Source organism: Mirounga angustirostris, unplaced genomic scaffold, assembly GCF_029215605.1.
Source record: "Mirounga angustirostris isolate CCGP_5_RB_7025 unplaced genomic scaffold, mMirAng1.0.hap1 SCAF_1, whole genome shotgun sequence".
Classification (NCBI taxonomy): Eukaryota; Metazoa; Chordata; class Mammalia; order Carnivora; family Phocidae; genus Mirounga; species Mirounga angustirostris.
Genome location: NW_026991709.1, coordinates 143,196,677 through 143,335,180, shown reverse-complemented (window position 1 = coordinate 143,335,180; position 138,504 = coordinate 143,196,677). Strand labels below are relative to the sequence as shown.

General features: G+C 42.2%; 1 protein-coding gene across 1 annotated transcript; it reads right to left on the bottom strand.

Moving 5' to 3' along the window:
- Positions 1-17,443: 17,443 nt before the first annotated feature.
- TGFBR2 (transforming growth factor beta receptor 2) lies at positions 17,444-107,348 on the bottom strand. Its single transcript, XM_045903925.3, has 7 exons — positions 106,976-107,348; positions 71,048-71,216; positions 66,103-66,293; positions 38,217-39,016; positions 36,418-36,559; positions 23,003-23,130; positions 17,444-20,204 (listed from the first exon to the last, which is right to left on the bottom strand). Exons 1-7 carry the CDS (start codon positions 107,067-107,069, stop codon positions 20,025-20,027), a joined length of 1,704 nt encoding a protein of 567 aa, XP_045759881.1. The 5' UTR covers positions 107,070-107,348; the 3' UTR covers positions 17,444-20,024.
- Between the last annotated feature and the right edge of the window lie 31,156 nt (positions 107,349-138,504).

Here is a 138,504-nt window from a genome sequence, read left to right as displayed (position 1 = left end):
ATTCCACCAACAGGGGCTAGAGGTAGAGAAGACACAGAATCAGAGCAAAGAAATTATTTGATTTGCTATAGCTTAAGTGATTGCATTATTTGGGAAAAACTAGTTTGCTGTTGGTAATTGGTTGTTCTTCTTAACCTTGAGGCATTCATAGAAATTAACTCTGGGTTAAGTTTTGGTTTGCTTATAAGGCTGCCAAGGCATTTGAGCCACCTCAATCTAATGGCATCCTTGTTTGATTACTTTACCATGTGATCAACATTACTTGGCAGTTAAAATGAATAAGATATGTATCAACATAGATGGATTTAAAAACCATATAATCTTAAGTAAAGAAAAAAAGGTAGTACAACAATGCATATAGAGTTACACTTAGAGAAATTTTAAAAAATCATACACAGAAGATAACAGTCCAGATTGTAGGTACACACATTGGTGGAAAGGATCCACATTTAATCCATAATAGGGGTGGGGTCCAGGAAGCTCAGTAGGAACAGGGATTAAGAACTAAAGATAGTTACCCAGATGGTGGTGATATAGTTATAATATGTTGTTTCTTTTTAAATGAAAAGTTAAATTTTGTACTGGAAGAATGAAGGGGGGGGCGGAAATCGGAGGGGTAGATGAACCATGAGAGACGATGGACTCTGAAAAACAAACTGAGGGTTCTAGAGGGGAGGGGGGTGGGGGGATGGGTTAGCCTGGTGATGGGTATTAAAGAGGGCACACTCTCCAATAATGAATCATGGAACACTACATCAAAAACTAATGATGTAATGTATGGTGATGAACATAACATAATAAAAAAAAAAAGAGGGAGACATGTATCAAAAAAAAAAAGGTTAAATTTTGAATCAAATATGACAAAGCACATTTATGAAGTCTGGATATATGGTATAGGCCTGGGTATATGCTGAATTTTAAATTTTTTCCTAATAAAAAATGAATGAAAACAAAAAAAGCATGAACAACAACAACAAATAACAACAACGAATAACAAGCCGTAGTGTTAAAGAAAATTCTGGGAATTGGGAAGTATAAACATTAATTAGAAGTGACATTATCTATAGCAGTCTTGCACTGAAATTTGGATAATGGAGCAAAATAGTCCAGAAGTAGTTTCTATTATAAAGACAAACCTACTGTGTCCTGAAGGAAATAACACAAATCAATCATAAATGAGTTTCTCACCCTCATTCCCACAATACATGATGTTGAGGTATCTGTTTGGCAATTAGAAAAATATAAATGATCTTCCCTCAAGCCTACACCATACACCTAAATACATTCTAGGGAAAATAAATAATTATTAAAAGAGAATGTCACAGAAAATCTTTAAGAAAATAGCATTGGTTATTTGTTGGATTTTTGGAAAGATAGTTATTTTCTAAATCTGAATGCAGGAGAATTCATAAAGAAATAGAGTGAGTGACTTAGCTCCATATGTATTTTAAAATCTGGATACATTAGTGAAATGACAAGAGAGATAAAAGCCAGGAAAGTGTGGCAACTATTGGAATTTAGAAAATCATTTAGGTGTAATAGATAAATATGTAAAGGACATGACAGATAATTCTCAGCAATGAAACTACAATCTCTAAACAAACATGAAAAGAGTTCAACCTTCTATGGAAGAAATACCAAAAATGATGTATAATGCCAGAATATTAAATTAACGAAAAAGGGGTAATATGTAAAGCTGTGCTGGTGTTCTCAGATATTGTTGGTGGGAATAAAAACAGACACAATTATTCTGGGAAATAATTTGGACAGAGATGACAAGAACCATGAAAACATTCATAACTTCTTGTAATTTATCTTAAGGAAATGAAAAATATATAAATGTTAACATATGTGAAGTTGTTCATCATGCCAATATTCCTAATGCTGGAAAATGGAAAATGGGAAACAATGTAACAGATATCAATGTGAGAATGATAAATTAATGAGTATAGATACATATGAAAGACAAAAATAAAATTAAAACAGGATAAAAGTTGTTTTCCATGGTTCTTCTCAACTTCATATTAGGTTAAGCATAGCAGTCTACACTTGTCTACATGATTATCCTCTGACTGTAATTTACTCAATCACTTCTATAACATTGACTGTTAAATTTTTGAATGTTCAATGTTTGAATTTAAACTGAGTGTTAGCATTTTAAGAAATCACATTTAGTATCAATTACTGAAGATTTGTAACTTGTGAATGATTTCATGTCTTTACACAGTGCTAGTGTATGAATGATTTAATTTCCTAACACAGTATCTTTATTGTTAACAAAATACTTGTCTCATAAAACAAAACCACAAGGTATTGCCTATATTAACAGCTTTTTCCTGTCCTGTTTGTGCCAACAGCAGAGACATTCCTTCCAGTAATCATGACTCAGCATAGTCCACAGGGGAGCTAGAATGAGGAGGCATTCCAGCAAAACCAGTTCTGTTCCAGAAGTAGGGTCTACTACTCCCAACCAGGAAAAGCTGAAGAAAATATACTGCTTCCTGGTTTTGGAAGATTTTCAGCCTGTTCCCATTCAGTCTGAAACAAGTTCAAGTGTGGAGGTTGAGAAGCTGGGAGGATTTCAGCGAAGTACCACCACCGTTATCTTTCTAGGTATCCAGTGTTCCATGCTCTAACCTGAAGGGCTCCTGAGTGCCCTGGGAAATTGAAAGGGGATTACCCACAAAGAACCTCAGATAGTGAATTGTAGTCTGCACTTCACTTTCAAATACTTTAGCACTTACATTTGAGATACATATATTATATAAAATAACTTGAATATACATTCCTCGGATAGATAGCTGCTTCAGTCTCAATAAATATTCCAAGGATGCTTAATTCGTATATGATTAAATGTCATACTTCATAGACTGTGACTACAAGTATTGCTCCTGGGTAGGGACTTGAGGATATGGTGGGTTTTAAGGAAGTAGCCCAGGTGCAGCAGGAAGTAAATCTGGACCCTTGGCACTCAAATTATCCCAAGAAAAATACCAAGTCCCCAGCAAAGCAAAGGACCAGAGGAGAGGCAGACCCAAACAAATCCAGCAAATGGGATAATGGGCAGCCCAGGGGAAAATCAGGGAACGAGAACTATCCAACACCTTGCTCCTTATTCTTACTGCAGGAAACCCAAAACAATGGTAAAACCTCAAGAGTTAGTGGGGAAAAATCTCGCCAAAATAAGGGCTGAATTTCCCACCAGTCCAGCAGGATAGGGGCTCAGAATCAAAATTAAGTAGATTTATAGAAAAATAAGACATATGACATTTCTTGCATGCCTGAGTTTGTAATCTGAGGTTAATAACTACTACAATTGAATTAGGATATTAAATTTTACTGCTACATAGCATGTTTAGTTATAATGGTAACGAGTGCCCCTTAAAAATAAAATTCCAGAATGTCCTTCTTAATTCCGAGAAAAATTTTCCAAAATGGTGAACTGGTAAGTTTATCACACTCACACAAAGACACAAAAACACACACATAGAAAACAACTCTAAAAATATATACAAGTCTAGGGAGTCTATTGAAATGGAAACTTTTCTCTCTTTTCCCCCCCTAATTTTCTGTAATATGGTTATTTTGTAATTGAAAATAAAGGAAATGAAATATAAATATTAGGGGCACCTGGGTGGCTCAGTCGGTTAAGCGTCTGCCTTCCACTCAGGTCATGATCCCAGGGTCCTGGGATCGAGCCCCACGTCGGGCTCCTTGCTCAGCGGGGAGCCTGCTTCTCTCTCTCCCTCTGCCTGCAGCTCTCCCTGCTTGTGCTCTCTCTCTTGCTAGATCTCTCTCTCTGTCACATAAATAAATAAATAAAATCTTTAATAAAAAAAGAAATATAAATACTAATGTGAGTACATTAAGATAATGAAAGGAAAGTACTTCATAGGCTCTAAGTATTAGAGGAGGTTTAGTGAGAATATAGTTCCAATCTACAGATGAGAGACTGACACCCACATACTGCAAATTACCCGTGGTGGTTTTAGGCATTGCCTTGAATTCTTCGTCAGTTCTCCCATTGAGAGGTCTGAGGCCCTGTGTCCTTGCTTTGAATTTGAGTGACTTGCAACTGCTTGGTTTAAGAGTGTGGGAGAAGTGATGTTCTAAGACTTCCAAGAAAACGTCATAAATGTCCATGCAGGTTCTGCTTGGTTCTCTTGGCACATCTGCCCTAGAGGAAGCCAGCTGCCATTCAGAACTCTATTGCTCTGACACTGCCAGCTGGAAAGGCCACGTGTAGGTGTTCTCGGTGTTCTAGATGATTGTCCCAACTGACCTCCAAGCTAACAACCAGCATTAACTGCTAAGTGAGGCATCTTGGTCACCCAGCTCGGCTGAGCCATTAGATGATTCTAACCCCAGTCAATGTGGGAGTTCAATGGCAGAAAAGACCCCAAATGAGATCTGTCCAGCCCACGCCTTTCCCAAATTTCTGACCCACAAAATTTGAGGAAAGTAAAATGGTTGCTTTAAGCTACTAGGTTTTACAGTCATTTGCTATGTTAGAATGATAATTAGAATCCCCAAGGTCGTGGAGCTAAGGGATTGAGAAATAGGACTTAGGCTAGAACCTAACTTCTCATTCCCATCCTTCCTGGGTTCCAAAGGAATGAGATGGGACATTTGAATAAAACACATGTATATTTTCACACAGTCGTGGTTTATTTCTAAGTTTGGCACTGGTGTGAAATTCCGTAATGTTGCTGGAGTACCATGAATTGCTCCCTACATGGTATCAGGGGCTGTTAAACACAGGGCTGCATCCAAGGAAGGTATGGTGGGTGGGAAAAGACATGCCAGCTTCATCGTATTCCTATATTTTTGGAGGACATATGTTGCTGGAAAAATGATAGGTGTACGGAAAGAATGTGAAGTCATTGAATAAACGTTAATCTTTAAGTGATATTTTAATTATTGTACAGTATAAACATACCATTTGTGTGTGTGTGTGTTAAGATAGAAAATGAAACCAAATAAAATTGTGAATCTGTCATAGTCCTCTTTGCGAATGTCTCAAGTGACCAAAGGAGAGAGTCTTGGGCTTGAGATCTTTTCATCTTGAAAGAATTTATACCAGAGGAATTGGCTAATACTCTGTATTGGGTTAAATGATGGTTCCCAAAAAGATATATCTATGTCCTGATCCCCAGACCTGTGAATGTGACCTTATTTGGAGAAAGGGTCTTTGCAGAAGGAATTTAGTTAAGAATCTCACGATGCAGAGGGAGCAAGATGGCGGAGGAGTAGGAGACCTGGATTTCGTCTCCTCTCAGGAATTCAGCTGGATAGGGATCAAACCATTCTGAACACCTACAAACCCAACAGGAGATCAAAGAAAAGAAGAGCAACAACTTTCTGAACAGAAAAGCGACCACTTTCTGGAAGGTAGGACGTGCGGAGAAGTGAATCCGAGGCGATATTCGGGAGGATAGACGGCGGGGGAGGGGCCTCCATCGGCCGCTTCTGGCAAGTGATAGAACCGCGGAGCACAAAATCGGAACTTTTAAAAGTCTGCTCCGCCGAGGGACGTCACTCTGGTGGCTAAGCGGGGGGTGGAACCCTCCGGGACAGTGTGGTCTCAGGACCCTCGGGGTCACAGAAGGACCGGGGGTGCCTGAGGGCGGCAGAGCTCCCAGGTAATGGAGCAGGGAAGCCGGCTGCAGAGGCGGAGCCCAGGCGCGGGCCCTCAGCTCGGGGTGCCCATAAACCGTGATCCGCGGCCCAGTCGGGCCCCTGCTCCTCCAGCAGGGACCCAACAAGCGGCAGATCCGGGGAGACTCACCTTCCTCCCCCGGGAGGAGCCGCGCGGGAGTGCACCGCAGGGATCTGCTGGGTTTGGAGACTCCAGACCGGGTCGGGTGCCAGAGATAGAAACGCGCGGTCACAGGCCGGTTGAGCACGGAGTGCGGCCGGAGACCGGGGAGACGGGAGTGACTGACGGCTTTTCTCTGGGGGCTCACTGAGGAGCGGGGCCCCGAGTTCTCGGCTCCTCCGGGGCGGAGATTGGGAGGCCGCCATTTTCACGCTCCGCCTCCAAAGCTGTACGGAAAGCTCGCAGGGAACAAAAGCCCCGGAGAGCAAACCTGAGCAGATGACTTAGCCGGGAGGGGGCAAGGGCGGGGCAATTCCGCCTCCGGCAGAGACATTTGGAAACCACGGCAACAGGCCCCTCCCCAGAAGATCAGCGAGAACAGCCAGCCAAGACCAAGTTTACCGATCAATGAGAACGGCAGAACTCCAGCGCTAGGGGAATACTGCACATAGAATTCACGGCTTTTTTACCATGATTCTTTAGTCTTTTAAAGTTAATTTTTTTTTTTAACTGTCTTTTTGTCTTTTTATTTCTTTTTGAATTTTTCTTTTTCCCTTTTTCAAACAACATCTTATCAATCCCTTTTTTTTAAAAAAAAAACATTTTTATTTTTCATTTTTAGAGTCATATTCTATCCCTTCATAGTAGTTACCCATATTTTTGGCTTATATATATAAGTTGTTCTCTCTTTAAAATTTTGAGATGGTTTCTTCTAACAGATTAAAATATACCCTAAATCTCTAGTATATGGTGTTTTCTATTCCCCTGCCTGATCACATCCTCTCCCTTTTTTTTTCTTTTTCTTTTTTCTTTTTTAAATCTTCTTCTTTCTTTTTCAAACAACTTCTTATCAATTCCTTTTATAAAATTTTTTATAATTTCCATTTTTACAGTCATTTTCTATCCCTTCATCATATCAACCCTTATTTTTGTACATATATCTTTTTCTTTCTTTAAAATTTTGGGAGACACTTTCTTCTAAAAGACCAAAACACACCCCAAATCTAGTGTGTGGCACTGATCTATATACCATATAGATCATATTTGATCACATTCTGGTTTTTCTTTTGTTGTTGTTGTTTTGTTTTGTTTGTTTTTGTTTTTATCTTTATCTTTTTCTTTTTTTTTCTTTTTCTTTTTTCTCTCTTTCCCCTTCTTATCCCACTGCTTCAGGTCTTTTCTGATTTGTTTAGAGTATATTTTCTGGGGACGTGGTTACTCTGCTAGCATTTTGTTCTCTCATTAATCTATTCTCCTCTGCACAAAATGACGAGACGGAAAAAATCACCTCAACAAAAAGAACAAGAGGCAGTACCGACTGCCAGGGACCTACTCAATACGGACATTAGTACGATGTCAGATCTAGAGTTCAGAATCATCACTTTAAAGATACTAGCTGGGCTTGAAAAAAATATGGAAGTTATTAGAGAAACTCTTTCTGGAGAAGTAAAAGAGCTAAAATCCAACCAAGTAGAAATCAAAAAGGCTATTAATGAGGTGCAATCAAAATTGGGGGCGCTAACTGCTAGAATAAATGAGGCAGAAGAGAGAATCAGTAATATAGAAGATGAAATGCTGGAAAATAAAGAAGCTGAGAAAAAGAGAGATAAACAACTACTGGATCATGAGGGCAGAATTCGAGAGATAAGCGATACCATAAGACGAAACAACATTAGAATAATTGGGATCCCAGAAGAAGAAGAAAGAGAGAGAGGGGCAGAAGGTATAATGGAGCAAATTATAGCAGAGAACTTCCCTAATTTGGGGAAAGAAACAGGCATGAAAATCCAGGAAGCACAGAGAACCCCTCTCAAAATCAATAAAAATAGGTCAACTCCCCGACATCTAATAGTAAAACTTACGAGTCTCAGAGACAAAGAGAAAATCCTGAAAGCAGCTCGGGAGAAGAGATATGTAACCTACAATGGTAGAAACATTAGATTGGCAACAGACCTATCCACAGAGACCTGGCAGGCCAGAAAGGACTGGCAGGATATATTGAGAGCACTAAATGAGAAAAATATGCAGCCAAGAATACTCTATCCAGCTAGGCTGTCATTGAAAATTGAAGGAGAGATAAAAAGCTTCCAGGACAAACAAAAACTAAAGGAATTTGCAAACACAAAACCAGCCCTACAGGAAATCTTGAAAGGGGTCCTCTAAGCAAAGAGAGACCCTAAAAGCAACATAGACCAGAAAGGAACACAGACAATATACGGTAACAGTCACCTTACAGGCAATACAATGGCACTAAATTCCTATCTTTCAATAGTTACCTTGAATGTAAATGGGCTAAATGCCCCAATCAAAAGACACAGGCTAACAGACTGGATTAAAAAACAAGATCCATCGATATGCTGTCTGCAAGAGACTCATTTTAGACCCAAAGACACCCCCAGATTGAAAGTGAGGGGGTGGAAAACCATTTACCATGCTAATGGACACCAAAAGAAAGCTGGGGTGGCAATCCTTATATCAGACAAATTAGATTTTAAACCAAAGACTGTAATAAGAGATGAGGAAGGACACTATATCATACTTAAAGGATCTATCCAACAAGAAGATCTAACAATTGTAAATATCTATGCCCCTAACATGGGAGCAGCCAATTATATAAGGCAATTAATAACAAAAGCAAAGAAACACATCAACAACAATACAATAATAGTGGGGGACTTTAACATCCCCCTCACTGAAATGGACAGATCATCTAAGCAAAAGATCAACAAGGAAATAAAGACTTTAAATGACACACTGGACCAAATGGACTTCACAGACATATTCAGAACATTCCACCCCAAAGCAACGGAATACACATTCTTCTCTAGTGCCCATGGAACATTCTCCAGAATCGATCACATCCTAGGTCATAAATCAGGTCTCAACCGGTACCAAAAGATTGGGATCATTCCCTGCCTATTTTCAGACCACAATGCTTTGAAACTAGAACTCAATCCCAAGAGGAAAGTCGGAAAGAACTCAAATACATGGAGGCTAAAGAGCATCCTACTGAAGAATGAATGGGTCAACCAGGAAATTAAAGAAGAATTAAAAAAATACATGGAAACCAATGAAAATGAAAACACAACTGTTCAAAATCTTTGGGATGCAGCAAAGGCAGTCCTAAGAGGAAAGTATATAGCAATACAAGCCTTTCTCAAGAAACAAGAAAGGTCTCAAGTACACAACCTAACCCTACACCTAAAGGAGCTGGAGAAAGAACAGCAAATAAAGCCTAAACCCAGCAGGAGAAGAGAAATCATAAAGATCAGAGCAGAAATCAATGAAATAGAAACTAAAAGAACAGTAGAACAGATCAACGAAACTAGGAGCTGGTTCTTTGAAAGAATTAACAAGATTGATAAACCCCTGGCCAGACTTATCAAAAAGAGAAGAGAAATGACCCAAATCAACAAAATCATGAATGAAAGAGGAGAGATCACAACCAACACCAAAGAAATACAAACAATTATAAGAACATATTATGAGCAACTCTATGCCAGCAAATTAGATAACCTGGAAGAGATGGATGCATTCCTAGAGATGTATCAACTACCAAAACTGAACCAGGATGAAATAGAAAACCTGAACAGACCTATAACCACTAAGGAAATTGAAGCAGTCATCAAAAATCTCCCAAAAAACAAAAGCCCAGGGCCAGATGGCTTCCCAGGGGAATTCTACCAAACATTTCAAGAAGAATTAATACCTATTCTTCTGAAACTGTTCCAAAAAATCGAAACGGAAGGAAAACTTCCAAACTCATTTTATGAGGCCAGCATTACCTTGATCCCCAAACCAGACAAAGACCCCATCAAAAAGGAGAATTACAGACCAATATCCCTGATGAACATGGATGCAAAAATTCTCACCAAAATACTAGCCAATAGGATCCAACAGTACATTAAAAGGATTATTCACCATGACCAAGTGGGATTTATCCCTGGGCTGCAAGGTTGGTTCAACATCCGCAAATCAATCAATGTGATACAGTACATTAACAAAGGAAAGAACAAGAATCATATGATCCTCTCAATAGATGCAGAAAAAGCTTTTGACAAAGTACAGCATCCTTTCTTGATCAAAACTCTTCAGAGTATAGGGATAGAGGGTACATACCTCAATATCATAAAAGCCATCTATGAAAAACCTACAGCAAATATTATTCTCAATGGGGAAAAACTGAGAGCTTTCCCCCTAAGGTCAGGAACGCGGCAGGGATGTCCACTATCACCACTGCTATTCAACATAGTATTGGAAGTCCTAGCCACAGCAATCAGACAACAAAAAGAAATCAAAGGCATCCAAATTGGCAAAGAAGAAGTCAAACTCTCACTCTTTGCAGATGATATGATACTTTATGTGGAAAACCCAAAAGACTCCACCCCAAAACTGCTAGAACTCATACAGGAATTCAGTAAAGTGGCAGGATATAAAATCAATGCACAGAAGTCAGTGGCATTCCTATACACCAACAACAAGACAGAAGAAAGAGAAATTAAGGAGTCGATCCCATTTACAATTGCACCCAAAACCATAAGATACCTAGGAATAAATCTAACCAAAGAGACAAAGGATCTTTACTCAGAAAACTATAAAATACTCATGAAAGAAATTGAGGAAGACACAAAGAAATGGAAAAACGTTCCATGCTCATGGATTGGAAGAACAAATATTGTGAAGATGTCAATGCTACCTAGAGCAATCTACACATTCAATGCAATCCCCATCAAAATACCATCCACTTTTTTCAAAGAAATGGAACAAATAATCCTAAAATTTGTATGGAACCAGAAAAGACCCCGCATAGCCAGAGGAATATTGAAAAAGAAAAGCAAAGCCGGTGGCATCACAATTCCGGACTTCAAGCTCTATTACAAAGCTGTCATCATCAAGACAGCATGGTACTGGCACAAAAACAGACACATAGATCAATGGAACAGAATAGAGAGCCCAGAAATGGACCCTCAACTCTATGGTCAACTAATCTTCGACAAAGCAGGAAAGAATGTCCAATGGAACAAAGACAGTCTCTTCAACAAATGGTGTTGGGAAAATTGGATAGACACATGCAGAAGAATGAAACTGGACCACTTCCTTACACCACACACAAAAATAGACTCCAAATGGCTGAAAGACCTCAATGTGAGACAGGAGTCCATCAAAATCCTAAAGGAGAACACAGGCAACAACCTCTTTGACCTCAGCCGAAGCAACTTCTTCCTAGAAACATCACCAAAGGCAAGGGAAGCAAGGGCAAAAATGAACTATTGGGACTTCATCAAGATAAAAAGCTTTTGCAAAGCAAAGGAAACAGTTAAGAAAACCAAAAGACAACCGACAGAATGGGAGAAGATATTTGCAAATGACATATCAGATAAAGGGCTAGTATCCAAAATCTATAAAGAACTCATCAAACTCAACACCCAAAGAACAAAGAATCCAATTAAGAAATGGGCAGAAGACATGAACAGACATTTTTCCAAAGAAGACATCCAAATGGCCAACAGACACATGAAAAAGTGCTCAATATCGCTCGGCATCAGGGAAATCCAAATCAAAACCTCAATGAGGTATCACCTCACACCCGTCAGAATGGCTAAAATTAACAAGTCAGGAAACGACAGATGTTGGCGGGGATGCGGAGAAAGGGGAACCCTCCTACACTTTTGGTGGGAATGCAAACTGGTGCAGCCACTCTGGAAAACTGTATGGAGGTTCCTCAAAAAGTTGAAAATAGAGCTACCATATGATCCAGCAATTGCACTACTGGGTATTTACCCCAAAGATACAAAAGTAGGGATCCGAAGGGGTACGTGCACCCCGATGTTTATAGCAGCAATGTCCACAATAGCCAAACTGTGGAAAGAGCCAAGATGTCCTTCGACAGATGAATGGATAAAGAAGATGTGATATATATATACAATGGAATATTATGCAGCCATCAAAAGGAATGAGATATTGCCATTTGCAACAACGTGGATGGAACTGGAGGGTATTATGTTGAGTGAAATAAGTCAAACAGAGAAAGACATGTATCATATGATCTCACTGATATGAGGAATTCTTAATCGCAGGAAACAAACTGAGTGTTGTTGGAGTGGGGGGTGGGGTGGGAGGGATGGGGTGACTGGGTGATAGACACTGGGGAGTGTATGTGCTCTGGTAAGCGCTGTGAATTGTGCAAGACTGTTGAATCTCAGATCTGTACCTCTGAAACAAATAATGCAATATATGTTAAGAAAAAAAAAAGAAGAAGAAGAAGAAGAAGGTAGCAGGAGGGGAAGAATGAAGCGGGGGAAATCGGAGGGGTAGACGAACCATGAGAGACGATGGACTCTGAAAAACAAACAGGGTTCTAGAGGGGAGGGGGGTGGGAGGATGGGTTAGCCTGGTGGTGGGTATTTAGGAGGGCACATTCTGCATGGAGCACTGGGTGTTGTGCACAAACAATGAATCATGGAACACTTCATCTAAAACTAATGTTGTAATGTAAGGGGATTAACATAAGAATAAAAAAATTAAAAAAAAAAAAAAAAAAGAATCTCACGATGCAATCATCCTAGTTTATTCAGGTGGTCCCTAACTCAAATGACAAATATCCTTATAAGACACACAGAGAGGAGAAAAGAAAAAGGTAATGTGAAGATGGAGGTGGAGATTGGAGACTTGCGGCTATAAGCTAAGAACTGCCAAGAAACATCTGGAGCCAATGGGATCTGGACACATCAAGCTTTAGTCCTGACTATACCCTAAAGACTTCAGAGGAAACAAGGTCCTGCTGACACCTTGATTTTGGACTTCTAGACTCCAGAACTGTGAGATAGTAAATTTCTGTTGGTTCAGATTGTGGTAATTTGTTACAGCAGCCCTAGGGGACAAGCTCCATGGGAGAGAGTTCTGGGGGAATTGAAGGAGCAAGGCCATTCTGTCAGGGGTAACCATGATGGCTGGAGCATTACATCTACACAGGCAGGTATGGGACAGCAGTCAGGTTCTCACTGGAATTTCTCTGTAAAACCTAGGCATTTTTGGCCTCAGGCTGTATCATTCCACTAGGCATTACCAGTTAGGACATCCCGATCATGGACTGTTTATTTGTATGTCTCCTCAGTTGGATTGTGTACTTCTAAAGACCAAGAGCCTTCTTTTCTTCTCTCAGCGGAAATTATTGAACAATTGTTATGTGCTCCACTCTGTGCTGGCCGCTGATATAAAATACCAGGTAACACATAGCTCTTGCTTTCAAGATGCAAGCAGATCTTGGATGGTACACCACTTTGCATTCAACTAACGTATGCTGAATGAAGGAAAGAAATAGGGACAAAAAAGCTTGCAGGAGTGGACGGATTATACTGAGAAAGCCTGGGTGCAAACTGTAAACTTGCATAAGATACTTATCTCCATTTCCTTAGCTGCAAAAATGGGGAAAATAATCCCTACTTCATAGGGTTGCTAGGATGATTACCATATACATATATAATGTTATTAATGAATGAGAATCTAATGTTCCAGCAAAGTTTCAGTGTATCTATCTGTGCCCAAAAAAGGTAATACATTCTATCTTGCATCAATGATATCTAGTACTTTTCTCATGTATTTTTACTTAGTGTGTCATTTGATTTTTCTCCAGCTTCCTAATGTAGGCAGGACAGGGAGGGGAGGGGTCTCAAGTGGGGCACAAGAGCAGGAGACTAAAGTCACAGAAGAACAGGGTGGTGGATGGTGAAGCTAGACTAAACCCCAAGACTGCCTGTCTCCCAGAACCCTGTATTTACCACCACAGCCATGCCAGGCACACTGAGTGAAAACAGTCCCTTCCAGGATATGGGGTGGTCTGCTCACAGTTACAGATAAATATGACTCATTTTCCTCAAGAGTCCATTTTGCCCCCAAATTTGGGGAACTCTATGTCTGCAAAATATTACATCAGGGCTTCATTTTAGAGTAGAATGGAAAAAAAATGATCATTATCATCCTAACAACTAGTGCTTATGTGCACCAATCTCTGTTCTAACCGCTTTTAAAATAGGAACTCTATTCTTGTAGCAATTCTTACTATTCTCACAGGTAGGTTCTCTCACTTCCCCCATTTTACACATTAAGAAGCCAAAGGAATAAAACGGTTAAGAGGCTTGCTCAAAGTCACATAGCTAGTTGGTAGCAGAGCTGGGATTTGAACCAAGGGGGTCTGGCTCTAGAGGTCCCAATTTTAATGATTTTGTTATGAACAATTAGACAAAACATGAAAATTCAAAGGCATTTTATCTTTTTTGATGACCCGATGGCATATGGGCTATGGTTATTCTGTTGTTTACTGTGTGACTGCATACAGAAGTGATTTTTTTTTTAAGATTTATTTATTTGACAGAGAAAGACACAGCGAGAGAGGGAACCCAAGCAGGGAGAAGCAGGCTTCCCGCCGAGCAGGGAGCCCGATGCGGGGCTCGATCCCAGGACCCTGCGATCATGACCTGATCCGAAGGCAGACGCTTAACGACTGAGCCACCCAGGCGCCCCTACGGAAGAGATTTTTAAGGACCACTTGTGTGTGTGTGTGTGTGTGTGGCGCACACGCATGCGCACGTGCATGAGTGAAAGAGAGTGAGCATTTCACAGTGTGTGCAATTTTAGCTGGATTAAAATGGGAAGACTATTAACAAGTTATTTTTAAATGCAGCAAAGATCAGGAGCGGTACTAGAATGAAATTCCGCGGTGTGAGGCTGATTGGCAGGCCATGTCATGTGGGAAAGTTCATAATCTCGTCTTTATCAGCACAGGTTGCAAAATGCCTGGGAGCTGTGGCCCCAAACCCATAGTCTGGAGCTATAATTATTCAAGAAAAAAAAAAAATTGGAAATGTGATAAGCGACGATTAGAAGGCCTATTTCAGGAAGAAAACTAACAGAATGAGCAGATGCCAATTGCGGCGACTTTTGTGAACAAGGGTGGACAGACTGGTTGAAAAGAAAAGTTTCCTGTCTGTCACCTAGGGGAGGGATTTCCCTCAGGACCGCAGCGTCAGTGTGTCATCTGCAAAGGGAGCTTACAACAAAACCCACTGCCATAAAACAGAACCTCCTGAGCACAAAGAGTGCCTGCATTCAAAAGCTGGTGACCAGTGCAAGAGCCCGCGTCCCTGCTGAGGGCACTTGGAGACTTACTGCCAGCCAGGAAGGCTCCTGACCTTGCAGTAGCCAGCACTGAAATAACCCGGGCAAAACGGAGCCTGCGAAGGGGGTCAGAAGACCTTGGCTCCTGTTTTGGCTGAAGCGCTTGGGCTGGAGCCCAGAGTCCATATGCCTTTGAGGAATGACTCTCTCTCTCTCTCTCTCTCTCTCTCTCTCTCTGTCGGCTCCCTTATGGCCAACTCCCTCCCCTCCAGTGCAAACTGTGTTTTCCTCTTCCATATTTTAGGCTAACAAAGAATCAGGATCTGGAGCATGCCAGAGGCTCCCCCATCCTGTCTTACACCAGCTTTATCTTGTGTTCAAGGAGGGAGTGTGGGCTCTGGAATCTCATTGCTTCAGTTCAAATCCCAGCCTAAAGATTGCTAACTGTGGGACTCTTAGGAATAGCTCACTGTCTGCCTCAGCGTCCTCATCGCTAATATGGAGGTAAGGCTACCTCGCAGGTGTGTGGTGAAGATTAAAGCAGATAAAGAAGGTAAAACAGAGAATAGTGTTTGATGCTTCTGAATACCAATACATGTCAGTGATTAATACGGATTCACATTTGTGAAACCCTGGGCTTAAGGTGTTTTTTTTTTTTTCCTCCTACTGCATGTTAAAATAAAAATAGACCCACTAAAACCATGTTTTTAAGGGTTGGCACAATCTGAAGTCATCTCACGTACCAATGTACATTTTGCCCATTAGGCAACGCTGTCCACACATATTCATTCATCTTTCAATCGTTCTCATCAAGGCTTTAGACAACATTTATCATGTGAGTGGAGAGCAAGTGGATAATAGAGATGCCTCCACTGAGCAAACAGATCCACGGCAGAGAGATGAGAACAGTGACCATGCCATATGTAGATGGAATAGAACATTTCATCATGGTGCGGCCTCTCATTCCACTGGGCAGGCCAGTTTCCTCAGGAAACAATACAAGGTGGAGAAAAGCACCGGGCATGATCCCAAATTATTATTCCAAATTATTCTAAATTCTAGGACAATTTGGCCTTGCACCCAGATTCTGCATCTGTGAGACCCTAGGCTTCTTTCTTGAGTTCTCTCAGCATGACTTCTTGTCTGTAAAATGGGCACAATATCTACCTCAGGGAACTAGTGGGGGATTAAATGTGATGACACAGCAGGTAGTGAATGAGCGTTCTCCTCAGATTGTCAATACACGGGGACAGAAATTTCCCTGTTCTACAGGTCTGTAGCATGTGCCCAGATCTCTTCTGTGTTATAAGTGCTTCCTAGGGTCTACCTCAAAATCTACCTCTTGGTGGAAGCAGCCACTGATGTACTAAACCAACTTAATGTTGGCCAATATGCGTTGCAGGCTTTCCAAGTTCAAGACAATTCCAAAAACGTTTGCATGTATTCCATCACAATGCTCCTGTATAGGATGAGACCTGTTTTACATATTTTACCTATTTTACATATAATTAAACTGAGGCATGGAGAGGGTAAGTTATTTACTCAGGTCACATGGCTGGTAAATGCTAGAGCAAGTAACCACTAAAATTGCCAAGCTACTCGTGAAGATAGGACGAAACTTCATGCCCACAGTAGTATAGGACAATATCATCTAGCTCGGTGATTCTCAGCTGGGAGCAATTTCATCCCCTAGGGGACATTTGGCAATGTTTGGTGACATTTTTGGTTGTCACAGCTGTGGGGTGGGTGCCAGGAACTCTGCCTGCAATGCATAGAACAGGCCCATTCCCCAAACAAAGAATTATCCAATGCAGAATGTCAGTAGTGCTTAGGTTTCTAAACCTCAGCATTATTACATTAAATATTTAGAATCTTAACTATTTAGAACTCAGTTGATAACTTAGAAGAAACCATAGAATCTCTCAGATTCCAAAACAGGTAGCCCAAAGTTCGGGCAGCAAATTATATACATTGTTACCAGAAACCCTTCCAACAATGACCTGGAACCAACTGCCTAAGGCACATTCATCTGGTGATGCAGATAAACGGATTAAAATCCCCAAGCAGGATGCTGTGGCTAAGTAGAAAGGAAGAGGGAGGAACTATGACACATGACAGAAATCAAAAAGATATAGTCAACGGCCTGCTATATGAGGGAAGAAGATATAAGAAACAGCATGAGCTCTTAGCAGCAGCGTTGGTTGTGCCAAGCCGTGGAAGAAGCAGTCATGTGGATGGAGGCCGTTCCTGGGACAGGCAAGATGGCGGCCGGGAGACGTAGAGACTTCATGCCCCGGCCACCAATGGCATCTGCTACATCTCATATTATGGATCTTTTTGCGATTGCTTTTTTTTGTTGTTTTAAAGGACTCGAGACTGTCAGTTGAAGGAGACAATATGGGAAATTTGGAGAGAATCTGTCTTGTGACTTTTCCTGCATAAACTGTAGAATAACCAAGTTTTGAGGTTAAATGGCTTAATTACGATGAATGGGATCAGGAGGCAGGAAGCTGACCTGAGTATTTTTGCTTTATTCCATCTAATAAACATTTTATTTATATAAAAGACAAACAATGCATAGAATGAAAATAAGTGCTTGAGACATTTGATATAAGAAGAGTATATAGCATTCACATTCCTATTTTAATACATGAGTACTGCTGAAGTGTTCCATAAAAGAATAAAACTTTCCCTTTATGTATAGTAGTAAAAAAAAATCAGTATTTTTAGGAACTACAGAATGTTATTCCTTGGTCTTTTTCTCGACAAAGAAAAAAGAAATAAAACAAGCCACAGTATCATCTGACACTACATTCCAGTTTAGGCTGATGACCACCCAGAAGTGATAAAGCTCTTTTGAATCTTGGAAAATCCCATTAATGGACCAGTATTCTAGAAATTCACCACTAGAGGTCGATGAGCAACAGCTATTGGGACAGCATTGACAAGCCCTAAGGTGCATGGAATTTCTGGGCACTTCCATGATATTGCTGGCAAGCTGTCCTGAACTCTCTCAGCCCACACCCACTGAGCAAGGTGCCTACGAGGTTCACCTAATCCCAAATCTCAGCGTATCTGCTAAAACTTCAATGAGATGAGATCTTCCAAAATCCAAATGGAACTGATCTACTCACTGCCAGTCCTCTCTTAGATTCCTATTTGGCTGAAAATAGGTAGCTTCAAAAACATTTTAGAAAAAGAGATTTTTTTTGCAGCATTAACACTTATTTGTGGATTAACGAGTTCCTATGGAGTACTAAAGCTCATTCCTTGTTCTTGCCCATGTGGACACAGACTTTCTAACTGCAAATGGGATTCTTGGGTCCCACATTCAAGTCCTCGCTGGCAAATCCTGCAAAGGGCGGGAAAGCTGGTATGGTGGAGAGAAAGATAACCGTGGCAAAAGCTTCTAGGTAAGAGCTGCCCTCCTTAATGCAGGGGTGGGGGGGAAAGCTCTTAATATATAGAAAAAAATAGATTTGGTTTACCTGGGACCACTTAGAGGGGGTCCCCTTCAGTCCAAAAAAAAAGACCAACTTTAAATCTTAACACCAGACTAGGAAAAAGGAGGGACTCGAACTCATATAGCCAGAGAATGATTGATGGAAAGTACATTTCTTACAAAAGGCCTTGCTTAGGGGCGGGTTTAATTCCCAGACTGGGGTGGGGCAGGCAGTGGAAAATGCAAATGTTTACATCGAGAAGTAAAGCAGCTTTATAAGTGTGTCCACACCTTTGTTTTTTGAGTAATGAGGACCGGGGAAACGTGAAAACCATCTGCTATCTATCCTCACTTGTGGGATCCAGATTTTTTTTTTTTTTTTTCAAAATCTCCAAATATTTAAAAAGTGGCTCAATTTTGTCAAACGCCGTTCTGGCCAAGCAAAACACATGTTCAGAGTGCCTGAGGAAACAGTTCTGACCATGGCAGAATCCTTCTGACTAGGCCAAAATGTACCTGAGCATTCAGGAGCCCCAGACAGATGGAACCCACGGGTGTTTGCATAGAAAGCTAGAGATTCGAACTAAGCCTGATGAGAAACCCAACACAATGAACCCCGCGGGGGAGATTTGTTCCCTTTAGGGAAAGTAGCATGGGAGAATAGTAGCATAGGTACAGGGGCAGGGGGTAGGGGGTAGGGGGTAGGGGGTAGGGGGTGGGGGATGGGGATTAAAGGAAAGAAAGAATGATCTCTCCTTAGTAGAATATGTGGCCATTTCATAAGTGGGGAAATTTGTCCTGATTTTTATGCCTGTGAAGCCTGCGAAGGTAAACAAATGGGGCTCAAAACTTTTAAGCTCTTAGAGATGGGGACAGGGTTTCTGAGCTGGTTGAGGAAGGTGGCTCACAAACCAGATGTGGGCTTGAAGCTCAAGTGAAAAGTCCAGGAGACACAGTGGCACACAGGAACCCCAGAATCTGGTCCCCAAACAGTGTGACTATAATTGGCTCCATAGCCAGAAAAGGACCCCCCCTCCCCCCCCAGCCCCGTGCAGGGAATTATTATTTTGCAAAAGCGAGTGCAACGTGGCCACAGCAGGCTCTGAGACTCGGAGCCCCCTCCTAATGCAGAGCCCCCACCTCGCGGAGGCAGAAAACCAGCGCACGTGTTGGCTGTCAAGTGCTAATTAGCTGTCACGGATCCCCTTCCTTCTGTGCCTGGTTCCGGAGCTCTCCAAACAAACCAATTTCTCGGGATGTCTGATTTTATTTTCCTTGTCTCTTTCCAGAGTATGGCTGTATATATATAGATATAGACATATATAGATATATATAAAACAGAGCTATTCCATATTTATATACAGGCATTAATAAAGTGCAAATGTTATTGGCTATTGTAAAAATCAGTATCATTTCCTGAGGAAGTGCTAACACAGCTTATCCTATGACAATGTCAAAGGCCTAGAACGCTTCATGTCACCCACTCCCGGCTGCCGGCGGTGCTGCTCAGCCCCGCCGGCTTCCAGGGAGGGGAGCGACCCCCGGGCTTCCAGGAAGCATTGCTGCAGGTTCAGGGGCAGCCTCCCGCTGCCTCTCTTCTTTGGTGGCAGGGCAGCCTCTCCAGCCGTGGGCCAGCCTGCCCCAGAAGAGCTATTTGGTAGTGTTCGGCGAGCCATCTTCCGGGATCTTCTCCTCGGAGCAGCTCCTCCCTGAGAGCCTGTCCAGGTGCTCCAGTTCGCTGAAGCGCTCCGCCACGCACTGGGCCGTGAGCCGGGCCTCGGGGTCGTGGTCCCAGCACTCGGTCAGAGTCTCGCACACCGTCTGGATGCCCTGCAGCGGGGGAGAAGAAGGCACCGACGCCCTGAGCTGCCGGTCTGCGGGGCCCCGCGGCCCGCAGGGCGGCCCGCTGCCCTTGCCCCTGCAGGGCAGGCCGGCTGCCACAGAGCCTGTGCGTGCCCACGTCCCGCGGAGCACCCGCCGGGGCCGGGGGGCAGCCGCTTGCCTGGGGAGCCGAGGGGCGTGCACTGTCCTGGAAGCCCGCCGTACCCATTTGCTCTCGGGCGCCACTTGATCACGAGAGGCCGTGAAACGGAGAGCCGGCACGTTTGGGCACAATGAGGCCTCTCCGGGAGCCCCAGTACTGGAAAATTCCCATGAGGAGCGGCCCCTAATGCCCTGTCACCCCTTCCTCATTCTTTTAGAGCACTTTCTGGTTTTCTTGTTTTCGGTGGTTTTGGGTTCATAGCAAAATCAAGTGGAAAGCACAGAGGGTTTCCATATACCCCCCCCCCCCCGGACATCTTGCATCCGTGTGGTAGATTTGTTCCAATCAATGAACCAACACTGACACATCACTCCCAACCGAAGTCCACAGTTTATGTTGCGGTTCGTGTTAGGGGTTCTGACAAATGTACAATGACCTGTACGCACCATTATACTATCCCACACAGTAAGTTCCCGGCCCTAAAAATCACCCGTGCCCCACCCCCCTTCTTCTTCCTCCCTCCCTTGAGGCCCTGGAGACCCCAGATCTTAATGCCTCTGTGGTTTTGCCTCTCTAGGGTACCTTATAGTTGGGATCGTAGACGCATTTCTATTTAAACAGCACCGAATACCGCAATCAGAGCGAAGTTTAGGCTTTAGTCTGGTTTTATCTGGTGAAGTCCAAGCTTCCAACTGCTGCCAAGGGTGGTGCCCGGGGCCCCACTGCCCCCCAGCAACATCAAGCTGCACTCCAGAAGCAGCTGTTTTGTGGGTTAGCTGTACTTAGACTCTAGGCTATGTCAGAGGGTTTAGTCCAACCCCGTGAAGGCCCCATTCGAAAGGCCCATCCAGGAAATGCTGCCCAGTATGGCGGCGAGGGTCTTCTCTCACGGCTGTAATTTTTATTTTGCATCGCAAATACTTTGATCATTTCAAGCCCTTTTTTGCAATAAAGCAGGCGGGGGGTAAACAGATGGGCAGAACTAGAGCATGCTCCTGGCAATTAGGGGCTTGCATGGTCACTGGTGATTCTTCACACAAGTGGCCCAGGGGGACCGGATATATCCCAGCACTTTCCCCTTCAACATCTACTACCAATAACTTTCCCAACACACCTAGGAGCCTCTCCCTCCCTTCCCGACCTGTGAGTGAATTCATGATGTTGAATTAATTGTATAATTCACCTAATTGACGGTATTGATTGATGGCCTGTTAAGAGTGGAGTGGTATTGTTGGTACACAAGTAACATTTATTTTACTCTGGCACTGTAATTATAGGCACTAAATTAAATTAAATATTAAGCATTAACTTGAAATCAATAGGGCAACAAATCTCATTAAGAGAAAAAAATGTATTATGCAAATTCTTTCCAGAATTTTATCATCATGAATAATGGCTTCATTATAAGAACTGTACAGCGGAGGAGGCAACGGAGTCTGAGAGAAGTAACACCAGGGCCTTCTGATTGCAGAGGTAACACAGAGCAGGCTTGCATTTTTCAGTCAGAGAGGCTTTGCCCGAAACCCCGGGGGGGGGAAGCCCTGGGCTACCGTGGCCTGGTTCACGCGCCCTCCGCCGACTTTATTAGGGGCTGGTCTGCTGAAGTGGCTCCAGGCCAGGACTGGCACAGACCGGGCTTCCTGTTCCATCTGTCTTCCTGAGTGTGCGTGATTTGTTGTTTCTGTTTCTTATCTCAATTTGCCTGGCCCTGAGGAAAACCTATGACTTAGCCCCAGCCTTGACTGGATGAGGGAATTCTTCCAAAGGAGGCAATAAAACAATTTACTCCGTAGAAAGATCCGCTCTGTCGGCGAGATAGGAGTGCACTGTTCTCTCTCGTACTTCCTTCCCGCCGCTGTCTCGGGGGTATGTCACATGGCCCTGCCACCCACCACTTTCTTCTTTTCCTCTGACCACTGCCCTCATCGAAATGCCCCCAAGCAAAGAATTTGGATAGTCCTCCCTCACCCTGTTAAGTCCAGAACTGCTGTTCTTCCATAGCTGGCCTTGCCTACCATCTCTTGAAAGGAAAAAAACAGCAGCCATGAAGATGTTCCCCACAGACACATTTCCTATTTGTTCACTTGCACTTTCCTATTTCTCTTGGCTTTCTTTTAGTCCCAAACTGGCCTCCTCTTTGCAAAGTCTGTGCGCCCAGCCCACATATGGCCCTGAGCACACGGCAGTGCCCCCCCCGCCCCCCCCCCCAGTCCAGCTGGCTGACAAACTCTGCTTGCTTCTCACTCTGCTAAGTGTTTCCTTCTAGAGCTGAAGATTCCCAGGAGAAAATATTTGGAACCCAGAAGGGAACAAAACATAAACACTCTACGCAAAGGCTTGGGGGTGAGGGGCAGAGGTTGCAAACAAAATATTTTAACCCAGAAACAAGCGGGCTTGCACAGTGGGACAAATGCCCTTCAAACGATTATTTGAGAGTCCTCTTTGAACGGAGTATCTACCTGCTGGTTGGAACTTAGAACAACAGGTCCACACCAGTTGATGAAATTTTCTTTATAAACAAACAGGATCATAGAACACAAAGGGACCTGCCCTCAGATTGAAGCCCAATATCCTAAAATTCTCTCCTCCCTCAGAGGCTACTTCAGATAAATCTTATTCTCCCCTCCATATGGCCACTCCTTACCTGGTGGTTGAGCCAGGAGCTGGGAATTTCTGGTCGCCCTCGGTCTCTCAGCACGTTGTCTTTCATGCTCTCAACACAGGGATGCTCTCGCACCTTGGAGCCAAATGGAGGCTCGTAATCTTTCACTTCTGTTAAAGAGAGCAACACAGGGCCATTGAGAAGGGCGTGTGCAGCTGGGGACGTGAGCAGGTTGAGAGGTCTGGCTGAGTAGCCTGAGGCACTGAGCATCAAAATATATCTGTGATCACTCTGAGAGCAATTTTTTTTTTTTAAGATTTTATTTATTTATTTGACAGAGACAGAGATAGCGAGAGCAGGAACACAAGCAGTGGGAGTGGGAGAGGGAGAAGCAGGCTTCCCGCCAAGGAGGGAGCCCGATGTGGGACCCGATCCCAGGACCCTGGGATCATGACCTGAGCCGAAGGCAGACGCTTAACAACTGAGCCACCCAGGCGCCCAATTTTTTAAGAATAGTAGGTTAAAATAAGAGGGAAGGAGGGGTTGTGGAAGAGCTTGAGAAATATTCAACAGATCATCATTGAGGGTTTGCTACGAGCTACGTACTGTGCTAACAGTTGGGGACAGTGAAGAACAAGACCAACAAGGTCACTGAGCTTTCATTTTATTTATTTCTTAAATTAATTAATTAATTGATGATTTTAGAGATAGTGAGAGAGAGAGAGAGAAAGAGCACAAGTAGGGGGAGAAGCAGAGGGAGAGGGACAAGCAGACTCCGCTCTGAGCTCAGAGCCTGCCCAGGGCTCAATCCCACAACCCTGAGATCACGACCTGGGCCGAAATCAAGACTCGGATGCTCAATGGACTGAGTCACTCAGGCCCCCCTGAGGTTACATTTTCATGCAGGCATTCTCAGTGGGGTGATGTTGCTCCAAGGGGGGCAAAACTGGTTCTTGGGAGGTAGAAAAATCTTACATATTACAATGGTTGGTAGCCCTACAGAGGTCCCCAGTACATAAGCAGGTTTAATATGTGGTGGTTAAACTTCATGGGGATATCCAGCCTAAAAGGGAATGAAATTCTGACATGTTACAACATGGATGAACCTTAAGAATGTTAAGTGAAATAAGGCAGTCACAAGAGGACAAACACTGCATGATTTCATTTATGAGGTACCTAACATAGACTAATTCATAGAGACAAGAAGTAGAAGAGTGACTGCCAGGGACTGGGGGATGAAGAGATGGAGGGCTGTTGTTTAATGGGTACAGAGTTTCAGTTGCGGGGGATGAGAAAGTTCTGGAAATAGATAATGGTGATGGTTGCACAACACTTTGAATGTACTTAATGCTAGTGAATTCTACACTTAAAAAAGGTTGAAAGGTGAATTTTAGATTATGTATATTTTTCCATGACGGGAAAAAAAATTGATGTGGAGTACTGGTTAAGAAAAAAAATGCCAGGGTGCCTGGCTGGCTTAGTCCATACAGCATGCGACTCTTGATCTCAGAGTTGTGAGTTCAAGCCCCACAAGGGGTGTGGAGCCTACTTAAAAAAAAAAAAAAAAAAAAAAAAGGCAAAGAAAACAATGTCTATAAAGGCTCCTTACCATAGCAATGATGACACAAATGTTGAGCAATGCTGTTTACTGGGATGATGGAGGAGAGAGATTAACAACACATCAACAAACAAAATTATAAAGGTAATTTTCCTTTAGTGATACATGGGACAAAGAAGAGAAGAGAGAATGATATACCCTTTCCCTAAGCTTCAGGTTTCCACTAAGGTCAATCTCTTTACAGAAACTTCCTTGAATATCTCCCAAGCCATTCGTGGCTAGATGTCCCGGGCAGAGCTTTATTTTAGCCTGTATCATATTTTGATATAATCACATGTTTATTTGTCTCATCTAAGAAGACCATGAATATCTGAGGGCAGGTTCTGACTCCCTTTTGTCATTCTTCTATACAAGAGGCTCTCAACACATTCTTTGTTGAGGAATGAATGAATGAATGAATCTTAGATCTGGTCCAAAGTGGCAATGCCTAAACTCTAAGTGAAAAGTAAAACAACACACTGATTTAACTGGGTGGATCAACATACATGTCATTGCACAGGACAACCTAAAAGATTTTAGAAAACATTCCTTTACTAAAACGTGTCTGTGCTAGAAAGGGAGAATGGGCTGGACCCAATATTCTTCTTCACAGAAAGTAGAACCTTTGGCCTTTAGCAAAATAATCATGTTTAATGACTAAACTTTCAATATTTTGCCCTTCCAGGCTAAGAACTGAAGAAGATTTCGATGCCCCCTTTGAAAAGGGAGAGCTTATTCTTATTGGTCTATTTGTTTTCTCCCCTTTCCCAGAACCCCACTTGCATATTCATTTTCTGTGATATCTCCACCCCCACCCCCCAATAGAAGAGCAGCCGGGATATCGTCTTTTTTCAGGAGATTTGTGATGAAGGCCTCCCATCACATCGAGACAACCACAAACCATCCTCCTGTGTGTCCGCCTTTGCCCCCGAGTGCCATAACACTTAATCCTTACTGCTCTAGGGGTGAGAGCTGAATCTTGATCAGCATAATATTCTTATTTCTTTCTTCCATTCCCTTATCTTCTATAGACTGTAAATTCCTAAGGTCCGAGGCTGAGGCTGAGTCTAGTGTCTTTCCAATTCTCTGCTCAGTACTTAAAATTGTGCCATTCACATAGCAGGCATTCACTAGATAGGAGTTGGGTTGAATTCAAACAAAAGCAGAGGACTGGCAATCAGAGCTCGTTCTCAGTACAGTTGACTCTGACCTAACTCTTCTATAAAAGGAAGGGGCTGAATTGGATGACCTCCTTGTTCCCCTCCAGACTTATCTTGTAATCCAATCTAATTGAACAATATGATGCCCTCTTAGCGCTGTGACTTGAGGTGTGTATATTCTTTTTCTTTTCAAAGATTTATTTATTTATTTTATTTATTTGACAGAGAGAGACACAGCGAGAGAGGGAACACAAGCAGGGGGAGTGGGAGAGGGAGAAGCAGGCCTCCTGCTGAGCAGGGAGCCCGATGCGGGGCTCGATCCCAGGACCCTGGGATCATGACCTGAGCCGAAGGCAGACGCTTAATGACTGAGCCACCCAGGAACCGGAGGTGTGTATATTCTAATACAATATAATGGGATAGGATTTGTATATGATATAGAGTCCTCTTTAAATAATCTATCAGTCCACGGAGTCTCCATTTCCAACTATTTTGGCCGCCATAGCTGGTGTCCCTGGCTCCCTGCCCAGATCCCTTTACCAAGCCAGCAGCACCAGACCCCAGCTGCCACAAGTGTTGAGTCCTGAGGGCTCACACCTTCGCCCTCCTCTGGAGGACTGCCTTTGGCTGATGAGAGCTGCCTGGCCTGGAGATTTCCAGAAAGCCTTACCCCCCAGAGGCAGCCTGCAGCATATGATAAATTGATGTGGGAGTTTTCATAGTCTAACCCTCTTGCTTCTGCAGGGAGAGGACTGTGGTACAATTCACCCTCTAGAGTACCCCATGAGATCAGGCTGAGGCTAGAACTCTCTTGAAACTACAAGTTTGCTGAGCTCCTCCCCTTCCTGTTTCTCTTTACTCTCTTCCCCTGAGACCTTATCCACGATTAACCACTGCACAAAAATCTTTGTGTCAGACTACTTCTAGCAAAGCTGGCCTGAGAGAGCTGCCAAGGAAGTGCTTTCTCTTTAGGTCAATCTCTCAGCGAAACTGCCCCATCAGACACTAGTTGCAAAGCCACCCTGAGGAAGTCTTGATAGGGCCTCTTCTTGAGAAACTAAATGTACTAACCCATCAACAATTCCCACAGCACAGTACTCAGAAAGGGGCAGGGGATGACCATGGTCAGGGAAGGAAAATGGCGGCATCAGAATCAATCCCAGGTGTCACTCTCATGGCTGAGATTCCTACACAACAAAGAAAAAGTCTCCATAGTTGAGGTTATAACCCAGGGCCGATTTATTTCATTTCCAGTCCTAATCTTCAGAGTTGCATAAACCACAGTGCCTAATTTTTAAGTTCTGTGGGGATGAAAGTAGGTTTCCATGGGGAATGAGGGAGAGCTCAGAGAGGACGGCATAGGGCATCAGGCACAGGCTTGTTTTCTGGGTAAAGGAAAAGTAATGAATGCTCCTTTGGAAAAGAAGACAAAGGCTTTCCCAGAGTGAAGAGAATTTTTACTGGATTACTTCCTACTTTTCCTGAAACCTTGGAAAGTTGTGAGATTCTCTAGTATCCCTAAGGGGCACAAGACCTGCTCCCAGTCTGTGACTTGTGGGAGATTTTATAGGGAAGGGAGGTCAAGGACAGTCTGAAAGCAGCTGGCCCTGAGCTGAGCTGGGAGAGTGTGAGTCTATGACCCTCCTTCTAAGTTTAAATTAGACAAGTCTGGGTGACCACCAGGTGACACACACAGGTACACCCCAACCCCTAACACTGAAGTAGTCTTTCAGGTGAGGAACCGAGATGGAGATTTAAAGTGCATGCATCTTTAAAAAAATAAAAAGAGGGCGCCTCGGTAGTTCAGTTGGTTAAGTAACTGACTCTTGATTTCGGCTCAGTTCATGATCTCAGGGTCATGAGATCGAGCCCTGCGTTGGGCTCTGTGCTGGGTGTGGAGCCTGCTTAAGATTCTCTCTCTCCCTCTCCCTCTGCTCCTCCCTCCCCTGTGCTCTCTCTCTAAAATAAAATGAAATGAAATAAAATAAAATAAAATAAAATAAAATAAAATAAGATACAATAAAATAAAAATAAAAAAATAAAAAATAAACTGTATGCATGTTTTAAGCCGACCTTTCTTCATCTCCTGGCAGATGTCATATTTATATAATATATAATATATATTTTCCAAAATAGCTAAGTGGGCTTTTTGTTTTATTGCGGATTTTTGCAATTCCTCTTTCTTTGCTTTTTGCCCTCAGTTTAAACATGCTATTCCCACCTAATTTTTTTTTTTGTCATGCCCTAGAACATATGTAAAGATGACCTATGCTTGGCAGCGCCTCTCAGTCACCACCTTTAATATGTGATTTTGGCAGCATGAAAGCCACCATCAGCCAGTGTTATCTTTCTTTCTTCTTTCTTTTCTTTCTTTCTTTTCTTTCTTTCTTTCTTTCTTTCTTTCTTTCTTTCTTTCTTTCTTTCTTTCTTTCTTTCTTTCCTTCCTTCCTTCCTTCCTTCCTTCCTTCCTTCCTTCCTTCCTTCCTTCCTTCCTTCCTTCCTTCCTTTTTCCTTTTGTGGCTGTGAAGGCAATGTCATTCTCAGGCCTCCACCAGGATGCAGAGGATAACTGCTGCCAGACATTATGCTGGAGGTTGTTTCCTCCTGGAGGCCTTGTGCTAACTGCTCCTCAGGTCTGCCCAGAGGCCCTGAGGATACGGAGCACATCTGCTTTGCCTCAGCAGAAGGAGGCGGCCACAGACACCCAGGGGGACGCCTTAACTCCAGGGCAGGTGGTTGAGGGCAGGAGGCCTCTGCCAGCCAGGTGGGCACCGACGGTCCTCCCCAGGACAGGATATCAAGCACTGATAGCCGGGTGGTCCTGGGGAATCCAGCAGAGGTAGTGACTGGCCAAACCAGGGGCTGGCTTTCGCTCCTACTTTCTCGCATTGTTTCAGGCATCTAGAGGCTGAGATGCTTCATCCACTCTGGCAAAACTGCTGAGTCCAAATTACGTATCTTTTATCCCTATTTATCTTTTATCCTTATCTATTTATTTTTCACCTTGGTGCTTAAAGTACTTTTATTTTAGAAAATGCATGTGAGGGGCGCCTGGGTGGTTCAGTCGGTTAAGCGTCTGCTTTCGGCTCAGGTCATGATCCCAGGGTCTTGGGACCGAGCCCCACATTGGGCTCCCTGCTCAGCCGGCAGCCTGCTTCTCCCTCTCCTCCTGGCTTGTGCTCTCTCTCACTATCTCTAGCTCTCTCTCTCTCAAATAAATAAAATCTTAAAAAAAAAAAAAGAAAAGAAAAGAAAAAGAAAATGCATGTGATTAAAACTCCAAAATTACTAAATAAATGGATATGGCAAAAGCAAATCTTTCTCCCACTCCTCATTCCTAGTTGAACAAAACTGGCTTCGGTTGAATGCTAGGATTAAAGGTGACTTAAATTTTCCCCTTACTGTTTATGATGAGCACTGCTCAATCTATATTTTTATAAAAGATGAGGTGTCTTGCTCCCCAGTTTACTGGGGACTGAAGCTTGAGTAAAACACTGCAGAAATAAATCACAAGAAAAATGAATGCTACTCAGGTGTCTTGGGCAACACCAAATTGCTATTAAAGTCACAAAATACCCTCTCTGTCATCATATCACAAATCTGGAACAACCCATCCCAGGACCAGCACCTTCCACAGACCAGGCTTGGAGCTGCATGGCTGTAAATGTTTTGCAAGTAAAAGGAGTTGCATCTTGACAGAGGAAGTGAATACAAGTTATTAAGCATACTTTAAGCATTTCAAATGAGTCAGAGAGAGAATGTCAAAGAAGAGTCTTGAAAGATGTGATCCAACACTTCATTTTACAGTTGAGAAAAGAGAGGCCAGAGAGTGCACTGGATTCCGGGAAGAACACTCAGAATCGCATGCTAGATTACCGTTACTCTGAAAATGGTTTTGCCTTTTTAGGAAGCCTTGCATGCTTTCTCCTCTCCCCTCGAGCATTTCAGTGAGCTCTTTCTCCCCCAGCCAGAACAAGCCCAGCTGGGGCAGCCCCAGGTGGGAACATGCCTGTCACAGATGTGACAAATGTGTTCCTCCCTGCCTTGGCCAGCCCCTCTGCACCGCATGACTCCGAGAAGGGGAAGCTTATGGAACCTATCGGATGGTGATGGTTTGTAATTTCTAAATGAGTTATGCAAAAAAACCACTGATTACAAAAAGCAGCCCTCTCCTTAACTACTATTATTTACCGACATTACACCCAAACATTCGTCCATTTTGGGTTTAGAGAAACAAGTGGGATGGTGGGGGTGGGGGTGGGAAAAAATGATCCTGTCACAAATTAGGCCACGAGCACCAGATCAGGGCAGGGTTGGCCATGGAGTTCATGCATGGTTTTCTAGAGTTTTCTAGAGTCTTCTTTGTGCATATGATCAAACAATGCCCAGGCTCAGGCCTCCCTTCTATGAAGAGCTGCAGAGCAAATTAAGGGGTGAGCGGGCTCCCCCATCATTACTCAGTCTACTCTCAGAAGACCACTGGCCACACAATTTGCCATGCCTGCTGGCCCAGCTCCATGTAGAACAGGCTGGTGTTCACCCTCCCAAACTATCCCAGATGGATGCGGGTTGGAAGGTAAGCCCCCAGCTTCCTCGTGAGTCAGGTGGTGTGATGCTGAGGTGTGTGTTTGACTGCACCTGGGGTCCCCAGCAGGACTGTGTGTCTTAGCTGTCTGCAGTGGTGCCCTGCTTGATAACACGCCATTTCTTGGCCTCCTTCCCTTTCCTGACTGACTTCCCCGTTCCCTTACTGGCATTTCCTGAGATCACTTCTCAAATAAACCACTTAGGCTCAACTCTTGTTCCAGGCTCTGAGGCACCCAACCCAAGGCAGATGTTCACACAACAGAATTATTCCATCAAACCAAGTCTGTCGTGCCCTCAGGCTGTTTTCCCAGGCCAGGCACACCAAGGCCCACCACCTCAGGATCTCCCCCTGACTGCCTCAAATGACCTCTTTTCTAAGAAATTTCTTTATTAGGAACCACTTGCTCTTCTTTCCAACTCCCCTTCCGCAGCCTTTCCCCAAAGTCTTCTCACTGGTGGGAGCCAGCCTGCACTCCCAGACCCTTGCAGCTTCTTTTAATTTCTCTCCGAAGGCTCTGAAGAGAAACCTTGCTTGCCTCTCTCCGCCCTCCCCCCACCCCGCCCCTGCTCCAGTCCTGCGCGCCCGCAGAGGGCAAGTCTCTGGGACCCAATGCTGTTCCTCTGGAAGTCAGCATCTGGGACACAGCTGTTGTTTTGATGCAGTTCCAACTTAACAGAGCAGCAACGCCATTGACAGTTTTCCCCAAAGCAACACCCCTGAGTTTTATAGCTGCTTCCAGATTTTACTCCCCTGAAACCCAGGAAAATGAAGCGCTTCTATCCTGTCCCTCTTCAGCCCTTCTCCCCCACCCCTCTTCGTTGTTGTTGGGGTTTTTTTTGTCTCTCTTTTCTCTCGTTTTGATTCGTGCACACTTTCTGTCTGTTCTACAAGGCTGTAGCAAGCTGACAGTATGCTCAGGGACTGTGTCTCTCCTCTTGTTAAATGCTTGCTCTGCGGGAGGTTGTGTGTTAGCTTCTATTCAAAGGCCTAAATGGCCAGGGATTTGAAAGTCGGTTCTCTTGTGGGCCTGTTTTGGCTGGGAATGATGTGAACATTGTGCCTGCTGTGCTCGCCAAAGGGGGGCCTGAAAGGCTCCCCGCCTTCATCCGCCCCCCACACACCACAAACACTTGCATGAACACCAAACAAACCGAAAGCTGGACAGAGATTTCTTTGTAAAGACAGGGCCAGTCTCTACGTCTGTCCTTGCTGAGTGACGACTGCAGGACTTTCCTCCTTCCTTGGAAGACAGTAACAGACCTATCACCTTCTTCCAACAGCTCTGAGAGACCTGTTCTCTTGACTTTCATATTCTTTCAGATGATCCAAGTGTCTGAAATGATCCCTCTGTCATAATCTGTCCCTAACTCTTTATTTTTCTTTCTAAAATCATCATATTCGCCTCCTCCCACCCCTGGTGTTGTATCACATATCTATTTGTTTACTACCTGTCTTTCTAGAATATTAGCTCAGAGACTTTTTTTTTTTTTCAATTTTTTCACTGCTGTGCCTTTAGCATTTTGAATATGCCTGCCATGTAATTGGTCCTCAATAAATATTTGTTGAGGGAAGGAATGAATGAATAAATAGATCTTCAGAGAAAAAAGGGTAAGAAAGTTATCTCAGACTTTAGGGCGCTGAGCCCATAACATGCTCAGAAATGAACAGCTTTGCGATTCTGCTAACAGAGATGCACCCAGAGGAGACAGCCATGTCAATCCCTGGAGACTTTCATGAGTGAGGCCGTCACCGAACATTCCTCAAGCATGTGACTGTCTTGCCAGCTACTTCCAGAAAGGCATGGAATTAAAGGCCAGGATGCACCAAGTCACACTGGCTGCCTGATCCATAATGATAATCATGGTGAGGGAAGCTGTCCTTTACTGAAGATGTCCTTCACTGGTCAGGCCGGCAGCGTCCTGGGAAGGTTGGGGTCAGGGGGCTAGAGTCAGACAGCAGGGCTCTCATTCCTGGCCGCACAGCTTGCCCATCTCCTGACACCTCAGTTTTCCCATCTGTAAAATGCAGCCAGTAACAGTGCTTACACTTCAGGGTCCTTGGCCGACTGGGGGAGCGGACCCGTGAAGCAAGTGTGTAGTCATGGTGATTACTCTTCCTCTGTGGCTCTCTTCATGATCACACCGGCGTCCCCCAGGAAGCCTTTCCTTTTTGACCACCCTCCTCAATTATGACAGCCCATCTCCTGAGCTCCTGGGTGCGAATGGCACTGTACCAGTTGGCCTCAGAAGAGTGCTATGATCCTCTGTTTGCACTTTCTCATCTGATAAGAGAGACTTCTCCTGTGTAGTGCTCTGTCTTTCTCTGTTCCCCCACCACTCTGCACAGAGAGGCTGATCAAGAAGGAACTCAAGAGGACACTCCTGAGTCTTCCCCTTCCTTCCAGAGCTGGCCTAACCCTCCGTGCCTAACCCTACGGTCTCACTGCCCTCAGCTGACATAGGCTTTAAGTGCCCCATGCCCCTGCCTTACCTTCCCGCAGCACTGGTCACAACTGAACTGCACTTGCCTGTTCAAAAGTCTATTTCAGTCCTGGTTAATGGCATGAGACAAAGCCTAGCGTTGAGACCCGACAGACATTCATAGAAGACCTGCAGTGTGGAAAAACTGTGCTTCGGAAGATGAGCCTAGAAAGGCGAACGAGGGTCAGGTTTAGTGTCCATGTGAAGAGTCTGGGCTCAACCACAAGAGCAGAATGGAGTCACTTAAAGGCAGGAAAGCTGGGGTTTCTCATTCCCTGCAAGACTGTCCCCTGACGCTTAGTATCCTACTGCATTCAGTTAGATGTTTTGCTACTCAGAATAAAACCAGATGGCATATTAGTTGACCTATGCTGCAAAATAAAATCTCAATCTATAAGTCATCAGACTAAGTTAAGCTTCATATTCCACATTTCCTTTTTTGAAACGAGACTGTCAGTGAAAAATAGTAATTACCTACATTGTATTTCAGGTTACAGAAAAGAAGGTTTAAGCTTAAGGAAAGCTTTTTTATAACCTGTCCTCTTTCTTAGACCTTCAAAATTAAAGCCTAACAGCAGCTGGAGGGAATTATTACCCATTTTATTTTTAAGGTAAGAAATGTGTCTGCATGTGCACATTTTTAAAAAGTAAAGAAAAAGAAGGCTATAAACTTCCTGAGGGCAAAACCTGTCCTTCTACCTGTGTATCTACAATAGCCGGAAGGGAATGCATTTATCTCCAGGATTTATGTTGTTTCCATGGGATTCCTGAAATACAGAAGAAAAGTCTCTGAAATTAAGACGAGGCTAAGAATCTGTCTTTGATGTTTTTAAGATACATCCCCCTCAAAAAACAAAACAAAACAAAACAAAAACCCAAAAAACTCTAAACCAAAAAACAATGCTTTCAAAAGAAGGTTAACGACAGGGCTTAATACATGAGTTCACACACTAAAACAACTGAAGGGCTTTTAGTTGGATCAAAATGAGCACAGATAAATAGCTTGGGTTTCTGCAGCCTGAGCAGAGATGGGAGAAACAGGACTGTGGGCTTAAGATCAAACAAAACGAGAACTGGGATGGCCTCTTTCCGGTTCCCCAAAAGCCGTCTGTTCTTATCCTAGAGGTTATGAAAGGTTTTTTTGAGACTAGCTGAGCAAATGAGATCCTGTTCCTTCCTTGGGAAAACTTGTTTATACTGTATCCGTTTTTAGACCTTGTAAAAGTTGGTGAACTCAATTCTTCCCATTAGCCCAACTTCTTCCACACTCAGCAAATATCAACAGGAAAGGGTTTCAGTCATCGATAACAATGAAAGCAGGGAGCTCACATAGGGACTTAATAAGCTGGCTGCACCGACAGAGGGAAAGCAGAGAAACAATCTCCAGCTCATGTTTATAGAATAACGGGTTTGAAAGGATAGAAAAGATACTGAAATCTAGGTAAATTTATTCTGACAGTGACAACAGCATCGTCTCTTATACAACTCATACCGGTTTAAGGATTCATTTTGGAACTGTCAAAGCTTTCAAGCAGAAAATTATTCTCAGTGGCTCAAACTTGGTTAAACAAATTTCACTGTGCAAGGAAAAACCAAGTTAGTTTTGGATGTGCTGTCGGGGAAGAAACTCGGGCAAGACAGCCAGAAAGGAAGGGCCATCTCCATGCAGGAAGCCAGGCAAATAGGTGATGGGGCAGTAAGGTTTCCAGTGGAAAGGGGTGACCTGGACCCATCCTGGAGAGTCAGCTAAGGAAGTTCTAAACAGGATGAAGATTCAGAGCCAGTGTGTGCCAACCAGATCCACCATGTTTTACCCATGGGTAGTGTGGTCCAGTGACCAAAGCTATGGTGATCTGAACAACAAAATAAATATTGGTGGTATTGGATGCCCATAGAATAAAATAAATATTCACAGCCCTATACTGACATAAATGCATAATGAAAAGAATAAATACCAGGGGTGCTGAGAGAAAGGACAGATCTCCTTTATGGCAGAGGACCTACTAATACATGCAGAAAGGATAAGACAACAGAAAATCACTGATAGGCAAACATTACAATAATAATTGTTGCCAACAAGGATGACTGACTGATGGATCCTAAAATCAGCAGGTAAAGTTATGATAAGAAGCACGTCTAGTATCCTAACGAAACAGGTGTTTAGTATCTTTAGGAACAGGTCAAGGTATCTTCTTATAAGATATGTATTAGCCACAAATGGAAAACGTAGTATCTTTACAGGGGAGAAACCTGACAGATACCACCCCAACCCAGGGACCAAACTGAACAGACACCCCGACATCTTGTGCCCCTTCCATGAGCTGCCAAGGAGGGCAGAGCATCATTGCTGTGTACTTTTTGCCCCAAATGCACGATCCCAATCTAACCATGAGAAAACATCAGAGAAACCCAAAGTGAGAGACCGTCTATGAAATAATTAGTCCAACTTCTTCCTGAGTGTCAAGGTCATGAAAGACAGACAGACTGAGGAACTGTCACAAGTTGAAGGAGACTAAGGAGGCACGGACGTTAACTGGAATACAGGATCCTGGGCTGGATTTTGCTCCATTTGCTCCAAAAAGGACATTCCTGGGAACTCGGAAACATGAATAACCTGTATGGACTAATTAAGAGTATCGTGCCAATGTGAACGACCTGTCTTCAATAGCTGTGCCGTGTGGCTTAGGTAAGGTGTTAATGGTAGGGGAAGCTGGGTGAAGACTACATGGGAACTCCCTATACTATTTGTGCAACTGTTCTGTAAGTCTAAAAATACTACAAAACAAAGAGTTAAAAATAAAACTGGAGTTGGCTTGGCTGGACTTAGCAGCCAGCCAGGACCAAGCTGAGATGCATAAATTTCTAAGGTGAGAGCGAAGACCATCATGGAAACTACTGAGAAGAATGAGAAAAGGCTAAAAATGTAGACCTGAGCCATTCTCATGTCCACAGAGATCAGGGGCCAATGCTGTCTAAAACAATGGCATCCCTCCTATGTCCCTGAAGACTACCGTGGCATTCCTTAATAACCTCTCTACTAGATTTTTATAAAGTTTAACAAATATATCAAATCGTTCTGCTTGTTTTGCCCAACAAAGGAAAATCATCTCCATAGAAATAAATTTTTAGCCAAATCCACTACCTGGACCTTATAATTCTTAAGGTTTAAAAACCTTAAAATAGAAAGCCAAACAAAAATCAGATATTTTCCTGAATAATATTTTCCATTTGATAAACAGAACTCATTCCTATAAATTGTATCAGTGTTCAAGTCTTCCCAGATATTTAAATATCTGTGGCGAGATGTGTCAAGAGAAAAGTAAACATACTTCAAAAAGGGGGATAAAAAGCTTTATGCTCTGAACATGGCTTTCAGCTTAAAAAGCTAGGCTTTTTTTTTTAGCACAATTCCCAATCATTCTGGAATGGCTGTGTACTAACAGATCTCAGATAGCTCTCACTGTGGGGTTAACTCTGTTGTATTCTGGAATGGCTGTGTACTAACAGATCTCAGATAGCTCTCACTGTGGGGTTAACTCTGTTGTAGCCCTGGAATTATGCTTGAAGCAAACAACATGACATCATTTTGAAGATGCGTCAACCCCTGCACCATGATGGTGGTCCATACGTACCTCCCACCGCATTACAGCGAGATGTCATTTCCCAGAGTACCAGAGCCATGGAGTAGACATCCGTCTGCTTGAAGGATTCAACATTCTCCAAATTCATCCTGGACTCTAAGACTTCTGGAGCCATGTATCTTGCGGTTCCCACCTAAAGCAATAATAGACTTTGAGGCCCATCATGTAATTCCCGGCTGCATCTTTATTTTAAAAATATAACTGATGTTTGTCCTCGACACATGCAGATGATCTTTGAAAAGCACAGTGCTCTTTTAAATCATGAGACTGGCAAAGAAAGGTACAGCTTATGAAATTATCTAAAAATAAGTTTTCTCTCCCTGAAAACACTTGAAAAAATATAAACAAAGCATACCAAAATAAGGAAATGCCAAACCCCAGAGCTGCTTTATCTAGCTTCATGATATATGTCATCGTATTCTACAATAACATCCTCACCGATAACCGGGGAGATAACATCTGTGATACTTTAGATCTTTATTTTTGCTTTTGCAAATTAACTATTTTCTCATTCCCGAAACACCAAGATTTATGGGGAAAATAAGAATCACTGCCATTAGTTTCGGTCACTTAAGGACTGTCTCAATCTTCTTTCTTTACTCCATGGTACTGTTCTAGTGTGCCAAGAATGTAGTATAATTTCATAAAATCTCTAGTAAACTAAACTGCATGAAAGTATTTCTACAGTAAAAGACCAAATCTAGATCATTTTATAATTTAGCTATGTAGGACTGATAACGTGAAAACACTGGTATACAGAGGAAAAAAGAAGAAAGCTATTTCTAGGGAAGGGATCACTTAAATGTTTGATTTTGTAGCCAGCATAGCTTCACTAAATAACAATGAAGTCCTACATTTTCAAGAAGCTAAGGAAGGTCAGGTGAGTTGATATTATTGTCCCAAGGAATGTTTCTTAATGGTATATATCAGAAGAAATTTTTCTTCTTACTAGGTCACTGCATGACTCATGACCCTGTCATATTAATCTGTCCATGTTTCACTCGATATGTTTATCTGAACATTGGCTGTGCAGCCAGAGACCCAAGAGGTCAGACCGAGCAGTAACCAAATGCTTCAGAAGCACATACCGCCACCTGCTTAGAGGAAACAATGGTTCTTTGCTACTGTAATCCATATCAAGCTTCCACTGTGTGAGAACATGGGGCGCCATTATTCATAAAGGATGGCTTGGTAATTTCTAGTGACCTTCCAATATCTCCTTACCCAAAAAGGTTTCTATTTTCATCTGTGAGATGCTTCAAAGGAACTGGAGAATTGTATATCCACTCAGTCTGTCATCTCACTCAAATATTTATTGGTCACTTTCGCTGTTCAAGGCATTGTGTTAGATGTGAGCAAAAATGGAAGTGGATTTGGGCTACAAGGAGACTGCCTTCTAGAAAGGTAAAAAGAAAACAAGGTAGCCACCAATAGTTCAGAGTAGGAAGGGCTGAGTAGAAGCATAAGAGAGGAAAAAGAGATAAAGCATGGGTGGTGTTGGAAGCAATGAAAAGTAATTTACAAATGGGAGATAAATGAAGACCAACTGAAGGAGAAGAACGTCTATCCTGGATTAGATGGGCTTGGCAGAAACCGGAGGAGAAATGTTGTTCATTAGAAAAGCACGCTGGCAGGAGAGAGTGGGGCATGCCCAGGGGCAACTCCTGACTTCGGCTAGATTCCCTAGACAGGTGTCTAGAGCGTAGGGCTGTTTGAGACAAAAGACATGAGAGATGGATGGAGAGGTGGCTTGGGCCCCCTACGAGTAAAAGGACCCAGGTCTAACTTACCTGCCCACTGTTGGCCAGGTCATCCACAGACAGAGTTGGGTCGAGGCGCAGGGAAAGCCCAAAGTCACACAGGCAGCAGGTCAGGTCATTCTTCACGAGGATATTGGAACTCTTGAGGTCCCTGTGCACGATGGGCATCTTGGGCCTCCCGCACAGGGTGTGGTCGCTGTGCAGGTGAGCAATGCCCCGGGCGAGGGAGCTGCCCAGCTTGCGCAGGTCCTCCCAGCTGATGACGTGCCGCGTGAGGTATTCCTGTAGGTTGCCCTTGGCGTGGAAGGCAGTGATCAGCCAATACTGCTTCCCCAGCTCTGTCTTCCGCTCCTCGGCCGTCAGGAACTGCAGGATGTTCTCATGCTTCAGGTTGATGTCTGAGAAGATGTCCTTCTCCGTCTTCCAGGAGGCGTACTCCTCGTAAGGGAAGATCTTGACCGCCACAGTTTCAAACTGCTCTGAAGTGTTCTGCTTCAACTTGGCCTTGTAGACCTCGGCGAAGCGACCTTTCCCCACCAGGGTGTCCAGCTCAATGGGCAGCAGCTCTGTGTTGTGGTTGATGTTGTTGGCACAGGTAGAGCTGATGTCGGAGCGGTCGTCTTCCAGAATGATCGCCAGATGCTCGCTGAACTCCATGAGCTTCCGTGGCTTGCTGGTCTCCCAGGACGGGCTCAGCTTCTGTTGCCGGTGAACGCGGTAGCAGTAGAAGGTGATGATGACGGCTATGGCAATTCCCAGGGGTGGCAGGAGGCTGACGCCTGTCACTTGGAATATGACTAACAATAGGTCAGGGTTGTTGGTGGCATATTCTGATGTGGAAACAAAAGGAGGGAGAAAAGAAGTTGGGTTCGGTAGGTATGCACAGTCAGAGAGTGGGTCTACACCTCAGGCATCTAGAAGTTTTAACATCTGTATAGCTTTTGTGGATAATAAATTGTGACTTTTTATTCCAGGGATGGATGCACCTGTCCAGACTTCCTTGCCCCTGGCCACCTATTCAAGGTCTCCTATTCTTCCCTCAAACTTCAGCTTCAATGTCACTCTCTAAAGGAGATCTAGGAAAATGTGGGGAAGTGTTTTATTTTATATTTTCTCATCACACTCTACATTTTTCCTATGTGACAACTTGGCACAATTAGAATTAAATCACTATGACTCCAGTTATGGGTTTCACATCTGCCTTTCCCTACTTTCCCCACTTTCCCCACCCTCATCGGATTGACAACTCCACGCTGGCAGGGGCCATATCTTTCTTCTTCACCACCAGAAACAGTGCTGAGCACACATCAGGTCCTCAGTAAGTGTTGGATAAATGGACAAAGCATTCACGGAGTGTTAACTAAGCCCAAGGCATTACAGGAGGCTCTGGGAATAAAGAAAGAATGGTAGCTCCTGCCTCCAAAAGCTTACGTAGATGGTATTGGGTAAAAATGAAGACACTCTCACAGTTCTACCATTGTCTTTATTCTTTCCTAAACTCCAGCTTGTCCTGCTCTGACCAACCTCCAGGCCACCCTTAAACATAGGTGATGGGGAGAGGAGTCTGTGCAAAAGGGTCTTTGGAAGTCAGTCACCTTATATCCACCCAATATTCTTCTTTTCAATGTGCATGTGGTGTGCAGTTTCATAGAACAGGAAATCTTACTAGCAACAGTGAAAATATTGCTACAAAGGTGAGAGGAGTAAAAAGAAGGAAATACAGCCAGCTTTCTAATTTGGACCACTGAAGCAGGCCCTGTGGGGTGACGGAGGAGAGTCCTTAGCACCAACTATCTGACCACACATAATGTAGTGTATGTCAAACTTTGCTTCATGTGCTGGCCTTGGCTGGCTCTGGTTAAATAGTTTTCCTTCTGGGAAGAAAAACATGGATGGAAACAGTCAGCGGCAGGGGATAGTGAAAGGCAGTTATGGTTCAGTAAGAGCTTTGTGCTAGCCTGTCTCCACTGGGCAAGAATGCCAGAATGCTATTATTGCTTTTATATGTCATTCATTTTCCCTCAAAGTTACTTATTAACAAGAAGTCCTCATGATCAGGTGCTAGATTTGTTCATTAAACATAGCACTGCTGGGTGCCTACTATGGGTATGGATGGCTCTGCCCTCAAAGAGATTATAACCCAAGGAGAGGATTAGGACACGTACACAGATGCATAGTAACATATGGCAATCTGGGACAGGCGCTGAATGTGTGCTGCAGTCTACACGCAGTGGTGGAATGTAGAAAAGCTTGGAGAAACAGGGAACCACAGTGACAAGGACTATCTTTTAGTTGGTCAGTGGAAGATGGGAAAAGGTCAACGACGGCTAGAAGGAATGTTACATTAAAAACTACGAATATATGATCTATTTGAGGAAGAGCAATTTTCCCAAACTGCCAAGTCCACATAAGGGAACAGAAAGGAAAAGGGTTAGATGGGTGACATGGACGTGGACATCATGTCAGAGAAAGTATCTATAATTGTTCAATTGGCAGTTTTCACCTACTGTAGGTGTTTGATGAGCTTACAGCAGTAAGAATATAGTCCAGGTGCAAGGGAGAGAACCATTACCTCTTGAAGAGAACCCATTACCTAGATCATATTTGATATCATCCCTTAACAAAGCACAGTGAGAGATGACGCTCTCGCTGTGCCAGTTTGGGGTGTTTGGGTTTTTATTTTGAGGTTTAACATGACGTACTACCTGGTCCTAAGGTCAGTTCTAAGAGGCAATGCCAACTTCTACTGCCTATACTTCTAGATGGAAACCTTAGCTCTTAAGTCTATTTGATGGCACTAAAAAACTGGAAAAGTAACCCCAAAATATCTGAATTTCAGCAACCAAGAGGAAAAACAGTCACTATTTTGGGGAAAGATCTACTAGTGCATTAAAAAGAATAGGAAAGGGGAAACAGTACGGTAACGGACTCTTGAAAACCCAAATTCTTGCTCACATTGGGAGGCATGAATGGGACAAAGGACAGGTGGTGAGAGTGGTGACAATGGGATAAGGCAATGACAGAGGAGACTGGAACTCCAAAAGTAAAAAGAGTTCGTGTGGACAAGTATGGACTGTCCCCATCGTTCAGCAAAGTACGAGCCTGGAGAGCAAGGTTAAGGGGGCAGATGAAGGAGGTGTCACAGCAGGAAACAACGTTCCTTCCCAGTAACCCCGCCTCTATCATCTGGAGTATCTCATGAATGTGTCTGCTTCAAGCACCCACTTGTCTGTAACCACACAAGATGCCTTATAATCATAAATCAGTTTGATTCCCATGTTGCTTATTTCCCCCAAGAGAAAGTGAGCTGTACAGGGTAAATCTACACATACTGATCACCACGCTATACCCAGCACCTGGCCTAGGATGGGGTACCTACAGTACTCAGCAAATGTTGGTCACAGAAGCTGAATGGATGATGACTTACCCGGAAAAAGAGCCCTCACATGTTTTTCTGTTCCACAGCAGGGTTGGCAAACCATGGCCCCAGGGACTATTTTGTACAGCCCCACACGCTACAAATGTTTGTTTGTGTTTTAAAGAGTTGTTTAAAAAAAGAAAGAAACTAAGAAGTTCATGCAGCAGAGATGATATCTGGCCCAGAAAGCCTAAAATATTTACTACCTGGTCCTTCATAGACAAAGTTTGTTGGCCCCTCTTGTATAGATGTTATTTGTTTTAACAACCTCTAAGGCATTAGCAGAGTGTGGGGAGACTTCACTTTGGTCCAATTGTGAATTTTCTCTTTCACACAGGGGGCAACAACACAACTAGAAGATAAAAAAAAAAAATTTTAATTGCATAATTACTTGGCTGTGTCTTCAATGGGTTAAAGAGTGCAAAACGTTCAAATGAACTGTTCACTTATTGCTGGTAATTTTATTTTGTAATTCCTGGCCATAGATGAAAAGGGTCTTCCTCGCTAACTTCTATTCTTCTTCAGGCTGAGGGAAACACAGACACAGAAATCCCCCAAAATTTATGTGTGAAGAAGATTCTAGAAATCCCCCCCGTTCAATATCAGAAACCAAAGCTTTACTTTCCCCTCAAATTTCCTGTGATTTCTTTTTGGAAACCTACATGTAAAAATTTGGTGGGGCGGGAATTACTGAATAACATCTGTCAATCTTGAAACTTCAAAGAGGTGGTGAAAAACCCTAACAATGGTTAAAAGGGAGCTTTGGGATGTGGTTTTATCTAAACAGGAGCCACCCACACCCTCTCGCAGTATTAACCCTCGGGCTGCTACCAGAAAAACCAAAAGCTGTAGGCATACGCACAAACCGGCATCTCCTTTACTCAGAGATTAGCAGGGGGCATTTCTTTTGGCCAACCCCCAAATACACAAAAACTCAGAAATCAAATACTTAGTATGAGCCTGGCTATGCGCTAACAGTTTTATATAATATTTGTATTTAACTGACAGAAAAACCCTATGAGGTGGATATTACTATGATTATAAGCCCCATTTCACAGACAGGAAAGCTAAGGGTTGGATGGATTAAATGATTTCCCAAGATCAGACATTTCGGTAATAGCAAAGCTAATATTTGAAATGAATTGTCTGACTGGAGACAGACAATTAATCCTGCTCTTAATCCCATGCTCTGTTGTCTTTACACTTCACAATGGTGAGAGCCAATTAAGAATGACTTTATAAAACCTCTCAATTTGCTAAATTGGTTGCCTTCATTGGGGGCTTGTCTATCATTTAAGTGGTACTGGCCATTCTTAGATAATGCACCCCAAAGGGCATGTTCTAGATGTGCAGACCATTCTCTTTGGTTCCTAACTAAGAACCACAGTTGAGTAGTGTCCCTGCAAATATGTGTCTTTTCCCTGCCTGGGAAGAAAAGTCTTATGTGAGGAAGAACCCTAAAATCTCTCTTGTCAGAGTCTATCCCAGGGCCTACAACATAGGACGCTCAAGATATAATTACCGAACCATTGGAATTTTTACATAAACTGTTTCCTGGATGTCAGGTAACTAGCGCTCAAGACTTGACCTTCACATTATGCTCCCTTGTTCCGTGACAGCGAGTCGGACACAGGTATTCTCCACTTGTTAGAAGTTGCTGTTAAGCCACTCGCTCTTACAAAACACTTACATTAGTACCTGTTTTTGCTAACGGCAAGAAATCCAAAGAGGACTGTCACTTGGATGAAAGGAGGCACGAAGAGAAAACGGCGGTCTGTGTCTGTTTTGCAGTGGGCTGTTACAGAGGCGGTGCACACCCCCGCGGCAAGACTGGCCCCGCCCAGCTCCTTCCCTGAGAACTGCACTGGGCATCTCAGCATCCAGCCTCCATAGCTTTGAACTCTGTGAACATCTGTGCTTTATCTCGATTTATTTTGGGCATCTGTTAGCAAGATGTGTCCCACAGTATCAGAAGAGCCTAAAAGTGGTTATTTTGGGGAGTCTGGGAATGCTCAAAAATGTTCCCCAATGAAATTAATGGTAATCGCTTCTTTGTTTTAAGTCATTTTGGCTTGCGAAAGGTTTCGTAGGAACGCTCTCCCTCTGGAGAGCGGTGGGGGGGACACAGTTCTGGGAGGGGAGGATTACAAAGAAGAGTAGAATTTCTCGAAGATTCATAGAAAGTAAAGCTCTACAGTATAATAGCAAAGTTACTAGCCTGAGCTCCATGGGTAGAATTCAGTAGATCTGTGAATGTAAATGGGCACAAATCACATCTTTTTATTTTCTCCAACCATTAGCTAAAATTTAACATTTCCTATTAGTAGCTGTAGCTATGACTTTGTCACCAATAGAAACCACAGGTATTTTCATGCCATGTTACATTTGTGGCAGATGTCTCAGTGTCTCATTTACACTCATCACTTAGACATTTCAGTATCTTAGATCTGATGCTAGATCCTATCATTTCAAGCATGATTACAGAAGCACATATTACTGTATCACAAATTTATTTTTAAATATATTTGATAAGTATTTTTCAATATCAGTAATTGTCTTTGAAACCCTGTGTATTCTATTTTATGCCTTTAAAAACATCCCTTGAGAAGGGGTCTACAGGGTTCACCAGACTTCCAAGAAGTCCATGGCACATGCACAAAAAAAGCGAAGAACCTTGGCAGAGGGAAGGCACTGGAGCTCCAGTCTCTGCCAGGATTTCCTAGAGCAGAGATTTTGAGATTCGGCTGTGTCTCTGGGAAGTTACTAAGGGAGGAAGCTGGTGCCAATAACAGATCCTCCTGGCAGGATGTGTTGTCTTCCCCCAGGGGCAACTCTGAACTCTGTCAGAGCTTCTGTCCCTTCTGTCCTGCATGAAGGGAGGTCTGCAATGGAAAATGGTGGGAAGCCCTCCTTTGAAATCCCAACAATAATAAAGATAACTAACATAAAATGTGCTTTATGGAACTAGGCAATTCACTTTATAAGCATCATCTCACTTTATTTCTCCAACAACCAAGTCAGGTTCTATTAATAGCCCTGTTTTATAAAGAAAGATATTGAGCCTTGGTGGATTCTACAACATTCTTGTTTACTTAGTTTACTTAGGAAACAAAATAAAAGTTGTCCCTAGTATCAATTTTCCTGCCAATTTTCTCTGGCACAGCCAAAGTACAATTGTAGTTGTTAAAGAGATAGGTTTTTGCTCACTATCATATCACTCAGAGCTTGGCACATAAATAAGGAGACAAGTCAAATTTGTTGAGTGGATGAATGAATAGATTTGATGAATCAATCTGATGAGGAATAATTCTGTAGAGCTGACCCCCTCTCCTCCAAAGGCCAAATTCCATGGATGAGCCAGGCTCTCCTCTGCTTGGTAAGTGCATGCTTCATATCACACCAGTCTCCCTGTAATTTGCATATAGTATGTGGGGACTGTAAGCATGAGTACCTGGGATGTGGTATGAAGGAAGGAGCCCTAGACTGGAAATCACGAAACTAAGATCCTATGCTTATCTCTATAATTAATCACCATAAAATCTGAGGCAAGTCATTCAACCTCACTGGGACTCAGTTTCCTATAAATGCTTATGGTTCTTGGTTCCACTTGAGAAAAAAAAAATGCCTCATCAATAGAACACTTTCAATAGAAGAAACCAGAGCCTCTTGGCAAAATGGCCAATTCTAGGTCTGGGACTGGAAATAATGAGTTTGGAATATTTTGTTACACCACACATAAACAGGAAGTGATCAACGACTACTAAAGTCATGACAAGAAGACCCAGGAGTCTTCTTGATGAGATTCTCACTGGCCAAGATAGGAAACTTAGAAATTTAATGAAGATTTTAAAAAAGCAACACACTGGGATCCATTAAGTACGTTTAAGCTTATGATATCAGAATGATTAAAAAACAAATTTACCAACTTCTGAGGATAACAGGATGTCAACTCATTATATGGAAAACTAGAAAATGAAGAGAAACATCAAGCATGCCTCCTGACTTTTTCATCAGAACCACAGCACTGGGTAACCAAAGAGTTGAAGAAAACATCTTTATTAAATTTTTCCAGCTAATAAATGAAAATGAGTTGATAGAAATAGATTATCCTTTTTTAACCCTTAATTAATTAAATGGATCTAGGCAGCAAGTATCCATGCCAACTCATATCACAAAACAAGAGATAATCAGACATCATTACCCTCGATGGAGGAGCATAACGCAACCTATAGACTTGCCAAAGAGATCTAAACGGAGTCTGATGAAGCCTCGGGATTCAGCTGCCAATTTGCAAACAATACAGGGGACAGAGAAATGCAGCGAACTGCATCATGAATGCAATCAGCAAAATCCAGACTATAAAGTAGTACAGATTAAAGGGGTTACAATGTGCTATAAGGGGAAAAAAAGGAACTGGGGAGGGCAGTAGATTAACAGAAACTGTAGGTATATCAAATTACCAAAATAATAATAATAATAGTAATAATAATAATAGGTAGGACTAAGCTAGTATCTACAGATGCAAACTTGGATGATAAAGCCATTTAAGGAAACACAGGAAGTGATAATTATAAAAGAAGAATAGTGGTAACTTTGGAAGGAAGGAGGGCTTTGTGATTGAGTTGAGGAACATGCAAGAATTTCCGGGACATCTGACAAAGTTATATTTTTTGGGCTTGGGCAGGGGTTACAAGAATGTTAACATTCACTAAGCAGGACATTTGTTTTATGTGCTTTTCTGTATTTGTATTTTATTTTGGAATGAAAAGAGGTTTTTTTTTTTTTTTTTCAGAAGAGAGAAATCAGAAGAATAATTATGGAGGCCATGCCTTGCTCCTGGGCTAAGTATACTATTTTGGATGCTCTTGGAGGAAAAGGAAAGGGGAGACAAAACTAACTTTATTTTGGACAACCTACTATGTGCCAGAAATTTCAAATATGTAATCTCATTTGATATTCAGAACACCCCTTCAAGTATTCATCCCATCTTAGGGGTTAAGAAATTAAGTTCCTTGTCTGAATATATAAGGACTACTATTGGTCCTTTCGAGGTATGACTGATGCTACAAGAAATGTTCTTGAAATGTGGAAGGAAAGAAGAAAGAAGGGAAGCAGGGAGGGAAGGAGAGAGGAAGGAAGAAAGAGAAATCAAGAGTTATGATAAATCACTCAAGGGCAAATAGGGGAGCTGGTTTCCCCCAAGTTTGAGTGACCCCAAAGCCTCTGTTCTTTCCATGCCACCAAGCTGTCTCCCTAGTGATGAACTCCAAAGTCTATTTAGTAATTCTGAAAATCTCCAACCAAATGTGCCCCACATACAGAGGCCAGACCTAGTTGCAAATAAGGAACCATTTGCAAATGTCAGAGCCTTGATAAATAAATATTTTTTAAAGACAAATGTCAAAGATAAATGTTAGTATGCCATAAAAAAATACAAACTGGCAGAAAGCCTCAAGGGGAAATTTCATGGTATACATTCCTTTGGAGTGATTTAAAAGTAAACAAGTTGCCTAGTAACACACACACACACACACACACACACACACACACGCAAATGATCATGAAAACAGGTTGCTCCCAGCCTCTTCCAAGTCCTTTCTTATGCCCAAATCCAACACTGGTTGCTAAAGTGAATTTCAAACTGAACCTCTATAATTCACAGTTTCAAAAAAAAAAAAAGTCACACAGTAAAAAAGACAATAAATGAAGGCCAACATAGTAAAAAAGCCACTGGTGGGTCAGTTAATGTGTCTTGATAAAAGCCAAATCACCATAAGTGAATTTGAGAGATGGGCTCCTATTTTTAGTATTTGAAGTAGTTTTGGCAATTCCTCCACTTAATGAAGGAGTTTGGGGCACAAATTTATCAAGGTATTCATTTATCCAAGCAATAGAAAGGGATAGGGATGATTGGTTCCTGCACGCTTTAGTGCGTGGGTATACTAATGAACACCACATGACAACCCAGAGATTCTTGAAGATGATAGTGACAGTCTAACCACTAAGCTTTCACAGGCCAATACCATCTAAAGCAACAGGATATATATGCATCTGGCTGAGATCCAAAGAAGGAACCGGGGCTAAAGAGAGATAGGCTCGGGGTGGGGGATGGAGAACTTCCTGTCTCAAGTCATTCTGTTCATTATAATGTTAAAAAGCACAGCAGTCATTTACTGAGCACCTACTTCATGCCAAACACTGTGTTTTGCATGGATTATTTTGAAATCTTATAGCCACACTGCTAGATATGTATTATTTATTCCCATGCCCTGGAAATGGAAACTGGGAAAATGTACATGAAGTGAGCTGAGGTCAAAGCAGAGGAGACTTGTGTGGTAGGTAGTGATGCAGATGGAGGGGTGGAGTTTCACTGAAGAGGGATGCTTATGGTGGCTATCGGGACCTTCAGCCAGCACAGGGTTCAACATAGAAAAGAGGACAAAAGAGGACAAGAGCCCTGGAAAGAGGACAAGACTAGAGAGCCAAAGAAAAATAGAAGGAAAGAGAGTAAATATAGAAGCTGAAATCGGCGAAATAGGAAACAAAGACACAAGGGAGGGCCAACAATACCCCAAATTGGTCGTGCGTACTGACTAATACAATACATAAACCTCTGTGAGATTGTTAAGGCAATAAAGCAAAGACACAGGGGGGGCTTCATTACAGATACAGCAGAGATTCAAAGGATCATGACAACTTTTTGCTAACACATTTAAAAACTTAGACAACAATGGTCAAAGTCCCAAAAATATATATGTGTAACTTACTAAAGCTGACCCAAGAAAAACTGTGAAACTTGAATAATCTCATAAATATTAAAGAAATTGAATGAGTAATTAAACATTTTCTTAATTTCTTATTTCTCTTTCTCTCTCTCTTTTTTAGCCTTTTACTGTCAAATTAGTGTCTTTGGTATTAACATGTCTGAATACACATCTCAGAATTTGATTTTTGCAGAATTGTCAACCCCCCACCCCAAATCTTCCTACAACAAAAACACCGGTAGAATCCTTACAAAAACGTTTAGTCTAAATCTAATCAATCTGAAGGAAATGAAATCACTATTCCCAAAGACACAGATGCACCCCCATGTTCACTGTAGCATTATTTACAATAGCCAAGACATGGAAACAACCTAAGTACCTATCGATGGATGAATGGATAAAGAAAATATAACGTATATATATAAATATATAAATACACACACAATAGGATACTATTAAGCCAGAAAAAGAAGAACATCCTGCCATTTATGACAACATGGATGGACCTTGAGTTCATTATGTTAGGTGAAATAAGTCAGAGAAAGATTAACACTTTATCATCTAAGTTATATGTGGAATCTAAGAAAACAAAAACAAAACTAAACTCACAGATTCACAGAACAGACTGGTGGTTGCCAGAGGTGGGGGTGAAGAGGTAGGAGAAATGCATGAAGGTGGTCGAAAGGTACAAACTTCCGGTTATAAAATACGTCTGGAGGATATAATGTACAACCTAGTGACTCTAAAAATCCAGTATTGCATCTTTGAAAATTGTTACGAGAGTAAATCTTAAAGTTCTCATCACAAGAAAAAAATGTTTGTAACTATGTGTGGTGACAGATGTTAACTAGATTTATTGCGGTGATCACTTTGCAATATATACATACAATGAATCGTTAGGCTGTGCGCCCGAAACTCACATAATGTCATACGTCAATTATATCTCAATAAGCAAAAAGAATCTCATTAAGCAGGAACCATCAGACAAATCCAGAATACATGAGCTGGCCTATTCCAAGTCAATGTCATGAAAAACAAGAAACACACAGGTGAGGCAAAACAACCACATGCAATGGGCAGTCCTTGACTGGATGCTGAATTTAAACAATAGTAACCCCAGAGCTTGGGGGAAATTTAATATTGACCATAATATACATAGACGCACGTGCACATGCACACACATGCTGGCGAACAGAGAGAAACGAGGGTGTAGTAAAATGTTAACACAGGGTAAATACCGAGAAAGGGAAAGAGTATACAAGCTCACCCTGCACAATCCTTTCAACTTTTCTACAAGTTTAAAATTTTTTTAAATAGAAAGTGGGGGAAAAAAATAACCCAAAACACTTGAGCAACAGTGTTGCCCCGGAAAACCCCAAACACATGCCAGTCCCGGATGAAGCTGAGAGCCACCAAACTTGCAAGGAAGAGGTCATTTCAATTTTACACAAACTCTTTCAGAGAATAGAAAAAAATATACCATGGCTCAATTCATTCTATGAAAATAAGTACAACCAAAAGCAGACAAGAAGAGTATGAGAAAAGAACATTACTAAACAATCTCATTCATTATTATGCAGCCATCAAAAGGAATGAGATCTTGCCATTTGCAACGACATGGATGGAACTGGAGGGTATTATGTTGAGTGAAATAAGTCAAACAGAGAAAGACATGTATCATATGATCTCACTGATATGAGGAATTCTTAATCGCAGGAAACAAACTGAGTGTTGTTGGAGTGGGGGTTGGGGTGGGAGGGATGGGGGGACTGGGTGATAGACACTGGGGAGGGTATGTGCTCTGGTAAGTGCTGTGAATTGTGCAAGACTGTTGAATCTCAGATCTGTACCTCTGAAACAAATAATGCAATATATGTTAAGGAAAAAAAAAAAGAAGAAGAAGAAAAAGAAGGTAGCGGGAGGGGAAGAATGAAGCGGGGGAAATCGGAGGGGTAGACGAACCATGAGAGACGATGGACTCTGAAAAACAAACAGGGTTCTAGAGGGGAGGGGGGTGGGAGGATGGGTTAGCCTGGTGGTGGGTATTGAGGAGGGCACATTCTGCATGGAGCACTGGGTGTTGTGCACAAACAATGAATCATGGAACACTTCATCTAAAACTAATGTTGTAATGTATGGGGATTAACATAAGAATAAAAAAATGAAAAAAAAAAATCTCATTCATGTACCGTGATTTAAAAAAATAATTCTAAATAAATAGTGAGCCAAATCCGTTAGACAACATAAAACAAAGATAAGACAGCAGGACCAGGTTACCAGGAAAGCATCTCTTAGCACTAAAAACAAACAAAACAACCCACTATCATTTACCACATTAATAAATTAAAGGAGAAAAACTATATGAGATCAATTCAGTGGACACAGAGAAAGTACATGATGACGTTAAACACCTTGATAATAAATATATACCAATGATCTTCAACAAAGCTTATTTTAAGGGGGAATGTTAGATGCATTTCTTTTTTTAAAAAAAGATTTATTTATTTATTTGAGAGAGAGAGGGAGAGAGAGCAGGGGGAGGTGTAGAGGCAGAGAGAGAATTTTTTTTTTTTTTAAGATTTTATTTATTTGAGACAGAGAGAATGAGAGAGAGAGAGAGAGCACATGAGAGGGGGGAGGGTCAGAGGGAGAAGCAGACTCCCTGTCAAGCAGGGAGCCCGATGCGGGACTCGATCCCGGGACTCCAGGATCATGACCTGAGCCGAAGGCAGTGGCTTAACCAACTGAGCCACCCACGCGCCCGAGGCAGAGAGAGAATCTTAAGCAGACTCCACACCAAGCCCAGAGCCCGACGCGGGGCTTGATCTCATGACCCTAACATCATGACCTGACCCGAAACCAAGAGTCAGAAGTTTAACTGAGTGAGCCACCTAGGTACCCCTAGGTGCACTTCTTTTAAAAACAGGAACCGGATGCCAACCATAGCTATCTCTGCTGAATGTGAATTGGAGGCCTAAACAGTATAGTGAAACGAAACGGAAGACTCTGCATTACGATATAAAGAATTTTCTAACTCTACAGCTTCCTCTGGCTTAGTCTTTTACACCTGGTCTCAGTGACTCTTGGTCTCCAGATGTCCCCGGCTGGGCTAGCTCATCAGCTATATAACCAGATGCACTGACATGTGGTCTCTTTTCTGATGAAATAATATATTTGTGAACGATGATATAGGTATCGGGAAGGACAAGAAGTTCACGTTGTTAAAAGTACTCTTATATCTAGTCAAGAAACTATTATTTCCAAACAGACTAACACTAAGTACATTTCGCTGAAACAGCTTACTTGAGGAATTTTATCCCAAGTCTCCCACTATAACCCAGAGTCATCTTTCTTTGCCACGCTGTTTTGTTTGCTGCCTGGGATTTAAGGTCCCTTTACATTCCTTAAACCATTTAGTATATTCTGAGCAGCCACTACATTTAAAACCCTGAAGTCCCTGCTCCTCTTGGAAGAGGAGTTCTCCTGATTCTTCTAGGACTAAGTCATGTACTAATATCTTTGTGCTACTTTACCTCCCAACCGCAGTATTTCTAAACACCACATTGAGCTGAGATCCAGTTTCATGACTTTTTCAATGCACATGGAAAAGCTGACTTTCTTGGCAATTTGCAGCGAAATTAACAACAAAAAAAACACTAGTTCTAGATTCAAACTAGTAACGTTTTATCAGGCAATAGGAAGCTCCAAAAACAAAGGAGATCCTGAGATCAAAAAATTCACAGATACCGTTCTGTATATTTAGAAGCAGTATAACTCGGTTTTTTAAAAAAACTTTGGAATCCAATTTTTAGATCTAGCTTTGTTTCTTTCTCCTTCCTCATCTGCATAATGAAGACAACCCGGGACCAACCGCACTGGGGTTCTTATAAGGCTTGCAAGAGGTATTTGTCAAGCTCTTAAATATTTGTCAAGCTCTCTAAGGTAGAAAACACTCAAGAAATGTTTGTATTATTTTGTGATAAACCCTAACAAAAAATAATTCTTAATAATAACGTATTTCACAGATTTCCAACCAGGAAAAAAAAAAAAAATCCTGATCTGGTGAAGAAGCATTAAAACGTCACCAGGTATGTGGTTTGATTGCAGTCTTGTTGGCCTCTTTTATATCACGTCCAATGATAATATTGCTTTTAGAGAATCCATTTTCCCCGTGACTATCTGAGCTGCAAGATTCTCTTTCTTGAAAAAGTGAAGCAATAGCACCTTGTCGGAAATAAGTTTAAGATAGCATAGACTTTAAGAGTTTGAAGTGAAATAGCAACTCTATGGTAGAAGGCTCATTTAGGGAAGTCAGGAGGTCGTCTGGCTATCCTGGGAAAATGGAGGCGTGTGCTTTTTGGTTTTGGACGTCGTCCTCCCCAGGACATAACTCAGTTGAATGAAGCCTAATGAAGCTGGACCCAGTTACAATAAAGAAAATGACGAAAGTGAACCAGAGATACTGATATCTCATATACATTCACTGAGTATGTTTCACGTATGTTCATTCAACATGCAAAGCAAGTATTACAGAGCCACGGCTGTACGCTGGGACCCCCAGACAGTGAGATAAAGGCTTTCATAAGAAGCCCAGCAAATTTTCTCTCTTGATTCTGTTATATCCCATATCCTTATCAGTTTTCTCCTGTTCTTGCCCCATCTCACACACGTACACACACACCAAGCCACCATATTTTACACACACACACACTCACACTTCCTAACTCAGGAGTTCTGATATCTTATCAACATTTTCTGCATTTTTAAAAATTCTGGTGGCGAGAAGTCCCCATAGCTCAGTGGTTAGAGCACCGGTCTTGTAAAAATGTTGGTGGCATGATACAGAAAGAATCTCCTGGCACTCTGCTGCTCAAAGAGTGTTCCCCAGTTGTACACCCAAAACTAATGTAGCACTGTGTATCAACTATACTCAAATAAAAAAGTAAAAAACAAACAAACAAAAACAAATGTGTTCCCCAGACTAATAAGCTCAGCAGGGTACTTATTTGAAATGCAGAATCTCAGCCCTGTCCTAAATTCCTGAATCAGAATCTGCATTTTACAAAGTTCTCTAGTTGCTTCATTTACACAGTCGAATTTGAGAAGTGGGGCTTTAGCAAACATGGGCCAAGTTCCTTGGTCCTCTGCCATAAAGAGGATTCCCTCTCGCATAGAAAATTCATTGGGGACCTGTCTGCAAAGCCCTCGTAGAATTGTATTCTGTGCTAGCCGGTGAGGAAATGGTCCATTAGAATTTACGAAATCAACTGCAGCAGGAGTGCGAAACGAGATCGGACTCCTCATCCATCGTCTCAACAAAAAGCAAACAACTAAATTCAGGCAAAAAACAAGAAATCATTTTAATTAAACAACAGAAGGACAGTGAGCTCACTGGGCATACAGGATTGAATTTAGCTTCCAGAATACTGACAGGACTGTTTGACATTCTGGACAGACTTTGAGGATAATTTTTTCCAAAATAATGGACCAGGTCTTTCCTCCTGTCCTTGTGATTGCTTTATTCCAATTATACATATTTCAAAACTAAGCCATTCCCTAACCTTTGCACCCCATTCCATTGTCTACCTTACATTATTTCCTTCCTACCGTTCTCCCCAACAAAAGTACCTTGCAAGTAATCCAGTCTGGTATGACAACCTCTTCTGGAATATTCCTGAGATCAAAACTCTGGCTGAAATGTTACAACAGAGGGACCACACTTCTCTTTAAATCATCCCATAATCTAATCCCAATAGATCTAGCTATAGATCTATTAGGATAAAGTCCAAACATTGGGATATTTACAAATTTACTCTTTATATTAAATCAAATGAGGCCTCCTGCTCGTCTACTTACTGGTTTTCATGCTGTTCTCTAAAGCAAAAGACAACAAAATGGCTTCTTCTTCTGTGGGATTGATGACAGTTCTTAAACACTTGGTAAGCATTTCATCTGTTTCCCTAAATCACTTATTTTTCAGGTTGCACATCTCTGTTTCCTTTGATCGCTCTTCAAAAGACTTATATATCAGACTCTAAAGTTGGCCTGCCCAGCTTAGAGCAGGCACCCACTAAATGCCAGGCCCCTTTTCTAAGTGTAAAGTGATCTATTCTCTGAAATCATTCTTGCTATTCCAGATTCTCCATGCTTCGCCAGACCCAGCCACCATACTTGGAATGTAATCTGTGTAGCAAAGATTACATTGGGACTCTCGCCGGCCCTTCTGATGAGTGCAGTTGAAGACTATTATTGGTTGGTCGGTTGGTTCTGTTGTTTTGTTTTGATACTCTCGGCCAAATCACCCTCAATTCAAAATGACCTTAACTCACTTGTAAGCCCCAGGGTCTTTATCACATGAATAGATGCCAAGCCAGCTTTGGATGAGCTACTGTTCTGCAATCGATCGCCTAGACCTATAGGCCTGACTTTCCATGAATCCATTAAGTTTCATATCACTGGTCATTCCAGGCAATTAAAACCCTGATTCTGTCTCTGCTGTAGTAGGCATTCCTTCCATTGTGCTTATCATCATTCATGTTCCTCCTTGGGATATAGATTCTTGCTACTTTTGTTGCTGTAGCTTTCGGAGGGCAACCAACATAATAGAGAGCCAAAATCATGCCAGACTTTGCCCAAGAAATGATCACATGTCTTACGAATGCCTATTTCTCCACCAACAGAGCTGCAGCCTGACCACTTAACTTGGGTCATGTTAGGCTCCCCCACCTGCCCTCGTTCTTCTATTCTTTTTAGGGCTGCCTATCTGGACGACATCTTCTTATTCCATCTAGGGGCCCTTCATGTTCTCATAAAACCTGAAAGCAGAGATATAGTAAGGTATTTCAATATCTTCTCCAACAGGGAGACCAGCCCACTTTAGAAAAGCATGTTAATTATCCCCACTATCGATCTCCCTTTGGCCACTTGAAACACATCCTTACTTCTCCTCTGACCTTCCACGTGAACCACAGCTTGTCGCAGATCCTCCTGAGGATCTTCACCTCCTGCGATTATGCATACTGCCTCCCCTCACTTGTCTTTGCTAGAGCAGTGACACTCCAAATTTGCCATCTAACCTTCCAGTCACACTTTGAGGTTTAACACAGACCTGCTCTGAATGTAAAATTTCATCAGTTCTAAAACCACAGATGCCTCCACCCAGTGAGGAGGCACTTGGCCTTGTTCGGAAGCAACTATTATAAGCTATGAAAAGCACAGTATCATCCTGTATTAAAGGATCCTATTATTCCTCAGGGATGTGGTACAGGTAAATTGTTTTTGGTTGCTCTTCTCCTCTAATCTAGAAGGCTGAATTTCAGCTACATCCTGTGGTGGTTGTCATTCTCTAATTGTTACCATCCTTTTCCAGGTTGTGTGAGGAACATGATGAAAAATATAAAAATATTTGGCAGAACAAACTGTCTTGAGGTCACTGGTTCCCAACATTGGCTGCATATTAGAATATCTTGGGGAGTTTTTTTTTTTAAATCCTGATACCAGGCCTCAGACCAATTAAGTCTGAAACTGCAGGGCTAAGACCCAGTTAATGAGTAGTTTTTAAAGACTCTCAGTTGTTCCCAAAGTGCAGCCAAGGCAGAGAACCATGACTTCAGCTGGATGGGAAAAATAGGTATTCGGAATAGGATGGGACCTGAACAAGGAAGGAATGGAAGGAATTTTAATGCCTATATTTAGGATCGACTGTTCTTGACAGTGGAACCAGCTATATCCTAATGAGGGAACATGAGGTATATTTTTTCAAAGTAAAAATATGAATTATGTCCTTGAAATGATGAAATGTTACAACAGAGAGACCCCACTCCTCTGTAAATCATTCCATAATCTAATCCCAAGAGATCTAGCTGCAGATCTACGAGGATAAGGTCTAAACACCGGGATATTTCAAAATTTATTCTTTACATTAAGTCAAAGTGGCCTTCCTGTACATCCACTTACTGGTTTTCATGCTGTTCTCTAAAGCCAAAGATCAACAAAATGGTTCCTTCTTAATGACTGTATAATGATGGCTGGTAAATTTGATATTCTGCATAATTAGCCCCGTGCAGGAGTGATTTCAGGATCAGAAAACGTTTTCCAAAAGCATGTCAGCCAGATGTCCAACTGGTGGGTTTAGTGTGAGTGAAAATGAAAGTCAATTTCATGGTGGTTAGCTAGCTCGCTGGTGTTTTTCCACTGGTGGGACACTGGGACACTTGTAAAGTAGCAAAAGGGTCTCCGTGGACCCTTTTGCCGTCACTCATCCGTGTGCTGTTTGTGGAACACGAGGTGGTCATGGGGGTGAGGAGAGACTGCAGACATACCACCTTATCAGGCCAACTGTTTAACTGGTCACTCATATCCAGTGGCTGGGATTCGAGACAGATAGTGTCCTTCCTGGATTCCACTCTGCCATGATTCACATCTAAATGAGGTTCCAGCGTGGAAATAGTCACAACAGGCAACCACATGTAGCCTCAGAGCATCTTTGTTTACTGTGCTGCTTAGGGAAAAAAAAAATCTACAGAAGCGAGTTGCTTTGCCTGAAGACGCTACAAATACATTCTAAGCTTCACTCGACTGAGTCACGATGCCCTCTGGCAAGTACGATCTTTATTATTTCCTTGGCCAGACACGGGTTGTATTCACAGATTCAGAACATGCTTTGTGACCTAGCCCGTTCACAACCCAAGGCCCCTTCAGGCCTGAGTCATCACCTCAAATAACTGATTTCTCTTCCCAGGAATGAAACCAGGGACTTCCATCCATAATTTTCTTCCTCTTCTAACAACTCTTCGCAACCATATTTCCACGCTTACTTTTGTCTTCTGCATTTCGACCGGAAAGTCAATCTGGTTTGTTTCTCCTAAAACAAGAACGGCGAGCCAGCTATTTTGAGTAGCGACTGCACAGTTCAAAGGCAGCGCACCCAGAAGTCCCACAGCTGCCAAAGCACCACTTATTCTTCGCATTTCTTCCACGCAAGAGCTAAGAGTTTCCCCAAGAAGCCAGTTCCGAGATGCTGGGACAGAACCAACACAAAGTGGGATTTAAGAGAGAGTGGGCCACGCTCCTAGTTTGTTTCTGACTCAGAAACCAATACGAGTCAATACAGTGCAGCAAGACATGTGATCAATACACAGAGTGGGTTTGCGGGATGGCGTGAGGCCACGTGATTAAGGTCACGATAGGTCCAGGGGGAACCAGCTGGCTGAGATGTTCTGCTAGCAAGTTAAACATAGACAGGAAACCGCGCGTCTGATACTGTAAAAAAAAAAATCATTTGTCTTCCTGCCAGAGTTAGGCCTGCAAACCAGAGAGGCTGTTTTCATTTAAAAGAAATTCTACAATGAGAGAGGAAGGAATGAAACTCTGTGGCTACTGGGAGCCCTTGTCTCCTCTCCACTCAGCCTCTCGGGTTTAAGGGCATGCTAACTGCAAAAGTCTGCACGTAGCTGGGACGTCAGCAATGAACGCACACTGGGCGGCAGCCGACTTCGGAAGGTCTGTTTCTCTGTTTAACCACATGGGTTGAACTTGGAGTCAGAAGTGGTTGCCAGAGTCCTCGTGTCTAAGTTGACTACATATAATTGATGTTATTTACTGATAGTTCCATCCTGTTTAACAAAAAAAATTCTCATGTAACCTATAGATAGGTATAGTAGGGAAGGAAGACAAGAAAATAAAAGGTGTGGGGGGGGTGGAATGAAGATAACAAGAAGATAAATGTGGAATACAAGGCAAGCAGTGGTGTTGTCAGGAGCCACGTACTTGCTAGAAGCATGACTTAGTCGGTACCGAAGGGGGATGTACAAAAAACATGATCTACGTCACGGGTTGAAGTCTGTTTTTGTAAATGAAGTGTTATTGGAACACAGCTGCATCCAATTGTTTATACGCCGTCTCTGGCTGCTTCCACAGCAGAGCTGAGTAGCTGGGACAGGGAGAGGCTCTAGGGCCTGCAAAACCAAAAAAATATTTACTAACAGGTCCTCTAGCAAAGAAGTTTGCTGACCTCTACTCTATATGCTTCAAAGTGTCCTTAAGGTCAGAAACGAACAGGACCCCCTGAGGGAAACACTCTTTCTAAGGGGGACAGCTGAGAGAAATTTCTCCTGGCTTCCTCGCGGATAGAAAAATTCAATGCAATCGTTTCCCCAACAGCATTCCTCACAGTGAACATTTCCCCCTGATTTCACTTCTTAAAGCTCCTTGCTCATCTGGCTAAATCCAATGTTAAGACATTTGAATCTAGGGGAGCAATAGTAACTATTTACAGCCGAAGTTTATTGAAGACTTGCTCTGGGCCAGGTACTACTTCTAAGTCCCCTACATGAATAAGGTCACTTATCCTCACAAGAATCCTGTCCAAAGAAGCACGATTTCTATCCCTGTTTTTCAGAGGGGAAAACAGAGGTGAAGTGGTTCACTCAGGGAGAGTTTATAAGTGGCTTAGTGGGGATTTGCACTCAGATCATCTTACTGGGGGGGAACCATGAGCTTCTCAAAAGATGAGCAGCCTGCTGGCCATCCTTTACGTTATAAACATCATTTCTCACAAGCCCGTGAAGAATGTCAGCCTGAGGTTGCACGTCTTGCCAAGGATTTGCTGAACGGTGAGTCTGTACTTCAGCGACCAGTCCTGTGCCCACAGAACAGGCAGCCTCTGAGGCGAGGGGCGCAAACCGCCATGGGTGTAAGCCTGATGAAAAGCATACAGCGCCCCCACCCGACCTGACTGTGGAAGGGTAAGGGCATTCCCTGAAGAAGACACAAGATTCTCTGGTTCTCTGTGGGCAAAAGGTGAAGAACCAACTGTGAGATCTTGGGAAACTCATGTCACTCTATGGAGACCCATTTCTTTATAAGTAAAATGAAAAGTGTAGATGAGCTTATTTCATGGGACTCACTTCAGCATAAAAAATTATGAGTCCAAAAAGTCAGGAAATAACAAGTGTTGGCAAGGAAGTAGAGAAAAGGAAACTTTTTTGCACCCTTGGTGGGAATGTACATCGGTGCAGCCGCCATGGAAATCAGTATGGAGGCTCCTCAAAAAATTAAAAATAGAAATACCATATGATCCAGCAATCCCACTTCAGAGTAAATAACCAAAGGAAATGAAAACACGATCTTGAAGATCTATCTGCACTCCCATATTCACTGCCGCATTATCCACAATGGCTGAGATATAGAAACAACCTAAGTGTCCATTAATGGGTGACTGGATAAAAAAGATATGGAGTACACACACACACACACACACACAATGGAGTATTACTCAGCTATAGGAAAGAAGGGAATTCTGCCATTCACAACAACATGGATGGACCTTGAGGGCATTAGGCTAAGTAAAACAAGCCAGACACAGAAAGACAAATACTGCATGGTACCACTTACATGTGGACTCCTAAAAAAAAAAGTCAAACTCATAGAAAGTAGAAAAGTAGTTGGCAGAGGCTGGAGGGTGGGAGAAATAGAGAGAGGTTGATAAAAGGGTACAAACTTTCAGCTATAAGGTGAATAAGGTTAGAAGATCTAATGTAAAACACAGTGAGTATAGTTGATAATGGTCTTGCATAATTGAAATTTGCTAAAAGAGTAGAATTTAAATGTTCTCTCACACACAAATAAATATGTGAGGTGATGGATGTTATTACCTAGATGACAGGAATCCCTTCATAATGTATGTGTATACTTTTTTAAAAAGATTTTATTTATTTACTTGACAGAGAGAGAAAGAGAGCACAAGCAGGGGGAGCTGGAGAGGGAGAAGCAGACCCCCTGCTGAGCAGGGAGCCTGATGCGGGGCTCGATCCCAGGACCCTGGGATCACGACCCGAGCCAAAGGCAGACGCTTAACCGACTGAGCCACCCAGGCGCCCCTGTATGTGTATACTTTAAATATCTTACAATTGTATTTGCCTATTATACCTCAATAAAGCTGAAAAAAAAATGCTAAAACATGATGTCAGAAAAATAATAGATTTCTAGAGGTGCCTGGGTGGCTCAGTCGGTTAAGTGTCCGACTCTTGATTTCGGCTCAGGTCATGATCTCAGGGTCGCAGGATCAGGCCCTGCGTGGGGGGGCTTGTTTGCTTGGGATTCTTTCTCTCTCTCTCCCTCTGTCCCTTCCCCCTCTCTAAAATAAATGAATGACTCTTAAATATATATAACTCTAGGACACAAGACAACATATCTGCAAGTGGTTAGTACAGGTGACCAATCTATCATAGATTCTCAACCAAGGGCAGTGATCATCCCTGTTGATGTTCTAATTATTCTATGAATTTCCAGAGCCTGGGCCTTGGACAAGGTGTCAGCTTACTGGCTCTTCAGTTAAGGAAGGGGCTGGGTCTCTGCCTTGAAACCAGACTTTTCAAAGTTCAGGACTTGAGTTTAATGCTAATTCCCTTTCCTGCAGAGCCATGGTGCCTCTCGATTTCTGGAATGAGCAGTTCAGCTCCAAGTCAGGGAGAAAGGTGGAATGGCCAGGGGTCCAGTCATTGGGGGCTGGAAGCTCCTATAAGTTACCTTCTTGCTTTCCACGTACCCAGCTCCAGCAGATGATCAGAACAAACAACTAAGGAACAAACTGATTCAGTCAAACTCTTTTTTTTTTTTAACATTTTTTTAAATTTATTTATTTGACAGAGAGATAGCACAAGTAGGCAGAGCAGGAGGCAGAGCAGCAGGCAGAGGGAAAGGGAGAAGCAGGCTCTCTGCTGGGCAGGGAGCCCGATGAGGGGCTCGATCCCAGGACCCTGGGATCATGACCTGAGCCAAAGGCAGCTGCTTAACCGAATGAGCCACCCAGGCACCCCAGGCAAACTCTTTTTAATGTTACTCTATTACTTGGCCAGGGCTGCCCAGGGCTACCAAACAGCTCCTCAGTAGACCTAATTCAGAAAAATATCTTAAAAGCATCCCTAAATGTCTTCTTGCTTTGGGAAATTTAGGGGACAATCCCACAGACCAATTAACATAAATATTATCATGGAGGCCAAAGAAATGTTACCTAAAAGGTGCTTGATATCTACATGCATTTGCTAGCGCAAAGTCTGTGGGGTATATAAAAGAATGACCTTTACTATCACTGTTGAAAGTCACCCACATTTCACTGGGGAGTTCTGCTACGCGATACATGAATGGACTGAGTACAGGATCTTTAGCTCATCTCTAAATGACCAGGTTTTAGACCAAATGTGGTCCTCTTGGGCTGATTAGCTCGGCAAGTCACCAGCATGAACTTAACAAGACCCATCCCTGGTTCCATGCCTAGCTGGGTGAGTTCACACCAGTGCTTTTCACCCTTCAATGCGCAAAGAAATCACCAAGGACATTGTTACAGGGCAGATGATGGTGCGATAGGTCCAGGAGGCTGCGTACATCTTACAAGCTCCCTGGTAAGGCCACCACTGCTGGTGAGCCAAGACTTTGGGTATGACAGGTTTTCAGCATTCAGAAGACTTGTGCTCCTCGGCAGTGTTCCCCTTCCCCAGGGAGGAAGGAGTAAGACAGAAGGCACCTACTGTGTGCCGGCCACCGAGCCTGGCTCTCCCAGCATCCCCTTCTTTACCCCCACGGCCAACCCCGGGGGCCATAGGTCCCGCTATCAGCACTAGGGGGTCGACAGTGGCACGGCCATTCAGTGAGAAGGGCGTGGGGCCCGAAGCAAGGTTTTTGCTGAAAAAAAGAGTGAATCTCTTTAGCAAGGACAGTGTGATTGCCCTCATCACTGATCTAAGAGGCACTTGTGAGTCTTTCCAGTTTTATTTAGCTGCCTCTTGCTGTGATTCTGAGTCAAAACAGGAACAAGGTGCCTCATTTGACATATCATCCGGTGAGGTCAGGGATGTGGTTAGCTGTGATTAGAAACCCTAGACTCGACATTCTCCCCTCACCTCTGCGAAGGCATGTGGAGGATGAGGCACAGATACCTGGCAGGGTCTGAATGCTCTGCCGGAACGCCAGGGTCGAAAGTCAGCTATACGACCTCAGCGCCGCATGGTCCTGTCCACGGCTCACGCAAAAGTCCCAGACCCTGTACAAAGAGCCCACAGAATACTAGCAGCCAACGGTGACTCCTCACGCTGGACTGGGCACGGATGCAAATGCTCTGCATGCATCCATCTATTCAATCCTGACAATGTCACGACACCCTCACCCCCCCCCCCCCCCGCCCATTTCCATTTCACACACGAGAGGATGGAAGCATGGAGACACCAGGTAACTGGCCCAAGGTGGCAAAGTAGCAGGTCGGGCCTTCAGTGCAGGGAAAGCCATCTCGGGCTCTCACTCTTGACCAGTTACACGACACTATTTCTCTCTTTCCCAAAACAGCAAAAGTCATCTTGCTCAGGGCTCCGCAAATGAAGGGTCTTTACTGCCCTTGGAAACCGTTGATGGAATGAATAAAACTGAGTGGTTTTGTTTGATTCTTAAAGGTTCAGTGGGAGATCAATAACCACAGAATGTCTTTGCAAAGTGGATATGTCATCTGCAAGTAAAGAGAGCAGCTGTTGGCTCCGGGGTCCCTCTTCCCGCATGCTATGCTCCGGCTTGGAGCCTGGCAGGTCTCCTCTAACGAAAAGTTGTCACTAGGCCATCAATAAGGACTAACACAAATAGCCGCTCTTCTAGCTGGAATCTGAGGTCTGGGTGAGTCCAGGGGGCAGACCCTGACGCCCCGGAATTCTACACAACACCTTTTGGCAAGAGAGAGGATCCATTCTCTCTGAATGTCAGCTATCACGAATAATAGCACTGAAAATAAAGATGTGCATTTAAAAAGAAAATCTTGTGGCTCATCTTTTTCCCTTAATTTTTTTTTAAATTACTTATTTTAGAGAGAGATTGAAATCATGGGAGGTAGGGGCAGAGGGGGAGGAAGAGAGAGAATCTCAAGCAGAATCCCCCACTGAGCACGGAGCCCAAGGCGGGGCTCCATCCCACGACCCTGAGATCATGACCTGAGCTGAAATCAAGAGTCGGACGCTTAACGGATGCTTAACGCCACCCAGGCGCCCTTTCCCTCAAATTTTTAAGAAAAATGGAAGACGTAAGTAATTATCATTCGCTGTACTTGCAGATCAGAAATCTGGCAACAAGAACAGAGTACTGTACTAATAAAAATACAGCATGAAATACTTTAGAGTGTTTGTATTTGACATCTTATTTGACTCACAGTGGAGAAATAAAAATTGTTTCAAGAGATTTCATTCCTCAGTGTAAGGGACAGATGGTGGCAATGAGAGGGGAAGTGGGTCCCCAAATGGGGTGTTTTAGGTGGGGGAATTATCCCACTGCAGAGAAGGGAGATGTCTAAAAAGCAAACACTGGAGCATTTTAGGAGACTCTGAAGTCATCCCGCAACTGAGGCATCAGCTGCTCTGGATTTCCTGAGCTGTACAATGAGAAACTGCCTTTATGCTGATTATCCCGACTCATAGGGAAAGAAACAGTCTGATAATGAATAAGAGGGAAAATATAGACATGGGCCCATGATTATCACCTGAGTTGAAATACACTGAAAACTGAAGTCATGCATCTCTTAAGAGCTTATAGTAATTGTATACATCTATATCTATATCTATCTATCTATCTATCTATCTATCTATCTAATCTATATATCTATCTCCAACTTACAGGCCATTTATTAACTTTTGTCCCTTTAGACAAAATAACCTCTTCCATTGTGGATAAGCCAGTATGCAAAAGGAGAGAAAAGTTTCATGGATGGTAATAAACTTGTTTGGATATTCTGCTATTAGAGATTAATTCCTTTGGCTTAAACTGGAGTTCTTTGAAAAAGTGAACTACTTGGGGAAAGTTTACAGGTTAAGTCAGGATATCAGGTGTTACCATGCTTTAGCGTGATTTAATATAGTTACATCTTCCCTCCTAACTCAAATTACATAAGAAAAATGCAAGAAATGGAGTATATAGGATGAGTGATTTTAGAAAGTGTTGTGCTGACAAGATGAGCATGTCTGACTTTGGACACTGAGAAGTTAGCATTGGTAAGGGGTTGGACAAGAAGAGCAGGGAAATGGCAGTAGGTGAAGGACACAGAGAGAGAAAAAGGTGGGTCAGCAGTGAGGGCGGGCACCAAACACAAAGCATGAGACATCATTTTCCATAGTTGGGATATACATAGTAGCAGGGATAGTGTGTTAAGCCCAGAACTTATGTTCTAAACAAATCTTTTATTGAATCAGACCTATTTTTGGGTAAAATAATCTTTCCCCACTCTGAATTTACATTCCTAAAACCAAGAGAATATTATTTTCACTATCGGACTGGCAAAATTAAAAGGCTTATGATATCCAGTGTCAAAGAAGGGACATGGAAATCTGTATACTCAGGTATCTTTGTGGGGAGAATAGTTTAGCAGTGGTTATCCAGACTTAAAATGTGTATAACTTCTGATCCAAAATTTCATTTCTAGAAATGAAATTCAAGTCTTATTTTGCAGAAATATTAGCACAAATGTATAAGACACTTTTACAAAGATATTCAATGTAGGAAAAATGGAGACACCTTAATAATCTACCAACAGGGGAATGGTTAAATCAGTCAGAGAAGATAATCCATATTATGGAATTTCTAGACAATAATTAAGAGGCATGTAGTATATCCATATGTATTGTCTTGTTTAAAAGGAGGAGTAAAAGTGGTTGGGTGAAAAAATATTATCAAATAATATTTACTGTATGATCAACTATTTGCACTGAGAGGTGGATGGATGGACGGATGGACAGACAGATGGACGGATAGATGGATAGATGGATAGATGGATGGATACATGGATTAAAGAAGGGAAGAAGGGAGAAAGGGAGGAAATAGGGAAAGAGAGGAGGTAAGGAGGGATAATATAAATGAATAATAGAAGTATGCATCCAACAAACTATCCACACTGATTATCTGTTGGGTCGGGAGTGAGGGGATGAGGCTCATGTACTTCCATTTAAAAATATTTACATGTTGGACTGTTTGAATTTTTGGTAAGGAACATACACTATTTTGTAGTTGAAAATCACTGAATAATGTTTTAAACTGAAGGAGCAGTGTGTGCCCTCCTTTCAAGCTGAGCGAATCCTGAACTTCAAAGAGGGAGGCTAGCATCTAACCTCGCCTTTCACTGCCTCCATGGGCAAACCCTGGCTCGTTACTTGCCCTCTGCATTTCAGTCCTTCTCTCAGATGGGAGTATTAACAAGTACTCTTCAGACAAATCCTAAGAACATGTACACAAAACCACCTGAGCTCATTCCAAATAAGTCTCCCTCCAGTATCCAACAGCCTCCTCCAATCTCCAGACCGGCATTTCTCAAATTTGAGCAGCATCAGAATCCCCTGGAGGGCTTGCTCAAACACAGACTGCGGGGCCCGCACCCAGAGTTTCTACTTCCACAGGCTGGGACGGGGCCCCAGATTCTGTGTTGCTGGAAATTTCTCAGGTGATGCTGCTGCTGCCACTCCAGGGACTGCGTGAAGAACCACCACTGTCGGTTGAAGGCAAATGATAATGTGGGTCCTATAAGCCAGACTGGCTATGGGCCAGAATGAACCCTATCACTCCTGAAGCACCTCGTCCCGCCTGGTGACTGGGTTCCTAATCCACAGAGTGTAAGCTCCCTCTCCAGTCCCAGAAGACGGAGTCTGAGACCTCGGACCAGGGACACAGAGATGGACACAGAGGAAGCTGGGTTCCTGACCCTCGAGGGAAGAACACTCACCTTCGGAAAAGATGATATAGTCATTGCACTCGTCGGAGCTACAGGAACACATAAAGAAAGTCTCGCCCAACACCTTTTTTTCCTTCATAATACACTTTGGAGAAGCAGCATCTTCGAGAACGATTCCATGGTAGGTGTCCTTGGGGTCATGGCAAAGCGTCTCTAGTGTTATGTTCTCATCATTCTTTCTCCTAGGGTGCAGAAGTTCATGGCAGGGGAGAGAGGAGAAGAAAAAGAATGGATGAATATGGCCCCCTGGACAGAAAAGCAATCTGGACCATATTTCCTTCCCAAAGCTTTTTGAACAACGGCAGCTGGTTCCTGTTCTCCCACGTTAACAGGTTGTCCTCTAGTCTCCTGTGATTTTTCTACCCATTTCACTTTTTCCATTGCGTTTTGAGTGTAAACATGAAGGCTTTCCCTGGGGGCTGTCCAGCTGGAGAACCTTACGCTTTAAATCTTAATTAAACCAAGAGAGAGGAAGGCATGGTAAGCCGAAGACTGCGAGGTCCTCAGGGTTAAACCTTCCGTCCTGAACACCCTGCCAGGCTCACACCGCGTCCCCGGTCTTATCTCACAGGGACAGGGTCACATCTAGCTCAACTGCGCTCCAAGAGCATTCCTGGGAACGCCGTGGCCGTTCCCGCGTCTGTTTGCTGGGCCCCAGAGGGCTCCGTGTGAGGGCGTAACCCATGTCGGCAGCAGGCTGTGCAGAAGGCACGGAACACACTTCCTAGATGAAGCATTGGCAGTTTCCCCGCCTCACAGAAAGGAACGGAAGGGGAAGAAATGGAAACACATGGGAAAGAACTGCACGGGGTTCTTCATTTATAGTTCAGTGAAATATTTTACACTGCCATGAACCAATTACGTCTACATGTAGGATCCCTTCACTTCACGTGTCTGAAGCCTAACCCAGCTAAGGGCTCTAAGAAGCTCTCCCGTGGCATTTGACTGAGGCCCTAGAAAGTGCTCAGTGGGCTCTATGTGTACAGTACATTTAAAAATGACATGATTAATGCCCACTATTATAATTGCAAAAGCCAAAATAAAACTCTGGCATCCTTGGGAAAGTGTATCAGTCTCTGCCTCTTTCAATCTGCTTCTCTCATAAACGTGCCATCTTGGATGATTCTGTCCAGCACCAAGGTTGGGCTGACCTCTTTCCTCTCATCTCTGACCATTTCAGATGCAAAATACCTGTTGTCTTGAATAGTCTTCTCTCCATCTGGAGGGGGAGTCTAGGGAAGGGGTAATCTGGCCCGAATGGTGGTCAGTTTTGCGAACATAATCTTCCCTGGGAAGGATTCTGAGTGCCGGCAGTTGAGGGTCCATATGTGCCTGCATGCCTGTTCACACACACCCAGCCGCTCCCGTCCCCCCCACCCACAAGCTGACTGCTTGCAGCAAACAAAATGGCAGGCAGGTTGGAGGCAAGAAGCAGCGAAAATACAGCCTTCACCTGGAAAACAGGCAGGGCCATATCCACAGTGAAAGAGTAATTTTGATGGCACCACCACTAGGGACACGAAAGGATGATATGTCAACAAGGGGATAAGAAGAGCAGAAGTGAGGGTGCAGATGGAACAGTCCAGCCAGGAATGGAGTCAATGTGGCTGAGTTCCATGCAACCCAGAGCTGACTCCAGCAGAGCCATGCGTGCCATTGTGAAGGAGTTCAAGGGTTCTGGTTCTGGAACTAACACTCAAGTGGGCACAAAAGGAGCAAGCCCTTGCTAAGCAGGTCTCTACTGGTAAAGGAAACGCCACAGTTGGAATTCTTATTCTAGCGTGGCTAGCAGGGAAGGCGTGATCACACAACAAACTATGTATGTTTAAAAATCCATTTATCCTTAACCCCTTCCCTTCCTGGGAAGTCTTGGCAAAAATGGCAGCCATGAAACAAGAGCACCTTCCTCCCTGTCCCCACAGTGGTGTGTGTGCGCGTGCGCGTGTGCGCGCACGCACACGCCCAACAAGGGTTGTTTTCTGGTCTGGGTAACAAAATGAAGGCACGCTGAGTCTTCGGTGCCCCCAGGTAAAAGCATGATGTCTCTTCCTTGGGAAGCTTCTAGAGGCCAAGGAATGGAATGAAGAAGGAACTGAGTCCTGATGTAAAGCTACTCTATAACTCTTGGGCAGCTCTTCCAGAGCCTCTTGCCTTCCACCCCCTTGCAGCTTAGAGGACTAAAACTGCAGAGAGGAAATTCAGTTAGAATACTTGAGCCTGGGGAAAGTCCTTAACTTCTTGCTCCACTCACTCCTGTAATAGTGCTCCCTGGCAGGCAGAGCTGACTTTGCAAAATACCTTTGGATACAGTTGAGCATAAGAAGGGAAAATACAATGAACCAAATTCAGACTTATCCTTTGTCCTGAAACATTTGCCCTGAGCCATTGAAGAGGTTTGCCACTATCCACTCACAAAAGAACCACGATAATAAAATTAATTTTGGTTCCACAAGATTTTTATCCTTGGAAAGAACTTACACATTTGACATGGTATGGGTGCATAACTGCCATCAGTTAAATGAACAAACAAATCGGCGAATGAATGAAAAGAAAGCTAAGACTCATAAAGGCACTGCAATGTATTACCAGGGTAGAGCCTTTCAGTTTCCACATCTGGCTGTTAGTTTGGGTTCCCTGGAAACAGACCTTAAGGCTGTGAGATTTCTGTGCAGAGAGTTTTCGGAGAGGCACCAGTAAGGGAAGCAGCACCCCGCACACAGTGGGGGTGGAGCCACGATGCAGATCGCAGCAACCGACTCACTGATCCCTTGGAAGCCGTGAAGCTAAGATGGCCGGTCAGAGCCATCCCGAAGGAGGCCAAGTGGCCAGACATTTTGGACTCTGGCATCAACCAGTCATGGGATGCTGGCTGCCAATGGAGAGGGGCAAACTTGAGGAGGAGCCAAATGAGGGAAGAAGCTCCAGTCTGTGGGGGTGGGGGTGGGGGTAGTCCCCTGGAGGGACTCGGGGTGATCCTTCAGCAGCTACTGCTGCCAGTCGTTGAGGGGGGAGTGCCTCAGTGCTGAGGGTGATCAGCGAGGTGTACCACAGCACCTCTCACTTCCCTTTCTCCCTCCTTACATTCCACTCCACAGGAGTATTTGTCTCTGCCGAGACAGGTAAAAACAACATTCACTGCATTAACTCTTTACGGTGGGAACAGTGAGGAGACAGGGAGGTTCCCTCTTCCCTACATGCTCACATTTCCTGAGACAGCGAGTAACATAATGCTTCATTCCAAAGACTGGAATCCTAGAGAGACTTGATTCACATTCAATCGCTGGGGTTTGTACGGTGGGTCAAGAAAAAAACGTCTTTATTAGATGAGCCTTTTTGGGGTAGCAGAAGTAAGCTCTCCTGTCACAGTGCATATACAAGTTAAGATGATCAGCAGAGAACAGAAGCAAAGAAGGAAGCGCTGAGGTCACCCAATCTGGTGTCTCAGTCTTTCCTGCACTAGACTTGATGGGTGGTCCCCCAGCATCTCCTGAACTTTGACTCCTCAGAGGAGGAAGCCTGTTTTGCTGTTGGGAAACCACGTTTGTGAAAATGTTTAAACTTATACTGAAGTCTGTCCCCTGGTAAATTTTATGGATCCTCTTTCTGCCCTTCAGGATTACACAGAACAAGTTTCTTATATTTTCCACTTGAGAGCCCGTCCAGTATCTCTTAACAGAACTCATCCATGTCTTCTCTCTACTGGACTTGCTGTGTCTGATTCCATCAGCCATTCCTCACATCGTCAACTTCCTAAGCCCTCAATCATACTGGCCCCTTTGCCTCTGGACATGATCTTTGTCAAAATCCCTTTTGCAAAGGCATTGCTCAGAACTGGACCTGAATGAAGTTGGCAGGTACAACAAGGTATCACAACAGCTCTCTGCTATTAACATTCTTTTAGTGCTTGCCAAACTAGTTCATCTGCAGTATGTATGGAAATTTGCAAGTTTCCAGATCTATCATCAAGTCTAACTATATGTGGTCAAAAGACTTACTCCCCCAACGAGGAGCGGGGAGATATTTGGGTTTATATTCTCATTTGCCAACTGACCAGGAGACACATAGGTTACTTAAAAAAAAAAAAATTGGCTGATAAATTCAAAACATCAGAATAAGTCTATAAATGTTATATTTCATTAACGAATTTATACATTTTTATAAAAGGGGGGCTCTTTTAATCTCTATTTTCCTTTTATCTCTTGCTCATACTCCCAGTCTGTAACTATGAAGGAATCAAAGGATTTGTGAGCACCATGTATGTGTGTGTGTGTGTGTGTGTTAAGGTGGGGGGAATGAGAGGGAGAGAGAAAGAGAGAGAATATGAAGGGAATATGGAGGGAGGGAGGGGGAGAGAGAGAATATGGAGGGAATGTGATCTAAGAGAAATACGCAGTGTTGATCCAAGAAGATGTTGCATGTAGCCTGTGGTGCTGTGAGTGACCTGGCCAGGACTTCTGAGTAAAGAATGGGTTGTTCTTCTGGTTCTCCAAAAAGCTTCCTTTTTTTTTTTTTTGACAAAAGCTTTCCTCTTCCAACAGCCCACCTTTCATCTCCTCTCCTTCCACAGAACAAGACAGAGATTGCCTCAGAAGAACAAAGCTCCTGGTGTCCCTCTGGGGTACCAAGCAGGTGTCAATTAAAATGACAAGTGGCAAATGTCTCTCCTTCATACAGGGAAGGGGCCTCGGATTTATTGTAAATATTAACAGTCATCTTATATCCTGTCACACGCACATAAATATAGATACACATGGGTGTGTATGTATCTGAGGAAGGACAGAATCTCTCTGGAAATTACATGTAATTATTTGAAAGAGAGATGGCCTGAAAGAAAGGGATGTGTGAGGGGGCATGGAGAGAGCCCTGACTCCATGTACCCCGGTGTACATCACTTACAAAAGGGGGGGGAAACGGAGATTTTCAAAGGCCACCTTACCAGACAGCCAGACAGACTTCATGTGGCTTCTCACAGATGGATGTAATGCTGCAGTTGCTCACGCAGGATTTCTGGTTGTCACAGGTGGAAGATCTCACATCGCAAAATTTACACAATTGTGGAAATTTGATGACACCATTGTTGTCAGTGACCATCATGTTATTATTAACTGAGGAGAGGAAAGAAAGACACATTAAATGAGTATCTCACTGCTAGGCAGCCTGCCAATGAATTCCTGATGATGTTATGCAATTTCAAATGAACCAAAATAATGCCTTCACATCAGATTAGAATTTCCTTCACGTAGGCAATTTGTAATGAAAACCATGGCAGGGGGGTATGGTTGGGGTGGGGGGGAGAAGGTTTGAGTAACTTCATGCTTTTGTCCTTGATTACCGTAAGGCACTCTATCTCCAAACACAATCGTTCAATCAAGAAACATAGATCTGATTGGTCCACTGCATAGTCTGGGTGCTAGGAGCACAGAGAATGCTACCTTAGGGAAATTATCCTTTAGTTGAGTAGACAGACAAGGAAACAGATGAGGGTAGGGTAACCCAAAATAGAGAGAAGCACAGAGGATACGGGATCCTGACAAGAGTCACCACCCAGATGGGCAGAGACAGGTCACAATGGAGCAGAGCTGTGCGGTGCACGAAAGGGTGTTGGCCAACTCAGAGGAGACACTGTAGGTGAGGCAGGACACTGCCCTCGTTCTCCTGACCTGCACAGGAAGAGCTCTAAGGGCCTTCTTTGCAAGAGACTGGTTCTAGGGGCGCCTAGGTGGCTCAGTCAGTTAAGCGTCTGCCTTTGGTTCAGGTCATGATCCCGGGGTCCTGGGATCAAGTCCTGCATCGGGCTCTCTGCTCAGCAGAGAGTCTGCTTCTCCCTCCCCTCTGTGCTCTCTCTCTCAAATACATAAATAAAATCTTAAAAAAAAAAAGAAAGAAAGAAAGAAAGAAAGAGACTGGTTCTAATTGCTTTGAGGAAAATCTGGTGATTAACCAACACTGACTGTCTCCGAGACAGAATCCCAAACATTGGCGAGGTTCAGAGCACTGGAGTCCTGCAGGTGTGGAAAAGCTGAGTTCCACCTTGAGAGTCTGCTCTCCGCTGCCTCTCTGACTTCATCCCCCACCACCAACCCATATTTACTCCTTACTCATTACCTTTTAGGACACATGGGCCTCCCTGGAAGAAGCCAAGTTCCTTCCTCCTCAGAGCCTTTCACTTGCAATTCCCTTTGTCCCCTTTCTGGTCGCCAATTAATGTCACCTCTTCATCCTAAAGCAGCCCACAAGTAACTGGCATAGGATTCTGTTTTATCTCCTGCACAACTATCTCACTCACTTACTTGTTTATAATCTATCCACCAGAATGCAAGCTCCTTGAGCTTTTGTCTGCCTTATTTCCATACTGGGTCTCCAGTGTCAAGAAGAGGACCTGCTCCACAGAAGGTATCCAAAAGTATTTGTTGAATGAGTGAGTGAATAGTGAATACACAAGGACTGAATAGAAGTTCACATTTGGCTCTTTATACCAAGTGGGAAACGATATAGAACTTCTTCACTCAGATGGGGAGGGTGGCGATTATAAATGCAATATTCATTCACAGTCATCTATAGCATATTATAAGGCAGACCATTCTTAGCAAAACACATGCTACATGTTGAGAGACCATTAAAAAAGGTGTAACAGTGCCTGCCCCATCTTCTTCCTCCAAGAGATCCATTTCTATTGGGAAAAGTGGAAATTAAAGGGTTGAGTTTAGGGATGCCTGGGTGGCTCAGCTGTTAAGTGTCTGCCTTTGGCTCACGTCATGATCCCAGGGTCCTGGGATCGAGCCCCGCATCGGGCTCCCTGCTCAGCGGGGAGCCTACTTCTCCCTCTGCCTGCCGTTCCCCCTGCTCGTGCTCAGTCTCTCTCTCTCTCTCACACAAATAAATAAAATCTTAAAAAAATAAATAAATAAAGGGTTGAGTTTAGAGAGTCAAGTGAAGTAAGACAAGGTTATGAGGCATTTGGTCAACAAACATGAACTTAGAGACACTTTCAGGCTAGACTAAGAAAGATTACATGCCTAGACCACCTATAGCACTGGACCAGCCACTGGCTATTAGGCAGCTGGGAGGTGTGCTTCTCCCAGGGCTCTCCCTTGGAAAGGCCTAAGGAGAGCCTCCTCATCTCCTCCCTGTGTCAAGTATGCTCCTGCCTACAGCCAGACAAACAACTTCAACGCCCTCCCATGGTCTCTCCCTGACCCGTGAATTTTTGATTTCTGTCATCCACACTTTGCCACGAAACCCTCCTTGTCGCTTAGGCATAGCACCTGTTTCCTGGGTCTCTAAAAATACAAACATATATAAATTTCAGATTTGCTTTCTTGTGGTAACATTAAATATAGAAGAAAAAAAAAAAATTCATCCCTCTCAGGCCTCAAGTTCATTTCAGGAAGTGTATTTTTAGGCAACAAACTATTTTGAAATTTGTCTCCCAGACCAAGAGCTTTATGCTAAGCTAAAAATACAAGTCAAAATGCTTTCTGAACTTTGTGTTCAATTTGGGACTAACACGACAATGAATACATATATTTTTTCTACAATAGTTAGAGTTGGATCTATTTGTGAAGCAACTAATTTAACCCTTTAGATTTCCCTGTAAGACGGGGTAAAACAACAAAAATCTGGGTCATGTTTTGTTTATATGAATTTTTTTTACATAGAGTATGTTTCACACAAACAAACATGTATTTGCAGATTAGGAAGCTTTGTTGTTTTTAAATATAAAATCAAGCCTCCATGAAATGGAATTCAACCTTCTCACATTTTAGGATTTTAGCCTGTATTAGTAGTTACCAACTTTGAGGGCATGTTAGAATCAATCACCTAGGGAGGTTTAAAAAAATAATGAGGCCTGAGTCCCACTTCCATATACGCTGATTTAATTATTCTGGAAGGTGGCTTGAGCATCGAGGTTTTTCGAAGCTGCCCAGATATTCTAATGTGCATCCAAGGCAGAGAACCCTGACCTGGAATGAGTTGAAAACAACCTGACTAGCAGAAAACAAAAAAGGTACCCCACCCCCATCACACACACACACACACACACACACACACCTCCTGTGACAATGAAGGACCAGCCCTTCAATAAATCTGGAAGGAGATTCCTTGTAAAAACCAGGGCCCGAATGCTATGTGATGCACCCTTTTACACCTCAGATGGAAAGGAGTCCTTTGCTGGGCTGGCCAGTGCTTTTCTGACACAAGCTAAGAAGAGTGAGAAAAGCTAGAGGAGTCAGGAGTGAAAGGAGAGACGTGCCAACAGTGAGTCCGCTGTTGGAAGCCACAGGGGCGGCCACAGACGTGTTGACAAGTTTAAGTGGTTTAGATCTAATGCCTACAAAACACAATCAACAGTGAAGACACAAAAGAGGGCCATCGAGAAAGAAAAAAACACAAAAAACAATAGAGAAGGGCCACCAAGCTGCCCAGCTCTGGGGTGTCCCTCAGACCACAGTCTGCGAACGAGGCCCCTGCAGACGTGCAGATGTATGAGGCCTGCTGCCTACAGCAAGGCCCAGAAAGAGCAGACCTTTGCAATGACCTCTGGGAAAAAGGCCTCCACACCTGGAGGCTCAGGCCCGCGGGGGAGGGGACGGCTTACAACGGGAATGCACGCACACCTAAGCACCTACTGTGTGCCAGGTAAAGTATGTTACCACATATCACGTCATAAGCACCCAGTAAGGAGGCCTCTTTTTTCTCTTTATTATCGTAAAAGCAACCATTGCGAAGGTGAACAGACTTTTTAGCTTGATCAGCTTCTTCTTCCCTTTTTTTTTTTTTTTTTTTGCAAAATTTGAAAGCCTTTACCTAGAGCATATTCACTACAATCCCCCTCCCTCCCTCCCTTCCCTAGCCAGCCACTCCCTAGCTAATTGGCCTCAGGAGGCCCCCCACCTTGACAACTCTGGCCAGTCAATAACGGTCAGCCTCCTCTTTAAGCCAGCATTCTCCCTTGTGAATATGTCTGTTGGTGGGATAGGGTGAAGTGTAAAGGGCAAAGCTGCCCTCAAGCTTTGTTGGAGGTCACCTAATTTGGATAAAAACGCTATGGAGTCATGATGGGGAGAAGGGGCCGAGAGACATACGTACAAAGTTGTGCTCATCATTGCAGAAGGCTGACTTACAGACTCCCTGAAGACCTGTAAACCCCTACTGAAGAATCCAAGGACTAGCCCAGTGTCCTCCAGGGTCATGGAAAACACCCTAAGTAGTTCACCGCTAATCAGAGTGGGGTGCAGGGCTCCCGGGGGCAGGAAGGGTGGTGATGGCTATTCACTGTAGGCTCGGATTACATCTGTGCATTCCAGTCATCGGGAAAAGAAGTTACCATTGTGACCACGGGTATCAAACACCTTACGTTTAATAATGTTCATGAAGCCTAAGTCATGAAGAATAAATGGATATATGTGAACAGCCAGGGACAAAGTTATTACCCTAAACAGCACAACAAAAGCCATCTAATTAACCCCAGAATAAACCCTAACCAACTTCAAAATCACTTCCAATTCAGGTTAAATTACTCTCCTGCGTCTTTAATTAACATATTTTCATATTAAGGTAGTGTATTTTAGTGTCTCTAGGACCTCTGTGCGCAGCTGACAATCCTCCGGGAATTTTCTACCCATAACAGGCAAATTAGCTATTCAGAATGTCCCCCAGAAAGAGGTTTCAATAAGAGTGTCTCTCACCTAGAAAGTCATTCACTAAAGGAAGTAAGCATGGGCAGCTTCTTTCAGCATATGATGGGATCACATGGCACATCATATTTCACTTCTCTTCAAACAAACCCATGAGTAATATCAAGCCCTTCAGTCTAGGTCACGCTGCCTTCCTCATTTTAGGGCACATTTTCCCCAAACTCATTGCCTGAAGACACAAGTTCCAGGGTTTGAGAACATGAATTAAGTCAATCCTTAGCTGTGTCTATTTCTGGAAAAGTACTGTTGGCTTTGAAGTTCAGTGATGAGCAGCCTAATAAGGCTTGGGTTTACTCCAGATCAATGTAGGGAATTTTGGATATAAATTCTTAGTCTGTATCTTTGGAACAGTGTCAACTATTAACTGAACTAGTAGGTAAAAATCTCAAGACTCTACAAATAATCTTAAACACTTTGCCAGGAAGGCATTCACATACCTTTGAATTCATGCATCTATCTACTCTTGTTTAGGGGTGTGTTTTGGGGGGGCACCTAAGAATTCATTTATTCTACAGACACGTGTGGCTGTCCTGCTTAGTGCTGTATGTTTCAGAGCAGGACCAGGAAAACCAATACAACTACGTGCAGCAACTCAAAGAATAATCCATGGCAACTGGCAAACAGAACTCAGTATGCTTCTCAGCCGTGCTTCTCAGATGCTAAGAGGGACACAAAGCTTTTGGGAATACGTTTAACCCACAGGTGTGGGGTTGTGTATTGGCTCATGCAATAGGGGGGCTGGCAAGTCTGAAATTTATAGGGCAGGCCAGCAGGCTGCAAACTCAGGCAGGAATGAATGCGGCAGTGTTGAGACTGAAATTTCTTCTCCAGAAAACCTTTTCTGCTCCCAAGGCCTTCCAACTGATTGGAAGAGACCCAGTCACATTACCGGGGGTAAACGCCTTTACCTAAAGTCAACTGATTGCAGTTGTTAATCACATTTGCAAAGGACCTTCACAGCAACGCCCAGGTTAATGTTTGATGGAAGAACGGGGACCCGAAACCTGGCCAAGTCCTCATTAAAGTGAGCATTACAGGTAGGAGCTGAGACCGGTCCCAGGTTATGCCCATGAGGCTGGTTCACATGTTGAGCAGGAAAGTGAGGGTGAACCCAGTTTTTGACTGGCCATTATTTTCCCTTTCTCCACTCATGCTGGATCCAGCAAAATTAAATACTATTCCTCACCTTTTTTACAAGCATGTCTCATCTTACAGTTCTTTCCATCTGCTTTTCTCTTGAGTCTGGCCTCTTAAACGATCACAGGCCCAGAGGCTCTGATCACCATATGGACCCAGAATTGAAAGACTTGTTCTCTGAAAGAAGGTTTTTAATTGCAGTTGGCATTTCAGAGTCAGACACTGAGGCAACCATCTGGCAGGCAGCCGCCATGGTCTGTGATGCTGGCAACAAACACCCACGGCCCCCGAGACCAGGTGGGACAAGTGTATGGGCCCGTCACACACGTCCTCCCCTCCAGAACAAAGCTGCAAGTCAAGCAGCCTCAGAGGAGTCCATCCCCTCATGATCCCCCAGGAAAGAAAGACACTTCCAAGTGAATAAAATACTTCGGCCAATTACTATAAACAAACAAAAAACACCTCGTGATTAAGTCAAAGATATTTCAGGAATATTTTTCTTCTCCACGGCATACCTGGAGAGTCTAACACAATGCAATACCTTCTTTTTTAGTTTTAAAAGTGCTTGAATCCTCATTCTCTAAGGAATTACAAACATCTTGAGAGCAGGGGAGGTGGGCTTTCCTTCAAGTGATGGTTCCACATGGTCCCTGCGGCACCAGGATCACTATGAAACCATCACATAGCTAACTTGGGGACCAGGGTACGGGGAGGAGAGAAATAGAGACAAGTGGCCTGAATACATCAATTCTTTCATTTTTTTTCAGAATATTTTCATGCAAATGTTCTGTAATAATAATACTTTTTTTAAAAAAAAGAATTTATTTATTTATTTGACAGAGAGACACAGTGAGAGAGGGAACACAAGCAGGGGGAGAGGGGGAGGGGGAAGCAGGCCCCCCGCGGAGCAGGGAGCCCGATGCGGGGCTCCATCCCGGGACCCTGGGATCATGACCTGAGCCGAAGGCAGACGTTTAACAACTGAATCACCCAGGCGCCCCTCTGTAATAATAATACTTTTTAAAAAACCTCCCAAGGATGACCTAATCAATACTCTAAAATCTCTTTGAAATGGCAGAAAAATCATTCCAGTCATTCCACACCGAAATTGCCTACCACATGGTCAACAGTTAAGGACTTGTCAAGTGTCTGTGATATTCTCCACACAGTAAGAGATTTAGAACACACCTCAGCTTGGTCCCCGCCCTCTTGTGGCTTACATTCTAGTTGGAGAAGCAGAATTATCAAACGTTACCTACTTGCCTTTAAATGCAAGCATGAGGTCAGGAAAAGAAAGAGAGCTGCTATAGGAATATCTAGTTTCAAGGAGGAGTCTGTCCTTGAAGAATGGCTGGTTTTGAGAGGCAGGGGAAGGACAAAAAGGTACTCTGAGCTGAGAACATTGCTCAGATCAGGAGAGGCTGAGCAGAATGAGGGATGCAGACAACGTGGAGACGAGATCTCTGAAGACAGAGAATCATTCAACAAATATGCATCCTGCATTTTGCATATGGGAAGGCTGAGGGGCACATGCATGCTCTGGTGTGTATGCTGTTCATACGCCTGGCTTGACCCAAATGAGATTTACAAAAGGCAAGGAGAGTTGAGAAGGCAGAGAAAAAGTCCTGGCAGAAGCAACGAGGGCCAAGAATGGAATCTCAGACTTTGTCCGCCTACTCTCATAATAGAAATATTCTACTCAAGAAATGAACTGAATAAACTCAAGGCCTGGTTTAAAAACTTAAATGTCAGGGGCTGGCAAATAAACTAATGAATCTGGACAGTTGTCAACCATCCTAATAAAACTTCACTGAAGCATAGGTAACAATGAATCAGAGAGGAGGGGTGTGTGTGTGCGTGTGTGTGTGCGCGTGTGTGTTTCCTCCCTCTTTGACTTGTTCAACTGAGGAATTTAGCTTTGAAGGTTTGTTTTCTTGTGTTCTTGTTTTTGATTTTTTAGCCTTTCTGGCTAAAATGAGTTGAATTGTTCACTATGGATTGCTTTAAGGAAACTGCATAAACAAACATAGAAATTTGTATTCACCAAACAAGTAAATTAAGGGATTAAAGCATGCTTCAAAGGGATTCATCCAATAGGGTACTTTAAATTGAAAACTTGACTGTGTCTTTAAAAGAGGATTTTTAAGATTTGATGTACAAGGAAATTTTTAAAAGCCCTATATAGAATAAAACAAGCTGTAGCTGAATGGAAAAATAATTGGCATTTTCTAGGGACAAACATAAAATAACTGAGCTGGGGTTTCGATTGCAAACTTCTCAATTGAACACTCCCCAGCCCCTAGAGCTCCAAATAGCTCCCAATGTGCACACTCTGTTTTCTTGCTTAGCCCTGAATTTCTTGGATCGTTGAGGATGAAGTGCAGCTTGAGTTCTCCCAACACTTGCCGAATTTGCTTTCTTTCTTTTTTTTTTTTTTTTTTTTTTGGATATATGTCCCAGAATCAGGTCACATATCAGGTGACAAAACCCAAACATTTAAAATGACTCTTGCAGATGGAAATATCTATCTTATTGCCAAAGGCAGTATTTCAGAATACTAGCATTTTTGCCATATTCAAAGAGCTGAAAAACTTTCAACTCTCGCAATCATCCTCCTTCATCTTTAATAGGATCTAGTAGAAAAACAGCCCTCAGAGAGCTGGGCAGGGGTGAGTAGCTGGCAACAAATACCACCGTCCACACTTGGCAATTTTAGTTTATCATTGAGAAAGCTGATTTTCACAGCGTGTTTATCTGGCAAATCCTAACTGTCGAGACTTTGAGATGAGCCGACACCAGGCGCATGCAGGGGCTGGGGCTGAGGAAAAGAGGAAACTGGTTGAAAAAATTAAGCCACATCAATGCAAATGAGATACTATACCAAGTGAAGGGGTACAATTTGGCCCTATTTCACATACTGTCAAAATATTAACTGTTCTTTTGCTGGGAAATGCTTGAAAGTTGGTACTTTATGTAAAGCAATAGTAACTGAGAAAACAATTCTCCCTGAGTTGATACGACTTGAATGGTATATACTGTGGCAACAAGCAAAGGGACCCAGAGATTACTGCAAGTAAATATGATTAACTAACTCCTTGGTGACAGTCAAAACAGCACTGGTAAAAACCTGATAGAGGCAAGATAATGAGCACACGATTTATGGAGTGCTATCGCATTCCAATTCAGCTCAAATAATTTGTTACCAGAAAAATCAGCCGACGTAAACCAACATGCATCACGTATCTGCTCTGTGAGCGGCTTCATATTAAACCGTGAGGGCAAGAGTGGATAGTATAAGACATAATCCTTTTTCCTCAAGATGCTTACGTTCTTGCAGGGAACCAAAAAAAAAAAAAAAATGTACAAAAATGATTTTTATCTAAAGAACCTTGGAAATGGAAAGGCTCTTCATAAAGATGTGCTTCTTAATGAAGTTATTCATTTAAGATTTAAACAATACTTTATCTTGAAGTGCTGAGGCACTTCAAGGGCTGAGGCACTAATGCCAAATTCCAAAACTAATAGAAAATCTGGGAAGGGATTTTTTTTTTTAAAGGTAAAAACTATTAGAGAATCAGAAAAATAGGCACTCGAGATGAGCCATTTGCTTCAACGAAGCAAGGAATTTGGCCTGCATATCAATTTCCTGTGAGATTGGGCTTTTCATTTAGAAATTTCTCTGTAGAGGCTTTCTCCCCTTCTCCTCAAAATGTGCATGCCTGGTGCCTGAGAGGTTTTTCAATTACAGTTGTATTAAGTATGTGAAAATACTGGTCAAAGCAGATGATTCCCCTAATTCCCACTCTGGAAAAGGGTGGGAAATACCATAGCACTCAGGTGAAATACTTCTTTAAGGGGTAAGGTCCCAGATGCTTGGTTTCTGACCACAAAGTAACCTGGGAGTAGACCAGGCTGGGAGACAGGACTGCATGAGCCACGTACAGCCCCCTGATGTGCTCTGTTTGGCCTAAACTCTTTCTTTTGAAAATGTGACCCAAGTTTTAAAATGAGGATATTTCACATGAAAAGCCATATTTCCAACTCCAATTAAGAAACTAAAAAGATGTGGCAGCAGTGGGACTACAGGGTCCCCTGATGACAGTCCTCAGTCAGCTGGTAAGGGGCGGTGGGCCCTTGAGGTGGCACGAGGACTCCTATGTTTACACTCCCTGGTACTCCCTCGTGTCTCCTACCTAGCCCTGTCTGGCCCCTGTGGCCATCTGAATTTTCACCATAAATGATTTATTAACATGTCCACTCAACTCTTTCTTCCAGTATTGGAGGTTTACTTATTTTTTTAAAGATTTTATTTTGTAGTTATTTCAGAGAGAGAGGTGGGGGCGAGAACACAAAGGAAGAGGGAGAAGCAGACTCCCCACTGAGCAGAGAGCCCAATGTGGGACTCGATCCCAGTACCCTGAGATCATGACCTGAGCCGAAACAAAGAGTCAGACGCTTGGTATTGGAGGTTTAACTGGAATGCAAAAATTCATGTATAACTCTCTAATATGGATATTTTCCAATATGTATTTGATTCACTAATGTGGACACTCACTTATTTCAGTTCAAGGAGAAGGAAAATTTTCTACTTTAGAAATCAGATTTGCATGAGATAGTAATAATAATAATAATAGTTATTTCTACACCATTTATTGAATGCAGACCAAATGCCTAGTCCAATACCAAGTGTTGTGATGATTATTTCATTTGCTCATCATAAGCACCACGTGGTTTTGTCATCACCATCTTATGGATGGGGATATTAAGGGTCAAAGAGGTGAAATAACTATCCAAGGTCAATGAGAGACAGCTAATGAGAAAGAAAGCCACGGGTCACAAGCAAATCAGTGCTCCTGATACTGGTGGTGTGATAGCCATCCCCATTGTAAAGGTTCCCGAGCAGAACTTTATGCTCCCTCCAGCAGAAAGCAAAGACACTGAGTGTGGCCAGAAGAAGTTGGGGAGGGGGCAGGTAGGGGCAAGGGAGCAGTACATTTCTTAGAAAAAGCTTTGGTTCTTTGTAATTACTTCACTTATTTTGGGAGATATACATAATGCAGGCAGCTTAGTGAAGTCCAACGGTTTTAGAGTCAAAGACTTCAGAGTTCCGGTTCTGCCATTAATCAGAGCAGTAGGACCCAAGGCAAGCCACCTGACTTCTTAGAACCCCCATTTCTTGATCTATGAAATGGTACTTTCTAGGGTCAGGATGAAGAGAAAGCATGCTGGAACTACATGTGAAAATCATTTGGACGATAAAAAGTGCCACACAGGCACTCTGGTTAGAAAAGTAACACGGCATGCAACACTCTCTCACAAAAGAAAATTACACGAAAAGCATGACAAGATAATTAAGAGTTTGGTAAATCTATTCCTACTCATCAACAGAATGCAGCAGTTTGATGACTTCTACAAAAGATTTCAGAAAATTTGAGTGAATAGACAAACTGAAATATAGTAACTTTTTGTTACCGCCATGGTCCAAAGCTTTCAAAGAGATATAACGGAATCAACCACTGTTATAATCAAGCTCCCAAGAGTGCTCAGGATCTTTAAACACCCTTCTAGAGCCAAATCATCTAGTTTTAAAATATTGTTCATAACCAGCTTAGGTCTGGCAAGTAGGTAGTAACTTGAGGATCGAGTTCGATATTCGAATCCTCTGCTGACTCTTGCACAGCGTTCACCAGGGACAGCTGATCCGCCTTGGCTTTGAGGCTCTTCGTGTGTTATTTGGCAAAATGCTAATAAAAGTAGTGAGTTTGACATGCAGAGATGGGAAGGCACCGAGGCGCCTGAAGATTACGGAATTCTAAAATGTTGAAATGAAGTTATGTTTGGCCTTCTTTCTCATGGAAATAAAACCAGTACAATTTGATTCACAGTTGATGAGAAAATTGGAGAAGAATATAAGCAACAATTGGACTAGATTTTTAAGTATCTAGTTAAGAAGTGTTCTGTGCCATTCAGATATATGGAAATCAATATTCCTTAATCTCTTCTTCGTGAAGCCATTTACTCATGTAAAAATTAATTATGTGATACTGCTATACAATTCCCACTGGAGGAGAATTCACGCTGGGAGTAGAAGCAGCCTGCAGCAGAGAGGGCTCTGGACAAACTGTGAGCTGGCTTTGAGTTCTCTGGGAAGCTACTCAGTCACTCTCTGTGCGTATCCTTTGACCAGTCAAATAGGTGGCTGAATATGATGATCTTCAAGCCCCTTTCATTTTGGAAAATACTCACAATTCAACCCCCAAAAGTCAAGAGAGCTGAATCATTCAAACATGCCCCAGCTTTGACCTGGCAGCTCTGGTTAAATACAATGAGATGCTATGTTTCAGCTTATAAGAAAAATGGCTTCAGGACTATCAAGCAGTGTGATTTAAGTTTTGTTTTCTCTGCTCGTTGAGAAACCCACTCTTTGCAACTTTGGGAGGTCCACATCCCCTGTTAACACTTGGGCTTAAACCTGATCACTGCAGCTGATCCATGTTGCAAGAAAAAACATTCGTGCATCCCGAGGTTGGAAGGAAGGAAAATTATGTCAGATGACAAGGGATCACTTTCCATTCAGCCCTTATAGGCATTTCCTCTAATTTTATGGGGGATGTGGAGGAAATTCTGGTTTAGAGCACAGACATTCACTCTAGCAGTTTAAAAAAACAACCTCCAGCATTAGAAACATCTCTGTTTATTCTGAATCCATTTTTGGGCTCAGCCTGAATGATAAGTAATAATAACATGTATGATTGTATCCTATTACTTGATCTATACCTTGATTACGTCTGACAAATGGCTATGGAAGATTAGCGTTATTGCTTCCATTTTACAGAAGAGGGAAGTGTTTAAAGTTACATGCTGAGGTGGGCCGACAGCAGGCTGTAAGCTTCATGATGTCAGGGACCATCATCTGTCTTGTTCCAAGGTGGATAGCCTCGGCCCAGGGTCTGTCACAAAACAGGGGCTCAGTAAATGTTAAATTAAAAGCCAAAAATTCCAAATCAAGCTCCTTCTACTCTGCCATCTATTTAAGGCTGATTTTCCCAAAAGTAAAAATTAAGGCAAAGAAATACAATTTTAAAGACATAAAAGTAAAAACCACTCCTGGTATAGTTTTAGCATTATATTAAAACTGCGATCCACTTCTAAAAGAATTTGGGGAGACTAGCAAGCAGCCAAACTACCCTGGCCTAGTTGGCATAAGAAAACTAAAAGGCACATTCAGATTCACTTTGGTTTCTAAGATAACACCAAATACTTTGAAACCTCCGCTTCGTGTTTTTCAAGCAGAGGAAGTGAAATAAAAAAGAAACACGTTTTAAGCATTGTGAAGCCTTCAAGAAGGGACAACAAAGGGTAGGAAATTTGAAATGAAATCTGAGAATCTGCCCTTAACCTGGGCAACTTTGCTTGTTTTCTCACAGTGCAGTTGGATGAGAAAGTGTAAAGCAGCTTTATGCCTTTCCTGGGCATTACTCATCGCTGTCATGACCTTAATGCTATTTGCAGTAAACAGCAGAAAGGGGTCTCATAAGGTAAAGGAGCCGCGATTTATGTGATGCTCTCCGCCACTGAGTAAAAAGTCAACCGCCCTCCACGCCCGCCATAACAATCCCCCTGAAGTTGGTGAGAAGAGAAAATTTACATGAGGATGTTGCTTTCATTGTCAATAGGCTGTGGAGGAGTCAAGAAAGACTCCAGTAGTCATTTCCATACAGAAAATGAGAGCCACGCCCACAGCTCTTGAGCTGCCTTGTTCTTGCCACTGAGTACTGGAATACAGGGGGCTCCTTCTATCAGTGTGAAGAGCCATATTTCCATACGAAAGTAACATTCATTACTAGGGCTAAGCGTGGAATAAGTAACTCAAACTTCAAAATGTTTTGAACTGTCATTGGGAGGTCAAATGACAATACCTTCTAGTTCTTCAGAAGACTTCTTGTACAAACTCTCATGGGCAGCAAACTTCTGCCCCTTGGATTTGCCCCCCAATCAAATAATCTGATTCATTCAACCTCCCTAGTGCTGGAAACTGCCGAGTGCTAGAATGAGAGCTAAGACGTGTTAAAATGCTGCATGGCCCTAGAGGTGACCGAGAAAGCACATTTGGAGTACACTGCACAGTCTCTCATCCATCTTTTTTTTTTTAGATTTTATTTATTTTTTGACAGAGAGAGAGAGACAGCGAGAGAGGGAACACAGCAGGGGGAGTGGAAGAGGGAGAAGCAGGCTTCCTGCTGAGCAGGGAGCCCGATGCGGGGCTCGATCCCAGAACCCCGGGAACATGACCTGAGCCGAAGGCAGACGCTTAACGACTGAGCCACCCAGGTGCCCCTCTCATCCATCTTAATCTAACCTTCTTACCAACACCAATGGGATTGCGGACTGACTCGATATCTTGAGGAGTCCAATGTAAAAATGTGTATCTACAAATGTAAAAAAAAAAAAATGTAAAGATGAGAGACCATGGGGATGCTGAGAGGGTGTGAAGAGGTAACAAGCACACTCTAGTTTTAGGACATCTGGACTTGCTATTCCTCCAACTAGAACATTCTTACCTCAGATAGATGCCTTCTTCAGAGAGAAATATGACAACCCTTTCTAGTCTCTGCCCCTCACCCTGCACATATTAGTAGAATCCTATTTGCTAGCTTGAGTATAATGGATTTTGTTTAGCTCATTGCTGTACCCTAAAATCTTCAACATTGCCTGACACGTGGTAGTTGGTACACAATGAACACTTGTTTCCAGTTTTCCATTTCCCTCTGTCCTGCGACGTCAAGTTTCATATCCCTTCCTTAGGTTCCTAGAGAAAACTTCTACCTTTCTGACAAATTCCTCTTATTTGAAAAAAAAAAATGTATATTTGCAGTTGTTGGACAAGGAATAAAGATATGCTCACAGAGGAAATAGGACAATAGAAAAAAAAAAAAAAAAGACATGTTGAACCCAAGTGTGGAGAGTGTGAATAGTCTGTGCATCTAACAAAATAAAAATAAAAAGCTCAAGTTTCCATTAATCAAAATTAGAAGCAAAAGAAGTCAGTTCAGAAGTGAAGAGAGTTTCTTTCCTGGGAAGAACTGGTTCATGAAGGCAGAAGACCATGGGGAGGGGCACTTAGGTGGCTCAGTCAGTTAAGCATCTGCCTTCGGTTCAGGTCATGATCCCAGGTTTCTGGGATTGAGTCCTGCATCACGGGCTCTCTGCTCAGTGGGGAATCTGCTTCTTCCCCTCCCTCTGCCCCCTCCCTGTTCATACTCTCACTCTCTCTCAAATAAATAAAATCTTAAAAAAAAGAAGAAGAAGAAGACCACAAGGCACTCAAGAGAAGATGCTTCTGTCAAGGCACACTGTCATTGTTCTGAAGCCAAGGGTCTGGTGCTGCACTGTGTAATATGTGTAATATGTAATATGTGTAGGGGCGCCTGGGTGGCTCAGACGGTTAAGCGTCTGCCTTCAGCTCAGGTCATGATCCCAGGGTCGGGGGGTCGAGTCCCGCATCGGGCTCCCTGCTCCTTGGGAGCCTGCTTCTCCCTCTGGTTCTCTCTCTCTCTCTCTGTCTCTCATGAATAAATAAATAAAATCTTTAAAAAAAAATGTAATATGTGTAATATGGTAGCCAGGAATACACAAGGATTTCTACATTTAAATTTAAATAATTAAATTCATAAACATAAATAACTAAAGTAAAATAAAATCACATATTCCGTTTCAAGTAGCACTACCATTTTCAAGTGCTTAGCAGCTATGTGTCACCAGAAGAGATTTAGAACATTTTCATCACAGTAGAATGTTCTATTGGACAACACTGATCTGAGGAAATCCTGAAAGACCTGGGCTCCTCAGCTTCCAGGGAGCTCTGACATCAGAAGCTATAAGGGACACGGAAGGAGAAATAGGGCAGAGCAGAAAAGAAGTACCACGGGGAAGAGACTTGCCTGCTGGCTTGGATGGCCTTTGTAATTAATGTTTCATCCTGACTTCTTAAGGGATGCGTTAATGTAGGAAACGATTGGCTATCTGTTTTATTTATTGCTGAGGTAGGGACAGAAGACAATTAGGGACTAGGACTAGAGTTCCCCAGTAAACCCATAAACCATGAATGGCAGCAACAGAAGGTTCCAGAAGTGAGAAAAATGGACCAACAAGCAACAAGCTGAAACTTGTGGGGGCTCAAGTCAGCTGGCACAACCTCTCAAAATGCAAATCCCTGCGCCTAAGATAAAAGACTGTTTAAAAAAATAAAAAAAGTGAGGCTCATCTGACTCTTAGGTTATCAAGTAATTCTTATTAAGCCCCATTTCAATGGCTGAAACATAATGCAGAGCGAGGCACACAGATTAAGTTTCCAGTCAAAGCCTACATAAGCCTAAAGCAAGGAAATTAACATTTCAGAAAAAAATACTGGCTTCTTTTCCAAGGTTTTCTGGAGGGTTCAAGTCACGGCATGTCAAGTAAGGGTGAGTTTCTAGAAGAACACAGTGGAGAGATGACCGATGGGGGAGAGAATTTATTCACAGGGGAAAATCCCAAAGCCCTCAGGGAAAGCCACTTCGCTAGACTCTTCTGAGGGAAGCCAAATCTAATTAAAAGCATTCCTCCAGGGCAAGTTTTCTCCTTGGAGACTTCTACCTGCCTGTGTAACTTCTCTTTTTATCCAGTATTTCCAGGAGAAGTTTAAATGGTTTATAATCCCTACTGCTCCACGGGCATTGACTTTAATCATATTTTTTTTTTTCTTGCAAGACAATACTATTTTTACAGCCCTTTTAAGATTAAAACTAAAAACACAGATCATAAAAGAGGCCTGGCTGGATCTTCCCAGAACAAAGTATTATAATTAAAGTGTACTACTAAAGAGTATTTTCATAAACATTAGAATATCATGTGTCCAGACAGAAACAGCCTATAATTCCCAAGTACATGGATGGAAAGATATAAATAATGTAATCGGTCCCACTATGACTATAGATGCTAAGAAATTACCTGATTGTGTTCCTTCAGAGGACTTGAAGAGGAGGATTTTAAGGATTTCTGGGCTATTGGCATCGTTCTCCACTCTAGTACATTCTTTGCAATGGTTTATATATGTTGTCCAATCAGCCCAACCTCCCTAGTCTCAAGCCCACTAAAACGGCATTAGATATAATAAAAGTATTCCATTGAGGCTCTACCCAACTGAAACTCTAAATTCTTCAGATTTCTAAAAGTATGAAGTATATGTTGGAGATACTTGGGGTGTGAACATGTCAGGAAAACGTCTACGAGTGAGGCCCCGGAAAAAGAAAGCACCCCTTTGGAATTAATGAATTTGTGCCCTTGTTTGGTTTTGTTCACACCTCACTCCAGAGGAGTCAGCAGACGACTTTGTATGGAGTGAGATCTGCACAGAACCTAAAGAGAATGTGGACATATTAGACGTTCTGGGACACTTCCCCATATATCTTTTGAGGTATAATGAAGGAACTGTTGTTTTAAATATCATGAGGTGCTGCTGGTGGACCGCTAACCCTCACGTGGGATGAGAAGCAAGAAGGGCCCAGGTGCAGACCAGGTGCATAGGCAGGATGTGATGGATGCCCCTGCAGAGGGCAGGCATTGGGGGCAAAGAAGAAAGGCGTTCACAGTCTTCACATCACAAACTCCCAGCCTTGTGATGGCTCTATTACACCATGTCCCTACTTACAATATGCCAGTGACTCAGAGAATTAAGCCCACACAACATGGCCTGGTATTTAAGGCCCCCATAGTCTGATTATCCTTCTGCCAAACAACCCCTTACCAGAAACTCTATGGTATGTTAACTCCTTCTGCCTTCCTCACCCCCAGTATTTCCATCTGCCCACAAGATCTCCCATCCCCAGGGTGGTCTGCCCAGCCCTCAGAAAGAGTTCAGTGCCTCTGCCAGCAGCTGTAGGGGGTCACTGGGACTGGAGAGGGACCCAGAGAATGGCTTCCCAAGGACACTGGGTGTCTGCCACCTTCCATAAGGAGAGGCCCAAGACAGAGAGTGTGCTGACTGCCCACATCGGCTGTGGCTTAGGAGAGCTGGACACCTCCTCTGTGTGGCTGGTGGGCGTGCATCCCAAGCAGGCTTCTCCCCACTGTGCCTCAGTTTCCCTGAAGCAAGTGCAGAAACACAACTGCTGATGAGTGGACAATGAATGGTACCATGGAGGGGTGCCCAGCCTTTCCGAGCCAGGTCAACTGTTGGCTCCTTTGGAAAGTTACCCACCTGCAACCCACCCTACAGTGCTCCAGATCCTCTGGCCTTGATTTTCAAGCTCCTGTACTGTGTGAGACAGGCTTTAGATGAGTATTTACCCCCACTGTGCTGGTGAGTTTCCAGAAGGAAAGGGATTTTGATTCTCCCATAACTCTGTAACAAAGTCTTACTCTTATTTGTTATACTGGACTTAGAGTCAGAGGATGGGACGTTTTGACCCTAATCAATGGTACTGTTTTGCTGTGGGACATTAAGTGAATACCCTGACTTCTCTGTTCAAATCCTCCATGTGCAGCAATCAGCGTTTCTCAACCTGGGTTCCACAACGGAATGGTCTGGGGATCTTTTCAAACGATATTGATGCCAGGGCCTTACACCAGGGTGAATGAATCAGAACTCTGGGGGTTTGGCTCAGGCACTGGATTATTTTAAAAGCTCCCCAGATGATTCTTATGTGCAGCCAGAGTAGGAAAAAAAAATAAATACAGTCCAGGAAAAGATTTATTCTGTATGGAGCAAAGAACTAAACAGGAACAAGGGGGCAGTCCTACAAACCATGTTCCCCAGCTTGGCCTGGCTGCTAGGAAAGTCTCAAACTGCATTATAACAGAACATTTTTATCAATGTGTACAGGTAGGGTCAAGCCCAACCCAAGTGATTCTTCTTTCTTTCTTTCAAGATTTTCTTTATTTATTTGAGAGAAAGAGAAAGAGCATAAGCATGGGGAAGGGCAGAGGGAGAGGGAGAAGCAGACTCCCACTGAGGAAGGAACCCGATGTGGGACTCCATCCCAGGACCCTGGGATCATGACCTGAGGGAAGGCAGACGCTTAACTGACTGAGCCACCCTGGTGCTCTCCAGGTGATTTTCTTATGTGACTCAAACTCTGATAATGTTTTGGGATGAGGCAGAGATCATCAACATAATTGGTGCCAATGCATTAGGTTGCTATTCTACAAATTCTCCCTGGAAGGTCATTTTTAGATTAATTTTTTAGTAAGAGTTTTACAAATTCCTATCTTTTTAAAGGGTGGAAATCCTTTGCCAATCGCCAAGGGCACAATGAGTTTGAAGGAGGGTCTGTCTGAAGACCTGAGGAGCAGGTTTCCTGAGAAAGATGAATTTTTAAAGGATTTTGATCCCACATGGCAAAAATGAATAATGACTTCAAAAAAGTCCGACGTAAGAAAGTGTATCTCCCTTTAGATAAACTACCAATGAAATTAATAAGATAAATAGTTCCTTAGATCAGATTTAACAGTTGTGGAGAAGCTTTTCCTTCAGAAAATCACGAAGCTAAATAGATATAACACAAAAAAATAACTTTTAAGTCAATATAGTTCTACAATTTAATTTCTCTTCCTAGTCTCGGATTTTTTTTTCTATCTTATTCCATTTAAACGACATATATTGAGCACCACCTATGTACCAGATCTGAAGAGGGACCGACCATCTCTGAAATGTTCAAAATTTGAGTATTTTTCTAAGTATAATTACATATACCTTAACAGGAAACAGTATGTACAAATTACCATTTTTTAAAGGATTATATAAAAGGTAGTCTTCTAGAAGATTTACTATGGCATCCTTTTTAAACAAGAAGTACATAAAAAGGTAACACTGCAACCTATTCTAATTTGAAGATCTCTCCACTTCTCACATAAACTCATGAACCCAGTCATTCCTTAAAGACGCTGATCTCTTCTAGGAAATTTTCACAGAGGCAGAAGGATCAGAATAATCCTTAGTTCCGAGTCCACTGGAAAAATCATCCTGATGAATAATGGTGGAAAAGAAGAGAAAGAAGTCCATACTATATAATGTGGGAGCTCATTTAACATGTTTCCTTAACCAAAGTGGAGTAAACAACATCATGACTCAACCTCTCTTTTTATGTTGTGGGGGAAATAACATTTATAGAGCAAATTGCAGGCAAGCAGGAGTTATCAGTTAGCTTTGTGTAGCTGGCAAACAGAATGCAGTTTCTGCTAATCAAGGTGATTCTTTACCACAGCCTTTGAAAATGTCAGTCAAGTAAGTAGGCTTTGCTACTCCTCAAGATACAAGTTCTTTTATATAAAAGTAATTTAAATAAATACTAGATGTCTGTGTTTCTTGTGTTCTGCCAGTCAAAACAATCTTGTTCTTCTCTGTATCTGTATTCAAACATTCATCTTTGAAAAGTTCTGGGAAAGAAAGCCAAAGACAACACTTGACCTCTAGGCCTATATGGTGAAGACACACCCTTCCTGTGTAAAGACATCCATCTCCCTGATCATGTGAAGGACCTTGAAGCTCTGGCAAAGAGTAAAACGACAGGACTGTGGCAACTGCCACAGTCTTTTATAAATGACCACCTGTATCTATTGGCAGGAGTGACATAACCCTCAAGAAGTCCGACTGCGTAGTGTTTAAAAGAAAAACTGCCCCACAAGAAAAGGAGATAAAGAAAAATGACTCATTACATAGCTTGAACTCTAGTAAGACCGGGCGACAAAGCCCTCAGAGAAGTGTGTCTTGAAGGAGGGAATTCTCCCTTCCTAAATATGGTTTCCGATTTTTGAGGCAAAGAACAGGGCTTCTTGACATGAACCCTACCATCCCCTCTACTACAAGTTAACTACAGAAATATGAAAACACGATGGGCTGGGCGCCTGGGTGGCTCAGTTGGTTAAGTGACTGCCTTTGGCTCAGGTCATGATCCTGGAGTCCTGGGATCGAGTCCCGCATCGGGCTCCCTGCTCGGCAGGGAGTCTGCTTCTCCCTCTGGCCCTCCCCCCTCTCATGTGCTCTCTCTCATTCTCTCTCTCTCAAATAAATAAATAAAATCTTTAAAAAAAAAATAAAAATAAAAAATAAAAACACGATGGGACCATAGTGCTTGTCTTACATTTACTTGGAAAATTAAGCAGCAAGGGAGCACGAAGACCAAAAAATGGTAAAATGACAGAAACACAAATTTGTGATGCTTTACAATGCCTCAGATGGTTTCATCTTTCTGGGCTTCCATTTCCGTAGTATCTGTAAAACAGGGTAATTATACCCATTCAGAGGGTTGTTTGCAGAATTAAATATGACACCCAGGTGAAAGAGTTTTACATAAAGCACTCTATTAACATAAGGGGTTATTAAAAAATTATCGTAGCCAGACATGGTCAACATGTTTTCTTTGAAGTTATCATACTAGACTTTTTTCCCACTGGTGCTCTTTCCCTTGTAACCCTCAAAAAGAATAAAGTCATTCAAATCCCTGCTCTTTTCTGTTTTCCTGACACTAGTTTTTTTGGTTTTTTTTTTTAAGATTTTATTTATTTATCTGACAGAGAGAGACAGCGAGAGAGGGAACACAAGCAGGGGGAGTGGGAGAGGGAGAAGCAGGCTTCCCGTCGAGCAGGGAGCCCGATACGGGGATCGATCCCAGGACCCTGGGATCATGACCTGAGCCGAAGGCAGAAGCTTAAAGACTGAGCCACCCGGGCACCCCACTGACACTAGGTGTTTTTTTTTTTTTTTATATATATGCCTGGACAAGCTGGCAAATGACGATTTTTACGATGTTTGTTGTGCTTTTCGTATTCACTTAACAGCCACTTCAACAACAAAGGACATCTTATATGCTCCCAAGAGATACGTGCCAGAGAGGGCTGTGGGCAGAAATGTTCACGAAAATCAGGACCTTCCACTGCAGTCCTGGTCACTGCTGAGGAAGGGCACACAAGTGACTGCTTTCAACCAGCAGGATCATCAACTACCACCTCCAACCCGTTCATTTGCTCTTAACTTCAAGGCACTTCCATTCAGAGAGTACAAACGCCAGGTGGGCTCCGTGATCACTTCGTGTAACATGGGAAGAAGTGACACTGAATCCATCAGATTTTCCCAAGATTTTCAAAGGCTCCCTCTAAAGACTCTCTCTTATTATTATTATTATTATCATTATTAATTGAAGTACACTTGGCATACGATATTGTATTAGCTTCAGGTGTATAACATAGTGATTTGACAATTTATAAAATGCTCACCATGACTTGTTTTAAGATAAATTTTATTAAAGTACTGATCGTAATAAAAACAGTACATTGTATCAGAGGTCAAGGTTAAGATTCCTTTCCCAGAGCTTAAAGATGAATGTCTGAATAAAAATAGAGAAGAACAAAACTGTCTGACTGGCAGAACATGAGTAACACAGACATCTGACATTTAGTCAATTGTTTTTAGGGAGTTATACCTTGAGGAGTAACAATGCCAATAAGCTTGGAGCAGAGGTAACTGTAGTTCCAACAGTTATTCAAGAAGCAAAAATGGAGATATTAAGAAACTAGGTTCCTTCCTTGGCCCTGAAGATACCCTAAGTATTTCATTAATAAACTGGTAACAGGAGACACTCTTGAGTTTGACGAAATGCTTTGCACGGTGCTGCGTAAGTGATTATGTAATGGCCACAAACATCCTCACCAACAGCATCATCAAAATCTTGAAAGAGAAATACTTTCAGCAGTTTTGAAAGCTAACCAACAGTACATCAAATTAAAAGTATTCTATGTCAACCATTTCCCATAAGTGCCACAGAATATTAAGACATAAAATTCTTATTTCATGTCCTTTTTCCCCTAGATAGAGCAGGTAGGGCACTGTTAGTCCATGCCTAAGTAATGTTATGAAGTCAGGGGTAGCTCCCCAATTTCCCTGGAGGAGGGGCTCCCTGGGTGATAATCCGGCTAGAAGAGAGGCGGGAGCCATGTCTGGAAGCTGTTGTTAAAACCAGGAGTCATCTTTGCAATAGGGGATGTCTTCCTTCAGGCAGGGAGAAGGGTGTCTTCAGATGCTCTCCACTGCACCAAAACCCCTTTGTTCAACTGCCCCTTCTCCAAGTATCCCAATGACAGGAGATACCCTACAATTCATAAAAAATGAAAGGCAGGAGTGGCAAAAAATTGTTCCGAGTCAGATAATACGATTTACTTTATGACTTTTTCTAGCGCCTACAGTTGTAACACGATGGGTCCCCTACAAAAGAGTCACACACAAGAGGATAAATGAATCAAAGGCAGTCTGTGACAGATGGAAAAGCAACAGGCCTTAACACCCACAGACTGCAGCTCCCTCAAATTCACAGAAGCTAAAGACTGAAGGCAGAGGGAACCTCCCCTGCAAAGAGCAACTTACATGCCTCAGATCATTCAAAATTTCCCACAAGCCATGGTTCCCTCTGGGTGGCTTTATTATAAATGACAAACCCCGATGACACACTTGGTGGTGAGAAGGTAAACAGTCTAGAAAAAAATATACACACATAAATTTATATATATATATATACCTCCTATCATCCCATCTTGGATTTATAAGGAGTTTCCCTGGCCTTTAAAAGTAATGAATTCTAAACAGCAACAATCTTTCAGTGAGAATGCACGGTGAGTGCTAGGGAAGAATCAGACAGAAGACTCTCCCTCAAAGAATTTTCATTCTAATAAGGGGCACAACTATATAGCTACAGGTAGCCTGGTGGCCAAAGCCACCTGAGTGCAGAAACCAGGCCTATTGGTGAGGCTGTGAAGGGGAAAAAGAAGGGAAATCTGACTGGGGTAACTAACTGAAGATCCAAGAGGGGAAATGGCATTTGCTCAGGCATTATTTCAGCATGTTGGAGGTATTGTAGGGCATGGGTAGAGAACGGGAAAATTGGGAGGAGCAGAACAGTCACCAGTTACAAATCTAAAAGCAAAAGGATGCGTGAGGACGTCTAGTTCGAATGGAACCAGGGCTTGAGGCACGCGCAAGAGCAGAAAGGGAAATGGGAGAGAGGCCTGGCTGCATTCATGCATGTAATCATCAAACCGGTCCTGTGACCATCGGTACACCTTAGGAGCCAAGGATACTCACATGGCCCCTGACCTCAAAGAGAAAGTAAGGGCCATATAATCAATCACCTAGGATCCATAGAAGGCTTTCTATCAGGAGCCACCTATTCAAAATGACGTCTGGGGAGAAGATTTAACTGATGGCCGTGTACATGTATTAAAGAGAAAATGACGAAGGGTATCCATGGGCAGAAACCAATGAGCTTCTCATAGAGGACAGGAAACAGGAGTTCAGACTTGCATTGTGGTAGTATGATTTAAGAGTAAAAATGAAACCAAATGGTTATGCATTTCACGTAACTAGGTTCCTGTTGTAAAAATTTGTCTGATTACGAGGTTCTAGGTAATAAGATTTACAGTTATTCTGATGAATAAGATGAGAGTTGATGCAGAAGGCAGCAACATGAAATACAGGTTTCTATGGAAAGTTTTTTTCTGTTTTTTTGTTTGGTTTTTTGCCCAGTACATTTACAATGTCAAAAGGAAAAAAAAATTAGGAAATAAAATTATTTAAAAAATCAGAAAGAGGTGTGAGAACTGATTGTTGTAATGGCCAGAGACCAATAATTCTTAAATTTTATTTTATTTTTTTTTAAAGATTTTATTTATTTGACAGAGAGAGAGACAGCGAGAGAGGAACACAAGTAGGAGGAGTGGGAGAGGGAGAAGCAGGCTTCCCGCCGAGCAGGGAGCCCGATGCGGGGCTCGATCCCACGACCTGATCATGACCTGAGCCGAAGGCAGGCGCTTAACGACTGAGCCACCCAGGCGCCCTGAGACCAATAATTCTTAAAGACAAAAGTAACTGAGGTGCAAAAAATTGCCTTATGGTGAATAAAATAACAATCACTGAAAAAGCCATTGGTGGCACTCTGAGAACAGACTAAAATAAATGTTGAGGGATTCAAGAAAATTCAGTGAGTTCTCACTCGGCATCAACCAAATAAGTTTCTCAAGGCAAAAGATTTTATTTTTAATGCTGAAGAGTAGAACCATGTCCTGAAAAATCTGACATTAATTCATTTATTTATTGGGTACATACTCTGTATACAGCACAGTGCCACATACTTTAAGAAATGCCAAGGTATAATAGCTCTTAATTAAGGCCTACAAATGTCAAGGCAGTCTATGATTAAATGCCTAATGAGTAAATGTGTTAAATGCAGAGAAACGGATCTCTAGGATCTACAGTTGTTGGTCAAGGGAAAGAGCCATGGAAGATGTTTTGGGTAAACAGACAGGATAAAACCAACTCACTAACTGACTTGACTTGCTGTCAGAGCGTTTGTTGCTGCTAGCTTCAGTGTGTTAGTTACCTACACTTAAAAAGGGGCCTTGTAGCTAGGGAGGAGTCAAAACACCCTCATAAAACTAGAAGCCACTCTCCCTGGAATCCTTCTCTTCCTCAGTGACAGAAACAAGTCTGATCTGATCCACCCATCACTGCAGATCCTTTGCTTCCTCTGTGGAAGATGCTTTAATGTTATTGGAGTGGCACTTCTCAAACTTCAGTGCATATGTACAGGAGTCACCTGGGGATCTTGTTAAAATGCTGATCCTGAGCAGGCCCAACATTCTGCATTTCTAGTAATTCTCAGTGATGCTGATGCTGCTGGTCTCTGGACCACCCTTTGAGTAGCAAGGTATTAGAACATCTTCAGCTATTGTTATCAGGGGATGATACAAAAGCATCGTTTTGGGGTCAGAATGCTTGAGTTCCAGATCTGAACCTCAGTGCATATTATAACTCACAATAGGTAGATGTTAAATGAGGCTCGTGAAGGGGAGAGAAGGTAGAACAAGCAGGGCTTGCTGGAGATGATGGAAAACAGAAAACAGCAAAAAAGAAAAGACTGGCTGGTTTGGGGCTCCTTGGAATAAATAGGTGAGAAAAGAGGCAATACAAATTATATAATTAATTATAATAGGAACTATAAGAATAAAAGAGTGCCCAGGAAGGGCTGAGATTGTTAGAAATTATTTTACAACAATGTAATTTTAGGGATTCCTGAATAGTGAATGCAAAATGTTACTGCTGGTTGTTGTAGTTGTTGTTTTTCCTTTTCACACATTTGAGGTCAAATTTTATCATCGTTTTCCCCCAATACAATGGGTTTTAGAAAACAAAACATAAAAGTGATATGTAGTAACAAGATAGTCATTCAAAGCAATAGTTAGAAGATTTCTTCTCTGTGCTAAATGGTGTAGGCAGACCATACAGAAATAAAATTATGGGGTTCATAGCTACTCCCCTGCCTAAAAAAGCAGTCTGCAATCTGCCAATCTGTAGCAAATTCTGTCTTTTCTGAGAATATTTTAAGAAAAGTGGTGAAAAATCTTTGAAAAGCCAGAGAAGACTAATTATATTCAGACGAGTTTCCTTTCTTTTCCCAAAAAACATAGGCGCTTCTTTAGGACTTTCTTTTCCTAGACATAGCAAAGTATTTCATAATTGTCTTCCTCAGGAAAAACCTTCACAGACACTTCAACCAATTCAGAGGAAGGGGAGAATGAGAACACCATAATTAATGAAAGAGAAATGGTATTACCACCAAAACCAAGTAAGCCTTTTCTTCAGCAAGGAAGAAGTGCTAGCTCAAGTAAACATGCTATTTAGTCACGGTGTATGCTCAGGCACCTGTACCAGGAAATTTTCAAAATAACTATGGTTTCTCTTTTTTCAATAGTAGTCATCTCCAACAAACTCCAAGTGGATGTTTGTGGTATGTGTCTGTTCTGACCTGTTATGACTTTTGAGTTTTCTACTTTGATTAGTTAAGGATTATGTTTTTCGGTCAACTTCAATGGCTTCCTCCACTAAGCTACAAAATGAAACATTTCAGAACAGAATAAATCGAAAATCTCATCTAGTCCAATTCTTGACACTGTACCTAGAAAAAAATGAGAAATAGTGGGGCCAAGGGACTTGAACAGGCCACCCGGACACCTTGGTTGCCAGTATAACATATTTTAGTCTTCACCAGCTGTCTCCTAGGCACAGTCTTCATCTCAAACTAAGGGTCAGATCTGGGTTTCATTCAAGATGAAGGTTCTGTGAGAATTACATATTTACAACTTCTTCTCTACTTGGGCATGAGGCCTCTAAACTAGGAAAATAATGAAGGGTGTAGTTAAACCTGGGAAAAAAAAAAGTTTGGGTTTGGTGATGTAACAATGCAGACTTCAGTCTCTGTATGGGGGTGGGGGTAGAGAAGGAGACATTTTTATTTATTTTCTAGACCAACAAGTAAATCCTACCATTAAGCATAGGGTTGGGTCTCATGAAAGCTTAAGCTTTTAAATTTCAGGGCACTTTTTAAGAAAAAGGATATAAAAATTAAGAATAGAAGTTTAGGTATGAAAGTGAATACTTAGAATTTAAAATGTCGTCTCACAAATTGCAAATTTTAAAAAGCTACAAATACCACAAACATAAAATTTTAAAAGAAAAATATTTTTTATTAATTAACTGCCTGACATATCCCTGAAATATGTTTACTATCTTTTTTGATTGCATACTCTTTGATTGCCTCTTCCAATGATATTTTGTAATATTCTCTATAGAGAGAATAGAAAAATAATTCAGTCTTTCCTCTAGAACTGCTGATCAGAATTTGTAATTTATTTTTGAATAGTTTCAAAAAAGTTTCAGCTTCATCACTCATTTTCAGTGACATCCTATAAATGCTCTGAAGTGTCTCTAAATTTGGGAAAACCTCCATCAAGTTTCTTTTATATGGTGAGCTATAATATTCAAGGTACTGCAAGATTTCTTAAATATTCTTGGACCTGACTGACACTCACTAAGCACACTGCCAGTCTCCCTTCCATGGCCAGGAGATGGGTCTATACCAGGGATAAGCCTTGAAAGTTACACTCCATTCACCTCATGGTGAATCCACCTTGGCATACCATATATATACCCCCACGTATTTATGCATCTTTGAATTCCCCCAATCCTTCCAAATAAAGGGGCGGTTTTGTTTGGAATACCTAAAAACTCCTTGATGGCATAAATACTCCATGATTCATCAACTGATGTATATACTGCATTTTCCCATTGAGGTCACAAGACAGGCATGACGTTTGATTACCTGGTGTATGAATCAAATGTTATTTTATTTAGCTAAAGAAATTAAATGGGATAATAAATGAAAAACATTAAAGCCTTAGAAATATGTTGGACATTACCATTAGTTTTCTTAACCCCTATGTTCCCCCACCACCCATGCTACAATAGAGAACAGTATGTCAATTGAAGCGGTCTAGTCTCAGTATTGTATATAATATAACAATTAGAGGCCAGGTCCCTAGACCAGACCATCCTGGTTCCAACCCAAGCATAATCATTTGCTAAGTGGGTGGCCTTTGCTAAGTTATCTAAACTCCAAAGGACTTATAATGAGTATTATAAAATCTACCTCATGGAGTTGTTTTGAAGAATAACTGATAGAGACGTAGTGCTCAGCATGATCCAGGCAGTAGCAAGATCTCAATAAGTGGGCTCCATACATTACTGGGAAACCAGTCCAAGAAGGCTCATGAATAATGCTTCCTCAAGAGAGGGATGCCACTCACAGGGAACATGAGGCCAATTCAATTTCCCTATGTAGAAAAGTTTCACAGAGTTTTAGGATGACCAGTAGTCATCCACAAAGCAGCAGAGTGAGTTTCCTCCAAAGTTAGTGAATTCTCTGTAATGATTTACAGCTTTCACAGATAAGACCTGCTGGGGCATATGCTTAAGGTACGCACCTGACCCCATATTTTCCTTTGAAACATTCATGTTTGTTTTGCCAACTCCCTGGCTCTCTAAAATGTATAGTTTTGACAATCCTATACCTTTTATAGTGTCAGAAGGGCTTTTTACTTCTTAACACTGTTCTAATGTTCTTGTTTTCCTTACAGAGGCTTGAGAAGGCTATGGATCACTCAAATAAATATTTACAATAGTAGAAAAAAACATCCAGAGAAGTTTCACCTTGCCCTAGTGTTCCTAATACAGGGAGGAAATACTACTACAGCACTGGGAAATCTTTAAAAAAAAGTGTATAAGTGAAATAGCAGACAGAACGAGTCAAATTAAGAGAACTAAGGTTTCCTTCAAGAAAATACAAACTATGAAAACCTGAGTTTCACAAAGAAGATACAACATTATGATCATAAACAGTCTTAGCTTTTTCATTAATGACCAGTCTCTCCAGGGAGAACATAACACAATCAACAAAAACCAATCTGGTGCCCCACACCTCTGCAAAGGAATGTTGTTCCAATGGCATCGGAAGACCCAGGGTAAGGACAAATGAAGGCCCACATACCATAGATCAAAATATTGGAAGTTATAAATTAAGTGGAGAAAATGTCACATAAAATAGGTTTTGTCCTACCCTGACTAACAAATGTATCTTCATAATACTTTGGAAGACCAAGTATAATTGTAAAACTCTTGAACTATTCAAGCCCCTTTCTGGAACTGGGCGTTTTGGGTAAACATTGTCCCAGGCCTGGCCAAGCATACACCTTCCTCTTTCAATGCCTGCTCCATCCTGTATCAAGTGGGGCCTTGTAAGATATGCATGGACACCCAAGTTGTAACACATCCCTGCACACACCCCACACAGCTACAGCTCCCCCGTAGCCACAGAGGCCAGGAGTCTTCTCACCCCATGGACAGGGGTCTGACTTTAGAAGACCAAAGGCAGTGCCCTCTAAGACCCAGGGCAGAGGCCCCTTTTGCCCATATACTAGGCCTACATTTTAATTGAGCTGAAAAAATTGCGGGGGGGGGGGCATCTCATCATATAAGAAGAGAGAAAAGAAAGGAAAAGAAAAGAAAAGAAAAGGGCAGAAGGAAAGGAAGGGAAGGAAGGAAAGGAAAAACAGGAAAAAGAGGGGCGCCTGGGTGGCTCAGTTGTTAAGCATCTGCTTTCAGCTCGGGTCCTGATCCCGGGGTCCTGGGATGGAGACCCGCATCGGGCTCCCTGCTCGGCGGGAAGCCTGCTTCTCCCTCTCCCACTCCCCCTGCTTGTGTTCCCTCTCTCGCTGTGTCTCTCTCTGTCAAATAAATAAATAAAATCTTTAAAAAAAAAAAAAAAGGAAAAAGAAAGGAAGAAAGAAAGACAGAGAGAGCGCTGCCTGTCTTGACAGCAGACAGCCTTTCCCACCTACATCCTCAGGAGTCACGAGCACTTACTCTGCAGCTAAACCCATTCTAATGAACTAAGCTCCAGCCCTGTAAACAAAACAAAGATGCTAGGGAACCCTTGAAAGCCTAAGGGGGAGATCCTGAGTTGACTACATCTAAGGAGGCAGTTGCTTCATGTTGAGTGCCAAGACCTAAAAAGCTGATCATAGCAAGTAAAAGACCAGATCCTACCATGAGGAGAAGAACCTTAACCACATACCAGTTTTCAAATTAGTGGTACCTCAAGAGTCAAATCATCCGCCTTTGTTATGTTCGATAAATTCTGTTCTCTCTGCCCTCAACCAACAGTTGTTTGAGGCCTGCACGCACATGCTGGTCCTACGTGCCTGGAATCTGGGGGTGTACAGAACACAGCTTTGAAAACGGTGCTTGTCCAACTGCTGTAAGCAATCGAACCATGGGTCACATGAGGTGGCTCCTGCCACCAGGACTCCATGATAAGACTAGGAAGAGTAGAGTTTCCTCGTAAAGAGACGGGCTTATCTTGATTTTCTATGGTACAGAGATAGTCAGGAAGGAGGCAGATCACGCAAGCCAAGCAAATCGTGAAATCAGGAGCACTGAATTGATGGTATCAGATGGTAAGTTTGCCCTTCTCAAACACGATGACTCTTTACCCCTTCCCTAACTTCCATCTCAACATAATGTACTCACAGATCCACTATGTAAAAGAGCCTAGCAGAATGCAAGCAGAGCAAGCTGAGAACGCACGCATACACACACAGACACACAGGCAAACTTCAAGCGACCTTGAGCAGACTCCATCTTCCCCATTTATAAATAAAGATAATAAAACTTATCTTGCAGGCTTCTTCTGAAGATTAAATTAGATAAGTCATCTCAAGCAGCTGGCTCAGAGCAGATTTTCTAATGTTAGTTTCCCTTCTCCCCACTTCTCCCTGAGATGAGCCAATGTGCCTGCTCAGCATTCTAAACCCTTCTGACATGCCAGGCAAGGAAGGAGAATCATCGTATTGCCTCAGTCAGAAGCAACAAGTACCTGGGGAGCAAAACATGACATGAAAAAGCCTAGGTGGCTCAGTTGGTTAAGCAACTGCCTTCGGCTCAGGTCATGATCCTGGAGTCCCGGGATCGAGTCCCGCATCGGGCTCCCTGCTCGGCAGGGAGTCTGCTTCTCCCTCTGACCCTCCCCCCTCTCATGTACTCTCTCTCATTCTCACTCTCTCAAATAAATAAATAAATCTTTAAAAAAAAAAAGAAAAAGAGGGAGCACAAAATAAGTATTGAGCATTCTTACTACTAATGTGTATCTGCTAAGTCATTTCCACTGAAAATCATGTGTTAATTCGGCTGAAGCTACACATGAGGAGCTGGAGGGCAGAAGCTAACAAGGTGGCAGAGTTATGCTTTTATGTGGAAATTGGCTAAATAATGCCATGCTCTAGCCAGGAAGTATGTTTCCTCTGCACCCTATTTTAAACTGTTTTGGTGGTTTGCATCAGACCTAAATAATATCCACGCTGCTCTGCAGCAGACAGAAGCTGCTAAAGGCCCACACTTCCCTGCACCCAACTCTGCTTCACCGCTTATAAACCAAAACATCAAACCCTGATGAAAAAAGAAACTTAAAAGCTAAATTTAGATTTCAGCACTTCATTTTTAACGAAAGTCTCCTTTCGACAACCTTCTAGAGAAAAAAAAAAAGAGAGAGAGAGAGAGAGAATTCAGTATTTACTGGAAAATTTCTTTGGTGAAACCCTAAAGTTTTGGAATGGCTTAGAATGCCTTACACCAGTTCAAAATGTATAGCTAAAGGGACTGGATGAGAACTTTCCATCATGTTTGTGAGAAGTTGAAGCATCTTTTTCCACATCTCATCAGAATAAAAAAAAAAACACCAATTACATACTATAAAAACAGCCAAACTGCCCACTTAGATCAGAGCCAACACTATTCTAACTAAAGGGAAGATTTTACCATTCAGAGCAAACTCCCAATAAACAGGGACTGCCTGGTTGTTAAAATGCTTGCCCTGGATTGTATCAGCAGCTCAGCTCAACATTTCCTGGGTGCTGGGTGATGTGTCGGGTCCTTCTGGGGACGCTGGATGTAGAGAAATTAACAAGATACACCCCTTGCCTTTGAGAGATTTGCTTGGCAAGGGAGTTACATAAAGATATAATTTTGGCTATTGTTATGAGATAAGAGAGAGGTCTGTCCCCAGGAGGGCATGTTCAGCTCAACCCCATGGCATGCAAACAGGTTTCCTTAAGCAGATGACACTTGAGTTAAGTCTGAAAGACAGGGAAAATTATTCGGGTAAGGAGTTCCAGACAGATAGCAGCTTGAACAAAGGCACTAAAAGGCCTAAACTGCTCAGGGAATGTGTATGCAGGATAACAAGGATACAACTGGAAAGTGTGAGCCTTAGTGGGATGTGAAGTCTCAGAATCAAATGGCAACCAAATCATGGAGGACCTATTGAGGCCTGATTAAGGAGTTAATAGTAATAATGAAAGCTGGTATTTACTGAGCACTTACTATGTTGCAGGCACTGTGTTAAGCACTTCAAAGCATTATTTCATTTAATCTTCACCATAACTCCATAATCCCCATTTTACAAATGGGTTTGGGGATTAGAGAAGGAAGGGGACTGTGTCCCCTTACACAGCCAGTAAATGGAAGGTGGGTCTGGAACCCAGGAGGCCTCCATTCCAAAGCTTGTATCTTGAAGCCTCTCCTCAAAAGAAAGACTGGATGCGCACATTGGGTCCACCACATTGGCTACAGAATGGAGGACTGGCGTGGCCCAAGTGGGGGCCTATAACATGGCCATAGAAAAGAACAGATCAATGAAAAGAAAGAGGTTCAGAGGGACTGAGAAAAAAAACATTCAACTTGCATCCCTCCAAGTGCATTCACCAACCAAATGGCTTTTGAAAAAGGGGTCTAGAGAATAAACCACCAGTATTCATTAATGCTTTCAAGTACACAGGATTAAACTATATGCCCTTGTCTTTGCCTTTAACACCCTCCCATACGTTAAACCGTCTTATTCATTCAGGATAGTGTCTCCAGGTCCGAGCCTCCTGCCTGGTACAAGGAGATGCTCTATAAATACGCTGAAAAGGACAAATGAGTATGGCCGCTTTTTACAATGGCACCAATGAGGTGTCATTCTTAACTGGAAAAAGGGGTTAAAAAATAAAGAAAAATTTTAAAAGTTGTGTTGATAACTAAGGATTGGCAAACTAAAATGGAAACCATGTAGCAGTTAAGGTAGCTACACAAACAATAATGAGGACTCATCACCATGGGGTGCTACCTTGAAAAAAGGCAATAAATCCAAAATAGGATGAGAATTTTGTATAGACCATAACTGGTGAAAAATAAGATGTTATTAAAGGAAGTGGCCGAGAAGGTAAAAATGCGTTTTCTGAAAAGCAACAGACCAAAGATCAAATTCTGGGCCTAGTGATCTCTAGTCTCCGACCTTGACAAAAATAAGTACATCATTAACATGATTTTAGGTAAGAAGTTCATCTGTATGACACTTTTACCAACACTGAGTCCTCAACAGCAATCTCTTGTTAGGAATTTGAAAAGTAACAGTCACATTTTTCAGATCTGAAGAGTTTTCTGACATTTAAGATATCCCCCTAAAGAGTAATTACTTAATTTGGGGCATTTAGGAAGGGTGGATCTACAAAACAAAAAAAAAATTTTTTTAAAGGTTTTAAGTACACTTCTTAGTGAAGTTTGTTCTTATACTGAAATCCTTTGCCCGCTTATCAATCTACTGAACAGAAGATGGGCTTTTTTAGGGGGCCTAATAGGATGCTGTTAGCCATCTCATTTCCTCATATCTTATCACACAGTAAGGTATTTTGAAAAATATCTTGATGGTTTACCAGTTATTTTAGAAAAATCCTGAAACCGCTTACTTACATGGAAAATTAAAATGGAAATGGAAGTAGGTTTCTCGTTTTCATTATAGCTGACTTCAACCTTCCAGTGTCTTTGAAAATTTAATTTCAAATGAATGCAAATTCCAAAGTGATTCCTTAGTTCAAATTTGGAAACTTTAATTCCATCAAAATATGAAACCTGTGGGTTTTTTAAAACTGTTCAAAAGCCCAAATAAAAAGCCACTAGGCTTTTAAGTTAATTGTTTAGAAATGTGTATATAGATGAAATGAAACTGACTCATGAACTACCGAGTCTGGAATTTGAAAATTCATAAATCTTATCCTTGTAAACAAAATCTAACGAAATCAGGGTCTGCTGATTTCCTTCTTCCGTAACCTGAAACAAAAGTTTTAATGATTTTTAACATGCTCAGAAAATTAAGGGTGCCATTTAAAATCTTTATTAGCAACAAATAACTCAGTTTTTTAAGTGTCTGGGAGTATAATCAGAGACACTTGAACATGCTGGTGCTGCAACGTAGGAAAACATCCAAAAATGAGACACTAGGACTTTATTAAACTCAAATCTGGGTTAGGATTTTTTGTTTACAACAGTGCTTCTTCCTCATTCCATTCAAAACTCCCATCTCCATGCCACCTTCAATGAGAAATACCATTTTAAAAAAGTTCTCAATCCACTTCAAATACTCTTGAAACGTACCATTTAGAACCTGGTGCTTATTTCTTCTAGACAAACGTAAAGGTAAGTCTGCCCCTGGCCCTTGGTAAATAAAGCGAGCGCCTCAGGGTGATGTGGGCTATCAGGGCATCTCCAAGTCACCAAAGGGGGAAGAGAGCGACAAGATGTCACAGATGAAGGAGCTGTAAGTTATCCAAATCTAACCATTTTACAGATGAGGAAGCTGAGGCCCTCAAGGTCCAAGTACTCAGTTCACCCAGACCTCAGCTGCAGATACGCAGTCATGTGGATCACTGCTGCCAAAAAATAATAAATTTTAAGGTCTCCGGGGCTCGGTACTTTCCATAACAAATAATTAAGAACTCAATTCCTGCATTTTTCACCCCCGAAAACCTCCCCGAGTGGGTAGCTCAGGGACAGTTACGAATTTAACTTTTCCGTTTCCCTCAAAGGACGCTTGCAGAGAACCATCACCTCCGGGAAGGCAGGGCTGTCTGGCTCCAGGCAACATCCCCAGCACCCAGCACCTGGCACCTAGTAGGCACCGAGGTAATAATTCCAGCCTGCCACCTGACAATCCCCGCTCCCTACCCCACCCACGCCCAGCCATCGGTGGAGCCAGAGAACTTTCTTTGGAAACTGCCCGGTTCCTTGAAACTTTCATACGGTGACTCCCGGCCAAGAAGCCGGCCTGGGGGAACGTGCGGCGCCTTCCGGGAGCCAAGGCTGGAATCACTGGCCACTGAAGGGGGTGGCTGGCCGAGACCTGGGTGGGCACGCAGCATCGCCCCGGGCCGCGGCGACCCCAGGTGCGCCAGCTGCTCTGGCGGCCTCGGCGGCCTCCGCTCCGGGCCGCGGCTCCCCAGCTCCTTCAGATGCCCAAGCAACTTCGCAAACTTCCCTTTCCGGGGGTGGGGGCTCGCCTCGAACGCGGCCGGCACAACGCCTTTCCTGCCCGCACAAAGGGGGCCCGACGTGCCCGGCGCCCCTTCCCCTTTAACTTTCCTCCTCTTTTGAAAGAGAAACTCACACCCCGGCGCCTCGGGGAGCCGGGCTGCGTGGGTGCCGCCGAGGGAACTTTCCCGTTTCCGCCCGAGCGCCGGGGGCCGACTGTCAAGCGCAGCGGGGACCCCCGGCGCCCCGCCGAGCCCGCCTGGGGGCCACTCACCCGACTTCTGAACTTGCGGCGGGATCGTGCTGGCGATGCGCGTCCACAGGACGATGTGCAGCGGCCACAGGCCCCTGAGCAGCCCCCGACCCATGGCAGCCCCCGCCGCTCGTCATAGACCGACCCCGAGCGCAGCGGACGGCGCCTCCCGGAGCCCCGGCTGCGCCTCCGCGCCGCGCCCTCTCGGGACCCCGCGCCGGCCGGCCGGGCAGATGCGCGGGCCAGATGTGGCGCCGCTCGCCAGCCGGGAGGGGGCCTGGAGGCCGGCGGGGCGCGGGGAGGCCCCCGGCGGCCGAGGGGAGCTGCGCAGGAGGCCGGCTCCTGCCCCTGGCGAGCGCGCGCGCGGGGGTGTCTTCGGTCGGTGCGCGCGAGTGACTCACTCAACTTCACCCGGGCGCCGCGGGGGAAACAGGAAACTCCTCGCCAACAGCTGGGCAGGACCTCTCGCCGCCCGAGAGCCTTCTCCCTCCACTCGGCTTCCAGCCCTCCTCTCTCTCCTGACTGCCAATCATGTCCCCGAGACCGGCCCCTCCGAGGGCTTTGGCAAACTTTCAGCTGCCCCCACCGCCCTCAGGAGTTCCTGGCTCCAAGTCTTTACCCCGGCGTGACTGAGGGCACGCGTTTCAGAAGGGAGCTGAACACACACAGTGTATACGCTTCCCAGAGCACCCCCACGGAGCATCTTCCGCCTCCCCACAACCTTCTTTGCATTGTTCCCAGGTGCTCCAGAATTGTGTTTTCCAACTCCCAAGTGCCTGAGCCCACGGGGGGAATGCTGAAAGCGGAGCTGTGAGCACATTTTTGTTTCAAATCGAATAGTAAGTAGTGCCTCACTCAACTTAGGTTTCGGTTACATAGACAGGCACTGCCACATTGCAAAATGTTTTGCTTACTGTAGGTCCAAGTCCGGAAGTTTTTTTCCCCAGACTGTACTGTGCGTACGGGCCACCTGAGTATCTTTTGAAAATGCGGGTTCTGATCCAGGACATCCAAGCTGCGGCATTTGTGATGAGCTCTTGAGTTCTGCCTCCTATTTTGAATTGCCCCTTCTTGGGGGTGCTTCAGTAAGTGAAACTGAGCAGCCGCCACAGAATGATAGTGGTGGGATATGTTATGTTGAGAATGTAGCGAGTATGGCAGAAAATGTCAATAGAAAAGTGGCCTGGGAGTCAGCTCGGTGCCAGGGGTTTGCATTCCAATACTGCCTGTGAAGAGAGACAGTCCTTAGCTTCTCCTCTGCGGAAAGGGAAACAAGGGCAGCAGGACCGGATAGACTTTCAACCCTCCCTTCTTGCTGGGGTGACCAAGTTTGCCCTCAAGGATCCTGGTGTACACCTTTGAAGTTTAATTATTAAAGAACCCCCTTTTTGTTTCCCATGCTTCTTGGTTGGGTAAGGAATTATAGGCTCATCTTACTTCCAACTCGCAAAGACTTAGATTCTGTCTAGTTTGCTGGCCAGGAGATCTTCCAGCAGGTCACACAATGAACTTCCTTTATCTGAGATGAGAGAAAGATTATTTGCAGAGGCAGGTGGCCAGGCTCACCGGGAAGAAAAGCAAATAGTTCTCCCCGGAAACCCAACTCCAGAAAACTTCCCTGTCAATCTAAAGGTTCATTTGCTTGATCCCGAAACTTTAAGTCTCGTCACCACTGGTTCCCCCAACATTGAGGCTGCCTCTGAATGTCTCTTAGGAAAAGACGGCTTCCCAGCTCTTGTGTTCAGGATGCCGGAAGGACAGGGAAATCAGGAGCACTGGGCATCTTCTTGCTTACCAAATAGCCTTGCCAAAGCGGGGGCCACTTTAGCCATGGAGGAGAGTTGTGTTCAAAATCTGCTTCTTGCCATTTCCTCCATTGCCACCCCATCTGTACCACTGCCATCCCTAGGGCGGGGGGTCTCCCAACCACCCATCCCCAGTCAGGCCCATTCTGGGCCCTGTCACCCAATTTCTCAACTCAGAGCCATTTTTCAGAATGTAAACCTAATTATACCAGCCCTCTGATTTAAATTCATTGAGTGGCTTCCCACTGCTCTTGAGATAGAGGTTAGAAACCAGATCCTTCAATGCCCTTCCTCTCTGGTAACCTTTCATTGCGCCTCTCTTCCTCTCCTGCTGAGAGCCTTCTCAAAATTCATAGAGCATACCCACTATTCCTCCTGCACAGAGCCTTCCCCAGGGCACCCTTCCCTTTCTCTGTCCTTCTTTTCCTCTTCATCCAGCCAACCCCTGGTCTTGCTTGGATCAATCCTAACTTCCTGGATGGGCAAGCTTTCGCTGACCTCCCTGAATAGATCTTTCATTATAGGTTCTCTTGGCACCTTATGTTTCTCATTTTTAGCACTTACTACAGCTGTGGTTTTATGATGATTCTGTGTCATTCTTTCACTTCTATTCCTCTCCCCCACTCAAGTCCAAAGTTTTTGAGGACAGGGATTAAATTTGTTCCCCTCCACTCACTGTTGTATCCTTAGTACCTAGCACATAATAGGTGTTTAAAAAATACCTGTTGGATGAAGGAAAGAATGAGGTAATAAAGATTCAGAAGAAAATTGGACTTCATCATCCTCGCTATTTCACAACTCTGGAGAAGGCATTCTATTACCTGCTAAATTGAGATGTAAACCGGCTAGATTTTAGCTGAGGTGATGTCACTATTACTTCCTTTTCTTTAAAAAGGAGAAGTGTGTGGGGTTTTTTTCTTTTTTTCTTTTTTTCTAAATTTGCCCAAGTTCCTCTGGGCAGTATACATATACTTCCTTACTCACCAAAACACACTGAGAGGCAAATAAAAATGCCCAAGGGATTCCAAAGGCTTTCTTTTCTATACTTATTGCAAAGACAGATGTTTTTCACTGTTAGAGGCCAGGTTTGAGGTATTCAATTCCATGGTGGAGTATTTAACTGGTGGTCTTTGTCATCATGTATCACAAATGTTGATTTTAATTTTGTTTGCCTTTCACATTTCTGATTTAATCCCCAATCTCCTGTGAAATTGAGAGTCTGAAGTCAGCACTGCCAAGTGCAAACTCATCCTTTAGAAACCGTCACAATGAAATCAGAGACTTGTAAACTCACACATATTGCAATTTGGCGATCTTAAAAATTTGTCAATATGACCTTCCTTTTGGGATTCTTGCTGAAAGAGAAGTCTGATACTCTCCATTAAAACATTGTTTTCACACAGAGTTGTATATTTGCTTCAATATAATTTTCAGCTAAGATACGTATGCAAAAATTGGGCCATTTGCAGATAGAAACAAAAATTAAAAGCTCAACTCAGGACTTTAAAAAAAAAAAAGTAACTTTTAGGCCCTTACCAAGTTGAAAAACAATAAAAACCAAGTCAAACCGAAGTTAAACAGCTTGAGTGTCTCCATATTTCCAGTCTTACGAACTCTGAACAGACACACACACACACACACACACACACACACACACAACAATTGGACTGAATCAAAATGTAGTTAATTTAAGCCCTGCATTTTCCAGTTGTGATGAGGCAAGAACTTTCTACTCCCCTGAACTTCTTGACATGCAGCTGTTGAGGTTACTCACAACCAAAGCAGTTGATGGGGAGACTCCTCTCCATATAAATCAAGCATTCTGCATTCTCAGCTCTTAGCTCTTGACCAATTTCCCTTCTATTGTGAAGCAGACCGATGAACACTGAGACAATAGTGAATGTGTGAGGATCATCCCCAACCCCCTCAGAGTCATACACAGGTTAGCTCCTCCAGGAAATAGTTTGTGATTCCTCCAGCTTAAACTGATCCCTCCTCTCCCACGGAGAACCCCAGGAGCATTGAGTTTATTTAACCTATTTTTTAAATGTTCATCCCATTCTGACATGGAGTGCATTATAATTATTCATTAGTTTCTGGAATCCTACCCCACCAACTGTAAGGTCCTTAGAAGCATAGATTATTCCCTTTTCAACTTTGAACCACATTTGGCACCTGACTGTACTCAATGTATGCTTCCTGTCTTCGATAAAGGGAAAAAATGAGAGTATCTGTGTTTCTAATCCATCCCCTTGCTTGCAATTCTTCACAGATATTAATAAAACCTGCAATTATATCACAGGTTTAGAGATCTTTTTAGAGAAAGCATGAATAGTTTCTTTTGGAGAAAACATAGATTTGTTTTAAATTACAAAGTAATATATGATAACTGTAGGTAGAAAAAAGTCTGAAATACAGATAAGCCAAAGGCAGAAAATAAAGATCCTTCACTCTCTCACCCAAAGATAATCACTTGTTAACATTTGGGAGCACGTCCTTGCTGTACTATTCTAAGCTTCACTTTACGGGTGAAGAAACAGGGGATTACAGAGATTAAGTAGTTGGCAAAGGTCACATAGTTAGTGTGGGACAGAGCCCAGGTTTAAACAGAGGCCTGTCACTAGCTCCAGAGTCTGCACTCTAGAGTAAGTTAATCACGGGATTGATCCTAACCACCTGAGCAGCCTGATCACCACAGTATTTTGGGTGACTAGAGGTTGACTAGAGCCACTCTTTACTATCACTACTTCCTCATCTCTTATTCATTAATCAACCCATGGCAATCACTTCTCCATTGGAAAGTTCTTTAGTTAGCTCACATCTTGTCTTCAGCTTGTACAACCGGTGGGCACGTTCCAGTCAGTGGCTTACCTGCCCTCTTTCTCTATTGCCTTGGATACTACTAGCTCACCTCTCTTCCTTGGCATTCTCTCTTCTTTGACTTCCATGTTGCTTTTGCATTCCTATGCTATGGACTGAATAATACCCCCCACCAAATTCATATGTTGAAACCCTAACCTACAATATGACTCTATTTGAAGATAGGAACTTTAAAGAAGTCATGAATGTTAAATGAGCTCAGAAGGTTAGGGCCCTAACCCAATGTGACTGATATCATCACAAGAAGAGAAAGGGACACCAAGGGAGCAGATGTGTACACACAGAGAACAGGCCATGTGAGGACACAGTGGAAGGCAGCCATCTGCAAGCCAAGAAGAGAGGCCTGAGGAGAAACCAAACCACCAACACCTTGATCTTGAACTTCCAACCTCCCGAACTGTGAGAAATAAATTTCTGTTGTTTAAGCCACCCAGTCTGTGGTATTTTGTTATGGCAGCACTAGCAGACTAGTGCACCCCATTTCCTGCTTGCTTGTCCAGCCATTCCTTCTCGATATCTCAACAGGTTTATTTTCCTCCACTCACTGTTTAGACGCTAGTCCTCACCAGTTCTGTTCTCTGCCCCTCTCATTCTTCCTGGGAGCACATCTACTTCTATGGCTGCGCTGATACATGATGATCTCCAAATCTAATCATCACGCTCTAATTACTCACCGAGGCTACCATTATTCCAATCGCCTACTCTACTCTTCCTGGATGTTTCACTGGCGTTGCGCACGCTCATTATTCTAAAATCGGACTCCAAAATGGATGTCTCCTCGGTACATTCCCCATATCCAGAAATGGTTCAATCTCCACTGGGTAACTCAATCCAGAAACACTAAAAATCAGCTAAGGGTTTGCTTCTGTTTTAGCCTCCTGAACTAAGTAGGCATTGGGGTCTATCTATTCACTTTCTATATATCTTTTGAGTCTGTGCTGTTCTCATCCCACCACCGACATGTTTTGGTTCTGTCTCTTGTTACTTCACAGGGGATTCCTTCAGTTTCTTCATCTGCTTCCCTCTCCAGTTTTACCACATCCCACTACATCCTCCACTGCGACCAAATATTCCCCTCCAAAAACACAAGAATAACAATCACATTTAAAATTATCCAACGGCTTCCCATTGCCTTCAGGATAGTTTCTGGAATCCTACCCCACCAACTGTAAGGTCCTTAGCCATGAAGAGAGGCCTGAGGAGACCTGCCATCCATCCATTTATGCATTCCACCAGCATTCAACCTGCCATCCAACCATTTATGCATTCCACCAGCATTTGATCCTCCAATATGACCCAAATACTGTGTTAAGCACTGAAAACATGAGGGCTCAGAAAATGTAATCTGGGCCTTAATTGAAGGACGTTAGGCTTGTCCTTATGATCTAATGTGAAACAGATATAAGGAGACAAATAATATGAATAAATCTCATAATATGAATGTCACAATGGTAATAAGCTCAGGGAACCTCAGGAGCAAGCACTAGAGGCCATGAAGAAGCCAGAGAGTGAGAGAAGGCTGCCCGGAAGAAGTGCCTTTTGAGCTGAATCTTGAAGTATGGTCAGGTGAAGGCATGAGACACACAGATCAGCAATGCAGAGACAAGGAGAAGTATGATCCTAGAGTGGGTAGGGAAATGCAAAGACTTCACAATGCCCAGAGTCTAGATTTGAAGGGATTTTAGATTGAATTTTCGCCCCAGTTCTGCACTCCTCCCCAAATTCATACTCTTTGCCTTGTGAGTTGGAGTCCCTTCTGCTAGAGGCAAAGGCTCTTATGTGCAAAAACCCTCATGGGATTTGTCGTGGGGCAGGAAATAAGGTCAATGCAGCTCTAATTTAGATTTTTGGTATTATCTACAAATTTGGTTGTATATGCAGTTATAGAATATGGCCAACACCATTGCTTACTTGCACAAAATTCATTCTTCCCCTTCCTACTTTGCTATTGGAGTTTAATTTTGTTTAGGATATGGATTTAACGGTATCGTAGGGAAAGAGCCCATCCTTGTTTGAGGGTTGGTATGTAATCCAAATCTGGACAAGGAAATGTAAGAAGAAATTGGATTGGGGCTTGTGAGAAAGGTTTCTTTCCAAGGAAAGCCACTCTGCCCACTCCTGTTTCCTACCTTTGAACATGATTGGGGAAGGGTAAAGCAGTTAGAGGTGATATCATCACCTTTCAACAATGACAGACGGCCAAAAGTATCACAGTAGAACCACTGAACCAATACAAGCAATCACCTCAACTTTGACATTTTCCAAGTATGGTAGATAGTCTTCATAGATGGTTGTGATCCCTTCCTTCCTCACTGACATACAGTTGCTCCTCACATCAAGAGGTGAGATGGAGCTTATTTTCTCCTTCTTCTCTCTTTGAATCTGGTCTAGCTTTGTAACTTGCTTCCACCAATAGAACACGGTAGAAATGTACAGTGCCTATTCTAGGACTGGTCCTAAAGAGAGACTTCTTCTCTCAGAAACCAGGAGTTACCAGGTGAGAAGTCTGAGTACCCTGCAACCATCGTCTGTGAGGAAGCCCGCATTAGCCACAGGAAAGGCCACATGGAGAATGAGATACCCAGCCAGAGCCACCAGCTATTCCAGTCCTCCTGGATGAGGCACCAAACACGTGAGGGAAGAAGCCATCTTGGACTTTCCAGCCCTAGCAAATGCTAGAGGGCATAGAATCAGCAGGGTGATCCCAATCCAGTTTGCAGAATCACGAGACATCATAAACTGATATTGGGGCGCCTGGGTGGCTCAGTTGGTTAAGCGACTGCCTTCAGCTCAGGTCATGATCCTGGAGTCCCAGGATCGAGTCCCACATCGGGCTCCCTGCTCGGCGGGGAGCCTGCTTCTCCCTCTGACCCTCCCCCATCTCGTGCTCTCTCTCTCTGTCTCATTCTCTCTCTCAAATAAATAAATAAAATCTTTAAAAAAAAAAAAAAAAAAAAAAAAAAAAAAAAAAAAAAAAATAAACTGATATTATATAAATTGTTAGTTCCAGTCAAAATGATTTCTAACTAATAGGGAGAAGTCCGCTAATGAAATAGAAAGAAGGAGATGTTCCAGTCACCACATGGTTGTCAATCTGTGTACCAAATACAGAACAACATCAATGATGAATTAAGAACTGTACAATTCCTCCATTTATCTTGCGAATCACACAATTATATCTTCATGTATTTGTATTCATAAAGAAATACATATTCACATGTGTTTGTATTGATTAGACATTGCAAACATGTAAATGTACCAAAGTTTTGTGATTTCATTTTAATAGTTCCCATTTTTACACATTAAAAGGGAAACTCAAAGCCCAAGAGTGGCCCAGGATAGCTTGAGATTTGAGAAGACTTTTTTCTTTTCATGTCAGGCTAAAGAGTTTGTATTTCATATTTCAGGTGGTAAAAGACATTGAAGGAGATTTTGATCAGGGGTGAGAGATGATCAAAGCTAATCAGATAAGATTTTCAAAATAGTGATTAGAAAGTCTGAAGGTTGCATTTGAGGGCATAAGACTATCACAGGAAAACAAGTGTGAAATAACACATCTGAGCCAAAGGAGCATGGGAATGGAGGGAAATCGATGGATAAGAAAGATAATAAAGAGCTCCATATGGCAGGAACTGGTGTCTGTATTGAGATGGGATGAAGCAGAGGGATATTCTTGCAGAAGGTGGGTCCTAAACATCTAGGCTTAATAATTGTAACCAACACGGGTTGTCCTGCACATCTATTACTATGTGCTACCCACTCTTCTGTGTTTTTTTTTTATATATATAAATAAATGTCTGTAGTCCTCACGGCAATCCTATGAAGTAGGTAGTATTATCATACCCACTTTATAGGTGGGGATACTGAACCACAGAGAGATTAAGTAAAAATGGAGCTGGAATTCCAGCCCAGTGGAGACCAGCTGCAGAGTCCAGGCGCTAAGCCACTTTGTCACATCCGCCACCATGGTACTAGCGACCCCTCAGCTTCCCCCACCAGACTGTGTCATTCTTGAGGTGGGGACTGTGTTTTTCACACCTTTAGCTTCCTGTGTGTGATGTATGTTTGTTGCTCAATAAATAACTGTGAAAGATAAGATGATTCAATGAATAAACATAATATATAACATTCAAGAACTGAGATGCTGCAGATTGGGATTATGGAAAATAAAATCTGTAAACCCCTCAATGCCTGGCTACCCAATGAGGCTAGAAATGCTTGCCATGGAATGTAAACACCAGCAGAAACTTCTTAAAATGTTGAGAAATGCTTCCTATAAGTGAAAATGGTACAAATAAATAAAAATAGGTTTTTACCTCCCAAGAGAAGTTTTTTTTTTTTAAGATTTTATTTATTTATTTGAGAGAGAGAGAGAGAGCATGAGCATGAGCAGGGGCAGAGGCAGAGGGAGAGGGAGAAGCAGACTCCCCACTGAGCAGAGAGCCCGATGCGGGCTCGATCCCAGGACCCTGAGATCATGACTTGTGCCTAAGGCAGACGCTTAACTGACTGAGCCACCCAGGTGCCCTGAGATTTATGTTTTTGGCAGTTACATTAATCAATTTCATCCTGGTAAGTGTTCATCTCTAATTTTTAAGTTTAAAAAAAAAAAGATCGCAACAGAAGTGCAGAAATGCTGGATAACTTCGGTCTTGTTTTAACATTATTTTCTCAGCTCCCAAATCATTCAGTTGAATAAGTAGCTATTAGCTGAATTATATTATAAGACTTGAAAGTTAGACACTTGATCAAACGTAAGTTATTGCTTTAATTACAACAAACTGTTTTAATTGTTCATTTCACAAAAGTACAAAATCACCTAACAGTACTGGTTCATTGACTTAAAAAATTATACCTTAAGGTGGATTTATTTAGTTGGTTTCAGAAAAAAATAATGATATAACCATATTAAGAGCTACATTTAATTTGTACTTTGATCCCACGGTATTACACATCTTAGAACATGTGATATGCATGTGTGCTAATTAGATTCAATGAATATTTGAGATTTTCTGGTAAAACTTTTGTACCCTAGTCAAAGATAAATATTTTGAGAGTCATGGTAGCACCTAGGAAGCTCTTATCAAACGACTGTACCTACCTTAGATCGATTCCAGAAGGTTTGTTAAGTGTCATAATGGAGGTCAGAAATGAATTTTCATTGGTGAAAGGCTTGCTGCTCAAGATATGTAAATTGGCTTAAAGGAGGGAGCCCCAGGCCTAACCCAGTATACTGGGTTTGGCCCCTTTTGGAAGATTCTGACCCTTGATCTCAGATTAACTGAACCCTACTGCTAAAAAATGGTCACATTTTCCTGGAGTGACTATTTCCAGCAAAATACTTTCAGGGTGTGTGAAAGGACAGAGAGCAGTCTTTACCTTTCCACAGAGGAGATCAATGTTGGTTTGCTTAATAACTATATGTATGTGTAGCTGAATACGATCTGAGACTTACTTCCGTTGTTAAATGTTACCTGGTAGTGAGGATCTGGGGAGACCTCGAGTTCTCAATCTACCAAACAATAAGCCAATATTTGGCAGTGACAAAATGACTTGAGTCAGTTCACAGCAGTTCTATAAACGCAGAAGCTTTAGATCGACTGCTAAGGACGATTGCAAAGAATATTTGGTAACAAAACACTTATGCTTTAGTGTATCAGGGGTGAAGAATTCACAGTGTGTTATGTGCTCTTGCGTAATCATTTGCGAAAGTCTTGAGAGGTTATTAATTATTAACTCACTGAATCACTGGAAAAGCATGTGCCACTTAGGGTTGCCTCCTTCCTGAAGTTGACAATAGACTACCGGTTCTTGTTTAGAATTGCCCTGGTAAATGCTTATCTCCAAGTCATAATAACATCAAACCATCTGCTCCATGCAGTCATTCCTCACCTAAAGGCTATCAGAATGCTCCTAGTTCTTTAGGATGCCAGCGGAAGTAGTTCAGAGCCGCTGCCTTTGAAATTTATCAGTATTATTTTGCCTCCACACACAAAATAAGCTCCTGAAAGACAATTAAAACATTGGGCTATTTCCCCGACACTTAATGTTTTATTTGACTGGTTTTATAGACACCTTTTATTATGCTCTACTTTTTATTTTCTTCTCAGCCATCTGCTCCCTTGAAACGTATTTGCTTCTTTTATGGAGAACACCCGTATTCCCTAGGACATTTTTCTCTAAGTAAAGAAAACTAGATCATGGTTTTACCAGAGAGTTTCAAATCAGGTCCTTTACGTAAATATCTTTTACAGAAAAATAACAATTCTGTACGTAAAATTCTACTTCTGGGTGAAGTGTACAATCTCTAGTCAGACCTAAAAATAATATTGGTGTAGCATTTTCCAACTTACAAAAGAGGCTCCACACACATGATCTTATTTGTGTTTCATGGAAACCATGTGATGTAGACAGGGCAGGAATTGTTAACTCCATTTTGCAGATGATGAAAGCCACATTCCAAGACGTTGGTGACTCGCCCGAGGCTGCACAGCTAGTAAAGGCCAGAACACCGATTGGTTACCTGACAGTTCTTTCTTCTCTTCCTCAGGGACTTCTTAAACTCTCTTTTTTGCTGACTTCCACATCTCTACACTGGGCTCTCACCTCTGCCCCAGACGAGGGTATATACTGGTATACCAAAGTCCACCCTCGAAGTCCAAGTACTATCACTTGCTTCCAGAGGGGCCAGAAGTGCCCTGGGAACATTACTACTACCCATGCAGCATGGCGAATGAAAATTCGTGGACAGTAGCTTCACACACAGAGGAGCCCAGGGGGACTGTCTGTCCAGGACAGTCATCCCTGAGGGAGTCGGGGTGTGGGATGGACAGTAGAACCCTGGTGGAGGGGGGGGTGGGAATGCTATCCAATTTAACCCTTGCTCTTGGCATTCTCATGATGCCCCCAAGGTTGCTCTCTCCTCACTACAGGGCCTCAGACCCTACTGATCTTGAGGTTAGTTCTTGAACTAGTGAATGACCTTTCAGAATGTGATTCTTTGCTGCTTCTTCATAAATATGGCCTCTCTCTTCCTATATGCAAGGCTACAGCATACTTTTCTCCAAAACAGGAGATCCTAATCTGGAATCCATGATGTGCAGAATTTTGTATGAATTTACATAAATGTGTTGTTCAAAAGAGGGGATCATAGCTTTCAGCAGATTTTCAAAGGGGTTGTGATAAAAAAAACAAACTTACTGATAATATTTAGAGTGGGTGATAGATCTGGGAACTAGACCCTATCCATCTTACTCTAGAGTCCTTATTCTTGGCCCTTTTCCTGACCTTCCACCTTCTAACTGTGAGACCTGAGCAATTTATCCAACATTACTGAGCCTGACTGATTTCAAGTTTAAAGTCAAGTTGATAATCACATCAGACTTCCACTTTGCAGAAGATGGCGCAGATTTACATTTCTTTCTTTTTTTTTTTAAAGATTTTATTTATTTATTTGACAGAGAGAGATAGCGAGAGCAGGAATACAAGCAGAGGGAGTACTAGAGGGAGAAGCAGGCTTCCTGTGGAGCAGGGAGCCCGATGCTGGGCTCGATCCCAGGACCCTGGGATCATGACCTGAGCCGAACGCAGATGCTTAACGACTGAGCCACCCAGGCATCCCAGATCTACTTTTCCCTATTCCTCTTGATAAGTACTACTAAAAACCTTGGATACTATATGTAAGAAAACATAGGAAGACTATGGAAGGTGGAGAGAAGAAGTAAGACCATCTAAGGACCTTGAACCTGAGGAACCACATGGTGGTGATTTTCCTAATTCCTGCCTTCCCCTCTCACTAACCCTTCCCCCACCCCCATAAAGCTCATATTGGAGGTAAAGAAGCCCACAACCTGGAAACATCAATAAGTAAGACCAAAAAAACAAAAACAAAAACAAAAACCCTCCAACCAAAGTCTCCTCTCCTTAGCAAAAAGACTAGAAAAGAGACAATCTGTCAAGACAGAAAAATTTTAGACAGTAACGGCTGTACTCCATTAATATACCACATAAAATATTGTGGCTCCACCCTCATCCATGCTAGCAAAGACCAAATGGGGAGCATAGATTTCTATGTTTGTGAAGTTGGAATGAGGGATCCCAACCCCCCCACCAAGGTGGTGTTAGAGAAGGCCAAGTAGAAAGACAGGACTTTCTGCTCCTTCCTGCTTCTGTGCTGTCAGTGGAGACCATGCAGAGAGCCTGAACTTCTACCCCCATCCTGTGGTAATAAAGTATCTCTACCCATCCCCAGCGGGGTGGTGCCAGAAGAGAGCCCTTGGAGATTCAGAACTTTTACTGTTGACCTGGAGTAATAAGGCCACCTCTACTACCATGTCACTAGATACCACACAGAAGCTGGAACTCCCACCTGCTCCCAGCAATAAGAATCTCCCCACCCCACAATCAGGTGTCAATGGAGGTCAGTTGGGCAGCCTGGACTCTGACTTCTAACTATAACAGCTTGGTGCCCCTCAACCTACTAGAACAGTATTGAAAACAAAACAGACACACACACACACACATACACACACACACACACAAAACCAACCTTTAAAAAGAAGATTTAAATAAGATCCAGAGTTTTACAACATAATTTAAAAGGTCCAGGTTTCTATAGAATACGACTCATACCAAGAACCAGAAAGATCTCAAACTGAATGAAAAAAGAGAATCAATAAATGCCAACACCAGGATAATGGTAATATTACAATTATCTACCAAAGATTTTAAAACAGCCATGATAAAAATACTTCAACAAGCAACAAGGAATATGCCTAAAAATAAGTGAAAAAATAAAAAAAAAATCAGCAAAGAAAAAGAAGAGAAAATATAAAGAAGAATTACATGGAAATTTAAAACTGAAAAATATAATAACTGAATAAAAAGCTCATTCAATGGGCTCAACAGTAGATTAGGAGAAGACAGGGGAATGAATCAGTGAATTAGAGTAAAGGATAGAACCTACTGTTCCTATTTTCAGATGACATGATTGTCTACATAGAAAATCCCAACAAATTTACAAAGACATTTCATAAGTGAGTTCAGCAAGATCACAAGATAAAAGATAAACATATAAATATCAACTGTATTTCTATATACTAAAAATGAACATACAGACACTGAAATGAAAACTACAATGCCAGTTACATAGCTCAAGAATGAAACACTTGGGGGAAATTTAACAAAACATGTACAGAACTTGTATGCTAAAAACCATAAATAGATGATAGAAATCAGGAGAGCCCCAAATACATGGAGAGACATACCAGATCCACTGATTGTAATACTCAAAATAGTGAAGATGTCAATTCTCTTTAAATTGATATACAAGTTTCAGTCAATTCCTATCAAAATACTAGTACGATTTTTTTGTTGATATAGGAAAAATATTCTAAAAGAAAAACATTGTTCTAAAATGCACATGGAAAGGCAAAAAACTTACATAGCTAAACCAACTTTGAAAAAGAATAATAAAGGGAGGGGAGTCAATCTATCTGAGTTCAAGCTACAGTAATCAAGACTGCGTGGTAGTGGCAGAGAGAAAGAGACACATAGATCAGTGGAAGAGAACCCAGAAATAGACGAATATAAATGTGCCCAAGTGACGTTTAGCAGAGGTACAAAAGAAATTCAAGGAAGAGAAGATAGCTTTTTCAAAATTTGGTGCTATAACATGTAGACTTCCATATGTAAAAACCAAAGTCAAAACCAAAACCAAACCAAACAACCAAAACTTTGACCTACTCTCCTATCTTATACAAAAATCAATTCAAAATGGATTACAGACTTAAAGTAGAAAGTAAAACTATAAGAAGTTTAGAAAAGTAAGCATAGGAGGAGAAATCTTTGGGATCTGGCTCTAGCCGAGAGTTCTTAGTCTTGAGAACAAAGGCCCATCCGTAAAAGAAAAGAATTGATAAATTAGAATTCATCAAAATTAAAATGTCTGCTCTATGAAAGACCCTTTAAGAAAATGAACAGACAAGCTACAAGTGAGTAAAAATATTTGCAATCCACATATCTGATAAAGAACAACTGTCTAGAAAGATAAAAAATTCTCGAAATTCAGCAGTACAAAGCAATTAGGACATGGGCAAACAAAATGAGAAGACATTTCACCAGGGAAGACCTACGGATGGCACATAAGCACATAAAAAGATGGTCAACATCAATAGCCATTAGGGAACTGCAGATTGAAGCCATATATCACTACATACCTATGAGTATAGCGAAAATAAAAAATAAGGACAACATCAAATGCTGGTGTGGATATGGAGGAATTAGATCACTCATACATTACTGTTGGGAATGTAAAATGGTATGGCCACTTTGGAAAACAATGTGGCAGTTTCTTAAATAACTAAATATGCACCTACTGTATAACTGAGCAATGCTACTTCTTGGCATTTATCCCATAGAAATGAAGATATTTGTTCACAAAGAGAAATGGACAAGAATGTTTATAGTAGATTTACTCACAATAGCCCCAAAGTGGAAATAGCACAGATATCTTTCAACAAGTGAATGATAAAATAAATTGTGATACATTGATACCATGGACTAGTACTCAGCAATAGAAAAGAATGAACTACTGATACTCCCAATAATCAGAATGCATATCCAGAGAATTACACCAGTGAATAAAACTCATTGCAAAGAGTTACATACTGTATGCTTCCATTTATGTAACATTCCTAAAATAATACAAATAGAAAGATGGAAAAACCTAGCTGTTTCCAGGTGTTTAGGAGAGCATAAGGCAGTAGGGAGTGGGTGTGGCTAGTAAAGAAGCAATGTGAGGGAACCTTGGGGTGATACAAATGTTCTGTATCTTGACTGCATCATTGTCAATACCATGGTTGAGATACTATACTATAGTTTTGCAATGTTACCAGATGGAAAGCTGGATTTAGAGTACATGGAATCTCTCTGTATAATTTCTTATATCTGTATGTGAATCTATAATTATCTTAAAATAAAAGTTTAATTAAAAGGCCATGTCTCACTCTCTATGTTTCCTTGTGAATCAAGTGTGGTAATGTCTATGAAAACTCTTTATAACTTACAAAGCTTTAACAAATGTTAAGCTTAAATGTTAAGCCTATATATATACATATATATATATATATATATATAAATGTGCCCATATATATGTATATGTATATGTATATTATAGATATTATATATACAATTTATTATCAAAATAGCATCAACTCTGTAGGTATTTGAATGTGATATTTATTAGTCTGTTGTACTCAATGCATTTTCAAGCATTTAATTTGTAGGTTCTTCAGTGTATATAAATGAGAAATAGTTAATGAGTGTGCAGGTCTGATTCTAATGATAACAAGAGAAAACCTCACTCCTGAGTTAACATATACAATGTGGCTTTTGCATTTGAGGATGCTGTTGCCAACAATGTAATTAACTATTAGTGATGCACCAGTGAATGGATTCCAAAATTGGCTTCAAAAGCAATGGTTGGAGATCACTGGGCAACTATCTTGTAGCAAGGTTTGGAAGATTACATAACAGAATGATTTTAACGGGTTGAGCTTAGTCCCAAGTATGCAGTAGGTATACAATAAATATTTGTTGAATGAATGAATGATATACTACTATATAAACAATAGCAGACTGTACTACAATTAATTTGTATTGGAATGTTCTGAATATACCTTAAACTCATAATTCCCATCCCTGAACTTGGCACTTCTGCCCCTGCAATCAAACCCGACATTTCCCTTGTATTCTTGTCCTAGCAAATGACACCTCTATCCACATACATTGGTTATATCATACCAGGAAGTTCAGTCTTTCTAGACTTCCTGATCCAATGAGAAACTATGTCCTTAGCATCTCCTTGATTGTCTGCCATCTCCTACCTCACAACTTTTGGCCTCCTTCCTTCCCTTGTCATTTGTCATCTAGGCAATTTCTAATTGCCTCTATCTTCAACACTCAGAGTGGCACATCCTATGAGAATTTTTCCAGATCACACTAGTCTTCTGTAGATAGCAAACATTAAAAACTATTTATTGAGCTTTTGCACATACTACACACTGTATTAAGCTCCTTTCATACACTAACTGGGTTTGGTTTAGTGGGCATTTTGGTTGTTTTCCCAAAGCTATCTGGCCCGTGCTCATCTTCACCTCCAACCCCACATAAATTTTCCTTCCTGAATTTTCTTCCAGATTCTGTTCTAATGTTTTCTTTGTTTATCTACATGTTCTGGGAAAAAGTCCTTTCCCTGAATATTTCGAGAGAATGAATCTTGATGAGTCTAGGTCAAGCATGCCATTCTACTAGCTTTACCAGCCAGAGGTTAAGACATGGGCAAATGATACAATTCTGGCCAAACAACATGTTTGCCGGTAGGGTGAGAAATGGCTGCCGCCAAAGAGTTTTGTTGCTCTCCAGAGAGATGCATGACTTCCTTTTTGGTCCTATGAACATGGTTACTTGAGGAGATGGTTTGAGACCTTGTGGCCATCTAGCAAACACAAAGGGGTAATACTGAAGGAAAACACCCATATACACAAGGAATTTTGGTCCTTAAGGATGTCATCAAGTGCCTGAGTTAATCAATTCTGGTCTTCTGTAATGTGAGTTAGTTGTTTTTATTGTTAAAGAATTTGAATTTGGTTTCGTGTTACTTGTAGCTGAACTCACTATGAATGATAAGATGTTATTGTCCCCATTTTCCTGCTGAGGAACTGTGTCTCAGGCCTCCTCAACTGAACTATAGCAGATCTTGGATCTGAGCCCCACATAATTCCAAGACTGTTTCTATTGCTCACAGTGCATATCACACAGCAGTACATTTATTGCTCACTTCACCATCTCCTCTCCTAGACTGTAAATTCCCTATAGGTACATTTTATGACATCAAATCTGTGAGTCTTTTCAGTGCTGGGACTATAAATTTTCATGGTTTTACATGACCAGACATGACATTAAGGCAAGCAAATAGTACACCTTAAAAATATTTTTTTTTATCTTCTTTGGTAATGGATATTCTGGTGGCCTCTCAAATATTTGTTTCAACCCCTTTACCTTGCAGAGCAGGCATAAGGTTTATATGAGACTGACCAAGCCCCTAGCTTTAGAAGTCACAATTGGCCCAGGTCCATCAAGATAATTCTAACTTCCTTGTGGCATTTATAGTTTTAGAGATCATAATATGATGAAGGATGATACAATGTGAAGCTTAACACTTTTAACTCTTGGTTTGGGGAAAGTAGTATCCCTCACCCACAACGAAGAAGTCAGGAGGGAGCTCTGGAGACTGTTAGCAGCCATCTTCCTACCATGAGGGAAGCCAGCCTAAGGATGAGCTAGAAGCACAAAGGAGGGAAAAGCTGAAAGAATTAAAGGGAAATGAGACCTGATCATATTGTGAGTCTTTGGGTCAAACCAAACATAAAGGCTACCTTAATTCTGAATTTTCCAATCTTGTGAGTCAGTACACTCTTTCATTATATTTGAGTTGGGCTTTCTATTGCATATAATATAAAGAGTCCTTACTGATATAATCTTAATTACATTTTAAATTAAAACCTATTCCAAATAAAAGATCACATTGCAAATTGTGTAAATATAGACTCTAGTCTGCATTATCCAGCTATAATAATAGCATTTATTACTTGTGCTCCTTTTCAGTTACATTCTTGAAGTATTATAATTCTATATCTAATTTTTATTACTTGTGCTCCTTTTCAGTTACATTCTTGAAGTATTATAATTCTATATCTAATTTTGTATTGCTTGGCTATAAACCATTTAAGAATTTTAGGAAGTGAAGTGTGAATATTAACCTAAAAAGAGAAAAACGAAATTTTATCTCTGTACAATTAATTTCCCTTTGGGTATCTGTCAAATCATGATTTGGGCATAAATACAAATCCTACATAACAAAGAGAAACAAGATCAGCATTTCTTTTTTTTTTTTTTAAAGATTTTATTTATTTATTTGAGAGAGAGAATGAGAGAGAAAGAGCACATGAGAGGGGGGAGGGTCAGAGGGAGAAGCAGACTCCCCGCCGAGCAGGGAGCCCGATGCGGGACTCGATCCCGGGACTCCAGGATCATGACCTGAGCCGAAGGCAGTCACTTAACCAACTGAGCCACCCAGGCGCCCAAGATCAGCATTTCATTGCAGTTAGGGCTGGGATTCTGAAATCATGACCCTCCTATCCATTGTGGAAACTTAAATCCAATAATCCCGGGACCTCTGTTCCTTTTCTCAGAAATAAAATATTTGTGAGGAAATCTATTCTTTTACCTCTAAGCATTTATATACATATACACACAAACATACTACACACATGCATGTATAATTATGTGGTTTATTTTTCCTGATGAAGGCAGAAATTTGACGTTTTAAGATCTTGATATTGTATTTGTTGAAGGAATTACTGAAACCTGGCAAAACTTTCTGGTAAGATCTTATAAAGAGTTCAAGAAGCCTTAAACTCAGTTTATTTGGGGGATCTGCCTTTGGAAAAATTTAGAGACTTGTTGGGAGATGAAGTGGAGATGCTACTTGAATATTCTGTTCAAAAACTGGAATCCACATATAAAGCTTGCAGGCAAGGAAGAGATATTTAAAAGGGGAAAAAAGTCCATTCTTTGGCTATTATGTTGAAAGTGAGTTCAACAGCCATAGGACTGCTGTTGAAGTTAGCGGCCCAATGCTGTGAAACAAATGGACTCTTCTTTTTGTCTTTATGAAAACTTGGCTTTCCTCTTAAGAGAGCTTTATGGCTTTTCACAATCAAAATTTAACCATAGGCCACTAATATGACTATTTGGTCTTGCTCACAAGTGGTAGCTAAATGACTTTAATGGCTCCTGTCTACTTTTATTTGCTTTTATCTCTCTGATTCTTCCACTTGACTTTGCTCTCGATAAAGAATTAATGTTTGAGCAAGTCTTCAAAAGGAATGGCAGAGCAAAAGAAAGAGAGTGAGTGGCAGGTAATGAGACCAGAGAGGTAGCCTGGCCTTCTCATGAAGGAGTTTTATCTTTATCAAGACAGCTCTAGGGTGCCCCAAGGAACTTATACAAAAAAAGAGCCCCTCAGTGTGGTCAGGTTGGATTATTCCATTAATGGAGGTTGGTGCAGTTCTAAAAGAGAGTCCTCCTTTTCCCAAAACCCTCTCCTAGCCTCCTGGTTGACTTTCCCTCTACTCTTCATCCCCCACCACCAATCCTGGACATCCTAACTTTTTTCATACGCCAAGGATCTTCAAAAATTTTGAGTTACATTTATCAGTTAGAAAAAATGTGAAAACAAACTAATTTTCTCTCACAGAGAGAGGGCTAGCATGATGGCTCCACAGTGTCATAAGCTCTTTCTAGCTTTCTGCTCCCATATCCTTTCTGTGGCTTTTATCCTCAAAGCAACAAGATGACTACCAGGGATCTAGCCATCAGATCTGGGCCCAAGAAGGAATAAAAGGAAGAGCAAGATCAAAAGGGCTGTAGTCTAGCTTTCTATTCTCTCCTTCAAGGAAACTTCCCAGAAGTTCCCTCCAACAACTTCATCTAATTGTGCAGAGTGTAGTCGCTTGACCATACATAGCTACAAAGGAGGCTGGGGGATGTAGTTCCTTAGCTGGACACACTACCACACCCAACAAATATGATAGAAAGAAAGGATGCTATTCCTGCCAGTTGGCTTTTGAATTTTATTTTTTTCTAGTCAAAACAGCCACAGTTCCTCTCCAAAATATTTGAAACAATGCATCATCTTTTGCACATCTGTCCTTTACTAGTTTCCCAAAATGTATTTCTTCATGTAACCCTAGATCACAAAAGAATTTAGTCAATAGTGTAAAAGGAGGTAAGTATTTTTAAGCAACAGCATAGCACCTTCCCACACACTGCGTCATTTGTGGCACGTTCGCCTCTTTCACACCTCCATCAATGTCTTCTGTGCCTTTCTTGTAAGTTTGTTTGCAAAAGCCTTTTAGTTTGTTGTCACATTGCACCTTAATGTCATTTTAGCCATTTTTATTCTGGAAATAAAAAACAAGCAGTTATAATTGTTGAGTGGCATTTTGTAAAACACTGGATTGAGCATATGGTGACTTAAACTCCACTGGATAGCCTGGATGTTTAGTTTTTAGTTGTCTTATTAGTCATGTTTTCATACTAATATTAGCTCTAAATTCAAGCTGCCTCCCTTAAGGAATTTTTGGCATGTTGCTCCAGGCCTGGCTTCTAGGTTGTTAGCATGACACTGCCCTGTGCCTTAAACTATTCAGATAGTGATTTAATATAAGTCATGTTTGTACTTTAATCTTTCTAGTAGCCAGATTAATACATATAAAAAGAAACAGGTAAGATTAATCTTAATAATATGTATTGTTTAATCTAATAGATGTAAAACATTGTAATTTCAATGCATAACAATAAAAATTATTAATGAGGTACTTTATACATTTTTTGTACTAAATCTTTGATTTTTATTATATATTTTACACTTATCATACATGTCAAGTTAAACTACATTTTAAGTGCTCAATAGCCACTTGTGACAAATGGCTACTGTATTGGTCAGCACAGGCCTATAACCTGGGGGATATATGCATAGCTATATCCTAGAGATGGGGACATGGGTCTTGTGACTTCCTAAACTCAAGGTCAATTCCAAGGATACATTTCTCAGATAATCCCATTTAGGATTAAGCTGTTTCCCTATTGTAATGTAAGATGGTGGTGAAGATATTTGTCTATTTGACCCAACTGCTCCCCCTGACCCACCCCACCCCTAAATGTGTCTCAATGCTCATATAATTTCATTGGTGAATATGAATCTCACTGACCTGGCTTAACTTCCTAGCATATGCAAATAAGACCTCATATATTCAGCATATCCTCAATAATTATTATCCCTGAAATATCTGTGTCTTTTCGTGAGTCCAAGATCACTTTGCTCTAGGTTTTATAGTAACCATCAAAACCTGACCTTTAAGTAGCAGCTCATGCTATGTGTCTTCTCTGACCCAGATTTCCCAATAAAGTCCATTGTCATAACTCCATGTCATAACTCAGGAAATTTCAGCCAAGAGTAGCAGAAAGACCTTACCCATAACATCTTCAAACACAAGGACTTATACTGGTTCACACAATGGGAAGAACAGAGACAGGGCAGGTAGCAGGTATGGTTTAACCATGTTTCCAGGCACTGTCTTGAGTTGGGTTTCCAAGAAAGAGAATGTGAAATAGGTGTTCGAATCCACGTGGTTTATGGAGGAAGAACTCTCAGGAGAAAGGGAGTGAGTAAATAAAGAGGCAGGGAAAGGTGCTGAGCAGAGACATGATATCAGCTGGATTGGCTTCTGCCTGGTTACTCAGGGAACTCTCTCTGGAGCATGAATTGTACCACAAAACTAGTCTTACTGTGAGTTAAGAAGGTAGCCTTTCATATCCCTGTGCTGGTCAGTCATTTGTTGTAGGTTATTTTAGGGATGGAAGGGAAGCATAACTTTTGGGAGGGGGCTCTTGGGAATCTCATCCACAGAGAGCCATTCTCAGGAGAGAAGGGCAGCCATTAGCTCTTTGCAGCCAACACTCCTAGCGCTGGCATGTGTCAGTGTGGTAAAGCACAGGGATCAGGGCAGGGTACCCACAGCATCCACTAGCTGTATTTTTTTTGTGCTTCTCTTGGTTATACTCTCCTCTGTCTATGGATTTGGTCTTCAGCATTTGTCTCATGATTTCATGATGGCTACCAGCAACCCCTGGGGAAACCTACCTTTTTAATCCATATTCCTGGGGAGTCAGAGTCTTAGAGTCCCTCTGAGTCTCTCAAATGAGTCAGGAAAACTCCCAGAAGCCCCCAACAATTTTCTCCTATTGTTTATTGACCAAAATCTGATCATGTGATCATTCCTGAAACTTTCATTAGCGAGAAGAGTGGGATTACATTGAGACCAATCAGGTTCCTGCCTGATCTGAGGTCACTACCCACCCAAGGAGAAGTGGAATAGATAATCGTGCACCAGCCTCCAAGTATACAACTCACTCTGAGAGAGAGCCTGAGAAATCAATTTTTGCCAAAATGTAAATAAGTTTAATGGTTTCTCAGAAAGTGGTCATTTCAGGGAATTTTCTCTCTCTTATGACACAAAAAGGGGGATTCAGCCTAAGAATATTTTCATAGAATTTAGTGTCACATGGTACAAATGGGAGCCATTGCAACTTTATGTTTGTAACAAGTTAGTAAAAGAAACAGATAAAGAGGAAAACTTATATAATGTAATATTACATATAATCATTGTAATAATTTTATTAATGTATATTAACATATATTTTTACTATGTACATATGTGCTTGTGTGTATGTATATATATGCAAGTTTTGTAGGCAATGAACTGAAATTATCAATGATTACCAGATCTCTATAATGTAAAAAACTGTATAACTGTACACTTATATATTTGAGTACATTTATTCCCATTCAGTCTACATAGTAAAACAGGTTGCATCATGAATTTGATATCTTGGGTTTTGTTCCCAGCTATCTTATTTACTACTTGTGTGATCCTGGGGAACTGATTTAACTTCTCTGAATTTCATTTTCTTTATTTCCATTATAAAAAGATACATATAGGGTGCCTGGGTGGCTCAGTCATTAAGCGTCTGCCTTTGGCTCAGGTCATGATCCCAGGGTCCTGGGATCGAGCCCGCATCGGGCTCCCTGCTCAGCGGGAAGCCTGCTTCTCCCTCTCCCGCTCCCCCTGCTTGTGTTCCCTCTCTCATTGTGTCTCTCTCTGTCAAATAAATAAATAAAAATCTTAAAAAAAAAAGATATGTATATATTTCTCCTACTTAGATAGAGGTAATGTGACATAATGAAATAATGAATATAAAAGTCTTGTGAAGGATATGCTCACATATTTTATGATCTCTTTATTACACTACTATTACAACAGGAAATTGATTTGGGGGCATTCTGTTCTAGAATATTTCTACAGCTCCAATAATGTTCCAGGTACTGAGCCTGATATTTTTAAATGTAGCACATTTAAGTACTAAATATATTACCTATATGTGCTAGGTTTAGCTTCCATTTAGCTTCGACCTTCTTTGCTGGAACATTTGCTGTCAGAATTCTGTGCTATCATGTAAGAAAGCTGATCCCCCTGTGGTCGCCATGTTGGCGAGGTCTTGAGGAGAAATCACAGGGAGAGTCCCCGAGACTGCATCAAGAAGGATGTCAGTGAGCCCAGTCATTTGAGTCATCTCAGCCCTGGCACCAGACATGTAAGTGAAGAAACCTTTAGATAGTTCCAGCCCCATCCATTCAAGTCAACCCCAGCCATTTGAGCTTTCCCAGCCAACGTTCCAAACAATGCAGCACAGACAAGCCATGTTGACTGTACCCTGCTTGAATTCCCGACCAGACAATTCATAAGCAAAATAACACAGTCACTGATACACCACTAAACTCTGGAGCGGTGTGTTAGGCAGTAATAATCAGAACAGTTTCTCAGTTGGTTTCCACAAAATCCTGCATAATCCTATTTTTTACAGATGGAAACTAAGAGAGAACTTCAGTAACTTTTAGTCCTACCATTGATAGTGGCAGGTCTAGGATTTGAACTCAAGTTAGGCAGAATCTTTGTTCTTCTAAGCACCACCAAGCTGACCTCGGAGGGAGGGCACATGTGTGGCCAGCTTGATGAGTCCACAGGATGAAGGGTCAGAAGGAGAAACATGTCCTCCTGCTTCAGTGCTTGTTGGTTTCCAGGCTGTCAGCAAGATGATCATTTGAGGAGCCGAATGCCTCACATTTGTTATTATCTGCCTCAGACATCTTAATTAAATGCTTTGGAAGCCTGTACCATACAATCAAAACTCTAAGCACTTTTCTCTCCCTGGGAAAAAAAAAAAATGTAAACTAAAAATTCCTGTCCACTCTTCAAATTCCAGCTATTGATTTCTGCTCTTGATTTGAACCTCCTTTCTCTCTGAGAGTGCAAGTCCCCCAACAGGATAAGAATAAATAAAAGCAAGTTGGTGCCACCTGTGTGAAAGAGGGAAGGGGAGATGAGAATGCCCTGATAAGGGCCTGGGTTGATGGTTCAATAGGAGAGGATGGTTCAATAGGTTGATGGTTCAATAGGAGAGGGGTTAAGGGCCCTTAAGTTAAAACTTGTTTGAACTTGAAACATTCTTTCTTGAAACCCTAGTAGAAGGTCTTTATACTCTCACAGTGCCCTTTGCTCTACATAGGCTCCCACGATAAAAATAAGAATAGTTACAAGAAAGAGAACAAGAAAGCAAAGGAAGGGTGTGTGAAATAGTGCACATTTCATCAACTAATGTTTTTGATGGAAAAAGAATTTACTCCCTCAATTGTATTAGAGAGACCAAGGCCCAGAGAGCCCATGTTGTGTTGCTAAGGTGGCCCGTGGTCAATGGAAGCAGTGACTGCAGGATTCTCCATTCTGCACTCTTGCTTCCTAAGAGTTGCCCAGCTTTATTTTTATATTGTTCCTATTTATTTTCATTCAATGTGATTGTTACGACTGATGTTTACTTTGCATACAGTTGGGCCACTTTGGTTCTGTGGGGGACCATATCATTGAGCAGCTATGATTGAGCATCTAAATCATCTATAGAAGGCTCCAATTAGGTGTTGCATACGTTATTTCATTTAACCCTCACAATTCCCTGAGGTCAGTTTCCATGTCCCTATATTCACATGAAGAATTGACTTTTAAAGAGGTTAAGTTACTTTGGGAATGCCAAAGCTCTGGCTTGAATGCCCATTCGTCTTCTCCCAAAGTCTGTGTTAATTCCACTGTGCCAATGTTTCCTGTGGTATATACAAGATGATTTTAGATAGTTCTAGGATGGACATGATATACTGCAATATTTATGTTTTGATTTTAGTGTGCATTAGGAAAAGAATAGAACAGACACATAAAGATCAAATATTCACAGATGTTATTTCTTATAATGGTGTTAAGATATTTATGTACACTTGAAGTGCGTGAAGTTAAAGTATTTACAAAATAACCACATAAGTAATATAAAATAGGTTAGGCAAAAATACAAAGTGGTATGCAATGAAGTTGAAGTTTGAGAAACTGTACTATATACTAGGCTGCCATGGTATCATTGATTGGCTATTGGCTATTGAAGGATTTCCAAAGAATGCATTCAGATTTACTGATTCTTAACACAAGTGAGGAGTGGTTTTAAAGTCTATCAATTATATTAAGGTTATAGTATGCTCTTAAAGAAAATGTATGATTCCTTTAAAACATATCTGTTTAATTAGTAGAGATATACATCTCATGTATTCACAAAAGTATTGTTCTCAGATGAGAGCACGATCCATCCATCCATCCATCCATCCAGTGGCATTTATAGGCACTTGACATATAGTAGGAATAGTATAATTAATGGACATTCCCTATGTTGTAGGAACTTATGCCTACTGGAGGAGACAAGCATGTGAATGTTTATTCATGACATATTTATTTGTGGGCAAAATGCTATGGGATCAGCTGAGGAGCGAACAACTCCCTAACTCTCCAAGAGTGGGACCTCTGGGGAAATATCACAGTGCAGAGAATTCTATTATCGGTCATAAGTTGCCACTAAATTCTGTCCAGATGCAGGCCAGGTGAAAACCTGCTACTCACATCTGAGAAATCTTGGGAATCTAGTTTGGGATAAAAGCGGAACATGGTACTTCACAAGGCGAAAGATCTAGCATAATTGTCACCTGGAGCTTATCCTATTTTAACACCACCTTTCTTTACTAGATAAAATTATTTTCAGTATATCCTGAAGTAAAAGGAAGGATTCATAGCAACAATGGTTTGAAAAGAAACACAGAGTAATGGATTAATACTTTTTAATTACATTCATGTATTCTCTGAACAAAGAAGAGAATGTATACCATCATATTGTTCACTCACAGTAATGAATAACAACATGACAGTTCATTTTTGAGGCTTAATTTCTGAAAATCTGTCCATGACTTCATCAAAATTAATCTTCTTCATACATTCCTGGAGAAACGAGTGTCCTTAACAGTTTTCAATCTATTTTATTCACAGTTGATTAGAGCACATACTTTATTAATTTTAATTTCCAAGAGTTATGTTCATATTAAGCAATATATATGGAAATAATTATGAAACACCTTAAATGTAAGGATAAATTTGGCAGAAATTATAAAAATTCCATTTTATAAAAAAATCCCCCCAAATACAACTAGCTATATATTTGTTTCTTCAAGAGAGTGTAACTGATTCTAGGGGCTTTAAACAAATGTTCCTGCAGTTGAAGAATTACAAACAGAAATTAAAAAACCATACAAGGACAGAATTGGTCATTCAAGTTCTGTTTCTTGTCTTTGAAATCACTGGGCCATCATTATTTCCAAGTTGCTGTTTAAATACAGGAATATATAGTCCAGCAGAGGTTGGATACAGGAACTTAGCCCTGAACCAGCTCAAAGGATTTCAAATTGTTACTAACTTACTCTCAAAGTGAATTCCTATACAGCTGGGTCTAGGTGTTCTGCGCCAGGCTGTCTAATGGAGAACTCTCTGAGTTTCACGTAGAAATAATAAAATATGCTATTTTTCTGCTTACATATATATTTTAAACATTCAGTTACAACCACAGCAATTGTTTAGAACTTAACAACGTATTTTTTTCAGAGAGGAACATCTCTACCTACCTGACATTATTCAGATTTGCGAGTGCATGTGCATTTGCTAGTGCATGAATACAAAGTAAGCTGACTTTTAGTCAATTTTAATATTGTTTTAGCAAGGTCTATAGGCACAATATCTGTTTTATTTTTTTTTTATTTTTTTTTTTTAAAGATTTTATTTATTTATTCATGAGAGACAGAGAGAGAGAGAGACAGAGGGAGAAGCAGGCTCCCAAGGAGCAGGGAGCCCGATGCGGGACTCGATCCCAGGACCCTGGGATCATGACCTGAGTCGAAGGCAGATGCTTAACCATCTGAGCCACCCAGGCGCCCCAATATCTGTTTTATTGACCACAGTGGGGACCAGCCCCTCCCAGGCCTACCTGCTGTATGTCACTGCTCTTGTGAAAGCTTTGTCAGCTGGTAGAGCTGTAGCATGTCTAATCAGGCCCTGGGAATTGGGCCTGGCCTTTCCTGTAAGAATAACCATGTAGTTAATAATAGTAACAGTACGCCTCTAATCACTGGAATGAGACTCCCAGTTTACTGGGAGATAGTAGAGGCATTCCAGGTAAGGAATTCTGCGCATACATCCTGCCCTCCGGGATTCTCCCTCACCTGTGTCTGGAATGACCCACATCACCTTCTCAGCACAGGGGCGTTTGACCCTCTGAGTTCTGCCCAGCATTACCTCTCGGAGAAGTAAGCTGACATCTGTAGTCAGTCGGCTTGCAATGTCAGGCGAGGCCTTCAGTTCTTCCAACCGTGTCTCCTCATCTGGAAGAGTGCAGATGTTGGACCGACCCTAGAGACACACACTCAAGTGGCCAGGCAGGTGGCAGTGTGAGTGAGGAGGGCAGGGCACCCACTATGCAGACCAGAGCACCCACATTCTCTCCAAAGGAGCTAGCACCTTCTTCGTTCTTGCCAACCACCACCACTTGCAGGTACGGTGTTCCAGATATTTAAAGTTTCCCCAAAAGATTAGTTATATTGCTTTTCTATGTTAAATCATATATATATTTTAAAGATTTTATTTATTTATTTGAGTGAGAGCAAGAGCGAGAGCAAGAGAGAGAGAGAGCCCGAGAGCAGGGGGGAGGAGGGGCAGAGGGAGAGGGAGAAGCAGATTCCCTGCTGAACAGGGGCTCAATCCCAGGACCCCAGGATCATGACCTGAGCTGAAGGCAGATGCTTAACTGACTGAGCCACCCAGGCATCCCTAAATCATGTATTTTTAAATATTGGAAATGAATTAAAAACACTTAAAACCTGAATGAGCCAAACAACACTTATCTGCAGGCCAGTTTATGATCTCCAAACCTGGAGAGCTTTCGGATCCTAGGGACTCTTTCATGATTCTACCTTGCTGGAAAAGAAGAGGCTTGGCTGTCTTTCCTAGATAGGGCATCCAAAAAATGGTTTCTGGTCTGATGCCAAGCTCACAGCTGGGACTTTCATAAATCAATGACTACATTGTTGGTTTGGTCCAAATCTATTTAATCCATCCAGATCTCATCCACCAGGCTGGGAGAAAAGGGGATTACCTTTTATCAATGGTCCCCATTCTACATCATGGTTCTGAGGTCAGTTGGGGATCAGGTTGACTTTTTCTATTAAGATATAAATACAAATCAAAATGGACATGAAGCAAATAGAAACTCCCAAACTAGACAGACAAAATGAAGGTATGAAATCTTCTCATGCTAAGAAGGCTCTTTATTTTTGTAATGAAAGGTGAGGTCATACCCTTTTCGAAAGGGTAAATTAAGTAAGATCGATCTTTACAGTTTGCTTTCCTTGTACTCTTAGTGCGTGTGTGTGCACTAACATTTCCAGCTTAATTCGTTTGAACACTTCATTATTAGGGACACTTTTTTTTTTTACTTGCAATTTACTGCAGCTCATTGTCTGTTTCATTTCTTCTCTTATTGTTTTGGTATTTTTCTAAAACATACAAAATATTATTTTAAAGAAATTCTACAAAGCACTCTTAAAGATTAACAAGAGATGAGAAGTCATTGAAATTAAGAAGGAAGAAAGGGAGGCAGGGGACCAGGAGAAAGCAAAGGCAGGGGACGAGAGCCTGAACAGAATTATTATTCATTGTAATCATTAATCAAGACTATTGCTCTATATTATCATGTTGGGACCTGGTGGGCTTACTCTGCGACAGAAACCTGTGCTCTCATTCTTTTGTTCAATGTTTCCATTGTAACGGGAGAGGGCACTTATTCAAATATAATACCATTTCCGGAGAAATTATAAAAACATATTGAAAGTTAATGTGTGAGAATTCTCTTATCCCCAATTTTCCATGCCATAAAAGACATTTTCATTTGCATTGTTTGTTGTGAACAATTAGAGGAGAGAGCATACTCAATTACAAATTAAACCTTTTCAGAGGAGGATTAAAAATGATCTTATAAACAGGCTTTTTAGTGCGAGAGCGTAAGCTTTAACTTTGAATTGAAAAATCAATGCCACATAGAAACAGAAACAAGAGCATTTAATTAATCTACAGTTTATCCTTTCATATTGTGATAAACAAAAGGAAACTATAATTTTCTTAGGACCTTTCTGTTGAATTTTTAGGAACAATTACATTAACTGAGAGGCTAATTATTACTGCAAAGGAATGCCCGTTGATGCTTTGCAATCCCAGGAACAATACTGAAATGAAAGTCTCCATGCTTGAAATTTAATCTCTCAGTGATCTTATACCAGAGTACCTGAATTCCAACCATTTGCAAAGTACTTCTTGCATTTGTCGGTACTTGCCTGTTTTTATTTAACTCCTGGGAAAAAAAAAAGCTTACATCAGTCATTTGAAACAATTATTCTAAAATATTGTCTCATTGATGAAAGGAACAAAGCATTCCTGGCAGGGACCAAGGAGTGATTTATATGTAACACTTTCAATGAATACTTCACTTTTTACTTTGCATACGTAGACACAAGCCAAGAGAAACCAGAAATGTAATTTCAGAATCTCTATGAGCATTTCAGGGCTGAATGTCCAACAAGAATTTAGGAGAGGAAAAAAAAAAAATCATTAAAGACAACAATGGATAATCATCCTTGCAACTTAATGTTTGCTCACATCCTTAATTATTGAAATAGGTGTCTTTTTGGGACGGTATTGGTTATATGGGAGCTTGGTAGGTTTCCAGTTTTAGATCTTGCTTAAAATACAGAAACTTGGGCTCTGCCCCAAATCAGTGAATCAGAATATCTAATTTATGGGTCTGGAATAAGAGCTAGGAAAATGAATTTTAGACAAGCATGCCTGGGGGATTCTGATGCAGATCACATTTTGGGAAACCCTACATTACAGCTGCAACAAATTACCCATGTTTATCAGACATTTTGCTAGGAGCTAACGGCTCTTTAAACTCCATATAGGCAGAGAACAAATACAGAGCTGCTCTCCAAGGGCACGTAGTCATTCCAGGGACCCGTGGCCTTGACCTGCCCTCCAACCTGAAGAGGTTACTCAGAAAGGGTCCCCATGGCCCATTGACAACCAGTACACCTCTCTCCTCAAAGCCCGATTCAACAAAAGCTCTTCTATTTCCTTCCTGGGAAGAACTGCAAAGTTGACATGAACATTCTTGTGAGAATTTCACTAATGTTTTTGGGGATTTGTATGTAATCAAGACTAATATGTACCAGGCAGCCCACACTACAGTCTAACCAGCTGTTCAAGGCCATCCTCTGTTCTGATTGGTTATTACGCAGGCCATCAACATTGTTAAATATTTTGTAACCCCAGTGTTTTTTGTTTTATTGAATTCTTATGGCAGGCAGCAGTATCTGGCTGCTTAACAACTGTTCTCAGCCCCATTTTGCTTTCCTGCTTTCTACTATAAAGGTTAAAAAGTCAATGTTGCCTTTCCCAGCTTCGCCTGCAGCCACGAATGGCCCTGCCGCATAGTTTTGAACAAGGAGATGGAAAGGCAGTCTTCTGGAGTCCTTCTAAGAAGGATTTTTCCTCCGTGATGAAAGCAAAAGAATATCTAAGGAGAACTTTCTTGCCATCCCGGCTGCCCTCTGGGTTCTGCCTTTGGAAGCAGTCCCATGAAGTTGAAGTGGCAGGGGCCACCTAACTGGACCCGGGGCAGAGTGCAAGAGGATGTCAGACCCCAGTCCTCCTCACCGTCATGGCA

Excerpts from the sequence above, each read along its gene's own strand:
- TGFBR2 (XM_045903925.3), bottom strand. The coding sequence starts at position 107,069 with ATGGGTCGGGGGCTGCTCAGGGGCCTGTGGCCGCTGCACATCGTCCTG. Across the intron at positions 71,217-106,975 it reads GCCGCAAGTTCAGAAGTCGG|TTAATAATAACATGATGGTC; the intron begins GTGAGTGGCCCC and ends TCCTCTCCTCAG. Across the intron at positions 23,131-36,417 it reads TCGCTGTAATGCGGTGGGAG|AAGTGAAAGATTACGAGCCT; the intron begins GTACGTATGGAC and ends TCTCTTTAACAG.